The sequence below is a fragment of the Eulemur rufifrons genome, chromosome 2, assembly GCF_041146395.1.
Source record: "Eulemur rufifrons isolate Redbay chromosome 2, OSU_ERuf_1, whole genome shotgun sequence".
Classification (NCBI taxonomy): domain Eukaryota; kingdom Metazoa; phylum Chordata; class Mammalia; order Primates; family Lemuridae; genus Eulemur; species Eulemur rufifrons.
This window is the reverse complement of record NC_090984.1, coordinates 101019818-101159859: the sequence shown is the minus strand read 5'-3', so window position 1 is coordinate 101159859 and position 140042 is coordinate 101019818. Positions and strand designations below refer to the sequence as shown.

Genomic DNA, 140042 nt, shown 5'->3' with positions numbered 1-140042 from the left:
AAGATGTACGGTGTCCTTGGAGTCTGTCCCCAGATCACACTCTCTCCAGGGAGGCTGGGTTAGCTGCCCAGGGTTAACAGGGAGGGCACTGGAGGTGGATGACTGTTGAGTCTTTGCTTCTGATCTGCAGATGGCTGAATTAGTGTTTTCAAGCTGTCTTCTAATAAGCCCTGTGTTCCTCCAAGATGCCTCGGAGGCTGTAAGGCAAGGGGATGTGCGTGTATGTGGCAGAGTTGGGGGGGAGGTGAGGATGGGCCCCTTTTCAGCCACAGCAGCTCCTCAGTTTCCTGTTCACATCTTTGATCTGGCCCATGAGGTCCCTGCGTTCTTCCACCTTTATCCCACACACCCTGGCGATCTCCCCTGATTTCCTCCAACACAAGTGCTTTCTTACCTTGGGGATTTTTCTCATACCTCCTGCCTGGCCCATTCTCCTCTCTGTCTCTTTTCTTACTTCCTATATACCCTTCGGGTCTCAGTTCCAGTGTCACCTCTTTTGGGATGCCTTCCCCACCCATCCCCAGTTCTGTATTAGGTCATCTAGCTGTATACGACTCTTTCATAGTTCTGCTTCAATCGTAACTCATTATTGATATACTTATCCACTTATTTGCTCAATGTCTGTCTCCCCCACTGTAAGCTCAGGTCTGTATTGCATGCAGCTATATCCCTAGCACAGCACCTGGAACACAGTAGGCAGTCAATACATATTTGTTGAATGCTGAAACACTGCACAAAGGTTTTTGCTGCTTAAAGAAAAGAGTTGAAAACCACTGCCCTAAAGGCTCTCTCAGGCCCCTTCCAGTTCTGCATCCACATCCTTAAAACCTGAATGCAGTTAATTTCACCACCAAAATATTTCTGACCCTCCCCATTAAAACCTTACCTCACCATTTTTTTAACTTCCAGGGTGCTTAGAAGGGAGCAATGCAGATAGTAATGGGAAGAAAAATAAAGGAATCCCAAGAAAGGCAGGGCAATAGCCCCTTCCACCCATTAGAGAAGCAGGTGGGGGCAGAGAGGATAGCCGTGTGCTGAGGAAGAGGGCAGGGCCCAGTACCCAGACCTCCTCTGAGTCTCATGGGGTTTGCTTGTCTCAGGGCACACCTGTTTCATGTCCACTGAGCTGCCTAACAGGAGGGGTGAGCAGCCACTCAGGCCACAGTGACCACGGCTCTCAAGCCAGCTGTTGCCTTGTTTTTGAATCAGTGGCTGACCCTGTGTTGTCCCCAGCCTGTTCCAAGCAGCCTGGGAGACTTCCAAGCATGTCTTTTACAGGCCAGATGTGTGTCCACTGGCTGTGAATTCTTGTATGGAGAACAGGTGGGTGGTAATTATTCTAGAAGGAGCCAAGCGTGACTGGAAGCTAAGGAGACAATTCTATCAAGCTGTCAAGAACAAAAACAGTGTTCTTTCCCCAAGCTCACTTTATAGGGGGAGAGGGAGCTGCAATCCAGGGCTGGAGCAAAAGCCTTGGCCCCTATGGCAGATTCTGGAGTGTCCTGGAAATTCCCATACTGCCACCCCACCCATCTCCTGCCTCTCGAAATTGACATCCCATGTGTGGTGAACATCTGCTGTGTGCATATGCCCAGCACTCCTTCCCCTCCCTCGGGTAACAGAAACTCAGTTTTCCTTTGGGGAACTCCAGCTCCCCAGTTCCATGCATTCCTGGTGGGGCTGCCAGCCATGGGACTCTCCTCAAGGTGCCACCTCCCCACAGGGTGAGCACAGGACCCCAGGTGTATTAAACTTTCTTCCTGGGGAATTTGAATCTGAGTTGGAGTCACTACCGGCAACAGAAGACAGTGGGCTTAGGACCATCCAAAGCCAGACAGCTCAGTAGTTTCCACCACCCAGACCCCCAGAGCTGCCCTGGTCCCTGGCTTCCCAGGCCTGGGTGTTGGATGCCTCCTTCTGCACCCTGTATCTTTCCAATAAATTCTTTTTCCCCACTTAAGTTTGCCAGAGCCAGCTTCTATAGCTTGCAACCGAAGCTGATGCGTATCCCATATGCTTGTATCCCAGCCTTCTTTTCCAGCCCTCTCTCTTTCTCACATTCTTCCTGCAAATCCATTTTAACTTCCCCCCCACCCTGAAAACCTTTATGCTCCCTAACCTTTTTTTCCTATCAGGGTCTGCTGTCAGGAAAGAGTCTACAGTCATCGTTTATACTTCAGAGTAAATGGAAACATTATCTTTGCTCTCCCACGGGTAGATGCAGTCCTAAGTGTTGACTGTGTGCCTTTGCATCTTGTTTCAGGAATAAAAGTATTTGTGAAGAGGTGGAAGAGATATCTCAGGGGACAGAGATATTTGGGCCTTCCCCGAAATACTCTGAAATGAACCCTGACCCCTTCTCCCCTGCACTCATCAGTCACTTGCATACAATGGGAATTGTCTTGTCCCAGAACTGATCTGTTTGGGTAGCTGTTTATATCTGTCCTCTAAGTATTGTCCCCTTGATACTCATTAAGTTTTATCCCCACTGGAGTTACCTGCCTCAAGCTGTAAGATCTTGATTCAGTGCAACTGAGCACCTACAGTGTGTAAGGTTCTGACCCAGGTGTCTGAGGTACAAATGTGTTCAGTTGTTGATGTTCGTGGTCTGGTTGAGCAAACAGAGCCTGTGTGAGTCCGCTTGTCTCCTACGTGAGCTGAATCCTATGGGAGAGCTGAGCCAAGTGCCCTGGGCTGCAATTCATCTGGCCTTTCTGGATTGTGTATAAATTAGGATTCTTTGATTGCAAGCAACAACAAGGACTCTGATTAATTTGTACATAAAACATGAGTAGAATTACCAGAAAGATTTTGGGAGCAACCAGAATAGAAGTAAGAACTGAACAGGTAGGTATCAAGGAAGCCAGGAATCTGGGCAGCAACAGGGCTCTCAGCCCCAGGAACTCCTTGGACCATGTCTGTTCTGGTAGTTACAACTGGATGGTTCAGTTATAACTGTGTGTCTTTGCTTTAGGGTCAAATCATGGGAGAGAATTTGATTGGGCCAGCTGGGGTAGTGTTCCCTGTGGCAAGTGTTGCAATTGGCTGCCCAATCAGGTGACCTAGAAAAGGGAAGGGCAGTTCCCTAAAGGAAAGTGGGCGCTGGTACCAGAATAAAAGAGAAGGGGTGCTGGGCAGACAGACAAATCCCACCATAGCTGCTGTGGCCTCAGAGCATAACACCTCTGCCTGCTGGGTACACCATTGCCTTGTGCTGTTCCCATAGCAACCACGGGTTGAGCAAAAGGCTGTAACCAGTGAAAATCACTGGGCGTAGAGAGGGCCCAGTCCTCTTATGTTACAGGTGGATAAACTGCAGTCCCAAGAGAGGAAGCAACTTGTGTGTAGTCACAGCCTAGCCTGCCTGGAGGCCTCCCAGCCAGTGCTGAACAAGGGGTGCACAGAAGATCAGACTGGATCCACAGGCTCTGCTTCCGGTAGAAATTTTCCATACTAGACATGGGTTGGGGGTGAGGGTCCATATGGAAGCCATTGGGAGGGGTTACCCTGTGTGTGAAAGGTTAATGCAGATGCTCTATAAATATTTTATCCAACTGCCCTGGCCCCACCCTGGCGCTGGGAGGCAGAGTTATTAATAGCTCCCCTACACTTCCAGCATACCTGGGGTCCAAACAGAAATGCCACCCTCGAGTCCCTGGATCCTGGACCCTGGAGAGGAAAAACCACCTGCTGGGTGACCTGCCCCCTGCACACACAAAAGACAGTCCCAGCTGTCTGTCTGGGACTGTGTCCAGCTACTGGCTCTAGTAAGGCTTTCTGAGTTGTCCCTGGGGCTCCCAATGTGACTCTTTCTCCAGGGTCTCAGGGTCCACTGCAGAGGATGGTAGTCAGGCTCAGGCCCCCTTCCCCCACCAGCCCTCCCTTGCCAGGCCTAGCCAGATCCTTGCAGACCCAGACAAGCCCTGTCCCTCTTGGTGTTTACAGTCTGCAGATACCTGTGGCCCTGACAGGGCTGTGTGGACTCATCCTTTCTGCCTGCCCTTATTAACTAAGTTGACTGTCCAGCCTGTGTCTCTGTTCAGCTGCTCTCCTCAGGGCCTGTGGCTACAGCTGACAAACCTGATGGGACCTTCTTTCTCCCCAGAGTTGGCAGGGTGCCTTTGAGGCTCTTTGGCTCTCTCTCCCCCATGCCACAGTCCCTTGGCGTCTTTCTAATCCCCTTGTCCCCAGGAGGTCTTGTTTCAGCCTCATCTGATCAGCCCTCACCTCTCAGCCCCTTCTCCTGGGAGTTCTAGCCTCTAGCTTGAGAAGTCAGGGTTTGGGGAGGGGATGGGCCCTGTTTCCACCTCACTCCATCCTTTCCTGTCCAGCTGGCATGGGGAGGATCTTCCCTTGCTGGCCTACACATGCTGTGCCGTTTCCGCCTGCTTCCAGCTCATTAGTGCAGGTACGACAGGAGCCAGCTCTGCCTCCTGCCCAACACTGAGCTCACGGCTCCCACTCCCTGTGCTTCCCACCCAGTCTAGAACACTTGGCACACAGCGTGCAGCCTCCCCCCTCACCTGCCCCTTCTCTGGGGCTTCCTTCTCTTTCTCTCTCTCTGGAAGGCTTTCCCTGGCCTGGCTTTCTCTCAGGGTCTGGAAACAGGGATGCCTTTCTGCTTGGGCAGCCTATGAATCTAGTCAAACCTTCCTCTGACAACACCAAGCCACAGTGAAAAGCCATAGGTAGGTTTTGTCCAGGCGAGCTGAAGAGATCATGAACCCGTAGGGCTGTGGACAGGACCTCCTCAAGCCATGTAGCCCTTCCCTTGTCTTCTGGGAAAATATTAAAACCATCCCAGAATGACAAGAATTTATTTAACCCAGTTTTCTATGACAGCTGCTTTCGGCTTACCTTTAACAAGAGGAAATGTCACATGAATTGTTTTTAATGTGTAAAATCTCTTGCTGCGCTCACTCCCCACACGTACTCACCCGCCAAGCCTGTGCCGAACCAAAATCTTTTCCAGTGCAGTCCTCACTGACTCCTCTTCACACCGTCCTAGTGAGTGTGAAGAACACTGCTCACCATTCTCTGCATCAAATGAGCAAACACAGAAAACGCCTTGATATTGGTGAAGACCTGATGGATCTTGCCTTTGCCTCCTTTTCCTCTGGCCTGAGGAGTTTCAAGACTTTTTTTTTCTGGGGGCATATAAATGCCCACCCCTGTTGCTTCTCCATGCTTTGCCCTCTGGATTGTCCCTGAGTTATCCCAACCTCTTTCCGGGACTCCAGCTGCTGAGGCTATACGTCTAGCCTAGGTGAGCGCCAAAATACATTTGTGGGTTGTGAAGTCACTGCAGTGAGTCACAACCAGTGTTAAAAAAAAAACAAAACAGAAGAGAGGTAATAGAAAATATGAGAGTGAGTCAGACATAGCAAGGTAAGTTATTTCAGTTATGGATATATGTTCATGTGTATTGAGTCATGTTAAAAAATGCACTTCTTACTATGAGTTGTAAAAGTTGTTAAAAAGTTTGTAAACCACTGCTCCCAGCTGGCCCATGCTGCTGGCGCCATTTGGTGTGGAAGTGGGGACACAGCCATCTGTGGGCTTGATGGGCCCGAGGATTCCCTTGGGTTTGGGGCACGTGGAAGGGAAGACTAGAGAGGGCAAAACCTAGAACACTCTGTCAACTGGAACCTGGGGGAGCAATGTGGAATGGCTGTTGGGGAAATGGAGGGGGTGGGGAGTGTAGGGGCTGCAGGTTAGACAACCCCTGAGATCCCTTTTGACTCTGGATTTGCCCTGAGTTATACCAGCCTCTGTCTGGGACTCCAGCTGCTGAGGCTATATGTCTAGCCTAGGTGAGCGCTGAAATACATTTGTGGGTTGTGAAGTCAATGCAGTGAGTCACAACCAGTGTTAAAAAAAAACAAAACAGAAGAGAGGTAATAGAAAATATGAGAGTGAGTCAGACATAGCAAGGTAAGTTATTTCAGTTATGGATATATGTTCATGTGTATTGAGGTTCTGCAAGGGCCCCAGCTTCACACTGTACATCTTTACACTACCTTTCCCTCTCCCATGTGCTGGGAGAGTGACCCCAGGTCCCTTGGTTCTGACTCCTCCTGCCATGAAATATGGTATTAGGAAATGTAGTCCTGGTTCCTTGTCACATGGGGTATCCCCTGTGGCTGGGCATGCAGCAATCCAGATATCAACTTTGTCATCTGTACAATGGGAAGCACATACTGTTGCTGTCTTCTCCTCCTGCCTCCTTCCTTCCCAGCTGGGATTCTTGTCCAGAGACAAGAAAGAAAGAGGGTTTGGTTAGACTCCATGAGCCAGGCTCAGAAGCATGCACTGAGCTCTTTTCCTCCAGCTCTGTTATCCACCTGGATTGGCATTGCCCTTGTAGCTTTCGGGCAGTTTCCTTGTATCTCAGAATGAACAGACTGCAAGCTCTGTGAGGGGGTCTGGCACATAGAAGATGCCCAATAAATGTTAGTTGGGTGAATGGATTGCCTCTTGAGTGTCTGTTTTGGTGACCAGGCATCACCCTAGCTTGTCATGTCCATTCTGGGAGCCGTCAAGGATTCCTTCCCCTTTGCCAAGGCTCAAGAGTTCACACTGGAGCAATGCCTGACACTGTAGTCATAACCATTGGCAACTCAATCAATGCAGAAACTCCATACAGTTTTTCAAGTCCTTGAAAATAAGATTCTTCTAATCCCTAGGAAGAACTTCAATGTTCATTTTATTTCTACATTATGGTGGCCATTCTGGGTGGATGACTAAGACTGGGCATCAAACAAACAAACAAACAAAGCCCCAACTGGGAAAGCTGCACAAACACATCTCCAACCCACTCACATGATGGGTCTCTCAGCTCCCTTTTGCCATAAGGAGGTGATGGGCAGATATATTTGTGCTTTATGTCCTCTTCTTACTATCTCAGAAACCCTCTGATAGTTACCATGAACTTCATCTTGCATCCTCTCCTTCCCATGTCTTATGCCTGGGGAAATGTTAGATGAATGTGAGCCAGAGACACAAAGGCAGCTGTGGGATCAGCCGTTAGGCACATAGCTAAAAATGAGGACTGGTCCTCTCATGCTGTCTCTCTGGCCCTTCAGTCTCTTTCCCTCTGGTCTCTCAGGATTACTCAGTTCTCTCCACTGACTTTGGTGAAACCTGCTATTGTGTGATCACCAAGCCCTGAGCTAGCTCATAGCTCAAGGGAGCCTTCAGTAGTTGGAGGACTCCTAGCCAACAGCAGTGAGGTCCCTCAGGCCATTCTGTTTTCCCACAAGCTCTCAACATCTGAGACGAGGAGCCCAAGGCCAAGAGTGGAAAAGAGATCTTGGGCAAAGAGAGGTAATAAAATCTTAGGAAAACCCTGGGTATTTCATAGACTCAAACACTCCTTAGAGGTCCACCTTCCATGTAGAAATCTTTTCTACAATGCCCCATCAAGCCTCTCTTTGAATGCTTCCAGTGTTAGAGAGCTCATTACTCAGCAATGGGATCTGTCCAGCTGTTGGACAACTCCAAGTGTTGTATTTACTATAGGTGGAAATCTGTGTTCCCATATTTTTTCTTGTTTCTGATTTTGAATCTGGAATTACACTGTGAACCTCACTGTGGAAGGTACAATATTATTATTAACTTTCCATTTTATGTGACATCTCAGTAGTGTTGACTAGAGTTGGCCATGCTTTCCTTCTTTAAATCTCTTTCCTTGGATTCTGGGCCACTTCGTCTTTCCACTTTGGATATTCCTCCATTATCTCCTTTGCAGATTATTCTGCTCTCCCCAACCTCCAAGTACTAAACCCTTAACTCTTAAAAAAATATTATTGAGGCATATTTTGTGTATCATGTAATTCACCATTTTCAAGTGTATAATTCAATTAATTTTTGGTAAATTTACTAAGTTGTATAACTACCACTGTAATCTTAGAACATTTTATCACCCCAGTGAGATCCCTCATGCCCATTTACTGTTTGTTAACCCCTCCCCCGTCCCTAGAATATACTGTTTCTCCTTTTTTTTTTTTTTTTTTTTTTTTTAGAGATCGGGTCTTGCTATGTTGCACAGTCTAGACTTGAACTCCTGGGCTAAAGGGATCCTCCTCCTCAGCCTCCTGAGTTCTGGTCAGTGAAATGTAGGCAGAGTGATGTTTGCCTCTTCTAGGTATTGCTCTTTAAAAACCTGTGCAATCTTCCACACTCTTTTTCTTTCCCCATCCATTGGCTGAGTATGAAGGAGGAAGAATCTCTGTAAGATATCAGAGCTTCGTAATGAAAGGATCCTAGTTCCCTGAATGACCATGTGGATCAGAGCCCTTCCAAACCCCTGCTTGACAGAAGCAAAAATAAACATATTGTTTTGCAGTTGTAATGGCAGTTAACCTGTTATGACTAATGCAAGCACAGAACAAGCTGAATTCCTCACTTACCCAATAATCCTGCAAACATTTGAAGATTGCCAGAGTCTGCTCTACCAAGATTTCTCTTCTCCAGTATCTCAACTGCTCTCCTTGAGTTGTATTTGTCTTCATTTAGGCCACCTTCCCTACACATGCTTCAGGGTTGTAATATGCCATTTAAAACATGGCAGCAGAACTTTCATTGTGTCTTAACAGCTTGGAGTCCACTGTTACTGTCCCTGTTCTGAGCCCTGGATTCTATCCAAGATGGCACTAGACCTTCTGCAAAGTAGCATTGTTAGTTTATTTTGAACTAGGCTCTCCCTATTCAATCGTCTGCCCCACAAAAATTCAGGTTGTTTCACATGAACTCGTATCAGAGAAAACATCCCTTATCCTTAAATTAATTACTGATTTTTTTTGGACCAAAATGCAAAACTCTTTCAGTTATCTCTATTAAATCTTATCTAGATCAGTTTACATCTTGCTTCTATCATCCAGTTTTATCATTTATTCTTCCAGTTCTATGTCATGCAAAACTTTGATAAAAATGCTTTTATTTTTCACTTCATCCAAATCGTGAGAAGTCTTATACAGGTCACAGCCCTGTCTCATGCGTGACTGTAGACCTCAATGACCTCCACCCATTCATCAATGTGGGGAGTGGTTGTTTAAACATCTACACATGTGCCTAACTGCATTCCCATGGGCTCCACATTTTCCCAGCCTATTCACACTGAATATCACCTGAATTTCATTTGAATATCATTAAAAATATAGAAAAATTTCTCTGATCAGGAACCCCATTGAAAAAGGGATTGAGGTAGAGCCTGCTGTGGTTTAATTTTTTGTGAGTCTGGCTCTGGTAAATCACTGCTTAGACTCCTTCTCACCATCCTTTCCACCTTCTCCTTGCCCAGCCTTCCAGACCCAGCTCAGATAGCGTCTTCTGTAGGATCTTCCCTGACCAATCATCCCATATTCCCAGCCTGGGTTGGGTGTTCTGTTTTTGTATTCACATTGCACCCTGAGCTTATCTCACTCACAGCACTTACCATGATATGTATTGTCTTTCCTGGTATACTGGAAGATCCTTGAGGATAGGAACTGTCCTTAGCCTTATTCTTCTTGGCACCCCTGATGCCTGACAACACGGAGCTCAATAAATGATGGCTGAAATGCCCCAGGCACTCACCACCTATCTGTTTGATGGCAAGACTATATGGCTTATCTACCTGTGGAGCAAAGCTATGAGGGAAGCTGCAGAGTGGGTGTGCTTGGAAGATGTATATTGAGATACCCAGGCACAATGTAACTTCAACAATAAGAGCTCATGGGATCAGAGAGGAAACTGAGGCCAAGAAAGAGCAAGTAAGACCCAGGGACAGGACCCTGGTTGAGGCTTCGTCCCCAAGGAACCCAGGTTCAAAGAGAGTGGGGAATTCAGACGGGGTTTGGAAAAGTAGAGATACCTAGAGAAAGGCTCAAGAAGGAAGGGACACAGTCCAGTTGGTGGGTCATGGCAGCAGGAGCCCAGGGACTGGGCCAGATCTGCTACATTGGCAGCTCCATGGTTTCTATAAAAGAGGAGTCATGTCGGGGAACAAACTGGTTGGAATGAGGGCTGGGGCTGTTTTTAAGCATGGCAAGCTCACTGGCTTTATGTTGATGGATGTTTATTTGGGGTGGCTTTGAGTGGGTTGATGGAGATTAAGGTCATGCTGCTTCCTTCTCACACAGGTGACTCCTTGCTATTGACCAAAAGACATCAGTTTCACAATTCCAGGTGAATAGTCTGTGTACTCCATAGCCAGCTGATGGCTTGGATGTGGGAACAGGTCCCTCTTTCTTAGCGAAGGGGCTCATTAGAGCTAAGCTCCCCACAGATTGACCCCAACCTTCCCTGCCAGCCCCCTCCCTTTCCATAACCCCTTTGCTATCTAAACCCCAGCCACACAAGCCACTTGTGATGCCCCTATAGCTCAGGCTTTGCATACAAACTGCCTGATCCTTGGCATGTCCCTCCCCCACAGGAGGAACTCTCCTTAGCCTTCAAGACTCAAGTCAAGGTCATGACTCTCTGAGAAAGGCTCCCCAGCCAAGCCCCACCCTGCATGATTAGCAGTTTTTCAGTGAGTCAAAAAGACTGTGTTAATTCCCCTATTGAAGCACTTTACATCACACAAACAGTGAAGATGTTCCATTGTCCCCAGCACCTAGCACTATGCTCTAAAAATGTTTGTGGAGTGGGAGGGCATCATGATCCCAGCCAAACAAGCTGAGCTTTAGAAGCAGGTGCTTAGAGTCATCTCAGGCAGTGAAAGGAATTCCAGGCCCTGCCAAAGAGTGTGCCTGAGGATACCAATACACATGTTGAGACTGGGATTGCAGGTGGCAGGTTTCAGCAGCTAGGCAGGGGTGGATAGTATGGGGGTGGGGAGGACTCCATGGAGCAGTGTCTCGATCAGAAATGGGGATTGTTTCCCCTCAATCACCATGGACCCTTCCCTGTTTCTTCTTGCCAGCTAGAAGAAGGGAGATGCTGACAGCTCGTATCCAATACACCCTCCCTGGCCCCCAATCCTGTTCCTCTCCACCAGCGGCTTTGGCACTTGCACTCACCATCAGAGATATTCCCAGGCCCTGGGGCCCGGCTCTGACATGCACAGCAACTCTTGGCTTCCCTGGCCCAGACAGCTAAATAGCTCCCAGCTTCTTGCAGGAGTTGAAAGAGAAAGAGCTGAAAGGCCCAGGAGGCCAGAGACCCTGGTTCAAATGCTGGGTGCTGCCAACAACCGGTCATGTGATCTTGGACAAGCATCTCTCCCTCTTTGGGCCTGTTTCCTCCACTGTAAATTGAAGGAATGGGGTGGCTGATCTCTCAGGGAGGTGCCCTCTAGGATGCACATTCTGTGAACCCTGCAGTTCTTGGATCCACACCCGCCCCTTGTCTGTCTACTCCTCAAATCAAAATCTTAGTGTTGACAAGGGAATTTGAGTTCATCCAGTAAAATCCTTTCTTTTTATAGGTGAGGAAACTGAGGCCCAGGGAGGGGAAGGGGCATCATCAGGAAGACACTGGGGGCAGATGCAGGACTAGAACCAGGGTCTGTGCTCCCTGCCATGATCTGACTTTGGACTTTAACAACTGCTTTGAATGGAAGAGCCCTTTGCTCCAAAGCTGCCCAAGTACCCAGCACAGGGTGACATAGGGCATGGTTGGTGGCTTTTCGGTCTTCAGGCAATCAGCTCAGGGCCACATGCCTTTTGAGCCTTTCGGGGGCCAATCAACCTAGACCAAACCCTGGGCCAAACCCAAGTCCAGAGACCTGAACTCTGGCCCTGTCTGTGTAACTGACTAGCTGTGTGACCCTGGGCAAGTCACATCACCTCTCTGGCTTTATTGTTCTATGGTTAAATGAACCCTCGTGGACTGTGAGCTCTAAGGAACAGGGACGTGCCTGTTCTATTTTAATCCCAGGGCTTGGCTTTCAAAGCAAAGTTTCTTAGTTCCCATTTCAGAGAGAATCTGAATTGTCCAGCAACCAAAGCTGTCTGTATTTAAGGTAGACCACAGAAGTGTTAGGTCACTGACTGGCCAGTGAAAGGGCTGCCCTTGGGTCAGGTGCTCACCCTGGTCCAATCCGTTGTGGTGTGAAGTGCTATGTCACTGGTAAATGCAGTTGCTTTTTCTGGGCACTGTGTGCCTAGAAAGATGTCTATTGGATTTCTATTTTATTGATGAGGAAACTGGCTCAAAGAGTCACTTAGCCCAGGCCACACAGCTGGTAAATGATAGTGCTGAGGTTAGAACTACAAAGCCCCATGTTCTTCCCACTTCTCCAGGCCCAACAGCTGTGGACTAGTCATGCCAGGCAGAATGAGGTACACTGAGAGCTCCAGGGGTTCAGTGGAGGCAGCGAGCTTTCCAGATGGAGGGAGGTGTCTGGGAAGTCTTCTTGGAGGAGGTGGCCTTTGAAATGGGAGTTAAAAAAATAGGTGTGGGGGGATGAAGAACATTCCAAGTAAGAGGAATGGTGTGGGCCAAGGCATTTGGGTGAGGGGATGGGAGAGAGGAACCTGGGAGGATTTCTGAGTGAGTGGGATTCTGCTGAGTATCAGCATACATGGTGGGGAGGGCTTTGAGACAAGCTTGTGTGCCAAGCCCAGTGAGAAGTTTGGTCTTGATTTGCAAAGTAGCAGGGAGCCCTTGAAGGTTGTTGAGCAGGTGAGTGACCAGAACTGTGCTGCCAGAAAATGTATGGCTGATTGATTACAAATCTGTTCCTCCTGGAAGGCACAGACTGTTCCACCTTCACTGTTGTCTTTGGATAGAGGTGAGGAGGAATGGAGCGGAGCTGTGGAGATACTGGTGGCACCACCACCGTCAGACGGAGGACCAGAGCGGGGGTGAGAAGAGAGTGGGCAGTGGCCCAGGCTTCACGACTGGATGTGGGGGTGAAGGGGGTGGAGAGGCTGGAGACGCCTTTCCTTCCTCCCTTGGCCATCAGCCTCCTCTGGCCTGAGGTCTGGTCTGGTGAGGCAGAGTACAGAGCATGCCTCTGCTGTCTGTGTGAGTTCCTGAGGAGTGAGATCTTTAATTTTTGTCTGCTGAGCCCCGATGGGCGAGGGGCCAGCCTGTGTTACAACCTCCCGGGGGCCCCTGGGCCAAGGCACTGAGACCAGAGTGGACGGAAACAAGAAATGAGTCATGCAGACCGGCTGGGGCCCACGGGGATCTGGCTGCACCTCACCCCTCCCCCACTCCTCCTCAGCCTGGTGTCTGTGCCCTTTCTCGGGGATTTTTAGGCCCTGGGCCTGTTCCTAAGGGATTGGGGCCCCAGAGAAAGTACTGGGGACACCAGGGCAAACCTCACTGAGTGTCCCCATGCTTGACATATGATCCAGGCAAAATGGAGTCAGGAGATGATGGCAGAGGGCATCCTTTTATTTGCCTTGATGACGAAGAGTGGGAGAGAGGTTGCTTGCAGCCTCCCTGGGGGAGCCTATTCTAGGAAGGACCCTATAGTAGCCCTTCTTCTCTGCCCCTACACCCGTCATCCCTCAGGGTACAAGGAATGTTGCGGTGTCCCAGCAGGAAGCCAAGGTGGGGAAAGGCTGGGAGACCCCAGTGACAGCCAAGGGAAGTCTCTTCCTTGTCCTGAAGTTCATGCACAGCCATTCTGGAATCCTGGATGGGCCTGCACAATCCCCCAGCCCACAGGGCTTTCTCCCTGGGGATGTTGAAAGGATAATCCAGCATGCAACCCCTCCCCGTTAGAGCTCACCAAGTCCCTGTGGTCTTAATGGGAGGAATTAAAGGAGGTCTTCCAGCTGCTCACATTATTTTCCTGCTCAGAGTTTCAGAGAGTCTGCTTGAGGAGAAGTTATGGTTCAGCCCCAGGAGTTCTAGAAGATCCTCCCAACAGCCCACAACCCCCAGCCAGAGATAGAAGGAATATATGCAGGTAAATAGGAAATGACATCTGAGCTCATAGTGAAATGCACAGAGCTTTCAGATCAGCCCACCCTTTACCAGAGACTGAAAATGAAGGGACATGGAGTAAAATCAGTGGTTTTGAAGAGCTGCCCATTTCAAATCGTTGCAGGTCATCCTGGAGCGAGTGCAGTGTGTCGTAGTGAAAACAGCACGGACTTTGGAGTTGTTAGACTTTTTAGTTGAATCCTGGCTTGACTCCTAGCTGTGTGACCTTGAACAAGGGACTTCACCCCTCTGGGTTTGTGAAATGGGAATTACAACAGCTACCACACAGGGCTGCACAGACAGTCTATTTATGTCACTTCTCCTCTCCAGAGAGAAAACCTGCAGGTTGAGATGAGCCTTACTCAGCAATTGCAAACTACTTGATGTAGAGTGAGGTTGGCTTCCTTCCTTCTCCTTGGTGGGTGGGAATCAGATTCACTGAAGCTCACCATGATGGCTTTTTTCTGTCCCTGATCCAAAGTGGGCCAGGCTGGTAAACAGGCCTGGAGGGGGACAGTATTCTTGGGGGGGGGGGGCATTAACACATGATAGCAACTCCATGTGGCCATCAGCGCTCCCTGCCGCAGCATAAACAGCTGTGAATGTTTCTGGCTCCCAGAAAAATGCAGCTCCAGGCGGTCTCCCCTTCCCTGGAAGGTAGCATTGGTTTAGTGTCTGAGACAAACCAGGAGTGAATCCCTGTGTAGCCACTTACTAGCTTTTGACTGTGAGTAAGTCATTTTATCTCCTTGAGCCTTCATCCTCATCTGCTATATGGTAAAATAATAGTACTTCCTTCCTTAGATTATTGTGAGGATTAAATGAGAAAGTGACTGTCAAATGACTTAGCGTAGTGCCTGGCACATTTTAAGTGCTCATGAAACATCAGCTGGTAAATGGAGTAGCAGCCATTGATCCCTCCCATGATAGGATAGATAGGGCTGGTTTTCTAATTTGCCCCAACAGAGGGAGTGGCATGAAAAACATTGTCTCAGATGAGAAAATAGAAGCCAAGCGAAGCTCAGACCTGAGCTCCATCCACAGAAGACAGAAACATTCGCCACAGGGGTGTAGGAGGGCCCTTTCCAGAACACTCTGCAATACAGGCCAGCTCGCCTGAGCTCTGCATGGACATCCATACCATGGCTGCCACCACCCAGCCAGCATGTCATGGCCCCAGAGGAGACAGGCACCGGGAGACTAGGGCAGGGTTGTTTTGAGTTCTTGGGGGGGATGCCAGGCCATGGTATCTGAGGTGGAGTGATCCTGGCAGCCTTTGCAGGCCTTAAAGCCCTCACGCAGGATGGACCTGGGGCCTCTCTGGACAGCCTCCACCTTCCAAACTGGAGGCTGAGGCTGCAGAGTAAAGGGGTCCCAGTTGCCCAGTGTCTGGAGAAGAACATCCAAGCCCATGAGCTGGTCCCATATGGAAGGCTGGGGGCCCAATCAACCTTCCTTTGGTGGTTTTGCCCTCTGATTAACCAAGGAAATGTGTTATTTGTTCTGAGCAGGGGACAAGCTCTCCTGGAGAGAGGAATTCAGGGCTGGAGGTCCAGTCACTTCCAAGGAAGAAAAATCCCTGGAATTCTGTCAGGAGTCTGGGTCTCAGCAAAAGGAGCAGAAATGCGGTCCTTGTTTTTGGTGCTTATTTACCAAATTAGTTCAGGTTCTGGTAGCTCTCTGGCTGCCAGCATTATTCCAGCAAGACATGGAAAAGTAATTAGGTTGCCCTGGGTGTCCAGCAGACTGCCGTCCCCTCTTGTGGTGCATGTGTCTGGGCAAACCTTTCTCTGCCGGAATCTCTTTATCAACCCTTTGGACTCTCTACAGGGCTTTCCAGAGATGATTTTCCTCCCCAGATCCAAGAGATGGGTGAGTAGGCTTAGCAGCATTCTCATGAGGGAGGAAGCTGGGATCGGGGGTGGGGCAGTGATGCATGGTGAGTCAGCGGCCATGCCAGAAACAGTTGGCCACCCTTCTTTTACCAGGCACGGAGGGTTGAGGGGAGCAGAAAGTTCTGATAACCCCACATCTCCAGGGAGTCGAACTGTGGGCTAGCAGGCAGGGAAGAGGGCATTTGGGAACATTCACTGGTGGTACTTTGGGGGTGACAGTGGTATGGGTGGGTGGTGGTCCACTTCAGTTGTGAGGAGGGCTACTGGCTCACAAGCCCAGGGTTGAGGCAAGATGGCACAGCCTTAAAAGCTTGGGCTCAGGTGGAAAATGACCCTGGTTTGAATCCTGCATCTGCTACTTATCAGCTATGTCACTTTGGGCAAGCCAGTAGCCATTCCCAACCTCAGTTTCCTCCTTTGTCTATGTGGAAATCATAGTGCCTCCTTGGGATGGTTAAATGAGCCAATTTATGTAGCGTGCTTAGCATGGTGCTTGGACCATAGTAGGCTCTATAAATTTTGGCAGCTTAAAAAAAAAAAAAAAAAAACTCAAGTATTTATGGGCTTGGAGATCCTGAAGAGCTGTATCAACAAGTTCCAACAGTGAGAGGGCAAGGGAGGGATGGGCAGTAAGTAGGAGGCAGGACAGGAGGATAGCGCCAGGCTGGGAATAGGAGATGCCAGTCTTTGGAGTGGATGAGCTGGGCTGTGGGCCCCCAGGAGAACAGGGTGGGAATGTCCAAGGACCACTTGTACTCACCAAGGAGTGGGAGGGGCCCCTGGTGGTGAGGGAAGCATGTCTGCGCGAGGGTTTTGGCGGAGGCGAAGGGTGAGGGATGAATGGGCGGCAGACTTCCAGAAATGCAGACGGAGGAGACGGAGCAGTAATAATGACTTGGACACACAGGAGGAAAAAATAGCTCAGGGACGAAGAGGACGCCAAGGTTTTTGGCCTTGGGAGGCCTATGGGAATCTGAGGTGAGCCTTGAGGGATGCAGAGCAGAGCTCCTGCAGGAACCGGGCAGGTTGCAGGGAGAGGAAGGGAGGCCAGAACTATAGAGCTGGGTGGATATCTGGGCAGGGAAAGGTAAGAGTGAAGCTGGGGCTTCCCCAGCTGTGAAGGAACAGTATTCCAGGGAGAGAACTGAGCACTCTGGGAATTGAGGGGGCATTCATCCCCACATGCAAAGGGTAGGTCCTGGAGATCTTTAGGGCCAGCCCTAAAGACAGCAAGCACATGAACTTGGACCAATAGGTACCACCCAGAACTCAGTTTTTCTCTCTTAAAATGGTCTGATGATACCAGCCCTCCCTTCTTGATGGGATTTTTCTGTCATTCATTGATTTCACACATATTTCTTGGCTGTCTGTAAGTAAGCACAGTCAAGCACTGTTGTAGGTTTTGGGGGAGCAGTGCTGAGGAAGGCAGACAAGATATTTATTCCTTTAGAGCTATTGTGGCCTGGCAAGTCAGATAATAAATGATGTTACAGGTTGTTGAACAGGAGTTTTTCTGCACTCTTAGAATGTCTGCAGAGGCCACAAAGCTAGAACAATGAGGGCTAAATATTCTCACATTCTAAAGAGAAGTACTAGGCACCCTACTAAAGGCAGAACAGGTTCATCAACAATCAAACCACATCCCTCCATTCCAGTCCACAAATTAAAGGGATTGAAGAAAGTCACTGAAGTGGAGAGGTAGAGAACTGTTGCATTAGCAGGCAGGGCTAAGATTTCCCCTGAGGGTACCCCCCACCCCCAATGCAAACCAAGTGAAGGGAGCTCCGAGAGAACCAGTCATCTGCAAGGAGAGGAAACTAGGTCCTCACAGCTGTCCCTGCACTGATACTGGCTAAGTTGCTGGAAGTTGCAGGCACCCCCATGCACCAAAGTACAGCAAGAAAGTTCTTGGGAGAACTCAACATATGTCTTTAGGAATTGAAGATGTACATAAATGAAGAGACTTGTATGCACTTCCTATCTGGAGAATTCTGACTGTGGAGGCTGGCTGGAAAGGACTGTGTGGCAGGGTGAGGAGGGGGCAGGGTGAGAAGTAGCCAACCCTCCAGTGCTTTGCCTGTGCCTGACATGGACAGGAACATCCCCGGAGAGCCGGGCCTGCAGGGGCCTGCAAGAGGTTGGCCAGAGAGTGCTTTGCTATGGCAGTGCAGGTGGAGGTCCTGCAGAGAGCCCCCCAAGTACCCACAAATGTTCCCATGAAAAGAGTTAGTGCTTGGCACGTGTCATGTAAGACTTCACTACTTTTCCTCTAACACCTCTCCCCCAACCTTGACACAGAGGAGCCACAGCAGTAAAGAAAGGTCAGAAAAAGAGACCATGCCCCACTTCCAGCACTATAGGATCTCCGACTAAGGGATAGGCCTGTGTAGGGAGAGGAGTATTAAATTGGATGAGGTTTTGATTTGAACAGGAACAGATTTTCTGAAAATTGCCTGAAAATTGGTCTTAATTATAGAAATAAAACTGTTCTATGTCCAGTTGGGATGAAAGCCAAGGACCCTGCCTGAGATGTCATCAGGGTGGGGAAGGGAAATTCACCATAATGCGATTGAAGGCGGTAGTGGAGTAGTTTCCCGATTGTCTCTCTTCAGGTTCAGCCCATTTAAAAAAATTAGTTACACAAGTAAAAAACAAATAATGAGATAATTTCAGCTGGTCATTAGGGCAATGAAGATAAAACAGGGTGATGTGTTAGAGAGTGTGACTTTCTGCTCTAGACTGGGGAGTCGGGGAAGGCGGCTCCAAGAGGTGATATTTCAGGGGAGAGGTGAAGCGATGAGGAACCAGTCCTATAAACACCTTGGAGAGGACCTGGTGGAGGGAAGTGGGCATTAAGTCAGCTGTTCAAGGAGCAGAGAGAAAGCCTATGTGGCTGTAGAGTGATGAGTAGGGAAATGAGAGGAAGATGAGATCAGAGAAGGGGCCAGTCACTAGGGCCTTGCAGGCCAAGGGCAGGAATTGAGGCTTTATTCCAACATTAGGCATTACCTGTGCCCATCCTCTGTGTGGTATGGGAGGTTGTAAACTGGTGCCCTCCTGCCCGCTCCTTCACTCTGCCTCTCTAGGAAACAGTCAGCTGTACAAATAACCCAAGGTGCAGCCTCTTCCTCCAGGCCTTTAGGCTCTCAGCAGGGGACATGGGTGAGAATGATGAGCTGCTCAGATGGGGGCAATCGGCATTCTCATACCCCTACTCCCATCGCTACCAACACAATACAATTCGAGTACGCACACTGGATCAATCAGAGGCTCATCGAATCCCCTGGGGAAATTCCTGAGGGCGTGAGGGGCGGGGGTGGGAGTCCAGGGAGTGGACTGAGCCAGAGGCAGGAGGCCTGGATTTCATTCCCCTCTTTTACACACGCTGTCTCCTTGAGGGACCCAACTCAAGAGGCTCCATGTCTGTGACTCTGTGAAAAAGCAGACACCTCTTCTAGAAGCCGCCATCACCGCCCCAGGCCCAGGCTGGTCCCTGACGCCACAGGAAGGGGATTAAGATCAAGGAGCGGCGGCTGGCAGCGGCAGGTCCCGGCGACTAAGGATTGCCAAGTGCGCGGCCAGCTCCACCAGGGGGCGCGCCCGCCGCGGCCAAGGGAGGTGCGCACCCCCGCTGCCCCGGCGCCAGCGGGCCTCCGAGGCGGACACCCCCAGCGTCTGGGGCGGCAAGAGAAGGGGCCAGGTGCCGATGCCCTGGACCCTGTCCCCTGCCACGCAGGTCTCCGTACCTCTCCCGGCCTCCTTCAGACCCTCGAGGCTGCAGCCTTGGTCATCCGACCAGGAGTTTGCCCCTGAGGTGAGGGGCGGGAGATAAATTTGGGGCAGGTCAGCAGCTCGAGCTTGCCCAGGGCACGAGAAAGGTGGCTCAGGTGTCCCTGTCCCGGCAGGAGGCATCTGCCCTACCAACCCCGGGGTCAGCCCTGCGCCGCCCCCAGTTCCTCACGGGTTAATCCCCCTCGCCGCCCGCTCGCTTCCCGGTGCCAAAGTGGGTGTTGCTGGAATTCCTCTCTCCCTCTCCCGTAACGAGGGGGCTGAGCTGTCCCTCCGAGGAGGGGGCATGGTGTGGATAAAAGAGACCAAAAAGCAGGGGGAGGTTTCCAAAAATAAAACCCTCCGGTTCCCCTTCAGACGGCCGCAGCGACGGGGAAGAGGCGCGAAGGTGCGGCGGCCGTGTGCGCTCAGCGGGAGTCGGAGCGCGGACTCGAGGCTCGGGGCGCGCAGCCCGGCCGCTCACGTCGCCCAGCCGTCGCTCCGGGGAGAGCCGGGCCCGGCCGGCTGCTTCGGGGGCCCCTAGACGAGGAGAAGCGGGCCGCCAGGCGGGGTCGGGAGAGCAGTCCGCGGGCGGTCCCGCGCACGACTACAAACCTCCGCGCGGTGCCCCGCGCGCACCGCTCTCCAGCCGCCCCTGACGCCATGAGGCCGCGGACCAAAGCCCGCTGCCCGGGGCGCGCCCCGTGGGACTCCTGGAGGGGCTTCCTGCCGCTCACCCTGGCTCTGTTCGTGGGCATGGGTCATGCCCAAAGGGACCCCCTGGGGAGATACGAGCCGGCTGGCGGAAACGCGAATCGGCTGCGGCGCCCTGGGGGCAGCTACCCCGCAGCGGCTGCAGCCAAGGTGTACAGTCTGTTCCGAGAGCAGGACGCACCCGTCCTGGGCTTGCCGCCCGCGGAGCGGGCCCAGCTGGGCTGGGGGAGCCCCAGGAGGCCCGCTGAGGCGGAGGCCAGGAGACCGCCCCGCGCGCAGCAGTCGCGGCGAGTCCAGCCACCTGCGCAGACCCGGAGAAGCACTCCCCTGGGCCGGGCCGCGCCAGCTCTTCCGCGCCTTGGGACCCCACAGCGGTCCGGGGCTGCGTCCCCAACCCCGCCGCGAGGGCGGCTCACGGGGTGAGCACGGGAGAGGGAAGCATGGGAGGTGCAGTGGGGCGCGAGGGCCCGGGCTCCCATGCGCTCCTTCGGCTCATTCGTGCAGGGGTTTGCAGGCGAGAGGAGAGAGCCGCAGACTCGTGCCCTCGTCCCTCTGTCCTCAGTACTGTGGGGACACATGCCCCTCCCTGGGTTCTGAAGTCAGTGCTTGGAGATCTGGCCCTCTTTCGAAGAGTTGAAGGCAAAGATCAAAACCATCCTCACCCTTTCTTACCAGCTCGCCCCAAGCCCAGACGTTAAATCCTTTCGCGAGGCGCCCGGGCATTCGCCCGCGCTCCAGCTGCCCTCGACTAACCGGCTCTCGCAGACGCCTGCGGCGCTGCCGGCATCCCAGAGGCAGCGAGAGCTAGCAGGGGTGGGCGCTGTAGACGCTTGAGGCCCAAGGGAGGTTGAGCCCGTGTGGGTAGGCGGAGGATGTCTGGGGCTCCAGGGCGCGAAGGCTGATGTGTCTCCGTGAAGGGGGCTGGCAGCGAAGCGGGAGAACCAGGGCAAGTGTACAGGTTGGGGCACAGGTGGGCCTGGGCACGCGGAGGGCTGGATGTGGGCGTGGGCGTGGGCTCTGGGGCACTTTGGACAGAAAGCCTGCCCCGGATGTGCCGGCCCCCCAGAGGGCACGTGGAGAATTAGATCTGCCTGCACCGGTGCTTGTAGGTGTCAGTGCTACTTGTGCACTTTGCAGGGCTAAACCTGCTTCCAACCCTGCGGATTTTTTGCCCGACTTGAGCACCACCCTCTGCCCTGAGGAGACCAACCCCTCCTCCCGCCCCCCGTCCCTCGCCCCCCCCCCCCCCCGCTCCCCAGCAACCCCTGGCCCCAGGGATCTTCATGGCTTCGAGACACTCTGCCTTGCCTGGGTATGACAGGTGTCTCTGGAATGGAGGGCACAGGAGCCCTGGGTGGTGTGAGGCTGTGTGGGGGCAACATCGCGAGGTCTGGGAAGGACTGTGGCAGCCTTTCTCGGCCTGGGCCTGATTTCCCAGTTGGGTTTAGTCCCGGGAAACAGCATGAAGGACACTCCTACCCCCAGGTGTACTCCTGAAGACCTTCTGCCTCATGGCCTTTGCACTCACAGTTTCCCTTGTCGGGGCCCTCCTCTCCCTTATTTCAGCAGGGTCCACTCTCTGCTTCATTCAGAAGTCTGCTCAGAGAGGCCCTGCTCCATCCTCTCTCTCCCTTCACCTGCTTTGTTTTTCTTCGTAGCACTTATTCGATCTGACATATTCTATTTCTGTGTATGTGTTTATGGTCTGGCCTCCCAACCCACACTAATACAAGTTCTGTGAAAGCAGGGACTTTGTTTTGTTCATTTCTGTGTTACCAGTGCCTAAAACAGTGTCTGGCCACAGTTGGTTTTTGCTAGTTATCTGTCAAAGTAGTGAATGAACTCCCTGCTGCTTGTGGAAGGTCCAGCTTCAAGCAGGCAGAGCGTAGACCCATGTACTGCCAAGTCGCTTACGCATAGGATCATTCAACAAGCATTAGCGGAGCACCTGCTGTGTGTCGGTTGTTTCCTGTCCTGCCTGTGCAAGTGAATGCACGCTTCCTCAGAGCATGTGTGCAGAGCATGGGAGAGGGCATGAGGGCCCAGAGACCAAGGCATTGTTCCTGCTGGGAGAACAACCCCATTACTTAAAATCAAGTTGAAGAAATGAACAGATACATACTGGTGAACGTGCTTTCTAGTACTGGAAACTTCATGTTCAGTGCAAAGGAGTTTGGCAGTCGGGCTGAGGAGCTCAGAGGAAAGGGGGGCCCTGTGACCTGGGGCCCCTGAGGCTTGCTGGGCAGCAGAGGGAAGGTGGCAGGGAAGGGGCCCAGAGATCAGGGTGGCGTGCAGGTGTAGCATTGCCCAAGGACAGGGCTTTTCACTGTTGGCACTGTCCCATGGTTAGGACTGCAGCTCTGGTGTAGGGTAGCCGTGGGGCTGAGGCTGGAGACTTAAGTTGGGCTGGATCATGGAGGAGCTTGTACTGTAGACATTCAGGTACAAGTGGGGGAAGGGAAGGTGGGGAAGTGGAGGGTGGGGGTTGGAGGTTGTACTATGAGAAGTGATGAAATGAGGTAGTGATGAGCAAAGCAGATTGTCACCACAGCAAGGCTGGTAGATGTGCGAGGGCATAGGCTGAGTGCTACCTGCTGTACACAGGTGCACACATCACATGACACGCTGGGTTGGACTCCTTCCCCAGATTGTTTTCTGCAGCTTTGATACAGAGTGGGTTCCCCTGGCACTGCAGTCAGCCATTCCATGTCAGTTGGGAAGGGGCTGGGTGATAGTCTTATTCATTGGCTCTCTCCACCCAGGTCTGTTCTGGCTGATGGCTTCTGGCTAGGCTGACCACTCTGGCCATTGCCTTGTGAGCCGCTCAGAGCCAAGGACCAAGTGCCACCTGCTGGTGAATCTTGGAACTGCATCACTACTAAGGGGAATTCTTCATTTAACAAATATTTTGGAAGGCTTCCTATACCCAGGCACTATGCTGGACCCTGGGGATACAGCAGTGGCCAAGAAAGACAGCCTCTGCCCTCATGGAACTTTCAGTGTAGTGGGGATTTATTGCGCATGATGAAGACTTATTAATTATGTGCCAGGCGTGGTGCTAGGTGTCTGGGATACGGCAGACCAGAGCAGACATAGTTCCTGCACTAATGAAATTTACAGTCTACGGGGGACTTATTAAGTCATTGCTTCCCAATCTTCAGTGTTTCTTGAACCAGCCTTACAGCATACCATCTTCATAACATTTTCTTCTACCTTTCCCCTCTTGTTATTTTTCTTTAAGTTTATATTCTGTTAAAATTTTTAACAGGATTTTTTTGTTTTATCTATTTTAAAGTATATTATGAAGTTTTACAAACATACAAAAAGATATTGGACATAATACAACTTACAATCCAGCTTTATCAAACCTTAATATTTTGCTTCTAATATTTTAGTTGAAATTTCCTCTATAAATTTACCTCCTTCTGTCCCCAGAGTTAACCACTACCCTGAATTTAATTAATTCCAATGCATGCTTTCACGCTATTACTACAGATGCATGTATCTCTAAAATACACAAAATTGTTTTTGTGTTGTTTTTTTTTTTTTTTTTTTAAGGCAGGGTCTCATTCTGTTACCTGGGCAAGAGTGCAGTGGCACTCCTGGGCTCAAGTGACCCTCCTGCCTCAGCCTCCTGAGTAGCTGGGACTATAGGCACACACCACACCCAGCTAATTTAAAAAAAATTTTGTTTTTTAGAGACAGTGTCTCGCTGTGTAGCCCAGGCTGGTTGTGAACTTTTGGCCTGAAGCAATCCTCCCACTTTTGCCTCCCAAAATGCTGGGATTATAGGCATGAGCCTCTGTGCACAGCCTTGCTTTTGTGTATTTTAAACTTAGACAAGTGATACCACATTGTATTATCTTCTACAATTTGTTTTTCCTTCTCATTAGATTTTTGAGATTTAACCATGCTAATATAATTAGCTCAAGTTTATTCATTTTAACTGTTGTATATTATTCCTTTGTCTGAATATACCACAGTTTATTTATCCATCCTCCTGTTTTTGGATATTTAGATGAATTTCATTTTTTTGCTATTACAAACATTACTTGACTCACTTTTCTCCATAAATAAATTCTCAACTAAAAGGAAATTTTGTATCATTATCATAAGTTAAAGGTAATACCACTTGTCATAAAGAGAAGGTAACTGTAGGAAAATTGAAATGAAAACAAAATGTTCTAAAGTTCTAGTCCGACACCATTGCTTATCTCAGCAAGCTCGGTCCTGTGGTGTGTTATCTCTGTTGCAATGGGGGACTAGCAAGGGTTGGGGCAGGACCTGGCATGAGGGCCCGGCATCTGACAGGCTTTTTCACTGACATCATCAGGTTAGAAAGATCACAGAAAAGGGAACCACTTCTTCACCATGTGGCTTGGATTATTGAACACTGGGATCATGTAAACCTAAAGTCCCCTTTCCTACCCTCAGTGTTGGTCATCCCACTCTTTGGGAAACACTGGATTAAGTGACACAAAGAAGTATTAAATGCATGCCATGTGTCAGGCGCTGTGTTAGACTCTAGAGGCACAAAGAGAAATCAGGAAGAACCCTCAAGTACCCGAGTCTGAGACACAACTAACAACCTGAGACAACCAGAACTAAATGATTGCAGCAGGTGGAGAATAGGGAAGGCTGGGTAGATGTCAGGGGAGGTTTTATACAAAGGAGGTAACGTTTGATCTGGAAGCCTTGGAGTATGCAAAGGATTTCCATTGACAAACGAGAGGGAAGGATTCTAGGCAGAGACGGCAGCATGAGCAAAGGCGTCAAAGCGTGACGTCCGTGGTGCACTTGGGGGACAGCAGCCCTCGCATGCTTGGAGGAGCACAGCTTTGGTTGTGGATGGTTGTAGAGGTGAGGGGTGGGATGATGGGGCAATTAGACTGCACAGGCAGGTGGGGGCCAGGTGGCTTTGTAGATGCCACTGAGGAGCTGTGAGAGATTTTTTTAAACAAAGGACTAGTGTGATCAGATTTGTCCCAGGTGGAAGAGCAGCTGTCCCAGGCTCTGAGCCAGATGTGTCCCCCATAGCTACGCTGGGTATTGCTGAGTAGTGTCACCTGGAAGATTGGGCTCATGTGATCTGAGTGTGGTATCTTCCAGGGAGTCAGAGCCATTGAAGCATATGGCCTAGATATTCTGGCTCATTTTTTCTCTCTGCTGGCCAGAGCCCACTGAAGGGACAATTCCCCACTGGTCACCTCCCTGGGCCTGTACATAAGACTTTAATATTGGACTAGAACGGACCCTCAGATGATTTCACTGGGTACCTGCATTGCTCTTGTGTGCCCTCCCAGCCTCAGCCTGGCCCCTCTGCCTGGCAGCCTTTGATTCTGGCCAGTCCTCACTGTGGCCCCGACGTCCCTCAGCCTCCACTGTGGACAGGCAAGGCAGGCCTAGCCACTGCCCTTCTACAGTTAGCTGCAAAGCCACCCTGAGGGCAGCTGGGGTGACAGCTGGCTCAGGGGGCCTCCTTGGGCTGGGCTCCATGCCATGACCTCCCAACCGGGTGGGCCCCTCAGTCTGTGTTGTCTGGGTTCCCGCAGGCCCTAGTTCTTAGAAAACTCCCAGGGTATGCAGTCTGTTTCCTCTCAAAAACCTCCCAGCCCCCCTAAGAGGCCTTGTCACCACCACAAGGGGCAGTGACTTATACATGAGGGGTAGTTTTCCGTTTTCACCAGGGCACACACTCAGAAACCCTCCCCTGGACCCCAGGAACGTGGGCCCTGATGGGAGGAGGCCTTCATGGAGCCAAGAAGCTGTTAAAGGTGGTGGCCCAGACAGGCTTCAAGGTGGCCCAAGTGGCACAGCTCTTGGCCAGCAGGACAATCTGGAAACTCCCTGGGAGGGAGGCAGCTCCCCACAACTTTGGGCCAAAGGGCCAGGAATGGGTCTCAGCTTTTTCAAGCTGCAGGAATTTATTTTGAATTCTTTGTAAGGCTCCAAAAACCACACAAGCTTTGGGGTCCACTCAAATGTCAAACAAACTCCTAAGTGGGACCAGATGTCGCCGTGCTGGCCACAGAGATCACAGGAATGGCCGCCCTGCTCTGTCCTTCGCCTCTCTGGCCTCTGTGTCTTCCCCCCTCCCACCCCCCGCCCCCCACCCAGTTTCAGTGAGCGCTCAGTGGACAATTTCTGATGATAATGATGGGGCCCAGCCTGGGCCAAGGAGACAGTCCTCAGAGGTCTCCAGGAGGAACCCATCCAGGGAGTCGCCCTGGTCTGGCATTTGGGTCTAGAGGTCGAGAGGCAGGGCTGGGTGAAACCGGCTGGTGCTTCCTGAACCTCTCTGAACTGGCTTATCATCTTTATGATCACGGCCATTATTGCCCAAGAGGACTGCCTCTTTGTGTCAGGGGCTAAATATCCCTATCTCGTTTAATCATCATGACAACCCAGTTAGGCAGATATTATTATCTCCATTGTACAGGTGGAGAGAGAGTGACAATTCCCAAGGGCATGCAGAGAATGGCAGTCAAGATTCAATCTTAGATTTGCGTGATTCCAAAGTGCCTGTACCCTAGTGGCCCTGCATGATCCCATGTGACCTCCCTAGAGAGAATGGGACAGTCTTCCAGCCCCGCAGTGTTCCCCCAGGCCCTGCCTGTAGAGAGTGGGACCATCAGTGGGGCCCTGTGAATAGTCCCAGCTCTGAGCATCCTTGTGCTGACCCCACAGGAGGAACGTCTGCGGGGGACAGTGCTGCCCGGGATGGACGACAGCAAACAGCACCAACCACTGTATCAAACGTGAGTGCTTCCCACCCCCCATGAGGTGGGCCAGGTTCAGGACTCCAGAACCTGGAGCAGAAGCGTCCTCACCCATCTGCCTCCTGAGGATGCAGCCTTCCTCTGGAGTGCAGGTGATGTGCAGTGGAAGGGAGGAGATTTAGAAATGCAAATGGCTCCAGCTGGAAACAGCTTCTCAAATCACATCCCTGCTCATGTATTTTTTTTTTTTTTTTTAAGACAGAGTCTCACTCTGTCACCAAGGCTAGAGGGCTGTGGCATCAGCCTAGCTCACAGTAACCTCAAACTCCTGGGCTCAAGCGATCCTCCTGCCTCAGCCTCCCGAGTAGCTGGGACTACAGGTGTGCACCACCACATGTGTACCACACGTGGCTAATTTTTTTACTATTTTTAGTAGAGACGGGGTCTCGCTTGCTCAGGCTGGTCTCGAACTCCTGAGCTCAAGTGATCCTCCCACCTTGGCCTCCCAGAGTGCTAGGATTATAGGCGTGAAGCAATGCACCCAGCCTCTTGCTCATGTTTTTAAAGCTCCCTGGGTTCCCTCCTGCTTCCCCACTGTGTCAGTGCCCACTCCACCTGTCTGCAGGGTCTCAGGTGCCCACACACCCTTGTGGTTTGCAGAACACACCTGGCCCAGAGCCTCCACACCACACATCTCCAGGGACGCCATTCACATAGTGTGCAACACGACCCCACCTCTGCCCTGGCCCCTGGCCCGAGTGTCCTGGCCTCTGTCAGGTACTCCACTGGGATGGTCGGATGAGGCTCTGACCCCGTGTCCAGAGCAGGCTTCCCTTGACTTCTCTGAAGCCTGGCAGGCTGCCTCAAATGAGAGAAAAGAGAGAACAGTCATCTTAGTCACATGGAAACCAAGGAGTGAAGTGGGAAGAGTCGGGGCCTCCTTGCCAGAGCCTTCTACTGACAGCATCCGAGACAGTAACGACAATACTCTGGACAAGAGCCAATACCTATTTAGCACTGATTGTGTGCAAGGTGCACTTTATCCTCTGGGGCAGGGAGTACCACTGTCCATTTAGTGTATGAGGAAACTGAGGCACAAACAGGTAACTTGCCCAAGGTCACATGGTCAGGAAATGCAGAGCTAACATTTGAACCCAGATGACCTGACTCCAGGGCCCCTCTTCTTAATATCTCTTCTCTCCTACCAGGTATCTTATCTTACCTTACCTTTCTGGGCCTCACTGTCTACATCTGTGAGCTGGGGATGACGGTATACTACTGACACTACTGCTAGCTAACGACGCTGCCCTATGGCCGACCTATGCTAAACTCTTGACATGCATTATCTCAGTTAGACCTCTCAATAGTCTCGGATATTTACTTATCATCCCTGCTTACAGAGGAGGAAACTGCAGCTCTAAACCAAGGCTACCCTGCTACGAGTGCTGGAACTCTGAACCCAGGCAGTCTGATTCCAGAACTCCAGGCTCTGATCTCGGGAGCTTTATTCCCCGCTAGCACCAAGCGAGGCAGGCATTCCAGAGTGTGAAATCCCCACGGGCGATAGCAGATTTGGGGGTCTGAGGGAGCCCCTTGGGTCTTCCTCCTTCACACTCCGGGGCCCCCTGGGGTCCACGTTAGCTCCTTAGGAATTCTGCCCGACTGTCCCTCCTGTAGCTGCTACTGCCTCTGCCCAGCCCCAGCCGGCTGCAGAGCCTCAGTCTCCCCAGCTCCCCTTCCTTCCTCAAGGACCAGGCCCTTCTCAGCGTGAGGGTTTCACAGCTAGTGGTCCAGGCATATGACAAAGCTCGTGGTATTCCCAGCGTGGCGGATGCTCTCGTCTGGCTTTCCCGACACCCCCAGGATGCGGATGTGATGGGATGCCCCCGTTCCCCTGGAGATGGAGATGCTGGCTCCCCAGGTTCAGGCCTCATGGCCCTGACCCTCTGCCAGGCTGAAGGTGCAGCTCAGGCAGAACCTGCAGATAAAGAAACCAAAATCCAAAACTCAACAACAAACAACAAGGCAGATCTTCTGCCTGAACACCCTTTGCTTTCTGGGAGCCAAGGGGAGTGGGGGCTCTCAGAGGACAGGCCCTCCATGGCTGGGGGCAGGGCTGGGGGAGGACTGTTTTTCCCTCATAATTTGAAACATGACGGAAGTGTGCCTTGAAGAGGTGGTGACTTGCGCAGGGTCACACAGCTCTTCAGAGGAGAGGCTGAGACTCAAAATCAGCTCTGAGCCACTCCTCTGGGTAGAAAGGCCTGGGATGTGGGTGGCCAGGTGGCTCTGTGCTAAGCTGAAGCTCTGAGGGCAGAGCCCTGGCGCTGGTGTTGTTTTAAAGCACCCTAGGTGATTCTAGCTGTGGCTGAAAATCCCTGAGCCGAGTTTGGGGGTCAGTCATGGGAAGATCTGCCTTGGGGGCTCTCCTCAAATTTGAATATTCCCACAAATCCTCCAGGGATCTTAGCAGATTCTGATTCAGCAGGTTTGGGCAGGGCTGGAGAGTCTGTGTTTCTAACATGCTCCCAGGGGATGCCGATGCCGCTGGTCCGGGGACCACACTCTGAGTCCTGGAAAGGGATTTGGAGCTGGAGATGTGGAGGAGGGTGGGTGTGTTCTGTGGAGCTGAGCCCCTGCTGGGAGGCAGCACTGGCTGACGGAGAGTGTTGCTGAGTTTGAGTTGCAGCTGGAGCAGGGTGGCTCCACGGGGGGTGGGCTTCTCCCCAGCTGCCTGAAGGATCTGGGCATGGGTTCCACCTGGAACCCCGGAGGTTCTCAGTTTCCTAACTTGCTTGTGATTTTCCAGCATTACTCTTTGCCAAACTGGAGTTTCAACCCCGGAAACTCGAGGTTGGGTGAGTCTGCCGTTTGTCACAGTACAAGCATGTGTGTGGGCACCCTCGTGCCCACTGGGGCCCCGTTCCAGGATGCTGCCAGTACCCCCTCCCCAGTTATTCCTCTCCCTGCTGCTCTCACCCTGCTGCTCCTCTGGTCGCCCACCCTGACCCAGGCCCACAGGCCGGCGGCTCTCCTGGAGGGAATCGGCTTGCCCACTGGTCCCTGTGCCGTGTGCTGGTTGCTCTTTGGCAGCTAATAAGCCTAATGAGAACCACGCGGGCCGTGGGGCGTCGGCCCTGTGCGCTGGGCCCAGAGCTCTGTAGAATGTGGGTCTCCTGGCCCTGCACCGTGTCAGCTGGCTCCTGCTCCCCCAGTGGTGTTGCGTGTCCCCCTCCCCGCCCCATGGTTGCCCTCCTGGCTGGAACAGAGACTGCCAGTTGCCAGTGATGGGGAATGTTCATGACTCTGTCCTAGCAGCTTTTCACATGTGGGGGTGCCTCCCTGGGCCAGTGGGAGATGGGGGCTGACATCTCTTCACTGCCAAGAATGAAGTCTAGTCCCAGAACCATGTGGAGACGCAGTCTCTCCCCTGGTCTCTCCCAAACATCTGTGGGCCCAACCCAGCACCCATTCGTAGGGCGTGCTGGCCTGTGCTAGGTACCCCCATCCTGAACGCCCCCACCCCCCCACTGTCCTCTGGCCCCCCTCACAGAGTCAATACTAGGTTGCTGTAACACACAGTGCATCTCCCTGGCCTGCCCCTCTTCCTCCCTGCCCAGTCGCTGGACCTCAGGGAGCTGCTGCGTCTGCAGGTGCCCAGGGCTGGAAGCCCATCTCCTCCCTCCACCTTGGCGGGGTCCGGAGCTGAGCTGTCGTCTTCCCCTCTGGTCTTGGTATCTGCCTTTCCTTCTGTGGCCTTGCCAGCTCTCCCTCAGGATTTATGTGTTTATGTATTTGTGGAGGCAGCTGACTGGGGCCAGTCTGGCCCTGCTCAGCTGAGGGGAAAGACTGAGGGTGTGGGGTGACAGTGTCCTGTTTATAGTTGCTGCTTTTGGAAGACTGTTCAGTCTTCCCAGACTGGCTCACCCTGCTCCCCACCCAGACCGGGGAAAGGGATTTGAAGACTCTCTAGACTTCTCATTTTATCTCAGCGTGAATGCACAGGGGCTCGGGCTGCTCTGGGGAGGGCAGAGGGGCACCCCTGGAGTTGAGGAGGGGAACAGGTGAATCACTCTCGCACCCCCGCCCCAAGCAGTGAGGCTCAAGGTTAAGAGCATATGCGTTTGAATCCTAGCTCTGTGTTCTGGTGCAAGTGACTGGCCCTCTTCTAGCTGCGGAGCCTCATCCATGAAATGGGTATAATAATCTATATAGAGTTGTTTTTGAGGATTAATGATAATAATACTCTATATCTGTTACTATGTGTCAGGTACTATTCTAAGCACTTTATGTTATTAATTTTTAATCCTCGCCACAACCCTCTAAGCTAGATTTGATTTTTATCCCCACTTGCAGAAGGGGTTAGCTATTTGTCCCAGTCACACAGCTGGGAATCAGCAGGGCCCAGATGTGAATCCAGGTAGCCTGGCTCAGAGTGCAATGCTTAACTCTGCGCTCTCTGCTAAATGAGCAAGTGTGTGTAGACAGCCCGGCATGTGGTACGTTCAGTGGGTATTTGAATCTAGATCCAGGAGACTGTGCAGAGACTGCCTGGGTTTAAATGCCAGCTCCACCGCTTAGTGGCTATGGGACGATGGGCAGCTTGCTTAAGCTCTCTGTGTCTCAGTTTCCTCTTTTGTAAACTGTGACTAATGTTAGTTCCTGCCTCCCAGAGTTGTAAGGAACAAATGAGTCAACTTAGGTCAAATGTTTAGTTCAAGGCCTGGCACGTTCTATGTGCTCTATACATGTTTGGCCTTGATCTTGAGGGTAGGGACCGTGTCCCATTGCCCCCAGCACGCAGCACTCCGGGCACAAGGTAAAGCCTTAGTGAGTGTGTACTGAGTAATAAAGGGCTTGTCCCAGGCTTGTGCTGAGAGGTCCCTTTCTGCTGCCCAAGTTCTGTCAGCCCTTCCAGAAGCTCCCCATGGCGCTCAGGGGATCCTGGGGCTGGAGACGCTGGACTGGGCCTGGGCATCTGCTCCTGCCTCCTGGGCCCAGAACCTCTGCGTGCATGGTGGTCACTGGAACAGCCTTTCCCTTTGTCCTCGTCTCAGTCCAACAAGGACCCCATCTCCCCTGATCTGGGCTCCTCCTTGGCTTCTCTGAGGGAGCTTGCTGGCCCGCACCCATGCCAATCCTGTAATGACCCGATCCCACAGTGGCAAGGTGGGTATGAGCCCCAACTTTGGAGCCACACTCCCTGCGTTCAAACCCTTGCTCCTTCCCTTACTAGCAGGGTGATCTCAGGCAAGTCGTTGACTGCTTTAAGCCTCAGTTTCCCCATATGTCAGATGGGGATGAGAATAGTACCTATAGTAGTTATAAGAAGGAGGTGATTACATGAGGTGATACACGTAAAGCAGTTAGCCCAGGACCTTATTATGGCAAATTGCTAACAAACCTCAGGAAAAAGGGTCAGGGCAGGGGTGGGATTTTTCATGTTCTTCACTGGCTGGTTAGCACCTGCCAGGAGCCAGAGGCCTGAGCCTGTGGGTGGCTCATCTCTGGGGACCATCCTATGGGACTCAGGAGTTGGCAGGGAGGAAAGTGGAAGGTGGCTATGGGGAGTAATTATGTGACCTCAGTGGAGACCCAGCTCATGTGGAGGGTGCAGTCCCAGCAAGAGACACTGTCCATTTCTGCCCCCACCACGGGGAACACCTGAGACCTTCCTGGTGAGGCCCTTTGCCCAACTGAGTATTCAGGAGATGTCCTTGACCAGGAGCTGCCTGAAGCCAGGTCCTGTGTGCCGTGTCCTAATGTCCCCACCCTCTCTGCATACTTGTGTGTTCTCTGCACTTACTATACATTTGTTAAAGGACTAAGTAGGCAAAGGATTGCATGGGTGACCTGGTAATTTCCTTCCTCATCCCCGGATGCCTCTTCTCAGCCTCCTTTGCTGGCTTCTCCTTCTCTGCCCAATGTGGTGGGCTTCCCCAGGACTGTCCCCGGACCTTCGAGGTCCCCTGCCACAAAGAAGAGGGTGATGGGAGCCAAGCTAAACATAAATTGCCACCCATTATTGAGCACCAGCAGGCACTGTGCCAGACAATTAACATGCAATAATAGTAATAATAATGCCCAGTGTTTACTCTGCCAGGGATGCACTAAACACTCTCATCTTCCTTCAACCCATTATGTTATTCTGTCCTGGTCCCCTCCCATGTCCCCAGGATCTGCTGCATTCTCACGGATGTAAACATCGTCTCTGGGCCGATGATGCCAGATTTATATATATCCTCAGCCAGACCTCGCCCCCGACCTCCTGCCTCCTGCGTCTGCTGCCTTCTCCACATCTGCTCTTGATGCCTCCCAGACATCCCAATCCCAGCTTGTCCAAAACGAACTCGTGATTTCCCCGCCTCTGAGCCAGCTCCCCAGCCCAGGTCTCACCCACCCTGTTAACTGGCACTCCCACCTACCTGTCGAGCAGACACACAGGGGCCATCAGGGCACCTTCCTCTCACGCAGACTTTATCATCAAACCCTGTTTGTTTTACTTCCCAAATCCCTTGTGGGCCTGTCTGCTTCTCTCTGCTTCCCCACGGCCTCTCTAACCAGGGCCCCCATTACGGTTCTTCTGGGTGAGGACAGCGGCCTCTTCCTGCTGCCTCGACATACCCTGGGCTTCCAGGCTCTGTCTTGGCACTCACCCTGAGCTCCCCGAGTCCAGCCTGGGTTCCTGGCACGTGCCACCTCCAGGCTGGTGCACATGCCACTGTTACCCTTCAGCTCTGTATGCGGCTGGCCCCTGGTCATCCTCCCAGTCTCTGTTTCAAGCCCTTCGGGGGCTGCCCTTCCCACTCTGTCTAGAGCTGCCCCTACCAGCCTTGCTACTCTGGATCTTGGCCCTTCCACTGTCTCCTTCATATCTCACAGCCCAATTTCTGTTCATCTACTTCTCTGTTTACTTGTTTACTGATGGCCCTTCTGGAAAATTGGAAGCTCCCTGAAGAAAAGGACAGTGTCCTTTGTTTATCATCGTAGGCAAGTAGAAAATTGGAATGCATGGTCACTTTCTAGACGAGAACAGAGGCTTGCTATCCAACATTGACAGAGGCCTTCAGAGCCCAGGTACATGGTCAGAATTCAAATGTGGGTTTCTGACTGCAAGGCCACACTCTCCTTCATGCTTCTGCCCTGGCCTTGGCTGAGTTGAGAGTGTTTACAATGGTGTGTGTGTCCGTCCTGGCTTTCCCGGGGCCTGGTGTGGAGCTGGTGCCTGGTGCTGCTGCGGAAGGGGTGGCTGGCTCCGTGCCAGCCATAGACTGTCTTCCCTGGAATCTCTTCCCTGGAAAAGACTCATCCCCAGGCTTGTTCCTAATGATGGCTGTCCCAGGGCCCTGTCCCATCCTCTCTCACCTCCAGAGGCCCTGCTGGCTCCAAGGCCTCCTCCCAGACAGCCCTGTGGGGATGGACAGGCAACACTTCTCCAGTTTTGAGGCAGCAGCTGGAGACAGACTCAGGCCACAGCCCTGGGCCGTGAGCCGCGCCTAGGGGTCTCCCTCCTCGTGCCTGCTGGAGCTGGTGGGAATGGGGGCTGCTCTGTGCCCCAGCCCCTGGCCCTCCGGCCCCCACCTGGCCCAGCATTGCAGCATTTGTTAATGCAATTATCAGGGCGGTCCATGCTGAAGGGCTGGGGGCCAAGGTCTGACTCACACCTCCCCTTCCTCCCCTCCGGCCGCCAAACGGTAGAGGCCCACTTGGCCTGCCAGACAGCGTCTGCAGAGAGTGCGCGAGGGGCCAAGAACGGCATCTTTCTCTCATTAGGAGCTTTTATGTGAACACAACTGCTATTTTGGAGCTGGGCACTGGGCCGGTCCCTGAGCCGAGGTGCTGTTTCCAGCCGTCCTGAGCTGCGGCCCGGCACAGCTGTGGTGGGAGCCAGGCAGGTCCTTGAGGCCCTGACTTCTCTCATAGCCTGGGGAACACAGCCCCTGGGCAGAGCTTGAGTGTGGAGAGGGCGAATCCCAGGCTAGATTCTGAGTGTGTGAGAGCCAGACAAGGACTCCTTGGGCTGGGGGATCTCTGACGTCAGGGTCCCCTCCTGTGGAAACCAAAGGTCAAGGTTGTGGAGAAACAGCTCAGGACCACAGGTGGACCCTCCAGTAAGCAAGTGCCAGGGGTGCCCAGGGGGAGGCTGAGGTAAATAGTGTGGATGGGTTGGAAACTGTCCCGTCTGCAAAGGCCTCTGGGTGTGGAAGAGCACGGGGCTCCGCCTGAGGAAGGGGTTGGGTAGCTCAGTGGATAGGATCTTACTGCCCTACTAACACAGATTTTAGGGAAAATGGAGGGTTTTTTGTTTCTTTGAGACAGAGTCTCCCTCTGTTGGCTTGGGTAGAGCCACAGTGCCCAGCTAATTTTTCTATTTTTAGTAGAAATGGGGTCTTGCTCAGGCTGGTCTCAAACTCCTGAGCTCAAGCGATCCTCCCTCCTTGACCTCCCAGGGTGCTAGGAGTACAAGTGTGAGCCACCCCACTCAGCCAGAAAATGGAGGTTTAACCTGTGGAGCAGCTGAGCTTCAGGTTGGGGAGCTGGTCCCAAAGTCTGGTCTGGAGCTGAGGGGCGGGCGTTGGGAGCCACAGAGGAAGGGAGAGGCTTGAGGGGCCCAGCCTGAGGTCAGTGCCTCATTTAACATATCATAGATGGAGGGAGAAGGTGTCTCTGGGGCCCAAGAGAGCTGACGACAAAGGCCCGGCCTGGGGGTGAGGCGGGGGATGGGGAGGGGCCTGGCCGCATTTGACACCTGGAAAGCAGCCCTCGCCTCTGCACCACAGTCCTTGGTTATCCACCTCTGTAATCCGGCCTGAGTTGACATTGCCCTTCCCTGGGAAAAGGGTCCTGGTGGAGAAGTTCAGAAGCCATCTTGCCTCTGGCAACGTGACGTTTGTGGTTTTTGGTTTTTAAAGCTTTGCGGTGCTGTCCACTAGAACTTTCTGCGATGTTCTATACCTTGCTGTCCAATATGGTAGCCATGAGCCACATGTGGCTATTGAGCACTTGAAATGTGGCTAGTAAGACTGAGAAAGAACTGAATTTTAAATTTTATGTAATTTTAATCTATTTAAATTTAAATAACCACAGGCAGCTCATGGCTACAATATGCCACCATAGTGAACACACAGCTTTAGCGAGTACAAAGTACTCCCACATCCAGGATCTCTGCTGAGACTCACAAGGACTCTTTTTTTGTTTTGTTTTGGTTTGGTTTTTTGAGACATGGTCTTGCTCTGTTGCCCAGACGAGAGTGCCATGGCGTCATCATAGCTCACAGCAACCTCCAGCTCCTGGGCTAAAGCGATCCTCCTGCCTCAGCCTCCCAAGTATCTGGGACTACAGGCATGCACCACCATGCCTGGCTTATTTTTCTACTTTTAGTAGAGACAGGGTCTCGCTCTTGCTCAGGCTGGTCTCAAACTCCTGAGCTCAAGCAATCCTCCCACCTCGGCCTCACAGAGTTCTAGGATTACAGACGTGAGCCACTGCACCCAGCCTTCACTGCAACTCTTTGAGGCAGATACTATCAGCCCCGTTTATGGATGAGGCAACTGAGCACAAGTTGAGGCATCTCAGTGAGATGAGACGCCTGCAAGGTCACGTACCTGGGATGTGGCTGGGCTGAAGTCAAACCAAATCCTTCTAACCTCCAACCCCATGCTCTTTCTGCCACCAAATGGCTTATCACCAGGGGCTCCGAGCAGTTGGTAGGGGCATCCTGTACTGTAGGAGCTGTTTCTAGAATCTCCCCCAGGCCTGCCCATTCTGAGTTTGGTCTTCTCCCAAAAGTAGGGGTTTTGTGTGGAAAATCTGAGCAAACCTCTGCTCGACTGTTTTGAGGCAGAGTGAAGGTAGAAGGGGCTCAGCCAGGAAGCTGGGGATTGGGGGAACAATGCCTTTTATTTCTTACTTTCAAAGCAGTTTTAGAAGTTTTTTTTTAATGCCCCCCTGTTTGGCATCTTACTAACTCCACAGTGCTGAACGCCCAAAGCTGAGACTTTCCACAAATCGGAGAGTTCCAGAGGAGCCCAAATTACGAATGGCTAAAGACAGGCATTGGCAAGTGGGCACAGGGAGGCTGCGTGACAGCGTGGCCTTCCAGCGGCCCGAGGGTGCTGTTCTCCTACGGGGACAGCTGGGTGTGCTCTGCCTGGTGCAGATCACCCTCAGAGGGCTGAACATGAACATCAAGGCACCATGCTTGATAACCCTCCACCAATAATCAATCAGTGGACGTCCATTAGAGCCACAGACCCATACTCGGTTGATTTCTCAAGAATGATTTCTACTCTTGAGGAAAAATGGGAGGGATGAAGCTCCAAGGGCAAAACGTGAAGCCTTGCCCACCATGGTTGGCGGTTTCCTCTCTTAAACTTCCCACAGCGCCGCAGGGATCTGCTCTCCTGGAGCCCTCAGCATTTCCTTCTCTGCTTTAAGCAGCAGCCCTGCCACCGGCGATTCTGAGATGGCTGATTTCCTTTTTGATGTTTAAGTTTTGAAATCTGTTCTCTTTTGGCACTGGAATGTTTTGCTTCAGTCTCCCTTAAACAAAAGGACACACAACCACTACTGCCCCTCCCTCTCAAAGGGTCGTTGGATTTCATGCACCAGTAAAATATCCAAAAATATCTTAAGTACCAACATACAGTGGCCAGCTTTTCATTTTTCCAAATGAGGATGTCAGGAAAAAACAAAAGAAAAAAACCTATCATTTGCCATCATCTTTAATTAAAAAGAACATTTTACCACCAAAAAAAAGAGAAAAGACATAATCTCAAAGTGAAAGACACTCTTTAAATGGGAAGAAATAACATTATAAAAACCTCAGGAAACTGTATTTACTGTCCTTATTTTATGGTAGACCAGTAAAAACTGTCAGAATGTTCCATTTCATGGGCAGGCACTTGGAGCCTTCGTTGTGAGCTATTGGAGGTGACTTCTGGGGGACTAGAGAGAGGGGACAGGAGTCCATGTGCCAATCCCATAATGCATACACTCGGCTCAGAACACAATCCTTAAACGCTTTAGTGAGGAAGTTGGGTAGTTCTTCGCATCTTGCTGAGACTTGTGAAAGCAAAATGAGAGAGGACGCAGGTGAAGCTGGTGAGAGCCGGTTCAAAACCTCCAAAAACCTGAAACGTGTTGGAGGATCTGCCTCAGCAGACTGGGCCTCTGTGTAATCTCCTAAATCGTTGTACCAGAAGGGTTATCTTCCCTTCTGGGTTTTTTCCACCAACCCCTCTGGCTAGCTTAGAAAGAAGCCTTTTACAACTTTCATTTACCATGATATTATACACATATATAAAATGCCATTTCCACAGTTTGCTCCCAACCACTCATTTCCCAAGAGCTGTTCATTGTACCAACCAAAGTTTGCCAACCCCGGTCCTCACTGAGGACCTAATTCCCTGCTTGGCAAGGGGCTTCCATGGGCATGAGAACCCACCCCTGGGCAGAGCTTCCTCTGTGCAGGGCCCAGGTTGTTCATCTTTGTGCCCCCAGCACCCAGTGTGACCAAGGCAAGGTGCTCACTAAATGTTTGTGAAATGTATTGGCAAGTGAGGCAGAACCAGAATTAAGCGAGTCGTGGTGAGGCACAGGGGCTCAGCTTGCAGGGTTTGGGGTCTCGGGTTTCTAGAGAGTGAAAGATCTTCCTGTGAAGTCAAGGGTGGGCCATCCTCGGGACTCTGCAAGGGAATGATGGAAGCTAGACTGTTTTCCAAAGGTTGTCTTCAGAGCAAAGACCACTTACTCAGAGGTGGAAGCTGCATGACCTTCCTCTCACCCGTGCCGGCAGAGAGTGTGGGTCCACGTGGGAAACTGCTCAGGCCTTCCCTTTCTGCACCCCCACTGAAAAAACAACAGCGCCAGGACCTGTCCTGGACACATCGGCTTCCTCAGTGTTCACTGCCCTGGCTTGGCTGCTGGGCTGGCCCCAGCTGACCATGCTTCTGGTGGTGGTGGTGACAGGGGCCTGGCAGGTGGTTAGGTGGGGGCTGTGTCTGCTTGGGCAGATGGAGTGGTAGCCAGGTGATAGGCCAAAATCCTACCATTGTGGCGGCTTGTGTTTGAGGGCACGCTCTAGGTTACAATTCTCTGACATGGTCTGCTAACCTAGAGGCCTGGGGCCTGCCAAGAAGGAGTGCCCAGGCACTGAGGAAAATGTTCTGGCCTTGGGATCCAACTCATGGTTGGAATGTTGCAGGGAGACCTATTATTTTTCCACTCTCCACTCATCTGGCAGGCTGGCTTGGGTGCCATTAGTGAGCATCATGCCCAATCTACTCATCCTTTGTGTCTCTGGCCAGCATCACCTCCTCCAGGAAGCCTTCCCTGACTTTCCCTATTCCCTGCCTCAGCCTGGGTTAGAGGCACTGACTGACATAGTGCTTCTCCCATGGCCTAAGTGTCCTGCTTTCCATGTCAGATGGTGTGCTAGAGACTCTGTCACAAGCCTCACACCTAGTGAGTGCTCTATGAATGTGCATTGAGTAAACCGATGAGCTGGTATACATCCTTCCTCATTATCTAAAACTTACTGTGTGGGCTTTGGAGGGGCATGGGGTTCTGGGGTCTCCACCACGAGGCCAACCTGGGATGTGCAGTTTCCCAGGGCAGGGCTCCCAAGGGCGCATTTGGTAGCTGACTTGCAGCCAACAGATCCCTTTTGTTTCATCATCAGCATTGGGCCAAGGCTCAGAGGTCGTAGGGGAGGAATAAGAGCCATACCTGCCCTGCTGGGAGTCAGTAGGGTGGAAAGAGCCTGGACTTTTCAGCCAGACAGGTCTAGATCTGAATCCCGGCTCTACCATTAACTAGCTGGGTGACCTCAGGCAAGTCTCTTAATCTCTCTGAGCTTCAGAGACGTTATCTGTAAAATGGGAACCATAATCACACCTGCTGCATGGGATTGTTGTAAGGATTAAATGAGATGATATAGGCAAAGCACAGTGCCAGGCATATTGTCACCATTCACTGGACAGCAGCTGCCATAATAAAAAGCAATAATTGTGTTATTGTTAGGCACATGTTAGGAGCTAAAGATACAAAGAGGTGTCAGGGACAATCACTACACTTGAAGGGGCTGACCTTATGAGTGGGGAAAATGCGACACATGTATAGAAAAACTAATGGTGGCACGCAGGGCATGCCCAGTGATTGGTGTATGCAGTAAGTGCTTTTCCTTGTTGTTCAGAAGAGGGAGCACTTGCCAAGAGGTGGATGTCAGGGAAGGGGAGCTGGGCCTTGAGGGAACAGTAGGACATAGGGAAGTGAAGAAGAGCAGGAAAGAATCCAGGGAGGGGCCACAGCACGTGCACAGGCGGAGAGAAGAGAGCGCAGAGGCTACCTTGGGGCATAGCCAGTGGGACAGTTTGGCTGGAGCAGGTTGACATAGAACAATGCTGTAGAGGGATCAGACTGAGGAGGGTCTTCAGTGCTATGGACTTGTGTCCCAAAGACACTGGGAGCCACTGAAGGTCTCAGAGGGAAGTGACATGAGCCAGGTGGAATTTCGGAGATATTTATCCAGACTGGCCCTGGTTTGGTTTCTAGTACTGGTCTCAGAAAGGAGAGTTCTGATCACGCAACCCCGGGCGCCTGGTCGGGGCAGTAGTGCCCAGTAGTTTCACAAGCGCACTTAGAACAACTGAATGACAAGCTCTGTGTGTCTGCCTCCGCTTCCTCGCTGGCCTTGCCTACTCTGCCGCCAAGCCCCAGCCTCCCTGGATCTCTTGTGGCCCCTTGAGCATGCCACGTTCCTTGCAGCCTGCAGAGCTTTGCCCTTGCTTAGCCCTCTGCTGGGGAGCCTGCCCAGGTCTTTGCTGGTCTGGTGCACCTCCCATCTCACTCTTCAGAGAGGTGCCCTGCCCCCCAGCCCCCCGTCTGGATCTCCTGGTCGGGCCTGCAACACTGCATCGCCCTGGTTCATTGTCTTCACAGCCCCTGATACTGCCTGACACCGCAACTTGCTGTTGTTTTCTTGCTTCTTCCTGGTCTCCCTTATGGGACTGCAAGCCCCACCCAGGCAAGGACTTGGTCCCCATTGCCTAGCACTTGGTCGGGCTCAGCAACTGTTTGTTGAGTGAATGAGTGACCGATGGAGGAGACATTGGGTTTAGAGGGTCCGCCATGAGCCGGACCGTGCTCTCCTGGGCTCACACATGCTCGTCAGGGGTGGTCCCGGGGTGGGTGGCAGGGCTCCGCATCCCCACGTGTGCTTCTGCACCTGACTCTCCCTGGGCCGCAGATCACTGGATGTGGCTCTGGACTTTGCAACGGGGTGAAGGGCGTGGGGAGAGAGTTGGCCTGGGAGGGCTGTGGCTGCTGCGTGGTGCTGTCTGGAAGGAAGGGGCCCAGTTTCAGCCCCACCTTGCCCCAGGCTGGAGGCAGCTCCCAGTGAGGGGCCCCACCTTGGTAAGCAGGGTGGAGACTGAGAGCAGATGCTGTCAGGGTGGGAAGGAGAGACTCTGTCAAGCCTTTGAGAGGCCCTGAGAGCGCCCCCTCCTCAACTGCCCCCTCATGTGACTCAACTGAGGCTCGGTGAAGTCAAGATCACACAGCCTGTGAGTGACAGAAAACACCCCAACAGCTCAGTCCCCTGACTTTCAGGCCAATGCTGAGCCCTTTCCTGTAAAAGGGACCAATTGATTCACTCAGTATCTGTCGAGAATCTGCTCTGTGACAGTGTCTACTCTAAGTTCTGGGGCTACCGTCTGCCCCCTTGGGGCTTCCACTCTGGAAGGAGTGAACATTTCATTATAAAATCCAATGTCGGGCAGTGCCCTTCCCCTTCAGGGTGTTCTGTGGGAAGTGGTGGCCTGTGCCTGCTCCACAGCTCTGGTCGTGCAGTCTTCGATGGGTTGTGGACAGATCAAAGGCAACTCATCCCGGATCTGTGGCGGAGGAGAGAAAAGTGGGCCAGGAGTGTGGCTCCCTGCTGGATGGGGGCCTGCAGCACACAGTCCTCTCCCCCCGGGCAGGAGGCTCCCCAGGGCCCCTGGCGGCTGCTGTCATCTCTGTCCTTGTCTCCCCAGCTGTGTGCCAGCCACCGTGCCAGAACCGTGGCTCCTGCAGCCGGCCCCAGCTCTGCGTCTGCCGCTCCGGCTTCCGAGGAGCCCGCTGCGAAGAGGTCATTCCTGATGAGGAGTTCGACCCCCAGAACTCCAGGACAGCACCCCGACGCTGGGCCGAGCGTTTACCCAACCTGCGCAGGAGCAGCCCGGCCGGAGAAAGCACCGTGGCCAGGACACAGCCACCAGTGGCTGGGTAAGTCCCCTCCGTACTGGGACCTCAGGGTCTGGGCTCAGTCCCTCTCTGGAGGCTTCAGACCGTTTGGTGAAGGCTGCAGTTGTCCTTCCCTCCCTCCTTCCCTCCCTCCTCCCCTTTCCTTGCCCTGACACACGTGTGAGCAGGAGAGCAGGCAGGAGTGGAGAGGGGACGAGGGAGGGGAAGGCACTGGAAGAGAGCTGAGGAGGGTGTGTCCCTGGGATCAGGGTCTCTTTGTTGGAATCCTGGCTTTGCTACTTCCTAGGTAGTGACCTGGGCAAGTAACTTACCTCTCTGCGCCTCTGATTCCTCATCAGTAGGGTGGGGACAGTGATAATGCCTAGGTTATGGAATTGTTGTAAGTAGTTAATTAATTCATGTAAGGAAAGTGCTTAGAACAGTGCCTGGTGCATAAGTAAGTTCTTTTTTTTTTTTTTTTTTTTTGAGACAGAGTCTCGCTCTGTTGCCCAGGCTAGAGTGAGTGCCGTGGTGTCAGCCTAGCTCACAGCAACCTCAAACTCCTGGGCTCAAGCAATCCTTCTGCCTCAGCCTCCCAAGTAGCTGGGACTACAGGCATGCGCCACCATGCCTGGGCTAATTTTTTTCTATATATTTTTAGTTGTCCAGCTAATTTCTTTCTATTTTTAGTAGAGACAGGGTCTCGCTCTTGCTCAGGCTGGTGTTGAACTCCTAACCTTGAGCGATTCTGCCGCCTCAGCCTCCCAGAGTGCTAGGATTACAGGCATGAGCCACCACGCCGGGCCCATAAGTAAATTCTTTATAAAGGTCCCTCCACCTCCTCTCCCTCCTCCCGCTCCTACCCCCTCCTCCCACTCCTACCCCCTCCTCCTCCTCTCTCCCCTCCTCCTTCCCCTCCCCCTCCCCTGGTCTGTGTGATGTAGGAAGGACTCCTCCGCCAGCAGAAGCCCCTTTGGTTTACTCACCATCCAGCTCAGAGGGGAGGAGAAGGCGTCCCAGGGAAGGGAGCAGAATGAAAACTGAACAAGGGGAGTGTTCTTGGGCAGGATTCCCGGCCTGCTTGCCAGCCAATCTGGCTAGACTTTTTCTAGCTCAGGACAGGAAATCTGAACTTTATAAACTGGTCCATTTCTGGGGGGCTGTGTTTTCCTTTAGTTTTTCAGGTTAGTTTTTCCATTTGCTTGCTACTTCAGAAGTTCTTTCTGAAATGTTGCAAACTTGTCTTGCTGAACTAAGGAGAAAAAGGACTTGTACTCTCAGAGGCCAGGAGAATCAGGGAGAGGAGGCTGACCTTGAGGTTAGATCCCCATCAGGAAAGGTCAGGAGAGGCCAGCTGAGTGGGAGGGAGAAAAAGGACAGGACATAGAAGTTGTCCGGCAACTTGAAAGGGCGTGAGGCCAGGCAGACCAGGGACATGGTAAGGTGGGTTCCAGAGCCCTGAGCACTCAGGCAGATGGTTTCCGGGGGCGGTTAGGAGCAGGAAGAAAGGAAGGATGGACTCAGGTAGAGGCCTAGGGAGCTTCAAGGTCAAGAGCAGAAAAGCCAAATTGCAGCCAAGACCCGGGGATGCTGGGGCAGGAACAAGGAGCAGAGCTAAGGGGCCCCCTACTCCCCATCCCAGTGGACAACACAGAGGGTCTGGGATTGGCTATGAGCAGGTGGGCAGGCCTGGGCCATATTCTGATTGGTCCCGGCTGAGGGTCCCAGGCAGTGAGCCTGGTGTGAAGTCACCTGGAGGAACACCAGTGGTGCCAGCTCAGGGCCAAGGTGGCCACAGAGTCCTTCCATCAGGGTTTCCCCTGCCAGTCTCTTGGCTTGTGGAATTCGTTCATTTTTGATGCATTGACCCCATGTGTGTGCATGTTAGGGTTGCCTGGCAGGTCACTCTGCCCCTCGCACCCTTGAGACAGCTGTTTGAGGTCACTTGCTCCATCTTCCAGCCTGTCTGACTCCTCCCCATTCTTCAAGACCTGGTCCCAGTTCCCCTAAAAAGCCTGCCCTGATCACGTCCACCCAGCTACCAGACCCCTGCAGCGCTTACTCCCTGGCACACATCCGTGGGGGTCTGTGCCCTGCTCCTGCACCTAGGCTGCTCGGCCTGCGCCCTGGAAGGCAGCAACTCCGCCTGGTGCTCTGGACTTCCCCAGAGCTCCTCCCACGGTGCCGAGCTTATGGAAAGTGCTCAATTCATACTTGCCTTCTGACACTTGGTCCAAGCTACAGAGCTAGCCTAGGAAAAGGGCCCACTTGGCATTGATCCCTCACCCTGTACCTGGAGCCACGGGCAGCAGCCCTTGTGCTGCCCGGAGGGCAGGAGGAGCTGAGGCTTCCTGCTTCCCTAGCGTAGCTCTTTTCACTCCCCCTTGGGGTGGTCTGTTTATTTGTTCACTGGACCAGGAGCTTCCTGAGAGCAGGGACTGTGTCCTGCTCATTCATCAATGTGTGCCTGGTACCTAAGGCCATGCCTGGCACGCTATAGGTGCCCAGTCACATAAGTTGAATGAATAAATGAATGAGGGGGGTGGCGCTGCAAGGCAAGGATGAGCAGCGTGGGCCTCCATCCCCCAGTGAAGGTTCCCCGTGTGTGGGAGGTGGTGCAGGACTGAGGTCCTGGGCGAGGTCCCTGGCCCACAGCGGGCCTGTCTTCTTTGACTTTCACAGGCTTCCTGGCCAGGGGCTACTGTGATGTTGTTAATGAGCTGCAGCCTCCAGGCTAGCCTCTCTCTGCCCTGGGACCTCAATGCCATGAAATCTGGGAAAGTCATAGTGTCCCGCTGTTGGCCCAGCTGTCAGCCCAGCTGTGTTTTGCTTTAGGAGGCCAAATCCTGCTTGCCTGGTGGTGTCAGACATTTCCTGTGACCTTGGCCAGGTTTCCCAAGCAGCCACTGGCCGCTCTCCTGATAGCAACTTGGACAGCCCTTGTGTGTCCAGATAGAGGAAGTGACAATGCATGGAGGGCATTCTAGGAGTGGGAGGGAGGCAAGATGTCTGGGGAGGGGCACCTCTGCAGGGATTGGTGATGGCCAGAGGCCCCCTTCAGGAAAGCACTAGGCAGAGGCCAACAGACTTGTGTCCCAGGGGAAGACCAGAGGGAGGGGCTGGGAGAGTCTCGGGCAGCAGGCAGGATGCCCTACCGCAGGCCAGATGTGGACTGATGTTGTCCAGCTGTGGCCTAGGCTGGCTAGAGGGGCCTGGAGACTCCCTCTGAGCCCCAAGCTGAGGCTTCTTCCCCAAGGCTGGGCAGAGGGCCTGACTCACCTGGGGAGCAAGAGCCAGGAAGGACCACATTTTGAGTGGGGAGGGTTAGACCCTGGGCTTTGGATTTAGATACTCCTGGGTTCCAATTCTGAATTTACCACTCACCAGCTGTGTGACATGAGGCACTTGTCCTAACCTCTCTGAGCCAGTAGTCTCCACCTGATAGGATTACAGGGAGGCTTAAATGAGATCCTGTGAGTAGAGCACTTAGCGCGGCGCCTGACAGGAGTTAGAGTTGGATATGTGTTAGCCGTCGGTGGGCAGGTTCTCCTGGCCATGAGGACTTCGGTGGATGGAGGAGATAGCGACGGGCAGACAGAGAAAACTGGGGTGTGTGTGCGAGCTCATGTGCACACATGCAGATCTGTTCCAAGGAGAAGTCAGAGCCCAGATCCAGCCTCAGGGTAGGTGTGACTAGCAAATCCAGCAGTGGCTTTGGCTGGCTCTCGGTATGGTTATTCCACCAGGACCATTGTCACCAGCCCATTGGGAGGGGGGTTAAGGGAAGGTGTCAAGAACAGGAGGGACCTCCACCGGCTTTGCTCCTTAGCCTGACTTGAGGACCTAGAGGCTGAGCCTTGGGGACATGCTAAGCAGGCTTGGTCACTGCGTGCAACAAGGGCCCGGCAGGGGAGTGCTGAGCAGGGCGGGCAGGGGTGGCTGGGAGGTGTCTGGGGAGCTGTGGCCCGGTGGTGGTGGCTCCCAGCAGGCTGCTCCTGTCTAGTCTCCCCTCTCCTCTGCGTCTCCTCCTCTCTGCACGCCTCACCTCTTTATCCACTGTATTCCCTTTCTATGGCTGCCATGACAAGTTACTACAATTAGCAGGTTAAAATGACACATTTATCACTGTATAGTTCTGTAGATCAGACATCTGATGTGGGTGTCATGGCTAAAACCGAGGTGTCGGCAGGCTCCTGAGGCTCCAGGGGGGAAAGAATCTGTTTCCTTGCTTGTTCAGGTTGTTGGCAGAATTCAGTTCCCTTGTACTAGTAGGACTGAGGTCCCTCCTTTCTTGCTGGCTATCACTTGAGGGCTGTTCCTAGCACCAGGAGCCACCCACACTCCTTGGCTTATGGCCTCCTTCCTCCATCTTCAAGTCCAGCAATGGCAGGAAGACTCTTCATGTTTTGAATCCCCGCCCCTGCCACCTCCCTCTTCGGCTCTGTCACCGTCATGACTCTCCTGCCTCCCTCTGCCACTTTTAAGGGCCCGTGTGATGACATTGGGCACAGCAGATAATCTCCCTATTTTAAGAACAGCTGATTAGCAACCTTAATTTCATCTGCAGCCTTAATTTCCTTTTGCCATTTAATGTGACATATTCAAAGGCATAACACCAGGGGCCGAAGAGTGTAGGGGCCAACCACACCCATCCACTGCAGCCCACTCCAGCTGGGACACTCTGTCCAAAGTGTAATAGCTCCCTCTTACCAAGGGCTTGCCACAAGCTCAGCCCTACGTGATCTGCCCCCAGAATCTTTCTGACATCTCCAGCATCCACCTTGGCCACCCTCTCCCCACACTTCAAACTTGCTGGAGATGCTCCCACCCCAGGGCTCTTGCACTTGCTATCCCTCTTCCTAGAATAGTGTATTCATTTTCTGGGGCTGCCATAACAAGTTCCCACAAACCAGGTGGCTTAAAACAACAGAAATTTATTCTCTCACAGTTCAGGAGCCCGGGAGTCCAAAAATCAAGGTGTTGGAAGGGTCGGTTGCTTCCAGAGGCTCTGTGGGAGAATCTGTGCTATGCTTCTCTGCTAGCATCTGGTGGCTCTGGCAATCCTTGGCATTCTTGGCTTGTAGATGCGTCATCCTAATCTCTGCCTCAGTCATCATGTGGCCTTCTTCTGGGGGGGTGTGTGTGTGTTCTCTTCTTCCTGTAAGGATGCCAGTTATTGGATTTAAGGTCTTCCCTAATCCAGTGTGACCTCATCTAAACCTAACTAATTACATCTGTAAAGACCCTATTTCCAAATAAAGTCACATTCATAGGTCTGGGGGTTAGGACTGCATCACATTTTTTGTGGGGACACAATTCAACCTGCATCAAAACACTCTTCCCCAGATACTCACACGACTGGCTTCCTCTCCCCTCTCCTCCGTGGGGCCCTCCCTGTTCACCAGATCTAAAACCACACGCTCCAAACATTTCCTACCTTCTACCTGACTGTTTTTCTCTGCAGCGCTAACATCTTAGATGTTTTACTTATTTGTTTGACTTATTGTTTTTCTTACCCCTGTAAGATGTCAGGTGTGGAAGGACAGGAGTTTCATCTGTTTTCTTCGCTGGTATGTCCAGCACCCCGAACGTGACTCAGCCCAGAGTAGAGTAAATATGTGCCCAAACGGCCTGGTTGTCTATATGCGTCCTCTCATTTACTTCTCACAGCTCCCTGCAGTAGTTGCCAGCGTTCCTGTTCTGTTGGTGAGGACAGACCCTTCTGAGCTGACACCCAGTTCATCCCCGAGCATGTCACTGATGAGGAAGGGGCTCTCCCAACCCTCCTAACAGGTGGTGCTTGCCTACCCCATACCCCTTGGCCTTGGGCGTCTGAAGCCGGGATAAGCTGGGGACAACTTCTCTCCTGAGCGTGGCCAGAGCAGGGCTTAGCAGACCCTTAGGCGTGCCATGAGTCTGGTAGGGGGGCTGTAGTGGCTGTAAAGGGGTCTCTTCCCGGTTTCTTCCATCTCTTGACCCTTAGAAGAGCCCTGTGGCGCCCCTACCCTGGGATTGTGGGTTTGGAAGAGAGCGGGGTCAGACAGGGGTAGGCAGGGGGCTCACTGAAGGCCTCCAGCCAGATCACATGGAAAAGTTTCATTTTCCCCAGTCCCAAGCTGTGAAATCCCTGCTACTGCTTTTTGAAGAGAGTAGAGAAGAGACCTTCATCTCAGCTGAGAACTTACTTCACCACCCATGCCCCCTCTCCCTGCTATTGCAGAGGGTGGGCTCTGGAAGTGCAGATGGGCCACATTAAGCTTTGTGGAGGGCCCCTTGGCACTCAACCCTTGCCAGCCCCAGTGCATCCCTGCCCAGCGGAGACTGCTTGGAGTGGCCGGATGGGTCTGAAGCTCTCTGTTCCAGCCAGGTGGAGGAGGAGGCAGGCTGTTCTACACTGGAACTTTCAGCTGCTGGACACAGCACCAGGGGGTTGTTCTTCACACTACAGTTTCTGTGACAGGTAACCGAAGAGTTGTGCAGTGCACAGCCTGAGCAGCTGTATGTGGTGACCCTAGGCCCAGCTTTTTTCTGAGAGAGAGAGAGAGATGTCTTTCTTTTCCCCCACAAAGCATGTTGTTTCAAGGTAGTCCTCTCCAGCTGGGGTTGGCTACTGAGGTTCCTTCTAAGTTCTTCTGAAAGGGAGATGGACCCCTGAGGCTTTGTAGTGTTAATATGCATCTCTCCAACCCACACAAATACCTGAGCCCCGTGGAGTTCAGGTCCTGAGCAGGGCCAGGGCCTTAGGGCACATTTATGTGAATTATAAAAAGACACTCAGTTCTGGGGCAGATGTAGCCCAGGGCGTGCAGTCTGCCTGTGCTTTGATCCTGGGCCCAGGGGTCCCCAGAGAGGTTGTGAGGAAGGTGGGGGCCAGTGTGCCTTTCTTCTCTCCTTGTAGCACAGCCAGCAAGCCTCTTCCTTCTGCATGCTCAGCGCAGTGCAGACACCTCTGGGTTGGGGAAGATATCCCTCCTGTCCCCCACAGGGTAACTGGGTGGATTTAAGGGAAATGCTGTCTGCTTTCTACACACTTCCTCTTACCTTCCTCCTTCTCCTGTTTAAGCCTGAAGGTGGTCATCTGGCTCAAGGTGACCTCAAAATCTCTGATGAGGACTAAATGTCTCCCTCTTCTAAGATTCTCCAAGAGTTGAGGATTACCAGGACCCCTCCCTAGGTTTGGTTCCAGAAGAGGACCCCAGCCCCGTCCCAGGCCCAGCGCTTTGCAAATCTCTGAGATACCGGCTGTTCACCTCCTGTCTGCCCACAGCCTCAGCTCAGCGATGCAGAAGGCCGTGGACCTTCTTCCTCTTGTGATTCTTCCTTGTCATCGTCAGTAGGGTTCCTTGCACCCCTGCTAAGTCTCAGGTGCTGTACTAGGTGTTCTGCCCTCCTCCTTCCTCTCACTGCTGTCCCACATCAGAGCCACCGGCTCCGTGACGTGCAGGATGTGGATGCTGCACGAATGTCCTTTGGCTGAGTGTGTAGTGTCCAACTAGTGGGGTTTAAATGGAGTGGGGTGGCAGACTGTACCTGCCACCGGATGAGGCAGGCACCTGGGGAACAGAGGAGCAGGGAGACACCCCCATGCTTGTCATGGCCTTAGTGGTGTGTCTGGAATTATGGTTGCAACGGTGGGTGACTGGGTTAGGATTGGGTAGGACTAGGGTTGTGGTTAGGGTGACATTCTATTTAGCAGCATAATAGTGGTTAGGGTAAGATTAGAGGTATTAGGATAAAGTTTTAATCTTGGTGCTGTGGTTAAGATTGGGTTAGGGTTATGCTAAAGTAGAATTCAGGACTGTGAGTTTTTTTCGAGTGTATGTGGTTTTTCTACCTTACCGTTGATGGAGCCTTACTGAATAAGTCACCACTTTACAGGCACCACCTCATTTGACTGGGGAGAGTTCGGCACAGTGGCTAAGAGCAAGGCTCCTGAGTCAGACAGACCTCAGTTCCATCTGACTCTGTGGCTCACCAGCCATTTGATGTGTGAGTTCTTTCACCTCCCCAGGTCTCAGTGTAAAGGGGTGAATGTACCAATATTGGCTGACCGCAGGGTTGTGGTCAGAATAAAATAAAAGAATGTGGATGAAGAGCTGAGTCACATAGTTAAGTGCTCAATACTTGACAGCTAATGCTTTTTCTTATTTGGATCACTTGGAGTTCCAGCAGGAAGGGGACGGCACGCTCGATGGGTCCACACGGACAGGATCAGAGGAAAACAACAAAGGGTGGTGGAGTATCCCCGGGGTGGCTATGCAGGTCTAAAGGCACAAGGGACCAGCGGTTACTGGAACCCAGAGTAGCTCCACCTGCGGCAGAGGGCTACCAAGAGGGCTGCGGCTTTTGGCAGAGGAACACAGGCCCTCATTCACCTGCAGAGCCTGTTGGGACAGAGCTGGAGGGTCAGTCCTCCGCTGGCTCTCCTCCTGCCTTCCGACCTCCTGCGGGGGGTCCCCCTTGGCTGAACTGGAACGGAGGGCAGAGGGTGAAGGATGCACCCCAGGGCCCAGAGTGGGGCGGAGAGGGGTCCAGGGGCAAGTGGAAGATCTTCAGCACGTTTACAAGTCCTCAATGACCCTGTGAGGAGGATATTCCCATTACCCCAACTCCACAAAGCGGAAACCGAGGGTAAGAGCAATTCCAGCCCAGCTCTGCTGGACTTTGGAACCTGTGCTCCCAAGCATTTTGCTAAACAGCCTGCAGAGCAGTGAGCATGGGCAGGTGCGGGAACATCCAGCTTGGCTTGGGAGCTGCAGAGGACTGGGTGAGGCAAGATATCCAGAGTCTTTTGAGAAAGCTACCGAAGCCGGTGAGAGCCTGGAGCAGCATTCGCTGCAGCCACAAGTGGGGAGGAAGGAAGTTTGTCAGCCTCACGAAAACGTTCGCGTGTGCGGTTTCCAGCATTGGACTTAAAAAAATAGCAACAACAAACATTTCAAGCTTGTAGCTGCACTGATGGCATTTAACTGACTTAAATCCTCTAGAATTTTTGTTTGAAAGGAGAAGGTTCGGGAGTGATGAAGCAAGGAGAGAAAGGAAAGACAGTCAAAGCTCCTTTTTCAGGTGCCTTGGGGCAGGTTCTTCCCATGCGGCTACCTTTTCCAGCACTGGCTGGCCAGCGAGGTCACCGTGTGGGCGTGTGTGCGTGTGTGCGTGCATGTGTGAGCCGGGCTTGGGTGGAAGCTGTGCAGAGAACATGCCTCCAAAGTCATAATGGAGATTTTTCAGGCCCCGTGAATTCTCCTTTTGAGCTCAAGGTTTTCAAATATGTATCAGATTTCACCCCTTGTCCAGAACGTAGAGGAAGTTTCTGATTTATGGGTCCAGTAGTTTTTCCAGTTACTCCATCTTTAAATCTGCCATCAGTTAATTAATTTGCCACTGTCAGAAAAGGCACTGTGAGCTTCCCAGGTGAAAATCGCTTTAGCACAGTGAAGTGGTATTATGACAACAGTAATAAAAAAAGGGACTGTGAAACGTACACTTGTTTTCACTTGTGGAACCAACTGAATCAGTGGCTCAGCGTTCCTCCTCCTGCTGCCCAAATCACAGCACATGCGCAAACACACTGTCACCGCCTCTGCAGAGGGGCTAAAGGGGAAGCTTTAAACCTTGCAGGAAAATTTCCCAGAAAAGGATTAGAAAGGGAAAACGGATTAAATGCAAGGTCATCTGATGACCGCGTTGTAGGAGGCTGCTTAGATCCCAGAGGGGAGTGTGTGTCTGTCTGTCCGTCTGCCTGTCTGCAGATGACACAGTGAAGATTGCTAAATGATTCCCAATAATGAAATTTGAAAACACATAGTTCCTTTGCTAGCCACATAGCTGTGGTTTTGTGTCCGTGATTCATTGTGGAAGTGAGTAGCTGTGACAGGCATTCTGTGGGGTTTTTTTTTTTTTTTCATCTTATTTCTCCTAAAAAAATATTTGTGCAAGGTCTAAAATTCAAGGAAATTGAGTACTTTCTGAAGAGAAAAATCCCTGTTCCTTGCAAAACAAAGATTACAGATCAAAACCTCTGGAGCTACCACATTTCTGCTTCCAGCTGTCGCCTACGCTGCATTTTCCTCCTGGAGCCTCAGCCCTGCCCGTGACCTGACATGTCCACCCGCCTGTGCCCAGGGAGGGGGGGGGGTGCTGCGTCCGAGGCGTCTTGAGGGAGTCTGGATCTGCGTGGGGAGGCGGTATCCTCTGAAGACCCCAGCCAGACCACACCCTTCCGGGACCTCTTCCTTGGGGAGAAAATTGATTCCACATGTCTTTCTTTTCTGACGTTCTTGGGGCAAGGTCAGAGGCCCTATAGAACACAGTAGCATGTGAGGGTGGAATCGTGAAATAATTTATGTCTTATAGTTAGCTACGCCTGGGTTTGAATCTCAGCTCTAGCACTTAACAGCCATGCTGCCTAGAGCAAGTGATTTAACCTTGTGAGCCTCAGTTTTCTCATCTGTAGGATGGGGATGACCATTTACTACCTTATAGAATTGTCACAAAGATTTACTAATACATGTAACTGCATCTTCTAGCTCTTCTGTGAATGGCATCCACTCTTACTTGTCCCTTGACTCTGGGATTACCTGAGCCTTTCGTTTACATCAGAAAATCAGCAGCAGTCACTAGAAACTAAGAGTTTGCCCGGAGCTCTTGAAGGCATTTCCCACCCTGGTGAGGTTTCCTGTCATAGCCAAGGGTGAGCAGCAGGGTGGAAATTTCACCCCACTGAAGGCAGACAGAGCACAGGCCTGGAGACCCACCCCGGCACTTCCCTGCTAGGGATGACCTGGGGCAGGTTAACAGCCCCCCTGTGCCTCAGTTTTCCCGTCTATAAAATGGGGGATATTAGTTCCTGTATTACAGGATTGTTGTACTAATTAAGGCAACAAATGTAAAGGGCCAAGCAAAAATAAAATAAAATGCCTTAGCAGGTGTCTGGCACATCATAGGTTGATGGGTTTGGGCTCCTAGATTGCTGAAGGAAGACTTCCCAGGTTGGGGTCCTGGTTCCCATAGAAATCTCCTTTGGTTTATGCCCTGGGGTAGATTTCCAGCCCCTCGGAGGGCAGGAAGGGCAGGCTGGCTGCGGGCCGCTGGACTGTGGCCAGCCCCCGAGGAGTGTATCTTTGACCCAGCCCCCCATCTGTCTTTGTCTACAATGGGCTTGTCCGGGCAGGCCCAAGAGTGGGGTAAATGCATCTGAAGTCAGAGGCCTGTATTTGCTACCCAGTAAGCCATGCCTGCCAGACTCTGTGTATGTATTTGGGGGCAGGGAGGGGTGCATTACAGGGGGTAGAGGGATCCCAAAGGCCACGAGCTGGGAACTCAAGGGTTCAGGAGGGGGACACCTCATGGCCAAGTTGCTGGTGGTGAGATGCCCGTATGCCAGGCTCTGTGGCTTTGGGAGACGGGCCTGGCTCAGTCCCCTCAGCCTAAAGGCCTCTGCTCTCCCTCCTCCACCTCCTGCGCTAATCTCCTGTAGCACTTGCCAGGTCCTAGGCCCTGCCTGTGTTTTCATTCCCTTTTAACCACTGCGGCTCTCCAGCCACTTCTGTTCTTCATACACTTCTCTGTGGTTCCCGCAGCACCACCATGGCAGCTTGTTGGAGAGTTCGGCCGCCGTGATGGCAGGAGCGTGATGAGCTTCAGAGCCCAGCAGACCTGAGCTTTAGAATCCTGGCTTTTGGCTGTTTGTTCTTGGAGCTCAGCCAGCTACCTTCTGTCTCTACACCCCAAATCTCTCATAGGTCCTACCTGGAGAGTGAGACCTGTCTCTCAGGTTGTTGCTGGGGGCTGTTATTGGCTATGCCTATTGACATATTAATTGGGCTTGTGCCTAGGTGTGCTAACTCCACCCAAAGCCATAGGTTTTACAGGGACTCAAGAGCAATTATATATGTTAAATTTGCAGTTTACTGTGAGTGCTTTACACACTACCAATTATGTAGTCAACATTTAGTGCACAGACAGTAACAAGAGTGGGGTAACAAACCACAGTAATGGCTCGGGAGACCAGTGTGCCTACATGGGAGTTGAATGGGTCCAAAAGTCCTTGGGACACTGGTCAGCAAAGGGATTTCTTTCAGACAGAGCTTTTGGTGACAGGTGCCAAGGTGGACAGAAGGCCTCAGAGTTTGCGTGGGCAGAACCTTCAAAGGCATCTTAAACAAGGCCAGGTCCTGGCTACTCTTATGATCCTCCCAAATGGGACTATTTTCATTATCTCCATCACCTTTGACTTTCCATCGGTTTGTTTCAGGTCTCAGGTGGTACCAGACAATGACAGGTACTATCCTATCACCTCGAGCCATTGCATATATGTTTATCACTTTGAGAGAGGGGTAAACAATTTTACTGTGGGCTTAATGTTACTTAACATGAGTGACTCCATTTTGAGACATTAAAATCACAAATTATTATATTAGGGACCTTTATAAGGTGGTATGTGGTTGGTGCCTGGTGCTCAGTCTCTGTTAGTGAGCGTTGTGATTATTTGATCAAGGTGGGTCGTGTGGGGAGTACTGTGGCTCCCAGAGACTCCACTCCCTCACCCCAGCCACACCCCTTGGAACAGCAGATACTCAGAGGAGAAGATGCCAGGGACAAGTCTCATTATGGTCTGATCTCTGCGCTCAGCTGGCTTCCTGTCCTTGGCCTTGGGAGGAATAACTCCCCTTCAGCACGAGCTGACATCCCATTCCAGTAGCCAGGCGAGGCCCGGGCCTTGATCTGGGCTCCAGCAGCACATCTGCTCACACCTTTTGTCCTTCAGTTCAACATCCCCAGGTATCTGCCCCCACAGCAACCTGTGCTAAGAGGGGGTCCTCTGCAATTAGCCCCCATAGCTGCATCCCCCAAGAGACATTCCAAGTAGTAAGCCAGGAATAAATAAACTTTTCCAGTGCGAATCCCACGCTCCCTGTTAATCCCTCTGCCATTCATTCTGTGTGTGTCCTGGATGGATTTGTCAGGCCAGCTGAAAAAGGATGTTCAAAAGAAGGATAATCTCTGAGTCAGCAACTGACAGGCTCAGGCTTCCTTCCTCCCTTCCTTCCTTCCTCCCTTCTTCCCTCCCTCCCTTCCTTTCTCCCAGGCACAAAGAATACTAGATGACTCAGACCCATGCCTCACCTCTAAGAGCTCAAATCTAGCCATTTGACTTGCACAAGTAGCTAAACCACACCCAGAACTTCGGAAGGCTTTTTGAGAGCTCTAGAAGACAGCGAGGTTAGCAGCCCTGGGCAGGTAGGGGGCCTCCAGGGAGGAATCTTCCGTGACCATCTGCCTAAGAGACCTTTCTTAACTTGGTTACTTCCTGGTGAAAACACCTTCAAGGCTTCCCTTTCATGCACGAGGTTCATAGGATGAGGCCCAGACTCTCGGCCTTCTACAGTTCAGTCCAGACATAGCGTTCTCAAATAGCAAGACTGGCTGTGGAGCCAGAATATCTGCAGCATCCCTGTGTTTTGTCCCTGGCTCTGTTCGTCATTGGCCATGTGACCTTAGACAAGTTACCTAGCTTCTCTGGGCCTCATCTCTAAAACAGGAATAATAATAATACCTAATTTCTAATTTTAATTGTGATTAAAATGAATTAATATACATAAAGTGCTGAGCACACGGCCTGGCATATCATAAACACTATGTAGCTATTTGCTATTAGTATTTTCATCCTTGGCCACTCTTGTTTTTTCTTTAACCAGATGGGCCTGGTTACCTGCCGAACACCATGCCAGCACATTCCTGAATGTGCTCTTTTGTGCTCGTGGTTCTCTCTGTCCTCCCCAGCCTTCTGGAAAGCCTTCCCCAGAGACCCAGCCCCAGGGCTGCGCCTGCCTGGGGAGGCTTGGCGCGTTCTGGCTGGACAGCGTACTCCACGAGACTCCTGGCTCCTGCTGCTCTCTTGCTTTTCCACTCTTGGATTGTTATGAAACACTCACGTGCAGGGTCTTGTCCTGGGGCTGCATGTTGCACCCTGCACAAAGGTGTAGTTGAAGGGTTGAACCCTGAGGCTAAAATCATCCTAGCCTGTGTTCTGCTCACCCAGTCCTGCACCCTGCTGCAACAGCCCAAAGGAAGTGGGGCGCCTTCTGTTCACTGGCCGCCCACAGGAGCCGCTTTTCTAACTGGCACGAAGGCACCAGGTGTACTAGGCCTCTCCCTAGCCCCGCCTCCCAGTCTGGACCGTAAGCTCTTGGTGGGCAAGACGCCCTTCCCACAGTGCCTGATGGGACTGTGCGCCTTGGCAGTGGTGGAACAACGAATTCGTGAAATCCAGGTTCCCTATGTGCTGACACGTCTTCCCAGGGGAACTTGGAGCCGAAGGCCTCAGGCTGCCCGCTGGCCTTGGCTGGCTGCAGAATGGGGCCCAGCCGGGCTGGGAAGACAGCTCCAGGGAAGCAGGAGAGCTGGAAGTAGCCATGGGGAAGTTCAGAGCTCAGTGCGATAAATATTTTGGGGGCAGCAGCTGTGTGCCCAGGGCTGTGGTGATGCCATGGAGGTTATAAAGATGGTAGGACCCAGTCCCTTCCCCTCTGGGGGGGTCTGTATCCATGGCCGAGTTTCAGCCCTTTGGGTGGTCCTACTGGGCCCAGGAGGCAGGGGAGCTTTTGGAGGGGCTCTTTTTCCTGGTGGGAAGGAGAGGGCTGTTGCCTCAGCAATTTGACACTTGGGTAAGCTAGGTAGAAAATGAGGGGCATTTCCTGGGGTCCTGGGCAGCTGGTCAGGGCCACCTTCTCCCACCTGTGCCCCTGAGGTGGCCCAGATGTGGTCCCAGTGCCCAGGCAGCCTGCTCTGGCTCTTCTGTCCTGCTCCCTTGCCCAGCCAGGAGAGAGCAATGGCCATGCAGCGTCTCGAGGGGTGAGGGCCTGGTGGCCAGGCAGCCTACACAGCAGGCTGCTCAGTGGAAAAGTGTCCACAGTCGCCTGCACCTGAGGGTCTGGAGGGTAGAGGAGACGGATGAGGCTCACAGGAGTCTCTGGACCCTTTAGAAACTGAGGCAGCACCTCCTTCAGGGCTGCTCTTGAGGTGGGCAGCAGGCCTCAGGCAGGGGATGGGCACCTTCCTCCCTGACATTCCCCAGGACATGCAGAGCTCATGACTCCCTCTGCTTCTGATTCCCCTGCCTGGAAACAGGGATGCTGTGCTCCCTCCGTAGCTGGTTGGGCAGCAGAGCAGGATGCAGTCTGGGCAAGAGAGACTCCCCCCAGGGTCCTACCCACTCCCTACACCCCAGCCTGGCAGAGGCATTCCGTGGGGTCTTTGTGCTGGGGCTTCAGTTCTCTCTGACCTGGGTGTGGCCATGGAAGGAGCTAAAGGCCCAGAGCCTCAGAGCAGGCCAGGTGGGGCCAAGTGGGGGCTTCGGGCTGACCAATGAGGCTGAAAGGGTTGGGTGGGTGGGCACAGCAGGTGCAGCAGCAGGAGTGATCTTGAAACACCTGGGGGACACCCGGGAGATGGCTGGCTCTCAGCCCTTTCCAGATAGGCACCAGGAAGTGAGGGTGCCGGTGTTCGTGCTGCCCAGTATAGGAGAGTGCAGGTTCCCATCCATGAACCATCTGCTGAGCATGCAGCCCCCACTTGTGTCTCTGTCTTAGGTCCCCTGGGGTTTGGCAGCCAAGGGCCGTCTGACCCTGGTCTGTGCATGAGGCCTGCCTGGCCAGGCAGGAGGAGAGGGGAACAGAGCTCTGCCAGGGCTTGCCCCCTGCCTTGCCAGCACCCAGATCCTCAGGGGAGACTGAGCCACTTGGGAGGCGCCAGGACACATTACCCTGCATGAGTGTGCCCACAGCCACAGGAAGGAACAGCCCATTCCCCTTCGGCCAGCAGCAGAGGGAGAGTTCTGGAAACACCCTCCTCTCTTGCTGCTTTCTCCTTGATTCCCTCCTGCTCTCTGGCTGCTCCCTCCCAGGGGCCTTCAGAGCATCTTCCTCCATTGGCCCCTTCAGACTTTATGTCTCCCAGGCCCCCTCTGCCCTTCTTCGTTCTCTCTTTACTCTTACATTTCTCAAACCATTTAGGTGTCAGAGCACCTGGAAGCCATAAGGAATGCCACGAACTATCAATATAGTTAATTCCATGATGAGAACTGGGAACAGTTTTATTAGCAGAAACTATGACGATCGTCTGTATGTGCAAAAAAAACCCAGCTATAGGCACATACACGTGTCCACGAAGAGAACAAACTGTCGAATGAAGTGTGGTGGGCTGCTGCCACATTTTTCCGTTAATATTAATTTACAGCTTGATCATTTGTTTAATCGTGTGCTAGCAGACAAGTGGTAGCAGGCGCCAAAGGTTGGAGAAGAATTTATGGGAGCAAAACTTAAAACTGAGACCATTCTGTTCATTAACACATTTTCCCCTTTTAGATCGGGAAGTGTTAGCAGAGTTAACGCCTCAGTCCGGGAGTGGACCCTAAAGTGTGGTTTGTTCTGCATACACTCCCTGAGTGATATCATCCCTCCCCGTTAACTCTCACCCACCACCTCTTCACCTGCTGTCTCCCTCCACCCCGACTGTGCCTACAGCCCCAGAACTCTCTCCTGCCCTCTGCCTCCTGAGTGTTTCCATCTTGAGATCCAACTTGAGGTTCCAAACACTCATCATGTCCACGACTGAGCCCATTATCCACTTCTTCGGTCTCTCACATTGAGACAGTAGCTCCCAGAAGCCTCTCTAGCCTTGCCCAAGCCAAAGCTGGGAATTATCTGTGTCTCTACATCTTAAATATCCGTTGAATCCATGCCTCATTCCTGGCCCCTTCCTGGGCCACTGCTAGCCTAGACCACAGCCAAGCCTTCCAGCTGACCCCTAGCCCTCCCTTTCTGGTCCATCCTCCACCAGATCATCTTTCACCAGAATAATTGTCATTTAAGAGTGCCCACCCTTTCACGTCCTGGACCCATTTGAAGACTAAGAGTGTCCGAGGCTAGCATGTGCCCCCTTGTACTCCCTCACCTTTGCAGGGGTGCTGGTCCCTTTGTCCAGTCCCCACTGGGGCTGAGAAGGTAAGAGAGTCTTTGCCACCTTTAGGCTCCAGAGCCTGGAGTGGGGCGGGCACTCAGCACATGCTTCTTCAATGAGTGACAAAGGGTGGCTGTTCCTTGGACCATGTCATTTCCCTGCTCCAGAATCTCCAGGCACTTCCCCTTGCCAATTTAGTACAGCCCGGACACCTCCCCCAATATTTTAGAGGCCCACTCTAGAGGCCCAACCTATTCTTCTTTAATCTCCTAAAGCCTCAATGTCCTCATCTGTAAAATGGAAATAGCCATCAAATTGTGGGTGGATTTAGGATGAAGTTACCTGGTTTGGTAAGTTGGCTTCTGCACTTAGGAGTTCTGCAACCTTCAGTAAGGTGTAGAACCTCCAGACTGTCTGTTTTCTCGACTATAAAATGGGGATAATGAGTATCTAACTCTGAGGTGATGGAGAGGCCTGTGTGAGAGAATGCATGTGATGTGCATTACTGGCACAGAGTAGCACCGGTTTATTCCCCACCCCCTACTTCCCACTGCCTGTCCCCCCTCCCACCACACAGGTAACCACTGTTTTTAATTTTCCAGGTCATCCTTCCAAGTGTGCTTTATGAATATGCAAATAACTGCAACATGCAGCCTTATTTTCCATATTGTACACAAAAGTTTACATGCCCTACACCAGGAGTCAGCAAACATCTTCCATAGAAGGCCAGATAGTAAACATTTTAGGCCGTGACATGTGATATCTGCAACTACTCAACTGTGCTGTCAGAGGGAAAAAATAGTCACAGACAATGAGCATGGCTGTGTTCTAATTAAACTTTAAGGACACTTAAATTTGAATTTCATATCATTTTCTCACGTCATGAAGAAAATATAGCCTAACTGATGTAAAGGAGCTGCTGCTTTCTGTTTCCAGAGCGTATTACTGCATTCTGTGGACAGGTCCTGGTTTGTTCAGCCAGTCCTCTGCTGAACGACACTTCCGTTGTTTCTATTCTGTACAAAACATTTTGCTGTTACAAAGTAGTGTTCTACAAATAATCTTGTTCATACATCATCTTGGATGTTTATTTACAAGTGTCTTGGGTCCCCTAGAGGTGGGCTTCAGGTATGGGTGATTTACTGGGGAGTGCTAAGAGAAGGAGGCAGAGTGGGAAAGAGGAGAAAGCCAAGCAAGGATGTGGGCCGAGGTTAATAGAGCTTTGGCCTGATGGAGGATGGAGCTTCCAAAGTTGTCCCACCTTGAGATGAGAGGTCCAGGGCTTCTGAATGTCCCTTTCAGGCAGTCATTGGCCGTGCGCTCATGGTGGTGGGAGGAGCTTCTCAGGTGATTCTCATCAGCTAAGAGTATGGCTCAGAAGTCACAGGTGCAAAGCCTTAAGCCACCACACTTGCGGCAGCTGGGGATGCACCAGCTGGGAAGGGGACCTGAGCAGGGTGGCAGCACCTACCATAGCCGATTTATCTACAGGATAGTCTCAGAGGTGGAATTGCAGGGTCAAAGCGCAGATGTATTGCTATGTGGATAGACATCACCAAATTGCTTTCCATAAGGGTTGTTTCAATATGCATTCCTGACACCAATGTCTGAGAGTGCCTGTTTCTTACAGTCTTGCCAAAGGAGTGTGTTATTAAGCTTTTGGATTTTTGCTAATCTGATGGGTTAAAAAAGGCTCTCTCAGAGTAGTTTCCATTTGGACATCTCTTATAAGGAGAAAGGCTGGGCATATTTTTCTGTGTTTAAGAAACATATTTTTTTTTCTGTGAACTGTTTGTTCATATCCTTTGCTGATTCTTCTTCAAGGGCTGTTGGTCTCTGTCTTTTCTGTTCCTAGGAACTCTTTAGATATTATGAAGCTCATCTTTTATCTATGATATGAGTTGCACATATTTTTCCCATTTTGTCATTTATCTCTTTACTTTGTTAAAGTAGTTTTGGCCAAGCAGAGGTTTTTGATCAGAGTTGTTTGGACAAGTATAATAAATGACATATTATGTGAAACATCTTAGCGTGATGCCTGCCACCTGATAGGCACCGAATGGATATTGTTTCTCGTCCATGCGCTGCGATCCATTCTGTGCTTTATCCAAACTCTGCTCATTCTTCCGTAAACGTGGCCCGTGCTTCCCACTTTCATGCATATCTTATGTTGTTTTTCTGACCTGGAATGTCTTCCTCCTTATTTTGGGCTGTTAAAATCCTACCCATCCCTTAAGCCCCCGCTCAAATGTTGCTTCCTCCCTGAAGCTTTCTAGAGTTTCTACTAGATATGATCCATATTATACCTGAAATTCCGTACCTCCATTAGCTACCACAGTCCACCTGAGGTCCTAGTCATGTGCATACGTTTACCATGCTTTTTCTGAGCCTCAGTTTCCTTATCTATAATATGGAGTTGCTGGGAAGAATAAAGATTTCATTACAAAACAAATATATGTTTATCCTGCATAATCATATTTATTGTTAAAAAATTTTTAAATGTAGGAGTATAGAAAGTTTAAAATGGTAGTTACCTATACACAGGCATTCTCATTCCTAAGGACTTGCCACTATTTACAGATCTTTCCAGACTTTTCTTGTGCCCATAAAAACATCTATAGGGCGAGAGAGATAGAAGTTTTTCTTCAGACACAAAACTGGAGGCATACTAACCATATTATTCTGTAAATTACTTTTTTCACTCACTAATATAACATAAATAGGATGATATGTATAAGGTACCTAGCTCAGAGCTCAATAAATGATAGCTATAATGATTCAGCACCTTGTAGTGATATTTTTAAACTTTCTTTTAGCAGTAAGACCATTTTCAAACCAAATAGTGTAGTTGTACCTCAGTATCCATGGAGGATTGGTTCCAGAACCCCTGAGGATACCAAAATCCACAGATGTTCAAGTCCCTTATATAAAACAATGTAGTATTTGCATATAACCTATACACATCCTCCTGTATGCTTTAAATCCTCTAGATCAGCAGTCCCCAACTTTTTTGGCACAAGGGACTAGTTTCATGGAAGGCAGTCTTTCCATGGCTGGTGGGGGGTGGGGGGTTAGGAAGTGGATCTCCTGTGGCGATGAGAGCCATGGGAAGCGACTGTAAATACAGATGAAGCTTTGCTTCCTCCCCTGACACTCATGTCCTGCTGTGTGGCCCATTTCCCAAGTTTCAAGGAAGGTAATTTTTCCACAGGTGGGGGGTGAGGAGAGGGCAGGTGGGAGAGATGGGGAGTGGAGCTCAGGAGGTGATGTGCGGCCCAGTTCCTAACAGACCGGGCCCAGGAGGTTGGGGACTGCAGCTCTAGATTACTTGTAACACCTAATACAATGTAAATGCTATATAAATATTAATTGTTGTCATACTGTATTGGTTTATAACTTTGTGTTATTTTTACTATTATTTTTTATTGTTTTTTTTTTTCCTAATATTTTGTATCCACAGTTGGTTAAATCTGTGTATGCAGAATCCATGGATACAAAGGGCTGACTGTATTTAGAAGCCCAATTTATAAATTAGAGCGGGGCCACCAGGCAGGGGTGAAATTGGATGGGGATGGAGGCCGTGGAGCCCCTCACCCACTTGTCTCCCCATCGCTGTTTAGAAAGCTTGGCGTGTCAGACAGGGTGTTAGCACACCCTGCACTTTTAACTGAGTGGCACCATCATGGGTACAAACTGCCCAGGCCGTTTTTGCATGGATCTGAAGATCTTAGCCAGCTGGGACAGGAATATTCTCCTGCAATTTGGTTGAAAGAGCCCAGAGTCCTCAGGCGAGAGCAGGCGTTGGTGGGTCCAATGGCTCTCTCTTGGCTTGGTGCTGGTCTGTGATGGAGTTTTTATGGTCCATAAACAAATGAAGACAATAAAGTCAATGTTGTGAGATTTCCACAAAGTTAAGCCTGTTCAGATGTTTCCTCTGGACATTGAAATGTCTTTTCTTTCATGACGTTATGGTGGCAATGATTGGTAGTTGTGCATGTGTGTGTTTTAATATCTTCCCTACCTAAATAAAAAGTCGGCAATTTTACATTGCCGTCCCCCCCCCCCAAATTTGTTTCAAAATTTTACTGATCCACAAAATCTTGAGGTCCAGAGATGGCTGTTTTGGTCCATTGTGGCAGCTTTGCCAGGACTTCCCTGGGATAATCCCAGAGAGATAATGAGTTCCATTCTTATGCCAGGTGAGTTTGGCAACCGCTGTCCTTTGATGAAATTGCAGCAGCTCTCCCAAGACTGATTGTAGATGCAGCCTCTCCCAGGGGCTGTTTAAGAAAGTCACCTTCTCATTGAGACTTTCATTTGTCCCTCTTGCCTCCACTCTGTTGTCCTTAAGGGGGGCACTGCTTCTTTGGACCACCCTGGGTCAAACATGGTGCTAGACCCTTCTCTTGATGTCCAACAGCCTAACTCAGACTAGGGTGGGGCACACAGCCAGGACTTGGCTAAGGGCTTGTGATTTGTTTAAGGGAGATGAGCACAGAGGTAACACAAGGCCAGGCGATTTGGGCTTACAAACTCCACAGTCTCCATCCCATCGTAGCCACCTATGCCCTTCTAGGTAAGGGCTGAGGGCAGTGGCGACCAGTTGGAGACCAACAGGGGCCAAGAGCCTGCAGCCTTGCCCACCTCTGAGGCCTAGGCTAGGGTTTATGAAGGGAAGAAGCAGTGTCCTTATATGGCTGCTTTCAGTATAATACATAGAACCTATCAAAGAATTGAGGCTTCCTTCTTTACACTGCTGTGAGCCTCTGAGAAGGCAGGGCTTTTAGGTTTCTGTCATTTAGCCCCAAATATCCATCACAGCAATAGATGACAATGAATTGGGCTCAGAGGATTCTGGTTGTTAAAAATGTGTTGACACCAGATTAGGCACTTGACCCTTTATATATAAGGACACTTGGATAACAATAACAAGTGTTTTTTGGGAGTCTTTTTATCTCCTTTAGATGAAGAAGAAATTCAAGTGACTTAGTCACATTTTCTTATTTGCTTGGGGAGAAGTACTTAGTACGAACTATAGCCAAGCCCTTTGTTCCCCTTCACTCACGTGATTTTAAAATTCTGGCACATTTTTCAACGTGTGACCATTTACTTATATTTTCAAAATAATCTCATGGTCTCCCTGTTCTCTTAGTCTTCGCAGCAGCCCAGTGAGGGAGGTATTGCTGTTCTCGTTTTGCTGATGAGGAGTCTGCAGCACAGGGGCGCTAAGTGATTTGCTTGAGCCCATAGTGCTAGAAAGAGGCAGAACTGACCTCTGTCTGGCCCAAATCCCAGCCTCTATCCTCTGGACAGCCGGGTCCTGTCTACAGCTAGGGAATGCACGGTTTGTTTATTTGGTTTTCTTCTCTGCAAAGCTAACCAACTGGCCCTTAAGGGATATGAACTCTGGAATCTTGGTGCCATTAGCATTGAGTGCCAATTAGAGAAACAAGTGACAGCAACAACATAACAATGACAAGAAGACACTGAGAAAGAATCCAGAGTGTTCATCTTGTCCAAATTGGAGAGCTCTTTGTCAGGGTCAGGTTCAAAACAGCAGCAGGTGGTCTGGGCAGAACATGAGCTACGCTTTTTGCTTCTCTAGAATGCTCTGTGGTGCCGGCTCTTACCTGAGCAGGGCACCAGCCTGGTATCCGAGGGGCAGGCTCCCAGTGACCCGCCAGCTCACCGCCTCTCTCGAGCACTCTCTTGGAAGCCCTTGGAAGGATTGTGCTTTCTGCTGCAGCTGGTTGTCCTGACCTTCTCCTGGGAATGAAGGCTAGATGCCTGAGGTTTGGGTTCATAATTCTGGCTCTTGACAGCTCCCAGAGCTTCTGGGGTGGATAACAGGATCTCTCTCCCACTCCAGCCCTCAAATTTGGGTAGTAGGGTGAGGTCAGCTGGGGCCCGTCAGGGTAAGGATTTGTTGCTGATAGTACCGGGAGGAAGAGCGGCATTAACATTCACAGGAGTCCAGTCCTGAGCCAAGGGCGCTGGGGAAGGGCTGGGAAGGTACTGAGGTGGCTGGGGTGGCCAGGCCCTACATCTCTCCTTGTTTGGCTTCTGCTAGGAACAGATAAGAAGGAGCTTGCTCATGGTCTGGGCACCCAGGGCCAACAGAACTGGGGTGGGGATGGAGGAAGGAAAGTATCACAGGACCCTACCCCCTTGGGCAGGGAATCCAATGGGGAGACTGGACATGGGACCTACTGGGGAAGGAAGGCTTCCAGGCTGAGCCTCGATTGTGGTCTGGGCTGGTTTGTTGGGTGGCACAGAACACAGGCTTTCAAGTCAGGCCACCCTGGGTTGGCATCCTGGGGCCCCGATTTAGCTGTCACGTAACTTTGGGCAAGGACTGAAGCGCTCTCAGCTTCAATGTCCACAATATGCTCACACCCACCGCAGTCCAGACGCTGCCGTCTATGCCGTGGATCATAGACATTTCAACAATGACAGTATTTACAATGGAGGCTGCCTTTTAGAGCAGCCTGACCAATAGTAAACAAAAAGAATGTGTTCAAATCTATGAGGCGACTTAAATAGTTAAGATGTCAAAGGACATGAACAGAGAATTTTCACAAGTGGTAAGTAGATACCTGAAAAAATTTCAACCTCAGAAGTAATTAAAAAAAAAAAGGTGGCGGGAGGTGAAAGCAACACTGAAGTGCCACTTTATGCTTATTCAGAACCAGCAAAGTATAAAAATTAATAATATGCTATGCTGGCAAGGTTGTGCTCTGAGTGGTCCATTTATACATTTTGATGCAACCCTTTCAGAGAGCAATATACCCGTGTGTACCTAGAGCCATAAATGTTTATAACCTTTGATGTAGTCACTCTAGTCCAAGGAATTCATCCTAAAGTAATAATCCTTTTAAAATCTTTCTTATAAAAAATTTTCAAGCATACAGAATAAAATAGAATAGTACAATGAATTCCCCTATATTAAAGGAATATTTTAATAGCATATTAAATCCTTACCATATGGGTAAGGATGTCCACAGTTAAAAATTTTTAAAAATCCATGTATGTAACAGGAGAATGTCTGAATAAGTTGTGATTTATCTTCAGATAGACTATGATATAGCAATGAACATGACACATAAGAAAAATGGGATTGTATAAGGTGTGATCCGATGTTGAGTGAAAAATCAGAATTTAAATTGTATTTATAAGTGTGACAACAGTGTAAAATCAAAGGTTAAAGAAAACAGGCAAAAGTATTTACTGTGTTGCGGTGGGGGATGATGAATTTGTGTTTTTGTTATATCATTCTTACAATAAAAATAAATGAGCTGACATGTGTAATCCCAGCACTTTGGGAGGCCTTGGTGGGAGGATTGCTTGAAGCCAGGAGTTCAAGACCAGCCTGGGCAACATAGCAAGACCCCATCTCAAACAAATAAATAAATAAGAGAGTCTAGGCTCCACCCCTGAATCAATGTGAGTGTGTATCTGTTGGGACCCATTCCACAGGTTACTCATGTTAAGGGTTGTATTAGGAAGTGATGGGGAGTGGGCACAGGACCTGGTTGTAGGGCAGGGCTCCCAAAGACTCAATGTCAGAGGTACATGGGAACAGTCTAACACCTTCATTTTGCAGTCAAGGGCCCTGAGGCCCAGAAAGGCTAAGTGGCTTGCCCAGAATAACCCAGCAAAAGCCTGGCTATTCCATATAAGGATAGGTATTTCCTCAGAGTTAGCCGAGGGATGGCACGGAGATGCTCTTCAGGGATGCAAACCCCCGTGCCTTGGTTGTCTCCACAGGACCTTGAGTGGGCTGAGCCAGACCCGCCCCCCCCAGCAGCATGTGGGACTGTCCCGCACTGTCCGACTTTATCCGACTGCCGCTGCCGGTGGCCAGCTGACTTCCAACGCCCTGCCCTCGGGACCAGGCCTTGAGCAGAGAGATGGCACCCAGCAGGGTCTGGACTACCTCTCATCCCCCTGGGGTAAGGATGCCCTGTCTCGGGTCCTAGAAGAGCAAGGCGTCTAAATCTCCGTTTCCCCCTCCGGTCTCACAGAGGGGCTGAGCTGTCACCTTGTCCCTCATTCTTCCAGCCAATCAACAAACACTCACTGAGCACCTGCTTTGGGCCAGGCCCCGGGGGGCCCAAACCAGCTGATCTGGACTTTGTCCTTGTGACCCTTGACTGACCCTTGACTGTTCCATTTCTGTCCAGTCTGTCCTCCCCTCTTGCCTCCACTTCCTTCATATCCAGCCGTGAACCTCAACTCCCTGGCCCTGGTCCTTCCACCTCCTCCTTCCTGCAAACCCCGACCCTCCCGGATCAACCCAATCCAACCGAACCAATGGTTTCCTCAGCACCTACAGCTGCGCCGCTGCTGCTGCCCACAGGAGAAACTATCTCGTGGACTCACACCATGGCACACTCTTTGTGCTCACCCTTCCCTGTTAGCCTGGACATTTTCTCCCTCTATTCCTCAGAGCAGCTACTCCGGACCACCCCCACTTTCCCAAGCTCCCATCCATCAGCCCACGGACGCGCCCCCACCTCCCAGAGAGCTCCTCAACCCGTGCTCACCACTCGCTTAGTTGAGTCTGTGCCCAAGCATTTTATTGAGATGAAATTCACGTAACATAAAATGAACCATTTTAAAGTGTGTACTTCAGTGGTTTTTAGTATATTCACAATTTCGTGCAACCATCACCACTATTTGATTCCACATTTTCATCCCTCCATTAAGCAATCACTCCCTAGTCCCCTGTCCGCCCAGCCCCTGGTAACCACTGATCGACTTTTAGTGGATTTGCATATCCTGTACATTTCACACAGTGGAATCATACAATGTATTGTCTATTGTGCCTGGCTGCTTTCACTTAGCATAGCGTTTGGGGGGTTTATCCATGTTGCACCATGTTGCATGATTAGTCCTTCATTCCTTTTTACAGTTGATGACCTCCTTTTTTGCCCTCTTGAAGGGGAGGCATACCCCTTGTGTAAGGCACACCCCTGCACCCTTTTTATGTCTCCTGGAATGCTAGGTATCACCCCCCGACATTCTGTGTCTTCTACCTGTTCCTCTCTCAGCGCTTTCCCTTCAACATATATGCTTGCTTATAGCTCTCCCAGTAACACACACACACACACACACACGCACACGCAGAGTAGTTTCTCTGCTTCCTCTGGCTTCCTCTCTATCTGTTCCCATCACAGTCAAGCTTCTTGAACCCATGGTCCTCATATACTTCTTCCACTTCCTCCCCTCTCCTTCCTTCCTCAACCCTCTGCCTTCCAGCCCCCCTCGCCGGGCTCCCCCTACTGAATTAATACCTTCCTTTGCAATTCCACTGCTACCACCCTTGTTAAATGAGGTGACCTCAGCTCCTGCTGCTGCCACGACCTCTCAGCTGGTCACCCTGCCTCCTGGCCCACGCTGCACATCACAGCGGGAGGACATCTTGCTGACAATAGCCTCTGTGGCTTCTCCACTGCCTTGCCTGATCCTTGTTCTGGTAGTCAGGCCCTCCAGAATCTGACTCTAATCCTTCTTCCAGGCTCTATCTTCCTCTACTTCTCTTTGAAAACTCTCCTCTCTGGCAAGCCTGGGCTGCAATCCATTCCCTGCCCTTGGGTTCAAAGTCCCACCGCAGCACTTGCTAGCTGTGTGCCTTGGGTCAACCTAAACTTCTCTGAGCCTGTTTCCTTAACTGTAAAATGGAAATATGAGGTTGGACATATGAAAATTGCCGGAACTCTGCCATAGTTGTCCGCAAAAATGGCAATTTCTAATGGTTCCACATAAAGTAATACCCACTCAAGAGGGCTGAGTTATTGTGCATGAAGCATGAGTTTGGTGGCTGGCACATCTGTGACCTTCTCAAAGGTATCACCCTGCCCCATCATAGGGCCTTGCATCCGTAGGTGTTCAGCAAATGCCCTCAGGATGGACGCACCCCTAGTCCCGTGGGCCTTTCTAACCAGGCTCTGGCGGTCACGGCTGTGCCTCTCAGCCCTGCCCCCTGGACCCAAGCCCTCTCTCTGCAGGGCTGAACCTCACAGAGAAAATCAAGAAGATCAAGATCGTCTTCACTCCCACCATCTGCAAGCAGACCTGTGCCCGAGGGCACTGTGCCAACAGCTGTGAGCGGGGCGACACCACCACCCTGTACAGCCAGGGAGGCCATGGGCATGACCCCAAGTCTGGCTTCCGCATATGTGAGTCCCTTGCCCCTCAGTGGGTTCCCGGCTGGCCCTGGGTGGGTGGGTGGCCAGAGGACCAGGCCTGCCTTGAATTCAAGCCCACTGCTCTTGTGCTGTAGCTCCACGAGTTGTCCCAAATCACACAAAGAGCTAAGTCCTCACCCAGCTCTGTCGCAGCCCAGCTGTGTGACTCTGGGAGCCATATAACCTCTCTGAGTCCAAGTTTCCCCAACAGAGAAGTGAGGGAGTTCATAATAATGCCGCCGCCCTGTCACCCAGGCTATCGCTGGGGGCAGGGAAAGGCATGAAAGGGCTTTTTAGAAAGGCAAGAGCTAGTTATTATCTCCCCTTCTTCACTCCTGGGCTCCGTGGACAGTCCCTGCATTTCAGGGGGTTCTGGGCTACACACACCATCCAGATTTGGGGTCCTGCTGTCACTGGCCGGCCACATGGTGGGTGCTGCTGTTCTTCCACCACCCGTTACCCTGAGGGCCGATGTTGCAGATTTCTGCCAGATCCCCTGCTTGAATGGAGGCCGCTGCATCGGCAGGGACGAGTGCTGGTGCCCTACCAACTCCACCGGGAAGTTCTGCCACCTGCCTGTCCCGCAGCTGGACAAGGAGTCTCCAGGGAGGGGCTCCCGCCACGGGGCCCTGCTGGAAGCCCCCTTGAAGCAGTCCACCTTCACGTTGCCTCTCTCCAACCAGCTCGGTGAGTGCCGGCACGGCCAGGACTGGGGGGAGCGCCGGTCAGGTGGACACAGTCACCGCTCACCGTTGCTGTGCGGGGGACCAGGAACTGTCTCCAACCATTCCTTTACAGTCAAACCTCCCTGTCTCTGGCTCTCAGTTTCATCCCCTGAACTTCTCTTTCTGAGTTCATCCACATGTTTTTGCCCTTACCCGGTGCTGGATACCTGGGGGAAGAAAAAGCATGAATTCTCTAGGAGGTCGGGGCAGGGAGAGGCCCCTAGGCCAGGAGCGCTCTGGGGAGGCAGGTGGAGGGGATGGACTGCAGTCGGGTCCTAAACAACGGGTGGCATGTGGTCAAGCAGAGGGGCTGGCCTGGGCAAAGGCGCGGAGGTGGGACCAGGCAGGGTCCGTGGGCGGAAACTCGGGGGCTGTACAGGCGCATGGGGGGAAGGCGGTCTGGAGCTTGACAATGAGGGCTCTTCAGGGAAGGAGCTTGAGCTTCATCCCATCCTCACAGGGGAGTTGTTCTGGGGCTCCAAGTAGGGAGCAAAGAAATGGAGGGAGACTTGAGGAGACACACGGCCAGTGGCCCTCAAGGCCCAGGGCTGGTAGGCGCTTCTCAGAGGTGGGAAAGTGAGGGTGGGGCCCCACTTCCCTGGCTCTAACCCAGCCCCTGTGCCCAGCCTCTGTGAACCCCTCCTTGGTGAAGGTGCACATTCACCACCCGCCCGAGGCCTCCGTGCAGATCCACCAGGTGGCTCGGGTGCGGGCTGAGGCGGAGGCCCTGGAGGAGAACAGCGTGGAGACCAGACCTCCGCCCCGGCTCCCCGCCGGCCCTGGCCACAGCCTCTTGGACAGCAACAGCATCCCTGCTTGGCCTGGAGAGTCCCCTCGGCCATTGCCCCCCACGGCACCCAGGCCTCGGGGGCTGCTGGGCCGGTGCTACCTGGGTGCTGTGAACGGACAGGTGAGAAAGCGGCTCCTGCCTCCGCCCTGGAGCCTTCCAGAACAGCGACTGCCCCCACTCCACCCTTCTCCTGCTCTCTGTCCTCCTTGTTCTTATGGAACGTGAGTGTCCGCAGAGTCTCCCACTTCCCAGGTGGGAAAACCCAGGGCATAAAATTGCCCAAGTATGGAGAGGCTGGGCCTCCTACCAGGCATGTGGAACAGGACCCAGGGAAGATCCCCTCTGGAGGAGCTGTCACCAGCATCCTCAGGCGAAGACAGCCTAGAGCTTGGTCCTGCTAAATCCTGGGCTCTCTGAGAGCCGAGCCTAGGATCTCCCAGTGCACAGACAGTAGGGCTGTTAGGATCCGGCAAGAAAGAGCCTGGAATCCAGTTGAGACTGAGGTCAAGAGAAGTGGAATTAGCAAATGGAAGTTAATACACCAAAGCCCGGGCAGTACAAAGATGAGAGGCACTCCCTTCCCCACTGGAGGCATCCACAGTTTCTGTGGGAAGGCAAGTGAGCTTTTCTGAGGCCAGGAACCCAAGAATAGAGGTTAGACCAGACCCCGGATGGTTTTTCTTGGGGCTGCTGTTTGGTGTTTCCAGAAACCCCTTCTGAAGTTAGGGAACTGGAGGAGGTGAGATGGCTAAGGAATAAGGACCCCAAGTTCCCGGATCCTCCCTGGTCTCCCAGTTTGTGGTGTCCCTGAGCCTGAGGCCCTATGCACAGGGAGGGCCCACACTGTGGGTGACCCTGGAGTTCCACAGGGGAAGCCTGTCCTCTGGGACCCTCTGTCTATGCGCTGAGTCTGTGGAGGGGGGGGTGGTTTGCAGACTGGCACAGGACAGATCTTGTGTCTGGGGTGTCCCACCTGCAAACACAAAGGTTGGGGTCTGGCAGAGTGGACTGCAGATTTCTCTGCCCTCTTCCAGGACATTGGCTGACTCCCTTCTCCCACCCAAAAAGGTATCCTCTGGCAGAATGCGGGGAGTGAGCTCTGTGTCCCAGGCTTTCCTGGGACATCTGTGCACAGCAGGGGAGAGAAGAAAGGGTCACAGGTGTCCATGACCTCTTTTCCAGTGTGCCAACCCACTGCTGGAGCTGACTGCCCAAGAGGACTGCTGTGGCAGTGTGGGAGCCTTCTGGGGGGTGACCTCGTGTGTCCCATGCCCACCCAGACCAGGTGAGTGCTGGGTGACTATGGGGGAAGCTCTCCCAGGGCCTGGCCTCTGCTGCCAGGGTTTCCCCTCCAGGGTTTCGGAGGCCAGGCAGCTAGGACAGGCTGGTAAAGTGTGCAGACTTCCCAGATCTGCCTGGAGGGGTTTGTGGCTGGCACCCAGGCTCCCAGCAGCTCACCTGGCTCCGCCTCTGCTGGTGCAGCCTGCCCCCCGCCACCCCCGCCACTGCTCCATCTGATTGCCTGTGAAGGGCTGCTCCTTCTTGCTGTGGTTCTTGCTCAGATTTTAGGGATCCCATCTGGTGTCCCTGTATACACCCCTGCCCAGGTGTCAGGGGCCTGGAGGTCTTGATGTGGTGACTCAGTGTTTCCCTCATTCTTTAGCTGGTGGGGCCCCCAGGCCTCCTCCTAACCTCCTCACCTCCTGTTCTGGCCTCTCTGTCTTTGAATCAGGGTTGAGTGTCTATCCCAGAATGTCTTTAGCCTTGGGGTATGGGAACCCCAGTTCCTTGCCCTCTTTTGGATGGCAGGAAAAACTAACATATATTCATTCATTCATTCATTCATTCAGCAAATACTCACCAGGTGCCTCATGTGTGCCAAGCACAGAGAGTTCAGGAGTGAGTAAAACGCCCATTCATGCTGTTGTCATAGGTCTTGGTCTTGCAGTTGGGAGAGGGGTGACCAGGTGCCTGTGCCTGGGCATGGCTCTGCCTGCTTGGTCTGTCTTCCCCTCCACGCCTCATTTCTGGGCCTGGGACTGGTGCGTATTTCCTTTGCCTATGAGCAGTCGGCTTGGTGAGTCGGCTTTGGGGAGGGGCTGGACAGGAGCCCAAAGGTGGGAGGGAGGGAGGGAGGGAGGGACAGGGCTGTTCCCAACATCAGACTCGGCTGTGGGGCAGTGACTACATTTTCCAAAGTAAAAATAAGTGCAGACGGTTTCACAGTGTGACAGAATTTTTGGTGAAGCAGCAAAGGGTAGGATTCAGCTCCCAGATTTGAGTGTCCGGCACATACCAAGTACCAGTCCCAGCTCTGCCTCAGTCTCCTGACCTGTGAAATGGAGAGAGTAAGAGTGCCAGCCTCGCAGGGCTGCCGTGGAGAATAAATGAGACGATGCGTGTGCTCAGCGTTAGGTCAATGCACTGTAGCTATGACTAGAGTCATCACTGTTATTGTTTGAAACTGCCCCTCCAGAAAGGGGAAAGCAAATGCCCCACCAGGTGTGCTTTGAACTAACTGCTCAGCGTCTCCCTGCAGGCCGGAGATGTTTCTGCTGCTTTTTCTTCTTTCCTTGTTTGCCTTTCTCCTTCCCACCAGAAAGACTCTTGAAACTTCTGTATCCCACATTCTATTCAGTGAACGAATATTTGCGTTGGCCAAGCCCCCATCTCAAGTGCCCATAGTGTGCAGGCCCTGGACAGACTTTGGAGAATGGGGTCAAAACAATGCCTCCCCTCCCCAAGCTTGCAGTCTAGTGGGGGGCCATAGGCAGCTGGGGGGCCTCAGAAATAGAGAGGCCAGTACAGTGACGAGGCGAGTGCTGAATGCCATGGAAACACAGGCAGCAGAACCCGGGCCACTCGTTGGTCCTGTAGCACCTTTGTGCAAACTGGAAAAAGATGCCCCTTGCATTTATTCAGAACCATCTTCATACATATACAGATGCAGGATGCCAATGATTCCATTAGATGTGGTGCTTTTGTGCAGTGCACAACCTCCACATCTATGTAGCATGGGACGGGGGCCCTAGCTCAAGCTGATGGATCAGAGAAAGCTCCTTAGAGAAGGTGACACCCAAGATGAGTCTCCAAGAATGATCAGGGATAAGACAGTCAGAGAGGTGGGGAAGAGTTTAACAACTCAAGGAAATTGCATATGCAGGTGAGACCAAGAGAGGAAACGACATTTTCTGGAGCACAGTGTGCCTCTTGCTAGGCCTTGCCCAGCCCTGGCTGTCCTGCAGGAAAGCAGGCATGTCAGAGTGTTAGGTGGGGTCAGGGCTTCCAAGACCCTTGTCTGGGCAGGTTCTGGTTCCCAAGAGCTGGCTCATTCAGACTAGTAGGCGGGTCTCTCCCCCTTTGCCCCATCACCCCTCTGAGAGGCGTCCGATACCTGCTGCTGCTGACCCAGTCGGGCTGTCCTAGGAGGGAGCTGGCTTCTCTGGATGGAAGCAGTGAGGTTTCATCCAAGTGGCAATTCAAGAGTAGCCTTAGAATTTTCTCCTCCTTGTCTCGGGGCCTGGAAGCTCTCATGGTGTTGCCTCCGGAGTCTGCGAAACAATGAAGGGGAAGAATGGGCTCAGCTGCCGGCAGCTGTGGGTGGCACAGGAATGGAGTGGAGTGATGCAGCTGAGAAACAGGGTTCTGGAAGGGGCCTCCTGAGGATCCTGCTTCACTGCTGGGTTCAACCTCCTGTCTTCCTCACAGCTGAGGTCTGGGCCCCTCTTGGAACCTTCCCTCTGAGAAAGTTTTCAGGCCCTAAGGTATCTGAGGTTTGGCCGCCAAGCATGGTCCTGAGCCCTCGAGATGCAGCCCTCTGGGTGGAGGGATAGCACTTAGGGTCCTGCAGGGTCCCTGAGATCAGTATCCCCTCTTCAATTCACTAGGCCAACTTGACAGTGATGTTAGTGGCCAGAGACCTATCAGGCGACATTAGTGGGAATGAAGGTGAAGCCACTCTGGATTCTTCATTTAAACGTCATATCCAGCACTTACAGGATTTCAGCAGAGAGTGGGAGCAGAGGGCCCTGCCTGTCCAGGGCACCAGAGCCCATTAGGGATGCAGAGATGCAGGCTGTGAGGTCCATGCCAGGGATGGCTGCCGCATGGAGGATCCTGGGCCCATCCCCCTCACCCAGGGCTGACAGGCACAGCAACCACGAGCCCAGATCTCGGAATCAGTTTTGGGTGTGGAGGAGCCCTCACTTGGAAGGGCTGGAACAGGAGAAAAGGCTAGAGTTTGTGCTTTGGGGTCTGTCTACCCACCCCTTGCCCCACTCCTGGTCCCACCTGTGTGCCAGCCTCAAGAGCTCAGCCCACCTGATGCCCAAGGACCCTGCTCCCAATAGAGCTGGTTAGCTCCGTTCAGGCAGGGCCTGGAGCCCAGAGGCGGTGGGTATGGCAGCAGAGCCCTGTGGGTCAGTTGCCCCCACATGCGCACGTGCGTGCAGAACACAAACTGTACCCCCCACACACACACATCCAAGGCTCAGCCTTTGTCCCCACCCCTCCTCCACCATGTTCAGCACATCTCAGCAAGCTGGGCACCAGGGTACAGACCCTGGAATGTCAAGCATTCCAGCACACCGAGCAAGAAATAACAAAAACTAGGGTAACGTAAACATTTAAAACACATGAAAGTGCAGCTGGGCATTGTGTAGAGAAAGGGCAAGACGTTGGGGAACCTTGTTTGTGTTGACAGGGTGCCAGGCACCCAGCTCCACACCCGAGCCTGGGGCTAGGGTGGGGTGCCTCTCTCAGGAGGCACGGCAAGCGAGCACCTGCACGGGAAGCAGAGGAAGGAAAGACAGGCTGCCGGGACGGGTTTGGGAATGGCTGGCAAGACAGGCAGGACTTGTGGGTTCTAGAACATCCTCTGCCCTCGTGGCTTTGCCTCTCTGAGCCTCTGTTTAAAATACAGCTATGCCTCTCGGGGTGACAGGCTATGCCTGTCATTCCCAACGAGGCGACGGGAGTGACAGTGAGTAGCCTGCGAACCATGTGACTGCCCGGCTTTCCCTCAAACACCTCTTGGCTTTTGAGGCTCTGTGTTGGACTGCTGAAGTTGGTCCTTGAAGAATGCCGCTATTTCTAACATGGAGAAGGACTGCCTTGAAGTCTCAGTTGCATGGCACAGAAGATTCCAGAAGATTCTACAGAGCCCCCTTTTATGGAGAAGTGGCTCAGAGAGTTGACCTAGACCACGGTTCCCCTCTCTTCCCTTCACTCCAAGTGACAGATGCAGCGTGTGCCCAGCTGACCTCCCAGGACTTAGCCTGAGCCATGTCTCCCTGATCCGTTGGGACTTAGCGAAGGTTGTAGCTCAGAGCCTCTTCAGTTCTCCTGCCAGAGTCTGCAGAACACACGGCTTTCAAAAGCCACTTTGATTGAGGCCACATTTTTGAGTTTGCATCTGAGAAAGACAGACATCTGGGTTGACTGGAAAGTTGGCCATGGCCCCATCTGGCTTGGCACTGGCTATGTCAACCCCAAGGCCCCTTTGCTGGGACAGGCGGGGCTGGCACAGGGCTCGGGGCCCGCAGTGGTGGGCTCCAGCTGTTTGCCACGAGATCATCTTTCCATCTGCCTGGGGTGGGGGCTGAGTTCACCTCAGAACCCACACCTCCCCTGTGTCTCCAGGGGAGCTGATTCTCTTACTCTGCTCCTTCAGGGAATTCTGCGTCTTTTCTTCTTACGTCAAAAATAGCTGCCAGTTACTGAACTTCTACATTATGCTGGGCCCTTCACCTGTATTGTCTCATCTCATTTGTGCAGCCACCTGCAAGCTAAGGCTCTTTAACACCGTTTGATGGATGAGGAAGACGAAGCTCAGAGAGGCTGAGGAACTTGTCCAAGGTCACACAGCTAGGACAGGTGGAGTGAGGATTCAAACCACAATGTGTCTGATTCTCAACTGACCAAGATCCTCCCAATCCTTCTGGGGAGACCTGCGACTGCCCAAAGGAAACAAAACTCAGGATACTAGACCAGAATTTGGTAGCCAAGAGAATGCATACCAGGATTATATTTCATGAGTTACTCATGCACAAAGGACAATGTCTGTCAAGAAGATTGGGGTTGAATAGACAGGCAGGTTAGCAACACATAGCCCAGGCCTAAGAGTTAAGAGATGTGATGAAAGAATTACCCTAGGGAGAAGGGTGTGTACTTGTTCCATGGGGTTCTGGAGATAAAAAGCCAATGTGTGATGTTTCTGGTAAGCAACTCAACTTGGAACTGAGCTCAAAGGACCACTTATTATAAACTGCAGGTGCCCAGCAATAAAAGGGGTCATGCCTAGAAGTACAGAGCTCCTGATCACAAGGAGTGTGCCTACCAAGAACAGGGTTTCAAAGGAGTTGGGGAAGGAAATTGATTTTTGAGGGAATGGGCGTTTGTATGTATATCTGTTTGAAAATTTATTTGAAACCCTCAACAGAAAGAAAGCTTTGCTCTGCTTTGGTTCTGACCTTTGGCCATGAGGAGGGTCACAGGTGTAGCCCTGTGATGCCAGCCCCGGGGGAGGGTGTGTCTGTGAGGGTGATGGGGGCATGAGGGGAGGTTCAAGCAGAGAGCCTTAGGGCAGGTCACAGCAGCAACATCATCGTTATCACCATCGTTGTCATTAGCAACCGTTTATTCAGAGCACTTACAAGTGCCAGGCACCCTGCTCGATGCTTTCTCATTTTTCTCATTTCGTTGCATCCTAACAATATTTCCAGGCATTGGATGCTATTATCTCCATTTTACAAAGAAGAAATTGGCCTGAAACCCCAGGTCTATCTGCCTGCAGACCCCTCTCCCCACCGCTCTGTGATTCACCACCCTGTGCTGTGTCTTGTGCACTCGGCTCAGGCGTTTGCTACACCAGAGGACCCCAGCTTGGGGAACAGCTATGCTGGGGTGGGGCTCCTGTTCTCCAGGACTCTGGGGGAGACGCCCAGTCCCCTACCCTAAAGAAATGCGATTTCCAGAATTCCACTTATCAGCCTGAAAGGGCAGTGTCTCTTTGGCTCAGAGATGTTCTGAGAGCTTCTTCCAAGGGAGTTGAAGCCTCCTGGGGACTGTGCCTCAGGCTTGAGTGAGCACCCTCCCTACCCCAACAGTGGTGGGTGTCACTGCCACGTGGCACCTCTGGCCTGGAGGGCTCAGGAGGGGCTGGGGCGGGGGTGGCTGAGTGACACCTGTCTGAGCCAGGGGTCGGAGCAGACCCCTCTCCAGCTTGTGGGGCCTTCGGTTCTATCCCACTCCGGGGCAGCAGTCAGAGGCCCTCCTTGGTGGAATGTCATAATCACTGGGGGACCCACTGGCACCTCACCCAGGAGGAAAATCTGAATAACGGACATTGTGATAATTACCAAAAATGTGGCAAGCATTGTGCTTAGAGTTTTACATGCTTGTTTAGTGTTCACAATAACCCCATAGGAAGGACTTGTCATCTCCCTTTTACTGATAAGAAAACCAGGCTCAGAGAAGTTGAGTAACCTGCCCAAATTCATCCGGCTAGTGAGGGCCAGCATATTGTCCTTGAGGCTGTTGCTGGGAGGGAGGGAAGGAGGAAAGAAGGAAGGAAGGACCTATAGGGCCAGGCCAGGCATCGTGCTAGGGTCAGTCTGACATTCCCTGTTTCAGCAGAGCTAATCCCACAACACCCCCACGAACTGAGTTTCTGTCCCCACTTCTACAGATGAAAAAATTCAGGCTGAAAGAGGTTAAGGAATGTGCCCCAGGTCACACCGCTGGTTAGAGTGGAGCCAGGAATTAGATGTGGGTCTACTGGGGGAGTGGAACTTTCTCTCCAGCGTACCCTGCTGAGGTCTGCAAGGCAAGGGGGCCCAGGCTCCAGCCTGCTCCCATGCCTGTGGCACTGAGCGCAGCCTCATGGGGCATGTGTGTGTCTGTTCCCTGGGCAGAGGGGGTGTGCGGCGGGGACCCTCCACATCTGCCTGCTGCAGGCACCTGTCATCACAAGCTGAGATCTGCACAGCTTGTAAACAGCCCTGTGGCCAGACACATGTCTTCACCATCTCCTCCCAACTCTGCTCATGGAGTTGGGGCCAAAACTGTCTCAAGAAATTAGTTTGCCTTTGCCGAGACCTCCTTGGGAATTAGCTAGGCAGGGGCAGCCTGCAGCCAGGGCAGCCTCTGCTTCTGTCCCCAGTCTAGGAACAACCGAGGTGCAGCAGTGGGTGGATAGGGCTGAGGTTGGGGCCAGAAGTCCACATGGCCTCAGTGTTCTTAGCAGGAAAGTGACCCATGTCTGAGCTACACACTTCATAGCATTTTGTGGTGTTCAGACTCCTTGGGGTTCAGGTCGATCCCAACTGATCCCAGCTGCTCTGGTTTTCTCCGGTCTGAGAGTCCCAATGGCAAGGGTGACACAGCTCCCCAGGTGTCTCCTTGCAGCAATCACAGGTTAGCCACTCTCCCTCTCCAAATCACGCAAATTCTCTCCTCTCTGACCCCTTGTCATATCCTTGATCTGGCTAAGGCGCCATGAGGTGTAGGACAGCTTCTTCCTGATGTCCTTTGTCAACTCCACATGGCACTTTGGTTATACACAGCATGGAGCACTTGTCAAGCATCTGATTAGTTCTTCTGACCTCCTTCTGAGTATCCTGACATTTTATTTCTATTCTCTCTCCATCCCTTGGAAACAGGGCAGGGGAGGGGGTGTCCTAGGAAGGGTTGTGAGTCCCCTGCTCGGCAGACAGTGGAGAGAACGGTTCAGAATTTCTCCTCTGCAGCCAGACTGCCTGGGTGCTTAATCTCAGCTCTATCCACCAGCTGGGCTTGTTTCCTCACCTCTCTATGCCTCAGTTTGCTCATCCAGCAAATGGGGGATAATATTAGTAAGTACCTCCAAGGGCTGTTGTGAGAATTAAATAAGTTAGTACCTGGAAAGCCTTTATAACAGGGCCTGGTCCATACTAAGTGCCACTTTAGCGTTTGCTATTATTATTATTTGTCCCCATACTGCTCCAGGTGCCACGCTTGGCACTAGAGACAGCAATAATGGAGAAAACAAGGTCCTTGTCCTCATGTAGCTGCAGGGTAGTGGGGAAATGGACAAACAGGCAGTCACAACACACCACGTTAAGTACCATGGCTCAGGTGGGCCTACGTGTGGTGGGGCACCTGGGGAAGGGCACCTGGTGTGGGTGGCAGGGTCAGCGACAGGTGTCACCTGCCTTCTCACATCACCGTGAATAACACAGTTCACTGGCTGCTGAGCCACATGATCGTCTACACTTCTGCTTTCCTTCTCCCAAGGAGATTTAAGCTGATTTTTCTAGATTGGACACTATCCTTGCTCTTACAGAAGCTGTGAACTAGCCCCTTATAGACTGCCTCTGGCAGGGGTGAGGAAGGGCACTGCTGGCCCTGGTTCAGAGTCGTAGGGGAGGTTGTTTGCAAAAATGGGAGCCTCACTAGAGACAGTGGCTTGGCATTTATTTCCCTCTAGCAGCCTGCCTTCACATTCTCTTCAAGCCAGCAAGCGGGCAGAGTCCCCTTACCAACTTTTTGGTCCCCTTACCATACTTTTTCTTTCTAGAAAAAGTATACATCCAGACTAATGAATGAACCCAGGTCCTTTCAGCTTAACACATTCCTCAGGTTCTCTCAGTTTTCTGCAGGTGCCAGCAACTGGTTGGTTCCACTCTTGCTCCCTGTTCTAATCCAAACTCTCCACCCTTTTCTCCTGACCATTAAAGAAGCAAAGACCTTCTGCCTAACTTCTCCCTCTTGAAATCTAGAGAGGTGATGCTGCCCTGGCCGGCCTCTCCCCACCCACCTCTGTAAAATAGAGACAATGATCCCGGCCTTACAGGGTCACTGTTGTGAGAAACAGACAGGACAGTATGCGCCTGTGGCCTTGCAACTCTGGATCGTATAAATGCTAACTTGGCATTATTCCTCGGCCCTCTGGCAGCAGCCTTGCGTTACCCTTTCCCACCTTCTGCTCTTCATAATGTTCACGGGCTGCATCCAATCAGCCTGCTATCTGCGTTCCTCCAGACAACTTCCTCTCTTTCTTCCCTCCTCTCTGTCCTCAGTTCATACCACAAGGCCCCACGCCAGGGACATGCACATTTTCCAGCCTCGCTCTCATCTTTCCATCTCAACCTCAGCATTTTCGGAATCCGTGAGTGTCTCCGTACGAGTGGTCTTCTAGGCTAGAGCCCAGTCCCCACGGTGGAGCGTGCAAACCGGAGCAAGACAGTCCAGGGCAGGAAAAAATATTAGAACTTCAATTTACATTTTTCAATCTTAAAAAAAAAAAACTAAGTGTTACCAGTTCCTGTCCTCACTTGGTCTGTCCATATGTCAGACCGTCACATGTCCTGTTTGGCACACAGTGTGTCCTCAGGGAAGAGTGGGGATTCCAGGAAAATGTGGCATCTCCTTATGTTTGTCTTTGGCATATTACAACATAGCGCATTTCACAGCGCTCAGTTTACTGGACTTTTCAGTTATGTTGTCTAGTGTTAACTAAACCAAACCTCACAAAATGAAGAAATGTCTTGAAAAAATTCCTGCAAAGAAACTGTGGACTCAAAATAGTGTGAATAACATAATTGTAAGCAGTCATTAAAAATGCAGTGCTGACACTTCTCAGGGGACCTCTAGCATGTCATTAGCCATAGTACGAGGTAAAAATAATTATAACCGATCAGATATGACCCAAAAGTACCACAGGATCCAAATGAACAAGAAGGCAACATGAAATATAGAGTTATATGTGCTGTCATTAATAACAGACTTTGCCTTATGTGTATAATGTGCCCAGGGATAGCAGCTAATGATGAAATAAAAGCTATCTTGATTAGAAAAACATTTTAAAACACCAAGACACTAAAACTTTGCTGTACAATTGGACAGAAGTATAGATATTTCTAGTATGTCTCTTGGTACTTGCAAGAATCCATTTCAACAATAAAATATATGAAGAACTATCTTTTTGTAAGCCACTAAAGGATGAACCAGTGAACACATATTCTCAATGGTAAATGATTTCTTGGATGAAATTAAGCTGTACCAAACCATTCTGAAGTGTAGCCACCAATGCTACAACTGTAATAAAGCAGAATTGGGGTAAGTTCGCAGCGATGGAGAGTGCTGTATGTATAGTGTCCCAGACGAGCTATTGCACAAAGAAGTCAAAGCCAGAAGAAGACACATTGCTACAGGAAGTCATCCTGCGGCTAGCTTTGTCAAACAAGACCTTTAAAGTGTAATGGTATCTTTAGGGAACTTCATAGGAATAAGTTCTGTGAAAATTGCTTGCACCTTTTGAGAATTGCTGGCTATCTCTTGGCAAAGGAATTGTCAAACTTAAAGATGAGTTATTCTTTTATTTATTTATTTTTTTTTTTTCACAAAAAGATGGTATTCCCCATTTGCTGCCTTTTTCTGTGATGACAGGTGGCTGTCAGTAATATGCTTCCTGCTAGAGCTTTCCACGGGGGTTGACACACTCGTCTGTCCCTCCCAAGTAATGGAGATGTTTTCCCTGTTTTTAATTAATGTCAATTGTTTGGGTTTTTTTCTCTGTAAAGGAAGGGGGAATGTTGTGAAATCAAGGCAAGACGTGTATTAGCATCAAAATACTGAGAACCATTTCCTTGCTCAATCTGCAATCAGACATCTCCCATATACCTATAATTATTTCAAAATAAACAACAAAATAAAACCTATTCAAGCACATGTTATATTATACAACATGCATATAGTATAATATATACTATATATAAATTATAACTATATGTGAGGTATTATATAGTCAGTATAATTTTTTCTTACTATTTAAATTTTTTTAATTGACAAAAATTGTATATGTTTATTGTGTACAACATGATGTTCTGAAATATACATTGTGAAATGGCTAAATCATGCTAATTAACATGTGCTTTATGTCACATACTTTTGTGTGTGTGTATGGTGACTATTAAAATCTACTCTTCCAGTGATTTTCAAGTATACAATATTGTTATTAGCTATAGTATACCATATATATACAATATGTTATATTGTTGTACAATAGATCTCTTGAACTTGTTCTTCCTATGTCTAACTGAAATTTTGTATCCTTTGACCAACATCTCCCCAACCCCACTCCTGGTAACCACCGTCCTGCTCTCTGCTCCTATAGGTTCACTTTTTGTAGATTCCACATGTAAGTGAGGTCATAGGGTATTTGTCTTTCTGTGCCTGGCGTGTTTCACTTAGTATCATTTTTAATAAAAGCAAGGTGGGCTGAGAGGAGCCCGGTGACAGCCGAGAGGCACAGCTGCCCAGGGCAATGGCTGGGGGGCTGGGGCTCTCAGCTGCTGAGTGGGCTGGATGCCCAGTTGGTACCTGCCTCCCAGCATGGGTGACAGAGGAGCTCGAGGGCCCTCTGGTGAGACCTGTCTGTATCTTCACTCCTCAGCCTCCGCGGTGATTGAAAATGGCCAGCTGGAGTGTCCTCAGGGGTACAAGAGACTGAACCTCACTCACTGCCAAGGTAGGGTGACTGGGGCTGGGCTTGGGGAGGGGAAATGACAAGGCCTACTGATGCAGGGGCATGCCCCCACCCCAGACGGGAGGAGGGTCTGTGCTACCTGAGTGGTCTCCACTGGGCACCTCTAAGCCCCAGCTTGAGGGAGCAGTGGGGGCTGCTGGTTCCAGGGGCCTACAGAAGTCGGGGACTTGCTTGAGAGTGACAGAGGGAGCCAAGGGAGCCGAGCCCCTCCCCTCTTCCCATCTCCACTTAGCCCCACCTGGAACATGGGCCAGGTACCTCTCTAGGGCAGCGTGGTGCTGTGTCTGGAGGGGCTACCCTGGTCCCTGTACACCTGGCAGCTCCTGAGCTGGTCTCCCTGGAATGGAAGAATTTCGACTCAGGCCAGCCTGAGTTGGTGGTGACCCCTGTAGACCCTTCCCAGCTAAACACCTTTAGCTGCTCAGGCCTCCCTCCCACTGCCTCAACCCACAGCCAGGAAGTGGGAAGAGACTCCCTTCCTGGGGCTCCAGATTGGGAAACCTGCCAGGAGGAGAAGCCACTAGGGACAGTTTAGATATGAAAGGCCCTGTTGTACCTCCAAGGGCAAAAATAAAGATTTCTCCGCATATCCACTGTCCACTAGGCCTCCCACCATTGCCCCTGTGGGAGCCTGACCCCAGGCTAGGCTGGGCCAGTGGCTTGCTGTTTTGCCTGGTCCAAGCACCTTTTCTTATCCATGGGCTAGAAATCATTTCTGCGTCCTGTCACCCCACACACAGACAGCCCAGCACCCCCAGGGCTTCCTCAGACTCCTTTCTCCTGAAGAAAGCTTGGGGCAGGGGTACCTAGGAGGCACAGTCCCTGGCCCAGGTGAAGACAGACACCTACACAATTTCATACAATGAGTAAAGTGTTCTTGATGGAAAGAAGCACTCACCCCCATGGTGGGGACCCTTCCCAGACTGGGAGGATCAGAGAAGGCTTCCTAGAAGAGGTGACACCTAAGCCAAGACTTTAAAAAAAAACGAGTATGAGTTGGCCAGCTACAGGGGATGCAAGCTCTCCAGGCAGAGGGAACAGCATGAGCAAAGCAACAGTTTGGGGAGGCTCGAGTGTCTGAGCGGACACTGTGTACATGCCCTGTGTCCACACAGGAGATGCCACAGGCATGCCAGTGTCAGCAGAGTCACCTGCTTGCCCACAGTCTTTGGGAAAATGGTGGAGGGCCTTGGATACCATGTTAGGGTTTAGGGGCTCTCTCTAGGAAGTGATGGGGAGCCCAGAAGCTTCTCACGCAGAGAGAGACAGGTCAAATTTGTGTTTAGAGACATCACTGTGGCCACAGTCTGGAGGCACATGGATTGGTGCCCCTTCCCAGCTCTCAGCGGCAGCCCCCGAGCACCCACTGGGGCGTCCTACCGAGGAGTAGCTCTCCTTGGTGCTCATTCCTGTGCTCAGTGCCAGTTTCCCCAAAGCCTGTGGGTGAGCTGGTGGCTCTGATGACACGGGGCTGCCTATGCTGTCTCCTGGGCCTGTTGGAGGGTGCCCCTCACAAACCTTTCATGCTCGTCATCTCTGCTGCCATCATGATCAGCAATGGAGGTGCCGTCGCCAATATGGCCCTCGACTTCTTGAAACTCAGAGTGTGAGGGTTGGGATTTCCCCTTAGCAGGAAGAAGTTTGCAGCATGAAAATTTTTGAGATCACGGGGGGAGTAAGGGAGTACCTCCCTTGTTTGAAGAATAGCACGAGCGTCCACTGGTCTTGGGGGAATGTGTGTGGCCTGCCCAAGGCAGGGGTGTTCACAAGGACATGGAGGCGTGTCCCCCTAACCTCTGCCTCTGCCCACCCTTGCTGCGGGCCCCACTCCCCTCTTCCCAGCCCCGTCAGCACCTTCCTCCAGCCTCTGTCCTCCTCTTCCTTGCCAGGGCCCCTCCCTCCTCCAGCTCAATGCAGACATGTTCCCAGGGTCTTGGGCTCTGCTACAGTGCTTCAGGGGCCTCTGGAGGAAGGCTGAATGGGAGGAATGTGGCTGCCCCTTCTCCAGCCTCCAACCCACAGTCCCCCTTACCTGTGTCCCCTGTGTCCTAGCATGCCCCCCACCAGCTGAGTGACTCTGGACAAGTTACTCCTGGAGCCTCAGTTCCTTTGCCTATAAAATGAGGACATGTGGACCTACCTGATAAAACTGTTTTGTGAGAATTAAGTGGGGTGTCGTATGTTAAATACCCAGCAGAGTACGTGGCATGTGATAGGTACCCTATGAATGTTAGTTCTTAGTACTGTGATCATTATTACATGCCATTAGTAGACCAGGTGTTTGCAATTTTTATCTTATTTTCTCCTTCTGACAATTTTACAAATGAGGCCCAGAGAGAGGAATCGCATTCAGTGAATGGCAGCTTTCTTGTTGTTGTTGTTTTATTTGGAGAAAGTATTTAAAGGTCTCTGCCCGGCCCCTCCCCTCCATCAGGCCTCGGTGGGGTGGGTGCTTGGTCATCTCCTCCACCCCTGCAGATATCAATGAGTGCTCGACCCTGGGCCTGTGCAAGGACGCGGAGTGCGTGAACACCAGGGGCAGCTACCTGTGCACGTGCGGACCTGGCCTCATGCTGGATCCATCTCGGAGCCGCTGTGTGTGTGAGTGCCAGCGGGGACCAGGGCTGGGGGACGCTGGGAGGCAAGATGGGACACTCCAGATCCACAGACAAGGCCCAGAGCAGTGATTTTCCCCAGACCTCATCACCCTATGCTCAGGGCCAGTGTCTGCTACTCAACCTGGAGTTGGGCCCCATGTACAAAAATAGACTGGCCCACCCTGCTGGAAAAGAGATGGTTACTACTTCACTTTTTGCATTGAGCATCTCTTCTGGGATCTCTGAAGTTTGGGATTAATAATTTCTGCTTTTTCTGTTTTTTCCTGTAATCATTTCTATTCCATGTGTTTCCTCATTTATGCTAGGGGGCAGGGAGTGGCACAGGGGTCTTACCTGTGCTTTAATGTCTGGCTGAGCCATAGCTGCCCCTTCCAGCTGCTGAGCTTAGCAGCCTGCGACCTTAGCAACCAAGTGACCTCTCTTAAAGGGCTGTCTGTAGCATTAATGGTGCTGTTTCCCAACACCAGGCCCATAGCTCATGGTCAAACAGGGATTTGAACTTGGTCTGTTGAGTCCTGGTCCTGACCGGGACTTCCCCAGGGTCATTTGTTCCTCAGCATTGCTTGGTGTCCCCTTCGCCCCACCCCCATCCCCTAAGAGTCCTGTCTCTCCCAGCCTGGCATGGCGTCCTCATCTAATACACGAGACTGTTCTTTAATGTCAAAGTACAAGAAAGAGGACAGTCGTGATGGCATTGCTATGACCTAAGCCAAACACAGGTCAAACTCACTGTGATCCCCAGTATTTTGATTGATTCATTGATCTAGCCGTCCATCCATGGGTTCAACAAGCACTTCCTGAGCATCTACGTGCACCAGACACTGTGGAAGGTGCCTGGGTGACAAAGATGACCAAGACAGGGCCCCTGTCCTCAAAGCTCTCCGTCGGGGTTTGGTTCTTACCTCATCGCATCTTCCCAGGAATGCTGTGGTCCTCAGAGCACACTGCTGCCCCCTCAGCCCCAGGCACACGTGGGCCTGTGGAGACACTTGTAAACTCAGCACAGGAGACAAGCAGCTGCACCCTCATTTCCTGCTCTCAGGTTCTCCGCATGAGGGTGGGGAGTCAAGGGTCTCATCAAACAGATAACATGAGGAGATGCTGAAACGTGCCCCCTAAAGTTCTTGTGAACGTTTTCAGGGATCCAGACTTCCAGATGGAGACGTGGCCAGGCCTGTCTGCGTGCTTGTGGCTGGCCACACCTCTCCATCCACTCCCCTCCGTCCGCACTTTCCCCTCCCACTGACCACCTAGCCATCCCCATGTGCCATGTCTGTTGCAGCGGACAAGGCCATCTCCATGCTGCAGGGACTGTGCTACCGATCGCTGGGGCCTGGCACCTGCGCCCTGCCTTTGGCCCAGCAGATCACCAAGCAGATCTGCTGCTGCAGCCGTGTGGGCAAAGCTTGGGGCAGCAAGTGTGAGAAATGCCCCCTGCCTGGCACAGGTAACGCCCTGCCCCCATCCCAGCTCTGACCACCAAGGGGCTTCTTCAAAGCCAGGGGCCATATTCCCCAGCCTGGGTAGACCTCCCTCAAGCCCGAAGACTCGGTCTTCCCTCTTGGTGAAGTGCTTATCCCAGCCTGGGTCTCCCTCCCTCCCTGCTGCCACGATTGTCTCCCAAAGGGAGGGAAAGGAGGGCCCTGGTTTCCTGCAGGAGCAGCATTTCTCAGCTTGTCCTCTGGCTGTTGGCTTTGCAGAGGCCTTCAGAGAGATCTGCCCTGCCGGCCACGGCTACACCTACTCGAGCTCAGACATCCGCCTGTCCATGAGGAAAGCCGAGGAGGAGGAACTGGCCAGGCCCCTGAGGGAGCAGGGGCAGAAGAGCACTGGGACGCTGCCTGGGCCAGCAGAGAGGCAGCCACTCCGGGCGGCCACAGACTCCTGGCTTGAGGCCGGGACCACCCCTGACAAGGGTATCCGAGCTGGGGAGATGCCTGAGGGATTCCCTTTTCCCCTGTGTTTACAGCACCTCAAAGAGGTGCAGGCATTTATCCTGGGTCCCTGGGGGCCCCATCTCTGGGGCATAAGGAAAGGGAGCTTGGAGCAGCAGCACCCAGCCCTGGGAACCTTCTGTCATGGCCTGGCATGACAGGAAGGCCTCACTCACCTCCTCTCCCATATGGGGTCAAGAGGTGCCCACATCCTGAGAGCTGCTTGTAGAAGGGAGAGAGGGTGGCTGCAGCGCCCACCCACTGATCAGGCCTCTCCATGCTCTGCTCTGGCCACGTAGCTTCTGGGGCTGGTACTTGCTGCAGGCCTGAAGAGCTGGCCGTGGGTCCTGGGGAGGCTGTGTGCTTCACATCCCTAGCTGTGGCCTCGGAGTCAGAGTGCTCACTCCAGCGCAGCTGCCTCCGACCAAGAAGGCACAGGGCTGGAGAGAGACTAGGCTGGAGGCTCTCCTGGCAGGTGCCTTGGAAAACGGTGGCAAAGTCATGACCCAGTTACTGGTAACACTGCATGCAGGAGGCCTGGGGTGTATCAGGGCCAGGCAAACCATGTGATTCCTAAAATTGCTCCAGGAATCTGGCATAGACAGGAAGTGGGGAGAGAGCCCCAGTTGTCATGGACACTGGACACTGGCCAAGCCAGGAGCATCTCCACCCATTCCTGGAACTATTCCCCTGGTCTGTAGCCCGGGGCAGGGGGCTAAGTGACTCAGTGTGGCTGGGAGGTGTCGGGGGAGGAGGCTGCCGTGCAAGGAGGTGGGCTACAGGACCGATAGGGTGGACTGGCCGGGGAGAGGGTGGGACTCCTGTCACTTCAGGCCTTAAAGGAAAGCAGGGGTTTCCTCTCACCAAGCAAGAGGCCGAGCTGAGCTACCTTCGGGCCCTCCAGACTGGGATTCTGTGGTGGCCAGTCCCCACAGGGGGGTGATGGGGCAGAGACAGGTAAGAAGAGTCCATGCTGTCACTGCTGCTGACCCTGCTGGGGACACAGTCGGAGGGATGCAGACTGTGGAGCTGCCCAGGCCATGGGTGGAGGGGAGAAGGCAGCCAGACCCTCCTCCCTGAGCTCACGCTGTCACCTTTCCCTTCCCAGGTGACTCTCAGGCTGGCCAGGTGAGTCCTCCCTTTAGGGAGCTGGGCAAGGGTGGCAGAGAGCGGGACCTGGTAGCCACTGAGGCCCCAGGGCAGTGCCCCATGAAGAGGGAAGGGGAGAAAGATGAGTATCTGTCAGATTGTACTTGGAGAGACGACAAACTGGGAGGGTAGAGCCAAAGACCCAGTTTTACCCTAGAGGAAGTAGTTAAAACAAGTGTTTATGGAGCAGCCGCTCCAAGCTTTCTGTTTGGGATGGGCTGAGCCCCTTCGGAAAGGAAGTAGGAACATGTCCTGTTAGTCCTGGCTGTCACTCAAGCTTTAACACTACAGATGGGGTTTAGAGTTTGTTTCAGTTCATTCCGGATCTGGCACTTTCTGAGCCAGTTTAGGTTAAACGTCAAGGCCTCCTCTGTGAGTGGCATATGGGGAAGTAGAGGCACAGCTGGGAATAGCCTCAAACCACGTCACTGAGAAAGGGGCATCTGACTCCTTTCTCTGTGCCCAGAATTCCCCTGTGAGGAACTGGGTGTCCTCCTAGAAAAGCATTCCGGAAGACTGCATCTGCTGCTTCCTTCACCATCTGCCAGTCCCCCTGCCCCGTCTCCTGCCCCTCTAACCTGAGTACCTGGCTGTCCCCAAATACGGTTTCCCCAGCGGGCTTGTTCTCTCTCTGGAGCACCACGTGCCGTCCTCCTGGGCCAAAGTTCTAATCCCGTGTCCTTACAGACCCAGCCATGCTCCGGGGCCTCTTTCATCCTCTGCCCTTTCTCTCCTCCTGTTCTCCACCTCTTCACTACCTCCATCTGCGGGCTGTGTTGAGGGACACAGGTGTGGCCCTGGGTCCTGGCCCTGTGGCCCGGGGCACTTTAGTTACCTTCTGGAGCTTTGGCTACTCTGAGACATGGGATTGCATCCTTGGTACCATACGTGCTGATTTCCGCCATAGGCCCAGCATTGGGCTGGCACAGTGCAGACACGGGCTGATTTAATCATTTCAACCTACCACGGTGAGCTAGTTGAGAAGATTAAGACAGTGGATGTAAAGTGCCTAGCAGAGTGCCCGGCATACAGTAAGAACTCATCAATACCTGGAATGAATGAAAAAGTGAATGAGCGAGTTGGACAGGAAGCCTGGAGGTCGGGGGGAGTGTGGTGGAAGGAAGCACATTACAGGGGTGACAGAGGAGCCAAAAGTGACCCCCTGTTTCTGTGCAGGTCACCCCCAGTGTCACCCATGCACCTGCCGGGGTCCCAGGTGAGTCCCTCCTCCTAGCAGCTCCCTGGGGAAAGAGGAGGGAGGATGACCTTAATCTAGTAGTGGAGTTGCTATACGTGAGCTGGCCCGTTCAGAGGACGTCATGAACGGCACGGCACGTGAAGGCTCACACCTCCAGTGCAGGAAGGTCAGTGAGAGACCCTGGGATGCCTTGGAAATAGTTTCCTAGCCGCAGAACTCTTTCTGAATGTCATGGTGCCACCTGGCACGTACATCAGACCAAAGAGGAAGCACTTGCTGAAACAGGCGGCTGGTTGGGTCCCTAGAGCTCTGTCACCCAAAACTGTTAGGGCTCTGCAGAGCCCAGCTTGCCAGTCAGCAGTGTTGGGTTCAGAAATCTGAAGGCTGAGCTTCTGCTTCTCCCACCATAAAATGGACACCGATACCCGTCTTGCTGCCTCTCAAGGCAAATAAGAGGTTGATTGTTGTGGCGGAGCTTCGCAGTCTGTGACACGCTTTGCAAACAGAGGGGAGAGAATGCTGAAGTGGGAATCAGGAGACCTGGGCTCCAGCTCTGCCCCCAGCAAGCTGGCTGGCCCTGGGCAAGCGGCCACTTCTGCGAGACTCAGTCTCCTCTCCTGTGAAATGGCAGATTAGACTGGATGTGCTCCAAGGCCCTGAGAGATCTCAGACTCTCTAACAACGCGGGGCCAGGTCAAATTTCAAGAGACTAGGAAGTGCAGGGGTGACCCAGCCTAAGCTCCCCAACTTGTTCTTGGGAGTCAACACCAGGGAGGAGGGAAGGGTCACTGCCAGCCAAGGGGCTGTGGGCTCACCTCCTCCCCTCTCCCCTCCGCAGGGGATGCCATAGGAAGACCAACGCCACCACTGCCTGAACAGGGGACTCCAGAGATCCAGGAAGAAGAGCAAGTGACCCCCTCCACCAATGTGCTGGTGACCCCGAGCCCCCCAGGTAGTTGCAGCCGGCCCTTAAGGGCTCTCTGCACCCTCCCTTGTCAGGTTTGGCTGTCCAGAGCTGACTCCAGGGCAGGAGCATGAGTGGAACCCCTCCCTCACCTCTCCAACCAGATCACCTCCTAGGCTCTGCGCCCTGGTCTCCTCCTATGAAGAGCACCAGGTCTCCCCAGTGAAAACAGGAGCCCTGTCTGGAGCACTGCTCAAGCCCAGGGAGGGGAAGCGAAGGGACGCTTTGCAGAGGGTCCTACACGGAGGCCTCCGGGGAAGCCAGGGGTCTTCCAGGAGAATACAGGGCGTGCTCTCCAGGAAGGGAGCACATGGAGTGAGAGCCTCTGAGTCCGGCTCTTCCAGGCTGTTTACCCTGAGTCAGCGGAGTAGCCTGGCAGCAAGCAGCCTCCTGCCCACGGGGAGGGCTGACTTTCGGGAAGGAACACGGTTCTGTTTCTCAAGGTTGTTTCCCTGAGCCTGCATTCCTCTCCCTCTGGTCAGCTGCAATCGTGGGGGAAGGGGGCAGGCGTGGGGGAGATCCCTGGCAAATCCACCTTGTTCTGGAATGTACCCTCCTTAAAGGCTCATTGTCTGGGGACTTGGTTCCGGAGAAGCAAGGCTGGTGCTGTCGTCGCTGCTGCTCCCGGTGCACGTGTGCCCTCTCCGGGGGCTCACTGCTCTCTTAACCTCACCACTGAGCTCCACAGAGCCAAGTCACCTTGAGTGGGAGGTGAGGGTGGGGGGTGCTGACACAGACTGGGAGCCAGGCCACGGGAGAGGGCAGCCCTGCACACAGGCCGGTGTGCACATTCAGTTCTGTCCAATCCAGCCAGTGCTGCTAAGCCCCACCGTGTACCCACACAGGCCTCTTCCCAACCCATTCCCGTGGGTCTTCAGGATTCTCTCAGAGCTGCAGGGGTGGGTAGGGAGCCCTGGGTGTGTGGGCTTCAGGCTAAGACCTCGGGGCAGACACAGAGGCTAAAAGCATCATTTATTCATCCATCCATCCATTCATTCGTTCGTTCATTCAGCATGTTCTAAATGTCAGGTAATTTTCTAGTATTAAGGATACAATTCAAAAAGCTAGAGTCTCTGCCACCTACGTGGCCAACTGGGTCCCGGTGAGTCTGCCTCCAAACTGTTTCTCAATTTAGTGCCTGTCCCCCCACTCTTCACCCCATTGCCACCACCTAAGGCAGACCCTCATTAAATTATTTCGACAGGTTCTAGGGGTCTGTGTCCCTCCCACACAGTTTATCCATTGTCTTTCTGCCTGGGTGGCCTTTCTGAGACAGCTCCAATCCACCCCCACCTTCTGTGACCCCCTTGCTTACAGGCCAGTCGCAATGTGGAATTCAAGGCCCTGCTCAGTGGGCCCCAGCCCCCCCTCTCTCTTTTTCCCCTGCACCCTCCTCCCCAGCTCTGTTCTCTGTCCCGGGGATCCTGGCAGGAGTTGCAGGCAGGGGCACTGGGCACAGGGTGGGGCCAGGCCCATGTTCAGAGTGAGGCCAGGCTGGAGGCCTCAGCAGGGAGGCTGCCTACTGGATATACAGTTCCTAGAACCTGTTAGGTCTTGGCTGGGGGATGCACTCCTGAGAGCCCCACCCTGGGTAGGGCTCAGGGCCCCAGATGGAGTCTCACATGAGGCCATGCTGTGCATGGATATGGGAGGGCCTGGCTAAAGTTGGTCTCCCGAGACCCCTGTACCCTGGCCCCTGCACACCCTACCCCACTCCACTGCCTTCATCCCTGCCACGACCTCTGCTTGGCTCTGTCTCCCACAGGCATTGATAGATGTGCTGCTGGAGCCGCCAACATCTGTGGCCCTGGAACCTGCGTGAACCTCCCAGATGGATACAGATGTATCTGCGGCCCTGGCTACCGGCTGCACCCCAGCCAGGCCTACTGCACAGGTATTCACTTGGGCCTCCTGGGCTTGCTTGGTGGCTGGGGTGGATGGGGGCAGGAGCTGGAGAACTGAGCCAAAAGTCCCAGGCAGTAGAAGATCCAAGCAGTGTTGGGTGGTTGATAACGTTTAGGAGGAGCATGACTAGTCACTGTGGACAAAGCTAACCTTGACCTTCAGGGGAAGGCCAGTCTCTCTGAGCCCCATTCGATGAGTCTCCAGGACTCTGGGAGGGTAGGAAACCACCTCACGGCACCCTGACCAGTGCCTGGCAGCCCTTCGCTCTGAGATCAGCCCACCCCTCAACGTGGCCATTTTGCTGCCTGCAGAATGGACCAAGATCTGCCCCAGTTGAAAATGTCTCCGCCAGGGCCATCCCTGGGGGAGAGGTTTGGGGCCAAGATAAATCAAGTGTGGGCCTCATTCCTCCCCACTCAATATTTTTATACAAAGGAGAAACATCCACTGTGGTTTTGAAGTAGAAAGGAAGTGATGACTGGGCCACTGGGGGAAAGGGACCAGGAACAGGGAGGAGGTGCTGGAAGTCACCCAGGCCCTGAGTGCCGGAGTGGGCCCGATGGGCTGACTTTGTGGCTTCTAGCCTTAGAGATTTTCGTCTCCCTGGCCTCCTCTGCTCCCTCACCCCTTCCTTGCCACACAGCACCATCCCCTACCCAGCCCCTAGTGTGGGCAGTTGCTGGCAGGTGCCCAGGAGAAAGGCCCTGCTGGCCTCCCTGACCTCCCTCCCTGCCTTCCTCTGGTCAGATGACAACGAGTGTCTGAGGGACCCCTGCAAGGGAAAAGGGCGCTGTGTCAACCGTGTGGGCTCCTACTCCTGCTTCTGCTACCCTGGCTACACGCTGGCCACCTCAGGGGCCACGCAGGAGTGCCAAGGTAAGCCATGCCTGCCTGGCCCTGGGATGGGCACAGGAGAATGCATCCTGGCTGGGCCCCACAGTCTCCTGGGGCTGGAAGAGGAACCAGGCATTCTCAGCCCCCAGCCACAGTGCCGCAGAACGGGAATGCGAGAGCTGTGGGAAGAGAGACCCAGACTTTGGCCTGGGCTTGGGAGGAGCCTGACCCTGTGCCAGGAACAAAGGAGGGATAGACATACAAAGGACAGCAACATTTGCAAAGGCCCCAAGGAATTGTGGCTGGAGCCAAGAGCGTGAGGGGACTGGGGGACATGGCTGGAGATGGGGACTGAGAGCCTGGTCCCCAAACTCTAAGTGACAAGTGGCTGCTTTTATTTGGGGGAAGGAGGGTGACCCATGAGGATGAGCTGAGGCTATTAGCAGGCTGGCTAGTAGGTGTGCCTTTGGGAGAGGAGCACAGGTCCCCAGCTGCTTAGAGACACCTACAAGGCTTTGAACTTCCCTGGGAAGGCCTGGCCCACTGCTAGGGGACCCTTCATAAACATGCTTCCAATGCAAACCCTTTCATCATACAGAGCACTCCACATATATTTTTATGAGTAAGTTCACAAAGAGTACAGTGCGGCGCTTTCCAAGCTGTGCCTTGAGATTCATAACCCAGTTGGAAATCCTTCTCCTGGAGAATGGCTCCGCCTGTTCTTGGGGCTCACAGTGCTGGTTCTGGCCAGGGCAGCCCACCAGGCACTCACAGGCCCTCCAGGGAGGCCAGGGAAGCTCTGTGTCTTCCCACTGTCAGGGTCCCCTTGGGTTCTAATCCCCTAATGATCTGGTCTGCAGAAACCAAAGCTATCCAGGTCCTCACTTGATTATAGGGGGAAGAAACGCGGGGAGACAGGCCACCTGACTTAATGGAAGAGTGGGAAAATTGTGCACATCATTCACTGAGCACTCAAGCATTGAGCACCTATGTGCCAGGCACTGTGCCAGGCTCTGAGGGTGTGAGATGAATGAGGCTTGAGCAGCAACACTGTAGGATCCAGATGAGGAAACAACTGGTTGTGTGTGAGAGAAGCTGGGAAGGTTTCCCTGAGGAGGGTGCTTGAGCTGTGGCTGAATAATAACAGTTACCATTTAATGAGCACTTATTATATGCCAGCCCTGTCCCGAGCACTTTAGCATATGAAGCTCATCATCGCAACTCCATGCAATAGAAATGCTTATCCCCATTTTGTGGTTGAGCAAACGGGCTCAGAGAGATGAAGTGAAATACCCAGGGACTCACACCTCGTGGTGGCAGAGCTGGGAAGAGAATCAAATCACTCTGGTTCCAGTGCATGGTTTGCTTCCAATGACACATTCCCTTACCGTGGGGTGTTGGACAGCACATGACTGGGAATGGAGGGAACAGAGGATATTCCAGGGAATGAGAACCATTTCTGCAGAGACCCAAGTGGTGAACAGGCCTGGCATGCTCTGGGAATAACAACAGATTGAGTATGGCTGGAGCAGGGGTACCTGGAGAAAGTAGCAGGAATCGAGGCCAGTTTGTGAAGTGTCTCTAGTGCCAGGCTGAAGTGCTTGGATTCCGTCCCACAGGCTGTGGCAGCCAGTAGGGGTTTGTGAGCTGAAGGGTGGTCATTCGGTCAGCTGGCTTTCAGGGAGATGACTCAGGCGGCAGTGCTCAAAGCAGGCAAGAGGAGCCAGGGGAGACGCTAAGGGCAGGGGACTTCTCCAGACTCCAGCTGCCTAGGTGGGTATTGTGGCCAGAGGGACTGCTCTTTGCAGACCTAGGCCGGGGAGCTGGGCCAGGATGAGCAGTGGCTGCCGCAGGGAATGGTTTTGCCAGGACTGGCCCAAACAAGGGGTTCTGCCACGTGCCAGCCTGGGTGACCGGGAGGTCAGCTGTAAGTGCCGCTCCCCGTGGGGCTTGGCTGCCACTTGAAGAGGACTTATCCAGGATAGCACCCACTTTCTAAAGTCTGCCGGTCTCATAATGTGATATCTTCTTATTTCAATGATTTAATATTTGTTTTTGAGTTATTTAAATAATTTATATAGTTATATTATATGAATTAATATAAATGTAAAAAATTTACATACTAAATATCTAAGTAAATATTTACTAGTAAGTGCAAGTGTCCCTTTGTGCATTAGCCTGTGGGTTTCCTCGTCTGTAAATTGCTTGTTCCTGTCTTTTGCTCAGTTTCCCAATGGTGGCTGCTGTTTTGTCATGTGGCTTCTTAGGGGTCCCTTATATATTCCAGGTACTAGGGTGGGTTTAGGTTGCACCTCTCCCATTTTGTCCTCTTTCCATTAACCTTATCCACATGTCCTTCTTTGAACAGAAATCCTTAATTTTGATGTGATGAAATTCACTTTTTAGCCTTATGTTTTACGTTTTGGGGGCTTTATTTAAGAAGTCCCTCCCTACCCTTAAGTCACAGAGATATTCCCCTATACTTTCTTATGTTAAGGTTATAGTTTTGCCTTTTATGGTATACTTTAATCCATCTGGAATTCATCTTTGCATGGAGGTTAAGAACCCAGTTTTTTCCATTTCCGTTTCCATTTTTCTCCATAGAATGAGTCAGTTTTCCCAGCGCCATCTATCAGGCAGTCGTCCTGGCCCCGCAGGTTAATGAGCTCTTCACCAAGTTCCCACACATGGCTCTGCCCATGAGTTCCCTTTCCCTTCCACTGGGATTAGATCTTCTCCAAGCGAGCATCAGTTCTTTCAGAATCGCCTGAGGAGTTATAACAATGCAGGCTCCTGGGCCTGCCCAGCACTGCTGGGCCAGAATCACTGGAGGCCTAGGAGTGTGCGTTTTGCACCTTTGCCAGTGACTCTGCCATGGATGGGAGTTTTACGACGTAGTGCTCAGATGAATACACCGTCCATGAACAAATGATTGTTATTCGATTCCTTTGATAAGCACTTATTGGGGTTCTGTGATGGGCACCAGAGACACTGGGATAACGAGGCATGTTCCCAGCAGCGAGGGAGAAGCATGGGAGTGAATGGACAGTCACGCTAAGGTCTGGGCTCTAGGGAACCTTGGAGGGGGCACCTGGGTTGGAGGGGCGAGGTCAGCCTCATGGAGAGACGAGTGGGAAAAAGTCATGCTGGTGGTTAGGAAGCCACTCCGGGCAAGGGAACAGCATAGGCAGCAGCTCAGAAGCAGGTCCTGTGTGGCCGAGGTGAGGAGCAGTGTGGGAGGCAGGAAATGAGGTGCGAGAAGCAGGCCCGGGCCAGGTCATGAAAGATCCTACATGCCAGGCTGAGCAGCGTTGATTTTATGGGCTAGGTTTAAAGCTAGAATAATAATAATAGCTAACATTTCTTTGGTGTTTACCTGGTGCCAGGCAAGCACAGTGCTAAACTCATCACCTGGATTATCTCATTTAATCTGCACAAGGACTCTGTGAAGTGTTTCAGCCAGTCCCGGCTTGGTGGGGGCCTCAAAGGTGAGGCCTCCGATTAATTTGACTGTGGGGCAGGGAGTGGGGAGTGGCCGCAGGACCCAGAGTTGATACATTAAAGCAGCCCTTGAAATGGGAGTAGGAAATCTGGTGGCCATCAAGGTGAGGAGAGACATTCCAAGTAGAGGCATTTGTGTGAACAAAGTCTTGGAGGTTGGACCAGTGAAATCTGCTATAGCGAGGCTATTCCAAGAGGCACATGCAAAGCAGCAAATACAGCAAGGCTGGGCCCAGGTGGCAAGGGCTCCATGAGCCAGGCTGCAAGCAGGACTGGAGGTGGTGGGGAGCCCTGATAGGGATTAAGCAGGAGAGTGGCATGGCCAACGTTGGGCTTTAGAGCCACCATGGGGCACCAGTATGCTTTGGAACGATGATATAAACCACACCCTGAAAATCCAGGGCTGCCTAAAGTGCTCTTTCTCACTGGCTGCTTAACTCCTAACCTTTGAGGAGGTCCTTAAGAAGAACTCTAAGAACAGCCCAAGTAGGATGTATTGGGGCCAGGTGGGGACTTTCCTGGCCTCCTCATGTCTGCAGCCTCCAACTGGAGGTTTTTCCAAGTTTTTGGTGATCATCAGGAAAAGAATTTCAGGAGAGCACGACGTAAAGCCAAGCAAGCAACAGCTTTTTATTGTAAGTGAAAGTACACTCTGAGCGGGGAGAGTGGGTAGGCTCGAAAGAGAGCAGCTGCCCGGGATGAAGTGGTTTTCAGTCTTCTGAAGTCTTACTAATTGAGGGAATGAATATTCACAACCAAGGGGTTGGCTTTTACTAAGAATTTGAGTAGGAATTCCTAGAATTGGGTTCCCTCCCATTTTCATACTTTATATCGTTGTCTCAGAACTGTCATGGTGATTTCAAGGGTAGAGAAATTTTAAAACCACAAAGTAAATGATATTGTAATTAGCCAAAGTGCATGTCAGGTGGCGGAGACAGCTGACAAGCTGGTTGCAGCCAGTTATTGTCTGAAATTATCAGCCCCTCTAGTTAGCTTCTGCCTGAGGGTTGTTTACTTAACACCTGCCTCCACTCTGCAAGCCCCTGCATCTGGGCTCAACCCCTTCTCCTGGTCTCCTACTCTAACACGCAGACCATGCCGTATGGACTGCCACCTGGCCTCAAGACCAGCCCTTGCATCGGGGTGAGGAGACACTGAGAGGCCCCCCATGAGCTCCAGAGTTGCCTCTCTGGAAGAAAGGCACTCAGGGTTTATCAGAGGACTGAGCTAGACCAGTCCCACACCTGGCTGAGAGCCCGTCCAGCCAATGTGGCTGCAGGAAGGACGCCTTTCCTGCCTGGGCCTCAGCATGGGTGCTCTTGTCCTCGGCTACTGAAAGAATGCCCCAGGACCCCCTCCAGGGCCGGCTGTGACTCGAGGCTTTTCTGTGTGTTCACAGATGTAGACGAGTGTAAGCAGCCAGGAGTGTGCAGTGGGGGGCAGTGCACCAACACGGAGGGCTCGTACCACTGCGAATGTGATCAGGGCTACATCATGGTCAGACAAGGACAATGCCAAGGTAAGGAATGGGAAGAAGGGAGGCAGCCTGCACCCCAACATCTCCTGGGCCCTGCCCATGCACTGCCCACCACCAACTTCCCTTTGAGCCCACCCTATGGAGAGAGACATGCGTACAAATTCCTGAGCCCTCCCATCCCCTCAATGAAATTTGGCATCCTGTCTGCCCCCTGCAGTGGGGGAGCACAAATACCGTTGACTACATGATACCTTGGGAACATCTCCCCTGTATACTCCTGCCCTCTTACCTTGAAAAATGTGCTCTTCTCATGTGGCAGAGGAAGAGTCAGTCTGTCTGGGAGTCTTGGCCTTCTTGCTGAAGCTTGTTAGACTCACAGCCCCTGAGGCTGGACCATAGCCTTAGACAACACAGGCATGCACACCTGACAAGCACCCAACAGTGCTAGTTGAACGAATGAAGGGAGGAAGGAATGTGAGATCCCAGATCCTTGTCCCTTTCCCAGATACAGCCAAAGGCACTGTGACATTGCTAACTGGTGTCCTCACAGACCCTCCCTGCTGGCTTGAGCCTGGAACTCTCATGCCAGTTCTGAAAACCTCCTGGTGGCTTTGCCACCATCACCACCCTGACAGGCTGGGAAGTCATAGGCTTGCAGGAGGCCTACATCCTGTGCTCTTGAGTCTGGCTGAGACAGGAATAAATGAGGGTAAATTAAGGCTCTCTGTAAAAACTCTGCCCTGGGTTGGGCTTAGGCTCAGACTCCTCCCAGCCTCCAGGTTTCCCTGGCCAGGACTTGCCTGGTTTCAGATGGTCCTGGAAGTGAGGGAGGAGCTCATGTACCTTGTGAAGGGACAGTCCCTCTCCCAATGCCACTACCATGGGAGCAAAGTCCAGAGTCCTAGATGGTCTTAGCACAGGGGAGAAGGGCTGCAGGTGCAGGACAGACAACTCTGCCCCCACCCCAGTGTGTCCCCTTCTCCTCTCAGTGCTTCCTTCATGTTCTTCCCCTTTAAAACTCAGGCCTACACGTGACCAATGCCAGAACCCACCCTCTTTGTCTTCATAGCATGGTGGGCACAGGACAGCCTGGCATCTCCCAGGAGGATGGAGAGTGCAGGCGCCCACCATTTGACAGATACCTGGTGGCTGTGCTGGGTCCTTGACAGATCACCTCGTTTAAGCACCACAACAGCATTATGAATTTGACATTTAACTTGATTAAAAAGAAAAGCAAGACTAAAGGAAATGAACCAAGAAAATACCAGAACATTGAAAACATCAGATTTATATTAACCAGTCCGTGTTCAGGGCACAGGCTCTGGCACAGACAGGCCTGGGTTTGGCTCTTGTCTCAGTGTCTGAAAATGGAAACCATAGTGCCCATCTCAGAGATTCTTGTGAGGACGGAATAAGCTAATATACGCAAAGTGCTCGGCCCCGTCTCTGGCACACACGGACCCTCGGTAACTAGGGGGAAATGTTACTATCAGAGAGCCGTTCTTTTTCACGTTCACACTCCCCTCACACCCCGGCCCACTCCTCTGGATCGTCCTCTTCCCTTCCCAGGGAAAAATTCTAGACACACACCTCATCTAGGAGGTCAGGCTGAGTTCCTGGCCCAGGGCAGACACTCTGAGTCTGTTGAAAGAAAGAATGATGTAGCCTGCACACTTCTCCAGGTTTCCATCAGTAACCACAAACCCGGCCCATCACCCTGCAAGCCCAGTCAATTTCCTCTCCTTCTTTCTTCTTTCTCCAACTGAAAAACCACTCTCTCCACTGAAACTCAAAGTCTCTGGTGAAAGACTCAGTGGTCTGGCCAGCAGCCCATCCAATGGTCTCCATGGCATTTCCGTCGTACCAGGACTCCCGGTTCCCACAGACAGAGGGAACAGGGCCTTTGCTGTGCCCCACCCATATCCAAGGTCACCTGAGCTTCTGGCCCCTGCCTGAGTGCCTTCCCCACCCCCGCCCCATGCTCCCACAAGGAACAGAGGTGGGTGGCTTTGCATTTACTCATTCAAGGGCTGACCCCTGGTAGGAGAAGCTCCGGGATCCTCCCAGTCAAGCTGGTCCTGCAAGTGACGGTTTCCATGGGTCCTTTGGGGTCTCTTCAGCAGCCTGATACCAAGAAGATGATACGTGAAGCTGGAGGCACATCGTCCCATTCTTGGGTCAGCTAACATTTGTTGAGTGCCAGCCACGTGTCAGCCACAGGCTGGGCACAGAGCAATAAATAAGACAGATAGCTCCTGCCCCCAGTGACCAGAGTATTAAAACCCACCAGACACACCATCATCTTAGATTAACATCCAACCCCTACACTAGTTAGAAACATCTGCACCTGGGGACTGGCTCCAGTCCAGGCACCAAGAGGTTGATGGAACAGCCTCAGGATATCTGGGGACAAAATCAACCATTCAGAATCTTCATCTGGCTCCTTTGGGTTGGTGTGGCTAATGGCTCAGTTGTGTCCACTTCCACTCAGGAGAGCCGTTCCCTGGCTCAAGTGGAGACACGGCTGCCCCTCCCTGGCTGGGGCTCTGGTCTGAGGAAGGAAGAAGCCAGCAGTGTGCCAGGATAAACTAGGTTATGCTGCGTTAACAAACAGCCCCGACTTAGTGATGTAGAATGAAGCCAAGTCTCCATCTCATCAATGCCACGTGGCCATCTTGGGCCAGCCGGGGGCTCTGTCCGTGTTTCCTCTCTTGAGACGTAGGCTAAAGGAGTAGCCAGTATCTGGAATGTGGCCAGTCTCCATGGGAAAATGAAAGAGCACCCTGGGGGGCTGCACACTATTAAATGGTTTGGTTCATAAATTACATATGCCATATCCACTCACAGCTCACCGGCCAGCACTAGTCTCATGGCCCCACCTAACCACAAGGGACTAGGAGGCACAAGCCTACCATGGCCCAGAAAGTGAAGAGCTGGAATAGTTAGTTCATGGACAACATTAGTGAGCACCACAAGTCTCCTAAGTGCCCAGCATTAAGACACTTCACACATCACCTCCAAAATGTGCCCAGCACGCTTGGGGCAGGCAGACCTCAGGGCCCTTTGCTCCTGGGAAACCTAATCTCCTCCCTGCATTGCCTGATCCCTGTGGGAGACGTGCAAAAACTTCATTTCTTCTTGGCAGGGATTTAGGAAGATCCTTGCCTCAATCTCTTCCTCTTCCCTAAAGCCAGGCATCCTGAAGCAGGGCTTGCTTGTCACTCCCAAGGGCTTTGCCCATCCTCCTCCAGGCATCTCAGCCAAGGCCAGTCAGCCATGGTGCTGTCTGCTCTCTCCCGGGTCATAAAAGTTGTTCATCTTAGATCCTTCTCTCCAGCTCTGTCTTAACCAAAACCCTTAGAATAACTTAGCCTGGTATCACTACAACCCAACTAGGGGCTTGTGGTTGCCCTCTTTCCAGAGATGAGCCTTATCTCAGTGTCCCCAAGATTACCTAGGAGTTGGGGGCATTTCCTTCCAGATAGCCACCTGCCCTGTGGGCGTATCTCCCTCTTCTGGTCCCTCAGAGTGAAGCTTCAGGCTTGAGAGGATCCCAGTCCTCTGGGGCAGAGGGCTTTGATGCATCCTGACTTCTGGAGACCAGACAACTTCAGAGAGGACCCGTTTTCACCCTCCACTGTAGGGTCCAAGTCCTTTTCTGCAATGATAGCTGCTGGCTTTGGTCCCCTTGCAGAAAGCCTGTGATCTCTCTGACCCTTGGCCTGGCTCCTACATTTCCTCCATGGGTGCCGGGTAGGTCTTCTTGCCGGGCAGTAGGGCCTCTGAATCTGCATAAGCTGGTGGACCTCTTTTAGGAGAATGACCACTACCCATTTAGGAAGAATAAATCCTCCCGTTTCCCCTGGAGCTTGGCCAAGCTGTCTGTCATGAAGAGTGACCAGGAGTCGCAACGTTGGGCCGGAGGAACATAATGTCCTCCTGCAGTTCTGAGCGAGTTGATGCCCTGTGATATGACCTCCCTAACTCGGTCCAGGTCCCTGGGTACCTTGGTGATGGACTCCCTGACATGCCAGGTTACATGGGGAAGAGCCCTCCCCTCAGCTCCTGGGGGAAATATCTCCTTCCTTCTCCTGTTGTCACTCTCCCTCCGTGGGTCCCCTCATTCCCTGTCTGTCCTGTTGGTGTCCAGCCTCAACCTTTCTGGCTGACTTTCCTGAGTCTCACCAGAGTAGGTGCCACAAGCCCTGCCTGGTTCTTGGCTGGAACAAACGTATGACACCTCTCCAGCAGAGAAGCCTTGCTGGCCTTCACCCTTCGGTCTGCTCTCAGCCTCAGGACTAGTCTGGGGGGCTCGTCCTTGGACCTCATTTCCTGGTGCAGGGAAGCCCATTCTGCCTTGACTGGCCCCTGGGGATCTATTCTGGGGCCCCTGGCAACAGTCCAGCCGGTTCCTGTGCCGAGCACGTCCAGTTCCGGTAATGGTCTCTGCTTACAAAGGATTAGTGGTTCCCCCAGGGAGATACGAAGGCCCATCCCAAAGAGTCCAGCTCACAAAGTTGAGCTCTCTGATCCTCCCACAGCTCGTGGTAACTACAGCCTTTTGCACCCACCCTGGGAGTCTCCCCGTCTAATTTTTAAGTTCTTCCATCTCCTCCTTTTGTCCAGGACAATGGGTGGGAGGTAGAGTTGGGGACACAGGGCAACTCTCATTTTTTCCTAGTTTTCATCTGTACAGAAACTGACATCTCTCTCCTCAACCAAGGGCAGGGTCAAGGATTTGTCACAGACCTACCCACGTGCTGTGGTTCCCAGGGATGACCAAGGGAGGGGCTGTTGTTTTACAGATATTGACGAATGCCGTCACCCTGGCACCTGTCCTGACGGGAGATGCGTCAACTCCCCTGGCTCCTACACTTGCCTGGCCTGTGAGGAGGGCTACAGGGGCCAGAGCGGGAGCTGCGTAGGTGAGGGCTGCTTGCCAAGGCACTGGGAGGGCCGTTCAGCCTTGGGACCGCTGGTGGAGCCCACACAGGGAGGGAAAGAGGTGGGCAGAGGGAAGTGGCTCGGAGGCTATTGTACACGATGGTCCGGCTGGGTTCCCAGATGGCGTGGGCATGAGGGGGGTGTGCTTCAGTTACTGGTCTGAGTCAGCTAGGGTGGGGGCCTCTTCTGCTCCTTGGCCATATCCGTCCTGGAGCTATAACCCAAAGTCCCAGAAGCTTCTGTGGCTGGATCCTGTGGGGTGGACAGAGGAGCCTAAGGTCTCAGAGTGGAGCTGACTGCGGTGGTGAGAGCCGGCAGGCAGGCCCTTCCGCAGCTCTCCGGGAGGAGGGCGTTCTGCCCCCTGCATCTCCACAGCAATGTCCCAGCAGCACTGCCTCCTGGGTGGTGGTTGCCCTGCTTCCCCCAGAAGGGGCTCACCCAGGAGTAGGAGTGTTCTTTCTCCTCAGCCCCCTCAGGAAGAAGGGCCCGGGGTTCAGAATGCCAGGGGGGACTGAGTTTTGAATGGACGCTTTGAGGCTCTGGAGAGGGCAGACGTTTCCCAGGCCCTCTAGACTGCCACTGGGCCACCCAGGCACGGCCTGGCCTCTCTCCACATGGCCCGCCCACCCGCTGAAGCTGGCTGTTGGGCTGGGAACAGGGGTTGTTTGGTTGGCAGGTAGGAAGCGAGAGAGGTTCAGAGCCACAATGAGGTGAGTCAAGGGTCTCGGACACCTCATTCCAGTGTCCTCAGATGATCCAAACCAGCTCCAGGGCTGGGGGACCTGGCCCCCTTTTCTAGGACATAAGCAGGGTGCTGTGTTACTACACAGGGCTGAAGTGAGCTCAGGGGCAAAGGGCACCCTGCCCTGCATGGGTGGGATGAGGGAGCGTGGCCTCATGGCCCCCCAGGGTGGACTATGGCCCCTCTGAAGACTGGTTTGCTGGCCTCGTAACTGAGGTGCGCTGAGCCTGCCAGTGGGAGCTGCATGAAGGAGGGGAGGCCGGCTGCCATCTTGGACTTCTCTCCCACAGACGTGAATGAGTGTCTGACCCCCGAGGTCTGTGCCCATGGGAGGTGCATCAACCTGGAAGGCTCCTTCAGATGCTCTTGTGAGCAGGGCTATGAGGTCACCTTAGACGAGAAGGGCTGCCAAGGTACAGAGGTGCCTAAGCACCCTTCCTCCATGGCAGTCCAGCCTGTCACTCCTTCCCCTCTGCACCCCACCCCCGCAGCCACCCTAGTCCTGCCTCCCCAGCCACGCCCACCAAGCCTATCCTCTCCCTGCCCCTGCCCACCTGTCCATCTCTGGCTGTTCTGGCACGTCTGTGCCCCGTTTCAGATGTGGATGAGTGTGCCAGCCGGGCCTCGTGCCCCACAGGCCTCTGCCTCAACACCGAGGGTTCCTTTGCCTGCTCTGCCTGCGAGAGTGGGTACTGGGTGAACGAAGATGGTACTGCCTGTGAAGGTAACCTGGGGAGGCCTCCTCACCTCCTGAAGAACATTCCATTTGCCCCCAGCTTTGGGCTGATGCTGAGGGCCTCCAGGCTGGGCTAGAGGACCCTCTAGGTGGACTTGGCCCCCAAGGAGAGCTTCTATTGTCATAATCCCCAAGTTCAGAGGTGAGGACAAGAGGAAAAGGGAGTCTCAGAGACAAGAGGAAAGCTGAGGGCAGAGCTACCCCTGGAGCATTGTGTAGAGGGTGCGTTGGGGTTGCCAGGGCCTGCCCCTCCCCAGGGGCTCAGAGAGGGAGGCCAGAGGTGTGAGGTTCTGCATCACCAGGTGGAGGGAGCCCTCCCAGGTTGTCTGTCTGTCCATCTGTCTGCCTCAGACCTAGATGAGTGCGCCTTTCCGGGAGTCTGCCCCTCGGGGGTCTGCACCAACACTGTGGGCTCCTTCTCCTGCAAGGACTGCGATGGCGGCTACCGGCCTAGCCCCCTGGGCCACACCTGTGAAGGTAAGAGCCCCCCAGTGGGGTAGAGAGCCAGGGGAGAAGCCCAGCCAGAGGCAGGGGCCTGCTGGGGTGGCCGGGAGGGGACGGGGCCGCAGTCAGCCTGCTCCCTCCAAGCTCCCCGGTGCCACTCCCAGCTGGGCTGCTTTAGGAGGGGATGATGCCCCTATGGGTCCAGTCTCCACAGGCAGGTGACAGGTCCTCTGGAGACCCCCGCTTGGTTCCTGTCCTGGGAGGTGATGCCAATAGCTGCCTTCCTCCCCTGTGTGCCCTCCAGATGTGGATGAGTGTGAAGACCCCCAGAGCAGCTGCCTGGGAGGCGAGTGCAAGAACGTGGCAGGCTCCTACCTGTGCCTCTGTCCCCGGGGCTTCCAGCTGGCCAATGGCACCACGTGTGAGGGTGAGTAGGCCAGCTCTCCCACTGGCGACGGGGGACAGTGAGTGTGTGGGGAGGTGGGGACATCCCCAGGAGACACCCATTGCCCATCTTTTCCCTGCAGACGTGGACGAGTGCATGGGGGACGAGCACTGCGCGCCCCACGGCGAGTGCCTCAACAGCCACGGGTCCTTCTTCTGCCTGTGTGCGCCCGGCTTTGCCAGCGCAGAGGGGGGCACCAGCTGCCTGGGTGAGAGGCCAGCATGGGAAGGAGTGGTAGAGGCCACATCTAGAGCCGAGTCCATTTTAACACCAGTACTGAAATCAAATGCTCACGGGCCCACCAGGGGATAAGAAGATGGGAGGCGAGGAGTGATGCCAGGGAGCCAGTGACGGGGGTGCGGGGGCCTCTCCAGGAGGTTGGCGACAGCCATGCACCCTCTCCAAATTCTGAGTGTCAGGGCCCCTGCCCCAGGGACCCTCCCCCCAGCCAGGCCTCTGGTTTCCAGCTCTGGACTCTTCTTCAGATCTTCCAACCCTTTCCTACCCTGAGCCACTCCAGAGGACGCTGCATGGGGCCCTAACGGGAAGGGACCGATGGTGGGGTCTGCTGACAGCATCTCTATTGTAGATGTGGACGAATGTGCGGCCACAGACCAGTGTCTGGGAGGCCATTGTGTCAACACCGAGGGCTCCTTCGACTGTGTGTGTGAGACTGGCTTCCAGCCCTCCCCAGAGAGCGGGGAGTGTGTGGGTAAGGGCTCGGGGGGAGGGAACAGGGCTCTGCCCCACGCCTGCCCACCTCCACCCTCCTGGCCCTCAGCTCCCGTGAAGCAGGTGCTCGCCGCAGATTCATCATCCCATGGATAGTGCACTTATTGAGGCTTTGCTGGCTCGGGACTGTCCAAGGATGACAAAGTGAAGACAATCCTAATCTTTGTGCTGGCAGAGCACACGATCTAAAGGCCAAATTGATTCAATAGACATTTATTAAACACCTGCTACATTCAATGTCTTTTGCTAGGACAAATAGACAGTTATAGACAATCTTGAAATTGAGCAAGGGAGACAGATATGATGACAGCTCTGTCATACACTCCGCTGAAGGCTGCACATGCAGAGAAGTAGAAAGTGCTTCCTGAATGGCATGCAGTTCTCCTCCTACGTGCTCAGCCCCGCTGGGTGGGGGGTGATTATCCTGAACCGGATGTGCCGGGGTTGAGATGAGCACAGTAATTTGGAACAGATCAAGGACCCCAGAGGGCGTGGGGCATGACCCTGTAATGCCAGCAAGGTGGGACCAGAGCAGTGACCTGGCCACCTCTGTCCCCTCTTGTGGCTCTGGGGACAGATATTGACGAGTGTGAGGACTACGACGGAAACCCCGTGTGTGGGGCCTGGAGGTGTGAGAACAGCCCTGGGTCCTACCGCTGTGTCCTGGGCTGCCAGCCTGGCTTCCACATGGCCCCGAATGGAGACTGCATTGGTGAGTGCGAGGGAGAGCGGGACGCCTGTGGGCCGAGGACACCTATTTTTCATATTTTGAGCTAGAAACGATTTTCTCCCGTGGACTGTTTTTGCAGCTGTTTGAAGTTTGTATATTTCCATACAGCAGAGCTTACACAAAAATTGAAGAGGAATGTTAATGTTAGCTTTCTTGTCCTGTGTTTAGAGGTTGCTTTTCACAGAGCTTGGTGTTAATAGACCAAATAAGTATTCCCAGGAGAGAGAGGGAGAGAGGGAGCAGGCATGCTTGCACATACACACCCTCTGCAATGGTCCCTCCTGTCCCACAGACGTAGACGAGTGTGCCAACGACACCATGTGTGGGAGCCACGGCTTCTGTGAAAACACCGATGGCTCCTTCCGCTGCCTCTGTGACCAGGGCTTCGAGATCTCGCCCTCAGGCTGGGACTGTGTGGGTGAGAAGCCTTTGGGTGACCCAAGGTCTGGGCCAGGGAAGGGAAGGGAAGGCCCTAGGGGCCCCTCCTGAAATAGTCCTGGTTGCATGGCTCCACCCTAGGTCCCCATAGCACAGACAAGGGAGGCTTCAAGAAAGAGGGAGGTTTCAAGCCCCCCTGCAGCAGGCACCCTGTGGGGCTGGTGGGGGAACATGCCTAGCCCTGCCAGCAGGGGAGCAAGCACAGTAGGGAAGGTGCCACCTGCTCTACGGCCCCCGGGGCCCCATGAGGCACGAGGTTTTAGAACGTGCACAGAGGGGTAACCCTTCCTCTTTGTGACTTTTGTGACCCTTTTCTGCCACTCCTCTCCTTCTCTCTTCCTTCCCACGCCATCTGTCCATCTGTTCCTCCTTCCTGCTAATTCATACCCACTTTCACTCCTTCCCCCAAGGCCTAGCCTGTTTCTTTGGCGGGAGTGGGCTGGAGACGGGGCAGAGGCATGGACCGCCTCTTCCCACCCACTAGCCTGTCCTCATGCCCGGCAGATGTGAACGAGTGTGAGCTCATGCTGGCGGTGTGCGGGGCCGCGCTCTGTGAGAATGTGGAGGGCTCCTTCCTGTGCCTCTGCGCCAGCGACCTTGAGGAATATGACGCACAGGAGGGGCGCTGCCGCCCACGGGGGGCTGCAGGTGAGGCCCGGGAGACTGCAAGGACCTCCTTTCCCTCTTGTCATTGTCCATGAAGGCTCTCAGGCTTACAGAGCACATCTGCTCCCCTAGCCTCTAGCTGCTGGGAGGGAGACTGGGCCGGGCCAGGGGCAGGGCAGGTGAGGCTGGGAATGGAGCGCGGAGGCCGAGGGGTCTGCTCCAGGCCAGGCAATGTCCAAAAGGCTGCAGGGCTGTGATGACCCTAGAGGAGGTTCTTGAACCCTGACACTGACTTAGGGTGACCCCAGGGACCTCAGATTGAGCCTTAGAGGGACCTTGAATCCATCCAATTCCCGGGAATCTTCTGGATGAGAGAGGACTTGAAGCTGAGCTAAACCAGCCTTTCCACTTCCCACTCCACCCCAGAGCTGCTGGGTTCAGCCTCTCACCCAGGGTGGCCCAGGACTCAGCGGGCCTGCACCGACTTGGAAAGCAAGGGGACTGAGAACGAGGCAGGTGGAAGGGGCGGTAGCTGTGAGGCAGAAGAAGGGGTCGGAGGACTGCCGTGTGGTGCGCCAGGGACGGGGCACCCGCTGCCGGGGAGGAAGGCAGGTGCTGTACCGGAAGAGCTTTGGCACCAGAGGAACTGGGGCCAAATCCCTGCTTTGCCACTTAACAGCGACGTGGCTGTGGCGAGGCACCTAGCTTCTCTAAGCCTCAGTTTCTTCCTCTGTAAAAGGGAGATGATGATGGATGATAATAATGCCCACTTCGTAGGGGTTAGAGCATCAAGTGAGGTGACACAGGTAACAGCATTTTGCATACTGCAAAGTGCTATATAAATGTTAAATTTGAGAAATAAGTTCAAGGGCTGGGGTATCTCAGAGGGTCATGAATGGGTAATAGTACGGGGCATCTACCACACACAGGTCAGAGTATGCCTGAGGCCCCGACAGGGGACCACGCCCCAGGGCCCCTCCGCATGGAATGCTACTCCAGGCAGGACGGCCACCCGCCCTGCTCCAGCATCCTGGGCCGGAACACCACGCAGGCCGAGTGCTGCTGCACCCAGGGCGCCAGCTGGGGAGATGCCTGTGACCTCTGCCCCTCAGAGGACTCAGGTAAGGCCCCAAGGTCCCAGTTCCTCTTAGGGTCAGCTCTGCAGCGTGACACTGAAAGAAGGGGTGAGAGGAAGGGGGCAGAGCCTTTCCCTCTCTGAGCTCGGACACCTCTCTACACAGTTGAATTCAGTGAGATCTGCCCTAGTGGTAAAGGCTACGTCCCTGTGGAAGGAGCCTGGACGTTTGGACAGACCATGTACACAGGTAACCCTCCTCCGCACCGTCCCTCCACACCCCGTTCACCTGAGCGGGCCCTGGCCTGGTCCTCCAGGAGGCCCCTTGAGGAGTCCTGCACCCAGCCCGGGCCTCCCAGGTTGCTTCCATCTTTCCTGTCCCAGGGCTGGCTCCCTGCAGAGTTTTAGCTGGAAGTTCTGACCCAAGCTCCTCTTGGAGTGTCCACATGACCCTGGCCTCACTTTCCCCGCTCCCCCACGGCTGCACCCTCCAGGAACAAACCACGATGCCTTGACTAACCCCGCCCCCAGCCATCCGTGGCACAGGAACAGAGCAGAGAGTACTGCCCTAGAGGTCAGAGGCAGCTGCTTGTCTCCCTGGCCCCACTTATGAAGTCAGAAACTTTGGGGAACCCATACTCACATCGGGGTGGCCCAGGTATTGAGCCCCTCGGTGCCCTCGTCCTGAGAAGGAAATGATAGAAACAGAAGTAGTTTTCCTTGAGTGCTTGCTATGTGCCAGCACTATTTTGAGCACCTTACGTGTATTAATACCTTTTTTTTTTTTTTTTGAGACAGAGTCTCACTCTGTTGCCCAGGCTAGAGTGAGTGCCGTGGCGTCAGCCTAGCTCACAGCAACCTCAAACTCCTGAGCTCAAGGGATCCTTCTGTCTCAGCCTCCCGAGTAGCTGGGACTACAGGCATGCACCACCATGCCCGGCTAATTTTTTCTATATATATTTTTAGCTGTCCATATAATTTCTTTCTATTTTTAGTAGAGATGGGGTCTCGCTCTTGCTCAGGCTGGTCTCGAACTCCTGAGCTCAAACGATCCGCCCACCTCGGCCTCCCAGAGTGCTAGGATTACAGGCGTGAGCCACCACACCCGGCCTTAATACCTTTTAATCCTCCTAACAGCTGCAGAAGGTTAAGCAGTATGTAGGAAACTGAGGCGAGGAGAACTTCAGCAACTTGCCCAAAGCCACCCAACTAGTAAATGGCAGAGCTGGGATTCAACCCAGTCTGGCTTTGGAGTCCCTCGCCTTGAGTACTGCCTCATGCTGCCTCTCACCTTCCCCTCACCTCAGCTCTGCCCTCCCGCAGATGCCGACGAGTGTGGGATGTTCGGGCCTGGTCTCTGCCCCAACGGCCAGTGCCTCAACACGGTGCCCGGCTACGTCTGCCTGTGCAATCCTGGCTACCACTACAATGCCTCCCGCAGGAAGTGTGAGGGTGAGGACACACGCGGCCCCTCCCCAGCCCCAGGCCCCCCGGCCAGTCCCATTCTTGCTGGGAGTGCCCCTTCCTGGGAGGATGCCCGCTGCAGCAGGCAGGTCTGAGGGGGGAGCTCTGGGCTGTCAGGGATTGTCCCCAGACACCTGTTGGAAAGCTGTCCCGGGGAGGGGCCTCCCAGGCTGCGCTGGGTTGGGGAGGAGGAGGCAGGGGGCTACCTCTGCATTGTCAGTTACAGGAGAACCCCCTTCCCTGAGGGCAGCCAGTGGCCAGGTGGTCTCGGCACTGCCCCCCCTTTCCTGCCACCACAGATCACGACGAGTGCCAGGACATGGTCTGTGAGAAAGGCGAGTGTGTGAACACGGAGGGCTCCTTCCACTGCTTCTGTAGCCCCCCACTCACCCTGGACCTCAGCCAGCAGCGCTGCGTGAACGGCACCGGGAGTGCGGGTGAGTGGGCCTGGGTGGCGGGGCAGCGGCGGGGGAGGGCATCTGGGCTTGGGGGCTCACGTGCCCCCATGCCGTGTGCCACCAGAGGACCTCCCTGACCACGACATCCACATGGACGTCTGCTGGAAAAAAGTCACCAATGACGTGTGCAGCGACCCCCTGCACAGCCACCGCACCACCTACACGGAATGCTGCTGCCAAGACGGCGAGGCCTGGAGCCAGCAGTGTGCTCTGTGCCCTCCGAGGAGCTCTGGTGAGGGGGAGCGTGGGGGAGACACCTGCAGGGCTGGGCCTGGCACCTGGGAGGGGGATGCCCTCACCTTGGAAGGGGGGAGCTGGAAAGGAGCAGGGCAGTCAGAGCAGTGGCCTTGTCGTCCGTCCCTGTTGTCTGGGGACAACGTAGTGCAGGGGAGGGCTGGGGAGAGGAAGGCTGTTGGGAACTCCCGAGGACGCTGGTCCCCTTTAGCTAGCAGGAGTTGTAACCCACTGCCTCTCTCCCTCCTGACAGAGGTCTACGCTCAGTTGTGCAACGTGGCCCGGATTGAGGCAGAGCGGGAGGCCGGGGTCCACTTCCGGCCAGGCTATGAGTATGGCCCTGGGCCCGACGACCTGCACTACAGCCTCTATGGCCCAGATGGGGCCCCCTTCTACAACTACCTGGGCCCTGAGGACACCGTCCCTGAGTCCCCCTTCCCCAACACGGCCAGCTACCCAGGGGACCACACGCCGGTCCTTGAGTCTCCTTTGCAGCCCTCAGACCTCCAGCCCCACTACGTGGCCAACCATCCAGGTCTGTGTTGCTGCAAAAATGGGGAAGAGGTGGGCACTGAGGCTGTTTCACTTCCACCTCCTCTGCCTGCCAGTCACAGGGCTGCAGGGTGAGGACAGGGGCGGGGAGAGATGAACCAAGCCAGATATCCCGGCTCATGGGTCACTCCAGAGACAATTCCATATGCTGGGGTCAGAGCCTAACAACTCCCTGTGATGAACTAGCACAGGGACACGAAGAGGTACAGGACGCTGTCACAAGCTTCCCTGTGGGAGCTGTGGGCGAGAGAGCGGGTTCACTCGGGTCCGTTTCTCTCCCTCCACACCACATACAGGACGCAGAATAACCTGCTCCGAGGAGGCCCAGCATTCAAACTTTGCCCTGAAATAGGAATTATGGATTTCTAATGACTTAAAGCCCGCTGTGGTGACTCGGTTTGTGAATGGTGACGATCCCAGCACTCAGGCTTGGATTCTAATGGGGAAGTCAGGCCTGGCACCTGTGCTGTGGACACGGCACCCCCACAGGCACAGCCACCACCGCGGGCTGATTAAACCACACCGCCCGTGGCACAGGGCCTGCTTCACGGGGTGGAGGGTGCCCAGAGAGAGAAGAGGGTTAGGCAGATCAGGCAGAAGTTCTGCTTTGTGTTGAATGCGGCCCCTCTGCTGCCAATCCCCCCCCCAAAAAAACGATGTAAAGATTTAAACAAAGCACCTCCCACCCACACCCCCCAAGCCTCAGAACTACATAGAAACACCCAGCCGCTCAGGAGCCCTCATTTAAAGTGCTCTGTCCTGCTTCTCCCCTACCTCAAATGGCACATAGTTATTTTTTTAAAGACTATTCCTTTTGTTCTAGCATCTTGCTGTTTACGACCCTCCCCACCCCATCCCCAGAGTTCAATAGGGGCAACTCTTTGTGCCGGAGGTGAGCGTCCCAGCGCTGGAGAGGCTGGGGTCCCGGCACAGGCCTCAGCTTCCCTCTCGCTCTGACTCCCCCAGCAGAGCCCCCAGCCGCCTTCGAAGGGCTGCAGGCGGAGGAGTGCGGCGTCCTGAACGGCTGTGAGAACGGGCGCTGCGTGCGCGTGCGGGAGGGCTACACCTGCGACTGCTTTGAGGGCTTCCAGCTGGATGCGGCCCACATGGCCTGCGTGGGTAAGTCTCAATCCTGACGGAGCAGACCGGCCGCCTGCCCGCACGGCGCCGAACGCACGGTGGCCGGACAGTCCTCTGCTGCCCCCTAGTGCGCCGTCTGCGTCAGGCCGGGGGTGAGGAGCTCCAAAGAACGGTCTCATGCTGTGCTTGGAGAGCCCCTTCCATGGAGCCTGCTAGACAACAGAGAGGCAGGGACAAGAGAGCACGGCCTTGGGCACAGTATGAGCTCACCGCCCTCTGCTTTGTGTCCTTGATTTGCTTGGTTCTGAGAAGGGACTTCAGCCTCTGGCTGTCACACCTAGGATTCCACTGCAGGGCAGGGGCCACAACTTAGTGACCAGAGGGGGCGGAGGCCGCAGGCCAAAGGTAACTTGGGATGCCTAGAGCTCTCTCCTCCTTCCCTCCCTCCTAGATGTGAATGAGTGTGAGGACCTGAATGGGCCTGCTGTGCTCTGTGCTCACGGTTACTGCGAGAACACAGAGGGCTCCTACCGCTGCCACTGCTCCCCAGGTTACGTGGCTGAGGCAGGCCCCCCACACTGCACCGCCAAGAAGTAGCAGTGAGGGGTCCGTGTGGGCAGCTACCTGGAAATGGCCTCCAGCCACAGGCCGGGGCCTTGAGGATGCTTTCCTAGCTGGGAAGACACCACGACGACATCAGGCCAGAGGCTCAGCCTTGCCTGCCTTCATCTCGCCCAGCTTAGCCCCTGGCTGTGAGCTTCCATCACTGCCTCCGTGCCCTTGCTTGGCTCAAATACCACCAATCGCTTTCATGCTTCAGCCACTGGCCAGGAGGCCCAGTCCACCACCTGTCCTGGCCTTGCTATGGGATGCTAACCAAAGGATGGCCCTCGCCCACCCCCTCGAGCTGTGCAAATGTGCCAGGCCCTGTGGCCTCACACTGCAGGCACCCCTTTCCAGCCATGATCCACCCATCATCTTGATGATTCCACAACTGGGACAGAGGCTACATCTGCCCTGGGAGTGTCCTTCAGAATCTGTGGAGCAAGAAAGGGTTCGGGGGAGCTTGGAGACTGACTCCAATGCCCCCTCCCAAGAACCATCACCACCACTCAGCCAGTCTGGTCTGGGGCCTAATTGTGCCACATCTCCATCCTGTAGCCGGTTCTCTGGCCCCAGGGAGTGGCAGAAGATCCCCTCACTCAGAGAGGCATGACTGGTAGTAGCTTGTTGAGTGTAAGAGGCACAAATGAAGAGGAACAAAGAGCCTGAGAAAGCAGCAAGAGGGCAATTCGAAAAATACGTGGAGTTGATAAGAAAGGGGGAGCCAAGGCTTTATACAAGTCTAAAGAAAATATTAAGTAGCTTTTGGTAAATTAACATTCAAAATCCACCCAGTGGTAGCCCCTGTGCACCAGCAGCAAGGACTGCCACAAGATAGGACACCCGTCTCCACAGAACATTATTACATACATCCTGCTTCTTACAGGAAACACACCTCTTCTGGGCTCTCCTTTTGTAAGGACCAGTTTGATGTGCAAAAATTAAAAAGGTCTATTTTCTGGTGTGGTCTTGTTCAGAGGAAGCCAGATTTCCAATGTTGTTTCTCCCCTCTACTCAGAAGCCCCTGCCCTCCTTCCCTTCAGATGATGGGCGGCAGGCATCCCTCTGAGTTTACACGCAGAAACTCACTCCAGCCCAGGCTAGCTGGGAGTTCAGAACCATGGTGGAATAAAGAAATGTACATCTGGGCTCTTCTGTTCTTGTTTTTATTTCAGATTAGATCAAATTTCTTTACCATGTTGCCTAAGTCTAAATATTAGAGATGAGGCTGTGCCTACCGTCTCCTGGTCAGTTCTGCCGATAGCCTACGATTGGGTTCCAATGGGAAAAGGTTCTTTACTATGAAAAGACAAGGAAAGCTCCAACTTTGCATTTCTCTGATGAATGGCAATGTCAATGAACAAGGCTCCATGTGACTGGAGATGTGGAAATGAATGCAACTTTCTTAATTTAATCTGTCCTGTCCTACCTGCTCTCTGATTGTCAGCCATCACATAACTTATTGAATGCTTGCTTTGTGCCACTGTGTTGAGTATGGTACATAAATTTCACTTAATTATCCAATAATCTTATCTACCATTTTTATTCCCAATTTATAGGTGAAGAAATTGAGACACAGAAAGCTTGAATAATTTGCTCTAGATCACTATACTGGTTGAGATGTTTTCAGCAGACAAAAATAAATGGCCCTTAAACATATGAAAATATTCTTTCTTTCATAATAAAAGAAATACAACTTAAAACCACCCTGAGATACTTTTTTAAATTGTCAGACTGGCAAAGATCAAAACATTTGTGAAGACTCCTAGTTGGCAAGCATTGGGAGAAACAGGCACTGTCGTAATAGCTGATGGGAGTATACATTGGTACAACCTCTGAAGAGGACAATACGGCAATGTCTTTCAAAATTATAAAAGCACTAACCCTTTGATCTAGTAATTGCACTTCTAGGAATTTAACCTTCAGATATACTTTCACCACATGCGAAATAACATATGCAAGAGGTTTTTTATTACAGCGTTATTTGTAATAGCAGATTAGAAATAGATTAGAAACAATTTTTATGGGACCCTAAAAAAAAGTAGCTTTAAATGCCTTGAAAAGAAAAATATCCAGAATAGATTGAGGGGGAAAGGGAGGTTGTGTAACAGCATGCCACATACGCTGCTATTTGTCTACAGAAAGGGGAAAAGAAGTGGTTATCTGCTAACCTCATCCTGGCCACGCTGCCTTACATCCCACCATTCAGAGAATTTCTTACCATTCCCCAAATATACACTGCAGGCACGGGACCTTCTTAAATACTAATCCCAGTGCTCCCCCAGCCCTCCCACCCTCACCTTCCTACCTGTCCTTCCAGAGATATTGCATACATATACACATAATTTCCTTTATTAAAAACACAAAGAGCACCCTATGCATGCTGTTCTACACTTTGCTTTTTTCACTTTATACTTGCAAATAAAGCTCCCTCATTCCCTTTTATAGCTGTATTCTATTCCACTGACTGGATAAACCATAATTTATTTAATCCATCCCTCATTGACAGACATTTGCATTGTTTCCTATCTTTTGCTATTATAAATAATGCTGTCAAAAATATTCTTGTGCACATGTTATTTCACATGATATTTATGAGAGTTTATCTGTGGGATAAATTCTTGGAAACAAAGGTAGTTTGTGGGGAGGGTGACAGGATGGATAGGTACAGGATTGGGAGATTTTTCACTGCATCTCTTTTTGTATCTTTCTGAATTTTGTACCATATGTATTATCTACTTAAAAAAATAAAATATTTTTAAATACAGCTGCTGGTCACAGACTGCTTAAATGCTCCCTCTCTTTATATACTTATCTGACTATAATTCACAGTTAAAGCCAGGTGATAATTATTTCAAAATTTCTTAAAGCAAATTTCTGTTAGGTAGCCCTATGGCATTTTTATGGAGAAAGAATGACAAACAGGGATTTTTAAAGAGCAGTCATAAACATGAATGCTAGATACCAAAGTAGAGGAGTTTCCTGCCTTTCAGACAAACATGCAGAAGTCAGTGCTAGGCGCTGCCCAAGGCCAGCTGCACATCAGCTCGGGGCCAGAGTTCAAGGGAGAGCTATACCACCATGATCAGTGCTGCCCACCTCGCTATACCAGGTTGCTCCTGCCAAATGTCGGCCCTGCACACTAAGGCCTTATAACAAAAGACAAGAGGCTGGGTGAGGTGGCTCACACCTGTAATCCCAGCACTTCGGGAGACCAAGGCAGAGGATCGCTAGAGGCCAGGAGTTTCAAGAACAAAAGACAAAAGAACAAGGGTCAATTCTCATAGGAAGTTAGAGAAAGAAGAGTATTTTCCTGGACACCTACTTTAGTAGTCCTTCCTAATCTCTTACTTCTGAACTGGTTTTCTCCGAATCCCTTGTAATCAGTCAATATTCCCAGACAAAGAAACTAAGGGTGGGCGGGACACATATAGCTCATACACCACTAGTCACTACCATCGCATGACTGAAGTGAGATACCACAGTAAGATCTGGACATGGACTAACAGGCCCCCTCTTTGAACCAACATAAAGCTGATGCACAGCATAAAGCAGATTCGGGGATCACTTGCCTTTGGTTCTTGTGTGATGCCCTGGGCAGTGGCATGAATAAAAAGCTAAACGCCAAGTCTGTAACAAATAAGACTTTGACAACCTTCCCTTGAAAGTAATGGGAAGGTAAAAGATCTTCTAGTTGATACAGGAAGAGTATGGTTTTCCTAAATAAATGTACACAGTGAGCAAAAATTGTGAAAATGACGACTGGCTTTTATGGGCCACCAGGAAGAAGGTATCTGGTCAGAAAAGGCCTGCAGATTTTAAACCCACTTTACAATGCATTCTGTGTATTCCAAGCAAACTGCTGTGTTCTCTTGGTGCCATTATTCCCCCATGCCTTGTGTTCTTAAATCATCTCCCTCCAATGGAGACTTCTTGTTACCACTTCTGGTTTCACCATGAAGCTTTCTTGTGTGAAATGAAGTGATTTTCCCCAAATCCACCTTTTTTGAAACACAAAATTCCAATTCTCCCATTAACAGTAAGCGTACATACAGGCTTCTGCATGCTAAGGGACCCTGTTTCTGCCTAGTTCATCACTGCAATTTAATGATTTATTTATTTAACAACTAAAGCTATTCTGCTTGTGCTCAGCAGGAGTTTTAAAACCACCAAATCAATAAATAAGCCACAAAAGTATTCTGGAAGAATAGATTCTAACATTTAAAATGTAGCAAAATCTCTTTTTAAGGAGCATGAAAGGATTTAAGTAGCCTGAACTGAAAATCTCAATAGGCCCAGATATTGGCAGCAACTTTGGGTCTTCGAAATGTGTGTACACACATGCTTCCATGGTGTGCTTTCTGCCTCCTTCCATGGAAGCTAAGAAATCTGCTCAGGTTTCTGAATGTCCCCTTCTCTCTTCTAATCACATAGTAGGTTTGTTTTCTCTAAGTCCTAGGTTTTCCTACATTGAAAATGTAAGTAAGCTTCTCCCTCAGATACTTTGTGTTTCTAAACTATTTCCATTTTTTAATGGTAAATTCTCTTACTAAATGACCTTAATTCCAAACCAGTCCAGAAATGCAAATGTTTACTGTAACAAATTTGTAGGCTTCCAAGCAAAAGATAGATTTAACTGATAACTCGTATAGAATCAACTTGACTGTGGTTTCTCCAACATTAGTATTAAATCATTTGTGGCTGGGCATAATGGCTCATGCCTGTAATCCTAGTACTTAGGAAGGCTGAGGTGGGAGGATCACTTGAGGCCAAGAGTTAGAGACCAGCCTGAGCAAGAAGACCCGTCTCTACAAAAAATAGAAAAATTAGCCAGGCGTGGTGGTGTGCACCTGTAGTCTAGTCCCAGCTACTCAGGAGGCTGAGGCAGGAGAATCGCTTGAGCTCAGGAGTTTGAGGTTGCTGTGAACTATGATAACACCACTGCACTCTAGCCTGGGCAACAGAATGAGACCTTGTCTCAAAACAAAAACAAAACAAAAAGACAAAAACAAAAAATAAATCATTTGTTGTGGTGATGGTGGTAGATTTTTTTTCTTCTTTATCTGTCCATACATTACTGGGATCCCAGTATATCAAGCTCTGTAGCCTATTTAAGTGCCATACCTAAACAAGTACTTTAATTCATTGGAACTTGTGGTGGTTTAAAAAGCTTTTGATGACCCTAAAGTAGGGTTGCCAGGTTTAGCAAATAAAAATACAGGATGCCCAGTTAAATTTGAACTTCAGATAAACAATAAGTGTTTTAGTATAGCTATGTCCCAAATATTACATGAGACATACTATACTAAAAAGTATTTGTTGTTTACCTGAAATTTATTTATTTTTTTATTTTTTTAATTTTTTTATTTTATTTATTTATTTGTGTGTCATCCTTGTGCAGGGGCCATGCTAATCTTCTCTGTATCGTTCCAATTTTAGTATATGTGCTGCTGAAGCGAGCACTGTTTACCTGAAATTTAAATTTAACTAAGTATTCTGCATTACATTTAGTAACCCAATCTTAGAAAAGTTCCCAAGTATCTATTATCTATACCAACAAAGGGACTGCTTCCTGCTACGCATGAAACCAGACACATTTTATACCACAAGGTAGGTGAAGCAACATATCCTAAAAAGATTCAGTCACTGAATTGTCACAGAATCTTGAAATGTTTTTATGAGTATGGAGTAGTTAGGCTATTTTTCAGATAATTCATATATCAATGAGAGTTTGGTCTAAGATTTCTGGGTAATGGGCTCTTGGTTTCATTGCAGATCCATGAGTATGAGAATAAAATGTATCTGCCCTGTCAAATGGGAAGTGGAGAATGGGCTGCATGGGAGATAAAGAAAACTTCCCCTAGAAGCCTTGCAGATGCTGCTGTTGTGTCACATTTGTGTCATTAGGTGGCAGAGAGAAGAGAGGCTATGTCTATATTCAGTGTTCTGACCCATGAACGTTTGAATAATTAATAGTGTGACATAGGAGAAAAAAATAAATAAATAAAGATAAGTCAAGTGGCACATTCAGGCAGGGTGAAATGCAAGAGAGAACATTTCATTTGTTTTTCTCACTCTCTAGTAACTGGTGTTCAAGCAACCCAATCTGTAACCCTGATCCAAAACACAGTAAGGACTTTCTTTAAAATGAAGCTTTTATACACAACTATACACATGTGTATAAGCAGCTCTGAAGGCCGTAGAAGTAACTCCAAATTTTGGAGCCTTGGAGGCTCTATAAATTATACTAAGTTTCAACCAGTGATTAAATCTGAGGTAACAGCATCTGGAGGCTTGGCCTTAGCATTGGCAGTCAGAGGGAGGGATGGACAATTAAGCCAAGAGTAAAGCTTCACGTCTGAAAATAATAGTGGCAAAACGAAATACTCCTGGACTGAGGGAAATAAAATTGAGAGAGGGACATGATTAGAAGGAAACCTCTAGAATTGTGCTAATCCCAGTTTCCTCAAATTGGTACAACTGGTGGCAATCTCAGAGTCACTTATGGTCACATCAAAGTTTAACAGAGAAGGATGACCCACAGGAGCAGCCTTGCTGTGCTTGAGGATTGTTCAACACTTGAAATGAGCTTCGGATCAGTTCTTGGCTGAAGTCCACCTGAGCTCCTTTCACGAAGGCCAAGCTATCAGAGTCAACCACCACTCTTGCCCCACCCTGTTCAAATACCCTGAAAACACAAGAAGAAGGCATTAATGAATATCACAAACACCAAAAAACCCGACACACTCTGAGCCCAGAGGTGTACATCCTCTGTTTTCTGAAGTACAAAGCGACCATTCCTTATCACCTCTAACAGGTGCTGATTTTCTTTGGGGCAAAAAGATTCAGTGGAATGAATACTGGGGAATGTTTAGGGACTTAGGCCTGGAATCTAGTCCAGTGTGACTCTCTATCTACTACCCTATAGACTTATACAGGCCAATTTTCCTCTTATAACTTAATTATTTTGAATCAAGATAACAAATCTTTACTGCATCCTCACTGTGTGAGAAGAGCGATGTTAATCATCCTTAGCAAAACCCTTTAGAACTTAGAACAAAAGTGCACCAGAAACTGGAGACACTTTTATCGCTACCGTACATCTTCTGAGGACCCACCCCTTCCTCCTTGCCTGTCGTCGGGGTTGATAACTGTATCCAGTGAAAATCTGTATTGGAATCCGGAGCATCCACCTCCTTCCACCTGCAGCCTGAGGAATTCTGACCCTTCGGTGATTTCCAGAAGCCTCTGAAATGCAGGAAGGGGGATCAAGATTGCCGGGTAATGGGAGTTAAAAGGGTGGACGAAGGGGAGGTCGCCTGGGTACCGCCGCCTTGCCTCCTGCCTCCTACCTGGACGCAGCTGTCCGTGAGGCGGATCTGCCCTTCGCCTGCCTCGGGGCTGGAGGATGACGCTTCCCGACTCGCCTTATTTCCCAGGGAGGACGCGAGAAGCCTGCCACGCAAGGGAGAAACGTGAGTCCAGGAGCAGAGGGGGACCTGGCGATGCTCACCTGGACAGCCTCACGCCAAACCAGGAGACCCCCATCTGGACCGCCTCACACCAAACCCTCACCTCCCCGCGGGCCTTAGTTTCCCCGTTGTCCTGGAGGCGCAGAACCTAACACCACTCCCAGGTGCCCTTCTAGCCTTGGTACCTGCCCCTCGGCCAGGGGGTGATCGCTCTCAGGGCCGCAGCCTTTAGGGACAACCCCCAGGCGGCCGCCATCTTCCTCCACAAGCTCCTCCCCTCGCGTCGCCCTTATCCCACTCCACCGCCTGGGCCTCGGGAAGCGGGAGAACGGGGCGGAGGGCTGAATCCGCGGAGGCCCCGCCCCCGAGCATGCCTATTGGGTAATGGGGAGGGGGAAGGGGCTTGATTGGCTAGACATACTCCCGCTTGCGGAAGTGGGGACACACCAATAAGGCCGGGGCAGAGCGCTAAGGGGTGGAGCGGGGCGGGGCCGGAGATGGGTCATCCCCAGGCGGGGGCCTCTGAGCTGATAAGATTGGCGGAGATAGTGGGCTTCTGAGCCGGACCGAGCTGGAGCTGGCTCCCCGGAGCCCGGGACGGGGCGTGGGCGGGCCTCGGCCGTGGTTGCTGGTGACAGGTCGCCTGACTGGGCTCCTCCCCGGGCCCGCCCCCATAGGTTTATCTTGTGACCGCGGGCGCCGCGTCTTGTCTGTTCGAGCTTGGAACCTGGTTATCCGCGATGCGTTTCCTGGACGCTGCATTTCTGCTCCTGGCGCTCAGCACCACCGCCCAGGCCGAGCCCGTGCAGTTCAAGGACTGCGGTGAGCCCCGGGCCCGCCCGAGGTTCCCGCACCCTCTGCGGAACCCCGGGCCGGAGCCGCGCTGAGACCCCCCGGGCTGGGTTGGGCGGGTCTCTCGGGTGATCGAGGTCAGCCTAGGACTCCGAGTGGAGTGGGCTGGGTTGGGGGAGAAGGTACCTGCCTCGATGACACCCCACCGCACACAACTTTGTCTCTTTCCTTGGAATTCGTGTTCTGGAGACCCTGACACTCCTGGAGGTGGGGCCTTTTGCCGAAGTTTCCTAAAGTTTGTGGGGCAGACAACGGAAGGTCCGTCCCTGTAGAGCGCCAAGGTTGAGGGAAGGGGTGCAGAACTTCTCTTTATGTCTTGTATCTTCGGTTCTCCTCCACCAGCCTTTGCTTTCCAATTTCCTTTTTGCTGACAAGTCAAAAGTCAGTTTCCCTTTTCATAATTTATTCTGTTAAAAATAGGGCTTGCTTTGGGCTGTGGAATCTTGTGATTCTTAATCAGTTTTTCCTCCTACAAAGCTTGTGACACATAATTCTCTCTCGCCGCTCGGGTTGGAATCTTTGTTGGAAAATACAACAGCGGGTAGAAGTTCTGAGTGCCTTCCTTCAGTCAAGTCTATAGAATTAATGTTGGAGCAGAACTCCAACAATTCTAGAAGGTGGAGGTGGAGAGAAAGGTGCAATGATCAATGAAAGAGGCTTGAAACTGATTTTGTAAAGTCTGTGAGTAGAAAGGAAGCATGGAGATTGTATGGTCAAATATTGAATTCCAGAGATGTCAGGTCGCCTACCTGAAGTCACACAGCAGAATGGGGAACCAGAGTAAGTTTGCTCCTTTCTAAAGAGTGCCCAGGTAATAGTAACTGCTCAACAAATATTAGTTGAAAAAGTAAATGAGGGACTGTGTACTGTTTCCACCTAGTCATCAAAATTCATGTTGAGGCCAAAGCAAAGTTGAAGATTAGGAGACAAGATTGATTAAGGAATAGACTGCTGGCCTATTAACATTTAACAAATGCAGTCCCATTGAATTAGGAGACTGGCACTTGGAAGATGCTATTATTGCTTCAAATTACTACCTTTCCTTCTATTAAACTTGTGGCCAACATTTGGATAAAGACACTGTATTCATTTGATGAACTCATTCAGTCCTCACAGTCTGTTTTGCAGATGAGGAGACTGAGGCACACATAGTAACTTGCCCAAGATCTCCCCGCTAGTAAGTGGTGGGAAACTGGTGGGTCTTCATGAGCCACTTTGGGTTTCAATGATAACATTTAAAAAAAAAAAGAAGAAAGGAAATAAATCCAGAATTATTCTACTCATTTGAAAAAAGCAGGGATACACTTACGGGAAGACTTTAAAGGGAAGGAAGGTTTCAGTTACAGATTTTCAATTTACTTTTGAATTGGGAAATAGAAAGTAAAAACTTTAAGCGCCCACATCAAAAGATTTTGTGTTCCACTCTACACCCACCTTCCCTGGGGTGGGATTTCCTCAAGTGAGAAATGGGGCCAGGCAAATTAGTTTTGTAATGTTTGCGGATTACAGCTGAGGAGCTAGTTCTATTGACATTGGAAGTCCAAGAACCTCTTGTCAGTGCAATGCTGGATGAAAGAGCTACAAGTACTACCCGTTACTTACTTCCTACTAGACTATGTGACTCAGCCTTGAAAGAAGCAGGTAAAAGCTGGACATGGAAAGCCTTAACATAAGCACTGATTTTCAATATATTGTTGATAGAAGCTCAGAATATTTTTTTTTACTGTCCACAGAAGATGGGATGAAGTAGAAAAGAGTGCTTCTCACACTGTTTTGGGTGCTTAGAGTGTGTACAGTTTGAGAACTTTGCTATGACAGAGAAGCAAGGGAGATAAAGGACTGCAAAGTATTATTGATAGACCTCGCTGGAGTAGTGTTGGTCAATGTGATGACAGAGGTCGTTTAAAGAGAGACCGTCTCACCCAAGGGTAGGCACAGGCAGAGAAAGCAGAGTGCTTCTACTTGGGCTTCCCAGTGCATATCATACTTTCATTTATTTATTTATTTATTTGTTTGTATTTATTTATTTTTCAGAGACAGAGTCTTGCTCTGTCACCCAGGCTGGAGTGCAGTGGCACAATCATAGCTCACAGCAACCCCAAATTCCTGGGCTCAAGTGATCCTCCTGCCTCAGCCTCCCCAGTAGCTGGGACTACAAGTGCACAACGCCACCACCACCTGGCTAATTTCTTTTTTTTTTTTTTTTTTTTGTAGAGATAGGGTCTCACTGTGTTTCCAGGCTGGTCTTGAACTCCTGGGCTCAAGAAATCCTCCCACCTTGGTCTCCCCAAGTGCTGGGATTACAGGTGTGAGCCACCATGCCTGATGTGTACCATACTTTTATAGTACTGACCTGATCTGGGGGCCACATAGCAGATAATGTACTCTCACCCTGCATTTTGCCTTCTGTCTTCATGCATTCTACTTTTGAGACAGAAAGAGTCCATTTTATTGGCTGGAAACATAATTTCTATCCACAAAGTATATCTGAGGTGAGAGGCCCAGCCTTTGCATTAAAAGGGAACTTGCTAACCTACCCAGGAGCAGCTAGCTGCTGTTCTAGATTAAATTCATGGACTAAATCTGGATAAGACAATAATGGTAAACACTTATGTGTCACTACTATGTTCTAAACACTTATCTAAGCTATGTGTATGTTAGTCACCTACCCTATGATTACCCCCAGAGAGGTTAAGTTAGCCTTCCTTGAGCGTACACAGTAAGTAGCAGAGCTAGTGGAGAATTCAAACCCCAACGTCAGGCTCCAGAGTCTGCCTCTCAGCCTTGATGGCTGAAGGGCAGAACTTAACTTACCACGTTATGGGCATAGTTACCAGACAGTCCACTTGCATTGTCTCCCATTCAGCTGTCCAGATTCAGGACAGCTGAATGAGGAAATGCGATTTTTAAAGACTTTGTATTTAAACAACCTTTTTTGCTCAAGCATTTATTGTGTACGAATAGCATTTCTTGGTTAGACTGAGATTGAAAAAGAAGGAAAATATAAGGACACACTCTGCCTCAGAGATGCTTATTTTAGAGAACGCAGGTTTCCAAAGTGGAGCATACATCTGTGTATTGTGGATATGTGCTTACAGCTATTCTCATTGGTAGGGCTGTACAGTCAAAGTTTGGAGACCACCGAGTGGGGAGACACTAGAGCGAGATTGAAAGATGGTGGGGGAGAGGTGGAAACAGTTTGAGAGCGGCCAGTCTCAAGATTCCAAGTGGAAACAGTAGCACTTGAGTCAATCACGTGTGGCACCCATGTGCTGTAGACTTGAGTCATTGCTTGTGGCACCCGTGTGCTGCTTTAAAATCCTGTGTTGGGATGGGAGGTGGCGTGGGGGGTATGCCTTTCCCTGCTTTAGCCCATCCGGGATATAGAGCAGGGGAGCTGGCTCTAGATACTTCATAATTGGCTCAGCTCCTCTTTACCTATCAAATATGAACAGTTTTTAGCTCCTTTTAGAGAGAGTGTTAGTTCAGAGATTTATGGAGAATGTCTAGTGTTATTCCTCAGTGCTTTGTTCTCTGTCAGAGAACAAAGAACTCCTGAGCTACACCTAGTTTGTGAGTCATAAATCAGTTTTCAAACTGCTTAGAAACAACACGGGCAAGTGAGACGAATCCCATTTCTGACTATTCCTAGTACTTTCCTACATCTGACCGTCATTTTTTAAACATATACAGTATTTGCAAATGTATTATTCCCAGGAGCTATAGCCAAATAAGTATTTCAGAGGAAAAGAAACCTAGACTTAGGTAGCAGTATTCTTGTTTAACCCCACCGTACTTCTGCCATCTTGGCTGTGTGAAATGGCCCTGTTGGGAGTTAAGTTTCATTTGGGCCCTAAGCTTTTATTGGAACTATAAAGATCTCGACCTCTGTCCTCTTCTTTATCCCCTTGAATCTTGGAAAAATCTTGCCTAGTGACTTAGACAAGATTTGAGATACTGCCAGTTATCTTTTGAGCCAAAATATTTCATGACTCATAAGTGGGTAAGTGGACCTTTTAGATTTTTCCCTCAAAGAACATGACTAAATAACTGAAGAAAACTCAGAGGTGCAGTGGAGATGGTGTAGTTCCCAGTTCAGAAGTGGAAGGTAGTTCCTCTCTCAAGGGTCATTCCCAGTTCAGAGATGGTGGGTAGTTCCTCTGTTTAAGTCATTCCTCTGTTAAGGATTAAGCTGGTAGTTCCTCTTAAATTCTATACTCTGCTTACTCGGAAATGAGTGGGCTTCTGAAATCAGCCTAATTTAAAAAGCCAAGACTGGATATTCTGACACTTTTCATTGTTCTACCCATACCTTTAAGAATACTGTTTATTTCTCTAAGAAGCCAGTTTGGGGCAAAATAATGAAGAGATCCCAAGAAGACCAAATACTGGGCAAAGGACTTACCAGGAGTTTGTGGAAAGGGTATAAAATCTGGGTAGAAGATACTTCATCACTGAAAATCACAAAGGATACAGGGGCTGAACATCTCGGATAGAAAGAGAAGAGTAGTGAGGAGCAGAGAGGTGAGGTTGAATCAAGGGACCTGAAAAGGCTTTTTTGGTTGAGTTTGATTCTGAATCTTCATCCAAAGTCTTCAGATAGTTCCCAGTCAGGAATTTCCTTGGGGTTTCCTTCCCTTTATCACTATGGCTATGTGTTTAAAGCTTCCTTCAGGTTCCAGGGATAAGGACTTCTAAGTCAGACTGACCTGCTGAGTCCTGGATCTGCCCCTTGCAGGGGATGAGACCTTGGACAAGTCACAGTAACTTTTCTGCTCTTCTGTTTTCTAACCCCTAAAACAAGTGTAATAAAACCCATCGTTGTGAGATGTTTTCTTCAGATGCCTTGGCTTTCCCGCATCCTTGCTGCCCAAGGTACAATCTCCTTAGGGTCTAAAAATAAATAACTCAGGAGCTAAAACCGCCTGGATCCAGGAACTCTGAAGAGGTTCTCTCTGTTCCAAGATCTGCAGACTTTCCAACAAATAATACCAGACTCCCTACGTGAGCATTTGCACTGGTAGTACTTTGGGTGGAAATATGATGAAACTCATTCTGATCTTCCTTCTTGGAATTTCAGGCCCCAGGTTTGCCTTTGGGCTATTTTTGCATAGAAATACAGTTTTTCCAGTGTTGAACAACTCTCATAAAATTTACATGCTTATTTATGTACTAGAACATGAAGGGAAAAACAGGAATATTTTAATCAAAAGAAAAGTTGAAGCAAACATTTTCAAGGTTTAAGTTTAGATCGTGACCCCTTACCATTAAGAAGGCAAGACAAGAATCTAGGAACATTTGGAATTTCTTTGGTTGTAGTTTAATCCCTCAAATATAATCTTTTGTGGATATGGTCTCGGGATATTATTTAGTTTGATAAATATTAACTTTCTCTTGGTCAAGAAACCAACCAGCTCCCTTTTCATCTCATTTACAGGCTATGATTTTAGCAGTAAGGTGAATCAAGATTCTGACTTTTGATCGGACATTGTCTTAAAGATTCCATCCCAGGAAAGCAGTCAGAGGAGACCAAGCTCACCCTAACTGGGAGAGCAGAGCATCTTCCCACTAGGTGGTGGGCAGCCTACTGGTTTATTTTTCCTCCTATTCTAATTCATTTTTCTTTTTTTGTAGGTTCTGTGGTTGGAGTTATAAAGGAAGTGAATGTGAGCCCATGCTCCACCCAGCCCTGCCAACTGAGCAAAGGACAGTCTTACAGTATCAATGTCACCTTCACCAGCAGTGAGTAAAAGTGACTCTTACCCTGAGATTCATGCTAAAGCATAATATAAATCTCAGGTATTGGAATGAGCATGGGAATGTGTGGGGAGGGGGATTGGCAGTCAGGAATTCTGTGACCGCCCTTCCTATTTGTGCAAAGCCAGGATTCACTATGCCCTTAGACAGCCTTCTCATACTGGTTTCCCATATGCCATTGCCCGGAGTCCATGGCTCCCAGACGCCCTTTAAGCAAACAGGGAGATTTCCATGTGTTCACAGGTTGGAGAAGACAGTTTGGATTTTCTCCGTCCTGCCTTAGGCCATATTGCACAGCAGGCTTTTATGAGAACGTCAGCTCTGTTTAGCCACAGACCACAGAGTATCAGTACAGACCCCAATTCTGTAAACTTTCCAACTCCTCCAAAATGTTATTTTAGACAGTATACCTTTCAGCTATTAAGTCTACATCCTGCCTGAAAATAAAGGTGCAATGAATACTTAACAAGCTCTGTAAGGTTTAGGGAACCTACTGGGGACCCAAGGAACAATCAAGAAATCTGAGCTGGCCGGGTGTGGTGACTCACGCCTGTAATCCTAGCACTCTGGGAGGCTCAGGCAGGAGGATCGCTTGAGCCCAGGAGTTTGAGGTTGCTGTGGGCTAGGCTGACACCACTACACTCTATCCCGGGCAACAGAGTGAGACTCTGTCTCAAAAAAAGCAAAAACAAAAAAAGAAATCTGAGCTTTCTTCTCCAGTAAGATTCAAGAAATATTATGGAAACTTGGTACTTTCTTGCACCACATTTATCACCTTCAGATTCCCAAGAATCTAGACCAATGTGAAATCTGAATTTCTGGATAGTGCATCTGCCTTGAATCCTTTCCTCATTTTCCATCCTATGGAACTAGAGTAGACAGTCTAATAAGAAACCTCAAAGTTCCTGTCATGTCTTTTGTAAAAACTCTAACTATTCGCTTCCTATTTTCTCTCCTGGACCATACCTTGGCCCTCTATTGTTACAAACCAAAAAAAAAAAAAATGCCCTCTAAACAAAAGTCCTTCCCAACCCAGACAGGAAGAAACATGCAGAGCCAATTCTCTGGATCTCCACAATACTGCAATAGCAGCTCGTGATTCTGGTGGCCCCAATTTTATACCTTTATTCCTCCTGCCCTCTTGTGATATGGACGGTAGAAGTTATCAAGATATGTACTTCTTTCTAATCTTACCAAGTTTCTAAAGGGTACCTTTTTATAGACTGTGTATTTAAGACACACAATATATTTTGACAGAAGCTGATGTAAATAGTAAACAGAAAGTTTACTGCCAAAAATCGGTTGCCTTGTTGGATAAGGTATTTATCCAGGTAGCTTTGATTCTCCTGAAAAATGTGAAAGGCAATGAAGAGCAAAGAAAACAACTCCTGTTAATAGTTCTTTTTGCATAATTAAGTAATTTTTCCAGTTTGGAGTGAATGCTTGTACTGTGCTAGGTAAAGCACAGCTACAAAGAGAAATAGGCCCTAGGAATTAAGAGCCACGTGCACGATGATTTGCAGCCATAGCAATGCTGTTGCTTGAGATTATATTTATATCTGAAATTTTGATTTATGGTTTGAAAATAGGCTGGGTTTTGGGGTTTTTTTTGTTTTGTTTTGTTTTGTTTTATTTTTTTCCGCTGTCTGATTCTCTTTTTTTTCTCCTAGATACTATATCTAAAAGTAGCAAAGCCTTTGTGCATGGCATCATAATGGGCGTCCCAGTTCCCTTTCCCATTCCTGAGCCTGATGGTTGTAAGAGTGGAATCAGCTGCCCCATCCAAAAAGACAAGACCTACAGCTACCTGAATAAACTGCCCGTGAAGAGCGAATACCCCTCCGTAAGTGCCACTGTTGGAGACATTGGAGGCCTTGGGACTGGATTAGAAACGTGAGGGCAGAGATGGGTGTGAGTGTTAGGGTTTTTCATTGTGTCCCTTTGTTCTTTCACTGTGGCCTTGTGGTTAGCCTGGGCCTAAAGATGCCATTTTTACATACGATATTTTGCTTAATTCTCCACCCTATGTAGAGGTGAGAGAAATTTGAGCCTCTGATGTCATGCAATATGGACAGAGTCCGCTCCACTAAGAAATATTACAGCCTACATTTAGAGCTGGGTCTTATGACTCCAAAGGCTGTGCAATGTTTAAAGATTTTGGCCAGATACCAAATAGTTTAAGATCCAAGTGTTTCAGCATTGTTATCCGAAAATCCTGGTTTCTCCATTAATCTCACAATAAGGGAGCAGTAGTTTGTTAGCTCCGTGGGGGAGAAGTAGTTCTTTCCACTCTCCTTTCTCCCCTCTGGCCCCCACTTTCACCTCTGGACACCTCACCTCCCTCTTTTTTTGCCAAGCACTTGTGAGGTGGATCCTGCGATGGGCCTGTGTTAAAGATAATGAATCTTGACACGAATGGAAGAAGTAAAGGGACTACTTTTTTCCATAAAGAAAAAAAGAGCTGTATTTCTTGAAAGGAAGTCAAGTAGAACCCAGGTACAATCTGGCCATTTATTTTTCTACAAGTAATTAAAGAACATTCTAAAGGGACTCACATATAGGCAGTCTGTGTTTAAGGGATGTTGGAGAGTTGGAGACCACCAAGGTCAGGGAGAGCTTTATAGATTAATTTGCAGAGTATCCGTATAATCATGGGCATTTCTGAACCTCAGTTATGTGTGCAGAGTGTCTGGTCAGGGCCTGACAGGCAGCAGGTACTTAATGTCTTTTAAGTGAATTACATTTAACTTGAAAAACAGCTCAAACTGCTTAAGCACAAAGTGAAACAGTAGTTAATACATACTTACGTCTTGAAAAACTTACAAAGCAAGTGAGGATCTTGGTGTCATTGTCACTCAAATGGTGTTCCATTGTGAAGAAACATTTGACTACAAAAGAGAGGTAGTAACTAATGTCCACATAAGAAAGGACCCACAAAGTGTCAGGGAGTTATTAAGAATTAGAAGTGACAGCTCATAGTATGCCTGTGACAAGTCAAGGCAGAGATCTCTAATGAGTAGTTTAAGGAAGTTAACTGAAGGTGTATTGCTACAGGGGGTTGTTGTACTTAAAATTACTCATACAGCCATAAACTGCTTTGGACTATCCTTTGTGCATTGACATTTCCATTTCCAGCTAATGAGAAAGTTTCCTCATACCTAAGAATGTAATTTTTTTTCCTCTCTGCTCTTCATTGTTACAGTTGGGAAAAGCTTGGTCAGATTGCCAAATACATGAGAAATTGTTTATTTGTAAAATTATTATTCACGTAAGCCTTCATTTATGTACCATTGATATAAGAGGGAAAAGAATGCTTTAGAAATTATATTTGATAAATTAACTAGGTTAGTATGTGGTACTGCTAACACCAAATCATAGGTAGAACTTGGTTCACTCTTTCAAGTTTAAGGCCACAGGCTGTGCCCACATCCTAAGCAGCCTTCATGGTGGCATGATTTACGAAGAAAAATATGAGGAATTAGGCAGTTTTTTTGTTACAATTTATATCTAGGATACATAGTTAGGCCAATTATGGATGGAAATCAGGTCCTACTTTCATTTTCCCAATTCTTTTTCTCTTTTTCCAGATAAAACTGGTGGTGGAGTGGGAACTTCGAGATGACCAAGACCAGCGTCTCTTCTGCTGGGAAATCCCAATACAGATCCAAGGCTAGAGCTATTTGGTGCCAATATATCTATCCGGGGGTGAGAGGGTATGGGCAGAGGGAAGGAGGAAGTGAGGGAAAAATTCAGACCTGAAACTAAATCAGTGCGTAAGATGAAAGGAATTGCAAGACTGCTGTTTTATGCCTCTCAACTTCTAAAAGCATTTAAGACCCTATTTCCTGAGAGCTCAGAACTGTTGTCTTTGTAATATCCTTTGTGAAAAGGTTGAAGGAAAGAAGAGAGAGTGCAACTGTAGGCATTTAATTGTCTTCATTTTTTTTTTTTTTTTTTTTTTGCTGTTGGAATAAGGAAGGCCCAAGTGGACAGGACCTGAGGGAGGTTGCTTAACGATATCAGATGACTTGCCCTAGGGTTATGGCCCTCCCAGTGGAGGATGGGTTCCACTTCCCTGTGGCTGGGATGGTACCTCTACAAGCTCCTCATCTCTAAGTGCCTCATTGAGTTCAGTGCTTTTAGACAACGAGTCTGCTGACTCTTGACAACACCTCACTCAGCCTCCACTGCTTCAACGGTGACTTGCTCTCCAGTGGTGTCCAGTGTCATTGGAGAGGAGGTGTCCTACAGCAGGAGTTCAGCTCTGGATGGCTGGTCCTCTGCAGTTGTCTCATGTCTCTTTTTCTACCTAAATGCAGCACTGGGTTAGCAGATGTTTGATTTTTTTTTTTTTTTAACAACATTAACTTGTGGTCTCTTTTTGCACCTGGAAATGTATCTTTGAATAAATAAAAACTCACCAGTCTTGTCTTCTGCATTTGAGCTGTGGTCACCTGCTTGTTTCAGAGAGTGTTCCCGTAGAACTATGGAAGGCAGGAACTGGGGTTCCATGGTCCCAGAGTACACTGAAGACATGACTTTTTCAGAAACTGTCTTTTTCTTCCTTTTTTCCCTAGTTAGACCTTATCTATTTTATATTAAAGGACCTTGTTTTCCTTTATTTTGCACAATCATGTACCACCAGTCATGCTGGAAAGCAGGGAATGCAAGCAACCCCTATTTGAGTAGTAACAACCCCTGAAAGGTTGAGGGAACCGTATTGGAGGGGGCATCTAGGGGAGTAGGGGTTACAGGTTGTGATCTTTTGGGAACCCTCTGCCATGTTGAAGAAAGCCTAGAAGCTTATAGATAAAATATGAAGTTGTAGCAAGTAATGGCTAAATTAATTAAATCTTGGAATTTCCTACTCTGAAAGTACAAGTATAATCATGGGCATATATTTTGCCGTCTGTGTACTATATCAGTCAGCTTTTAGGTGGCACAGGGATTACAACCCTATTGACTATTGAGTTGAATTATGTGGACCTTGGAAGATCAACTGTTGTTAGGCTGGGGCAAAAGGAAGGGACTCTTCTTACGTGAGTTTGTACAAAGCACTTATGAGCCAATAATTCATTTAGTCTGGTTCTTTTCATCCCAATGATTTCTCTAGACCCTTGGATCTCTTTGGCCTGTGAGTTTCCCAGGAAAACCACCAGGGGACAGCAATGGATCAGAAATAAAGTTAAACAGCCAAGCTTTACTAGCAAATGCTGGGAGCCTTTTAACCACCGTACTTTTTAGCTAAGATCTTTAGTGTCTCCTATCACAGTGAGTCTAGACAGATAGCCCACCCTGTCTCCCGTGCCAGGCCCTCGGTGTATCCAAATTGTGCGAATGCCAAAGGTGGTTAACTGCTGTGGTCTCTGGCTTCAGATCACCTGTGGTGGGATCCTGACTCCACCGATTAATAGGACTACCAGTGCGATCTTGAAATTACTTCATCTCCCTGTGTGACAGTGTCCTTATCTGTTAGGACAGGAGTAGGGCTGTGAGGATGAATGTGATGAGGCATGTAAAACACTTAGAGTGACCTCTGGCATATAAGCTACACTCCATAAGTGTCAGCTGTTACCCTAGGAGGCATTGTTCTTTGTCTAGAAATAGCAGGAAAATCAAGGTTCAATCTGAGGCGTGATGACGTCTCCTCAGAAAGATGAGGCTATCCTCTGCCCAGGAACTTTCTGAGGCCTCTAGAGAAGCTCAGTTCTCATGTATCTGCTGCCACCTATTCCCAGAAGATTCCTCATGTCACTTAGCTTCTTTAAAGCTAACAGCCACCTGCCCCGTGTACTCCTCTGCCCACACTACCACGCAAAATGAGGACTGCCTGTAGCTGGGAACACTATCTACTTCAGGGAAAATTGATTTTGATACAACTGACTAGTTGGGTGTTAAACTATTCTGGAAATAATTCGTATATTTAACTGCTAAAATAGATTTCTTTTTCTTCTCCCCACTGACGCTTCAAATAAAAAAATATATTTTAAAACTATAAACCTTTTGTCGTTTATGCTGTGCATTCTTTGTGAAAATTTGTTCTTGGGGACAAAAAAAAATCTTTGCTTTATGTATAAAACATGGGTATAAATATAATACCTAAACAGATATATCTGTGATATTAAAATGTATGGAGTGGTTGATTAGGATTAAAATGTCTAAACACGCTCCTAAAAGGAGTGATAATGAAAAAAAGTGGAAGAAACATTGGTTAAGACATGGAGTATAAATAGATTTTTTTGGAAATTAGAAAAAAAAAGAAGAGAAGCCGTTCAGCTCGTATATGCCCTTCCGCCAGCACAGAAGGGGACACACAGCTTGTGACTGTTTACCAGCCATCGTGAGCTGCGTGGGGCCTGCAGCAGCAAGCTAGGTAGGGCTCCCGTGGGGGGATTAGTTTGAAAGGTCGCCTTCTACAGACAGTTCACAGACACCCCCCTCCTGAGTCATTAAAACATTGAGAAGCACTGCATCTTAGGTATATAAAAAAGGTCATGCTCTTTCCAATGACAGGCTCATGCTTTTCTAGTCTACTAAGCAAGCCTTGGAGGCTTAGACCCAACTCTTATTTTACATGAATTCCAGGGCTGGTAAATCTTAGATTCCAGTTGTTAAAAAAATAATAATAATAGCAATGAGAGGCACCCCTGCTTACAGAATAAAGGGAATCCAACACCTAGTATCCCCGCTTTGGCAGAAGGTTAAATGCGAGGCCTGCTATTCAGTCCCATCTTCAGGCTAATAAAAACCAGTAAGCATGGAGTAATTGCAAATCCTGCATGTTCAGTTTTAAAATCTTAGTTGATTTTTTTTTTTAAGGATCTTGATTATGCTTTATGCTTTTGCAAAGGGTGATAAAACAGAATGTTCTCTGAGAACGCCCCTCTAAGACATAGGAAGGGTGGTTTGAAATAGGCGAATTTGACTAAGAGAAGATGATCTGAGATTGGCCATTCACTTCAGAGAATCCGAAAAGCGATGCTCAAATGAATGGGTTGGCATGAGGACAGGGTCGTGGCACATAGCAAGAGCATTGGCACAGAGGAAAGAGTTATGTGTAAAAAAGTTGCTAAGGTGAGAGTCACGTTAAATAAGTGTTCATCCCAAGGGCCCTCTGGGAAGAGACAGAACAGGAATGGAGGGGGTGGGGTGCCTTGTTTAAAGGGCTGGGGTACTCACTGAGTTTGTGTGTGTGTTGGGAATGGGGTGGGGGCAGAGTTGGGTGACCCGAGGTGGAAAGTGGCTCTGGATCTCTGCAAATTTTGTCTAAAAGTCTTTAAAGGAGTTGGGCCGTTCTGGGTGGTTGTGTCTTTATCTCTGAAGAGACTCCCCCAGCCTATCCCTAGATTCTAAGCTGAATCCGATTCACTTACAGCTGTCAGTTGACTAGCAACTAAATGGTCTGGGTGTTGGTTGCTATGGAAACAGCTAAAAGGCCCATTGCTATGGGAACCTACCAGGCTTTCCAAACCAGGGGTTTGGTTCCCAAACAGGGGTGGAGAGGAGGGTGGCACCCAGGAGATGGGCTGCACAGGTGGCCCGGGGGTCCTAGAAGAGGGTGGGCAACGTGGGTGAGTGGGGCAGAAGAACAGGGACCTTTTCTACTTCTACAGGCTTCCCCCTGCCTGTTCTCCGCTCACTGCCCTGTGCTAGCCACGATGCACAGCTGTTTGCAGTTCCAAATGGAGAGTAAGGGCACAGAGACTCTGGAATGGGCCTGGCACTGCGACCCCTACCCGCAGGGGTGCTGGGAGGGACAATCTTGGCTCCCCTCTGGCAGCGCCTTCTCCACCAATCCTGTGTCCCAGGTAAGCAGCCAGCAGGGGAAAAGATCAGTTTAGCTCCGACTGCCGGTGGGTCAGGCTGGCAAGGAGCCTGGCAGACACAATGATGGCTGCTGGCCTCGAACACGGCAGAGAGGCTGGCATGCCCCCTCAGAAAGCAGAAGGGCGGCCCGGGACAGCCGTCTCTGTCCTCAGCATTAGAGAAACGCATTACTCTGCTCTCTACCCACCCTGCCCCCGTACGCAACTGCCACAAGAGGGGGTGCTGCAGATGGATCCAAATACGAAAGTCAAGGTTTGATGGAGATTCTCCACCTACACACACACGACGGTTGTAAGGGTCTCTTCTGTGTTTTGCAATCAAAGGAAATGACTCTTACATCAGTGTTTAGTGGTAAGATGATTTTTTTTTTTTTTTTTTACTGAAGCAAAGAGAAAGCGTCCTAGTGGCTCTGCCATTAACTACTGTTAATGTGTAATGTATAAAGTGAAGGGATTGGACTAGATAATCTCTAAAGCCTCTGGCAGGACTAACCGCTCATCATTCACCGAGACACTGAAGGGAAGTTTGAGCACCACAGGCAACGGACACAGACAGATCCCTTTTCAGTTACTCACACTGTGAGGGCAGGAAAATCCCTGAAGCCCAGAGGGGCTTAGGACTGACACTAAGGCCAAGACATTTGATTTAGAGACCATCTCAGATAATGTCTGGCCCAGGAGACTTTCACTGGATTCTGCAGAATTCTGAGCTGTGTGGTGTTTTCTCTCCTAATCTTGCCTTTTTCCTGCCCGGAGTTGTTGGTCTCAGCCCCTTCCAGGGAGCTTTAGCATCTAGGAGCCTGGGACCAGACAGAGAGAGATGCCACCAGAATTTGGACTGCTCACCAGGGCAATTGAGCATTTCCCCAGGATCTGTGGGGAGGTTTTCACTTTTGGAAGCAGTACTAGTTTGTACATTTCTATAACATTTAAACTTTTCAATACAAGCTGGGTTTATACCTCTCTCACCTCCAACTTTTCCCAGCTGATTGAGTTTGGATAAGTAACTTAATCTCTGAAGGCCTGATATGGTTCGGGTGTTTGTCCTCTCCAAATCTCACCTTGAAATTTGATCTCCAATGTTGGAGGTGGGGCCTAGTGCGAGGTGTCTGGGTCGTGAGGGTGGGCCCCACATGAATGGCTTGGTGCCCTCCCTGCAGTAATGAGTGAGTTCTTGATTTATTAGTTCACGAGAGAGCTGGTGGTTTAAAAGAGTGTGGGCACCCCCTCCTCTCGTTTGCTCCCTCTCTCGCCATGTGACACACCTGCTCCCCCTTCACCTTCTGCCTTGATTGGAAGCTCCCTGAGGCCCTCACCAGATGCAGGCGCCATGCTTCTCCTACGGCCTGCAGAACCGTGAGCCAAATAAACTTCCTTATAAATTACCCAGCCTCAGGTGTTCCTTTAGAGCAACACAAAAGGGACGAAGACAAGGCCCTAATTTCGTCATCTGCGAAACAGGATGACGAGGATACCTACCTCAGGGTAGTTCCAATGATGACATGAGGTGGTGGGTGCAAAGCGCAGTACCTGACACGTAATAAGTACCTGAGAAAGGTCGGTGGTATTATTATTATCGTCCTAGATAAAAAAGGAAGGTTGCAGCCATGGAAACTGTTCAGTGGCCTAGAATCGCAGGCATTGCCATGCATTTGTCTTCCAAATTTAATTCCAGGCGCCTTTCAAGACTGATGGTGTCCGGATGCCCCACTCTGGTTGGCCGTCCCTTAAGCCTGATTCTAATCCTCTCTTCGTGACACCTAACGGTGTTCCTTTTTGTGTATAATTTTTGTGTGTCAGCTTACCTTCCACTAGACTGTAAACATCGCGAGAATAGAGACTGCTCGTTCATCTTTAAGTAAATGCCTAGAACTCAGCACTCAGCAATTGTGTAATGAATTTTTTTAGTCGGGAAAAATGCCATTTTTCTTTAGGTTTTGGATCAGAGCATTTAACCCTACAGCAGCCTTGTCTCCAAAGGGCAGGGAAGAGTCACAGTTGACTTGGTGTCATCCTCTTGAAGAAGGGCATGGTAGTACCCATCCTGAGTGGGCAGCTCTAGAGCAGGACCAGGGCTCATATCTTCTAGAAGCCAGCTGTCATGTCTATAGGACTCATTGACAACACTAGCTTGTCTCCGGCCTGAAGGCTCCCTGGCCCTGGGCTCAGGCGGGAATGGCTGCCCCTCCCCTCCTAGCTGCTGTCTTGAGTTCAGCCAGCCTCTGCCTCCCGGTTGCTTGACTGCTCGTCTGGGTCACGATGATGGCTCTGTAGCTGCAAGTTGCATCGGGTTGCCTCTGGGAGGGCGAGAGAAAGCAGATCTGCCTTACGCAACTCTCTCCCCTCTGAATCTCTGCAGCCCCTGGCAGGCCCGCTCGGCTTCCCACCAGGGCCAGTGCTCGGCTCTGCAGGAACAAGGCCCAGAGAGCAACAGGAAGCATCCCCAGACTGTGGCCGCTGAGAACCATCTCCTTTCAAGGTGAGTAACAGGGAAAGGGCCGGGGTAGGGAGTGAGGCAGTGTAAGGTAGGAGAAAAAGCCTCTAGGCCCAACTGATTTGCCATGTGACCTTGGATGAATCATTTAACCTCTTTTAGTTAAATACTCCACAGAGGCGTCGTATAGACAAAAGGAAACGATGGGTGTGCACATGTAGCTTGGCAATACAGAGGATATTCCCACTGAGAATATCAATATCATAGGCTAGTGCAGAGGACTAGCAGTTAATCCTTTGGATTTTCCTGCTTAGATCCCGTTGGCTTGATGGGCTGGCTGAGCGGGCTGGGCACACCCACAGAAAGCCTCACGAGAAAAACAAGGCCCTGGATTTGATCACCAGAAGAACAGGGTTGAGACTGACTCAGTAAATGCTGTTCTTTGGCTGCGAAACAGACCTGTAGTGTAGCTGGCTCTTCAGAAATGTTGGCTGTTAGTTCTAAGGGTATAGGAGCTTAGGCAACTGTATGTTTGTGTCATCCTGATCGTCATGCTGTCTAGATGAATTTATGCACACTGGAAAGTGTGCCTTCCTTCAGCCAATACTTACTGAGCACCTGTTAGGTGCCAGGCACTGTGCTGGGTGCTGGGGATGAAAAAATGAGTAAGGCATGGCCCCTGCCTTCAAGGAGCTCGAAGTCTAGTGGGAGAGGCTAGCAGCAAACCATCAGTGCCACACAGTGGGACAGTGCCATGACAGCCACATGTACAGAATGCCATGGCAACAAGAAGGACGAGCACTGTGGGTGATTTGCCCTGGAAGAGGCAGAGCCAGGTCAGCCTTCTGCTTGGAGCATGGCTGGAAATGGAGAACCCTAATGCTGATCTTTATTCGTCCATCATTCATCCATTCTTTCATTCGTTCATTCAGCAAACATGTCACCTGGAAATTTTTGGAATACTTATTGTAATGAAGTGCTAGTCTTGGTTAATCTGGTTTTATTTAAAGTTCCTCCTGCTTAACTTACCCTGGAGCTGAGTAAGCATGTTTGGTTTTGTCCTGAATATGCACCCAGTATATACCAGCTATAATTATCTATTTGGACTTTAGAATTCTGCCCCCACCACCGACTCTCCAGCCCATCTTACACCACTTCTCCTTTCTCTGTCCATGCTCCAGCCACATGGTCTTCTTTCAGTTCCTCGGGTTGGGGGCACATCCTTCCGCAGGCCACGGGACTCTTACACATGCCGCTCCTCTGCCTGCGGTGCTCCCCGGCCCCAGCCCTACCCCCTTTCAATTAGTTAACCCCGACCCATGCCCCACATTCCTGCTGCAAAATCTCTTCCTCAGGGAAGCCTTCCCTGACCATTTCCCCTGGATCAGATCCAGTACTTTGCTACATATTCTCATAGCGCCCTGCTCTCTCCCTTCATGGCACAATTCAAAATTCCAA

General features: G+C 51.3%; 3 protein-coding genes and 2 non-coding genes across 6 annotated transcripts; 3 read left to right on the top strand and 2 right to left on the bottom strand.

Annotated features, from left to right (window-relative positions):
• The first annotated feature begins 20192 nt into the window (after window positions 1-20192).
• LTBP2 (latent transforming growth factor beta binding protein 2) lies at window positions 20193-114304 on the top strand. The gene is made up of 38 exons (XM_069465118.1): window positions 20193-20662; window positions 26931-27001; window positions 41998-42221; window positions 57096-57120; window positions 57187-57199; window positions 66917-67101; window positions 69160-69330; window positions 69820-70026; window positions 70691-70974; window positions 72037-72139; window positions 83288-83362; window positions 85859-85981; window positions 87281-87445; window positions 87699-87914; window positions 89041-89060; window positions 90258-90297; window positions 91118-91231; window positions 93009-93137; window positions 93896-94024; window positions 98883-99002; window positions 103766-103885; window positions 104937-105059; window positions 105245-105370; window positions 105734-105859; window positions 106131-106253; window positions 106354-106479; window positions 106861-106983; window positions 107581-107715; window positions 108026-108151; window positions 108676-108819; window positions 109707-109898; window positions 110019-110102; window positions 111176-111304; window positions 111616-111753; window positions 111839-112006; window positions 112262-112543; window positions 113530-113679; window positions 114092-114304. Exons 1-38 carry the CDS (start codon window positions 20193-20195, stop codon window positions 114235-114237), a joined length of 5445 nt encoding a protein of 1814 aa, XP_069321219.1. The 3' UTR covers window positions 114238-114304.
• A 5295-nt stretch (window positions 114305-119599) lies between these two features.
• LOC138381006 (U6 spliceosomal RNA) lies at window positions 119600-119706 on the bottom strand. The gene has a single exon (XR_011232963.1). It is a non-coding gene; the product is annotated as a U6 spliceosomal RNA (small nuclear RNA).
• A 201-nt stretch (window positions 119707-119907) lies between these two features.
• ISCA2 (iron-sulfur cluster assembly 2) lies at window positions 119908-121982 on the bottom strand. Of its 2 annotated transcripts, none has more exons than XM_069465116.1 (4): window positions 121901-121982; window positions 121596-121698; window positions 121376-121491; window positions 119908-120931 (listed from the first exon to the last, which is right to left on the bottom strand). In XM_069465116.1, the coding sequence occupies exons 1-4, from the start codon at window positions 121969-121971 to the stop codon at window positions 120757-120759; spliced, it is 465 nt and encodes a 154-aa protein (XP_069321217.1). In that variant the 5' UTR covers window positions 121972-121982; the 3' UTR covers window positions 119908-120756. The 2 variants fall into 2 exon arrangements, with proteins under 2 accessions (XP_069321217.1, XP_069321218.1); XM_069465117.1 differs by having other exon boundaries at window positions 120815-120931; window positions 121362-121491.
• LOC138381204 (small nucleolar RNA SNORA17) lies at window positions 120097-120228 on the top strand. Its single transcript, XR_011233115.1, has one exon. It is a non-coding gene; the product is annotated as a small nucleolar RNA SNORA17 (small nucleolar RNA).
• Window positions 121983-122327: 345 nt separating the features above from the next.
• Window positions 122328-134255, top strand: NPC2 (NPC intracellular cholesterol transporter 2). The gene is made up of 4 exons (XM_069465115.1): window positions 122328-122537; window positions 128202-128309; window positions 129995-130167; window positions 131912-134255. Exons 1-4 carry the CDS (start codon window positions 122456-122458, stop codon window positions 131996-131998), a joined length of 450 nt encoding a protein of 149 aa, XP_069321216.1. The 5' UTR covers window positions 122328-122455; the 3' UTR covers window positions 131999-134255.
• Window positions 134256-140042: the final 5787 nt, after the last annotated feature.

Excerpts from the sequence above, each read along its gene's own strand:
- LTBP2 (XM_069465118.1), top strand. The coding sequence starts at position 20,193 with ATGAGGCCGCGGACCAAAGCCCGCTGCCCGGGGCGCGCCCCGTGGGAC. Across the intron at positions 87,446-87,698 it reads ATGCCCCCTGCCTGGCACAG|AGGCCTTCAGAGAGATCTGC; the intron begins GTAACGCCCTGC and ends TTGGCTTTGCAG. Across the intron at positions 106,984-107,580 it reads AGAGAGCGGGGAGTGTGTGG|ATATTGACGAGTGTGAGGAC; the intron begins GTAAGGGCTCGG and ends CTCTGGGGACAG.
- ISCA2 (XM_069465116.1), bottom strand. The coding sequence starts at position 121,971 with ATGGCGGCCGCCTGGGGGTTGTCCCTAAAGGCTGCGGCCCTGAGAGCG. Across the intron at positions 121,492-121,595 it reads TCACGGACAGCTGCGTCCAG|AGGCTTCTGGAAATCACCGA; the intron begins GTAGGAGGCAGG and ends CCTGCATTTCAG. Across the intron at positions 120,932-121,375 it reads GTTATCAACCCCGACGACAG|GGTATTTGAACAGGGTGGGG; the intron begins GCAAGGAGGAAG and ends TTGTGTTTTCAG.
- NPC2 (XM_069465115.1), top strand. The coding sequence starts at position 122,456 with ATGCGTTTCCTGGACGCTGCATTTCTGCTCCTGGCGCTCAGCACCACC. Across the intron at positions 122,538-128,201 it reads CGTGCAGTTCAAGGACTGCG|GTTCTGTGGTTGGAGTTATA; the intron begins GTGAGCCCCGGG and ends CTTTTTTTGTAG. Across the intron at positions 130,168-131,911 it reads TGAAGAGCGAATACCCCTCC|ATAAAACTGGTGGTGGAGTG; the intron begins GTAAGTGCCACT and ends CTCTTTTTCCAG.